This window comes from Papio anubis, chromosome 15 (genome assembly GCF_008728515.1).
Source record: "Papio anubis isolate 15944 chromosome 15, Panubis1.0, whole genome shotgun sequence".
In the NCBI taxonomy this organism is placed as follows: Eukaryota; Metazoa; Chordata; class Mammalia; order Primates; family Cercopithecidae; genus Papio; species Papio anubis.
Window position 1 is genome coordinate 65,803,239 of NC_044990.1, and position 144,179 is coordinate 65,947,417.

General features: G+C 34.1%; 1 long non-coding RNA gene across 2 annotated transcripts; it reads right to left on the bottom strand.

Annotated features, from left to right (window-relative positions):
• Positions 1–25,261: 25,261 nt before the first annotated feature.
• Positions 25,262–89,510, bottom strand: LOC110741720. 2 transcript variants are annotated; one of them, XR_004178526.1, is made up of 5 exons: positions 85,041–89,510; positions 66,407–66,452; positions 46,989–47,126; positions 44,872–44,991; positions 25,262–25,612 (listed from the first exon to the last, which is right to left on the bottom strand). It is a non-coding gene; the product is annotated as an uncharacterized LOC110741720 (long non-coding RNA). The 2 variants fall into 2 exon arrangements; XR_004178525.1 differs by having other exon boundaries at positions 44,883–44,991; positions 85,041–89,507.
• Between the last annotated feature and the right edge of the window lie 54,669 nt (positions 89,511–144,179).

The following is a 144,179-nucleotide window of genomic DNA, read 5'->3' on the forward strand; positions in this document are numbered from 1 at the left end:
TTGCAGATCAGGTCTAGCAATGTACCGGAATCAGATCAGTTAAACTTTTTAGGCTGTTTTATTACATTGGTTTTCCACTGAGGAATACGAGAAGTGATAGAGTCATGAGCAGATTGACACAAATGAAATATTTTGACCTGACTTACAAAATAACAGGAGCACCATGAGTCCTGTTTTAAAAATAGACTATGTAAGAGTGAGGGAAAAACCAGCAAGAGTAAGTGGGAGAACATTTCAGAAATCCAGATGAAAAATAGTGTCCGAGTAAGTAATGGGGTCAATAGATACAGAGAACTGATCATAATCTGTTTATATTTTGCAGTCAAAGTCTACAGAAAATAATGATGGACTGGATGTACTATGTGAGAAAAAAAAAAGTTCATGAAGAGTGCAGGATTTCTGGCTGGAGTAACTGGGAGCATGAGACTGTAAGGGAGATAATAAGCTCTTTTGGGGTCTCTGGGATGGCTATTAGTTGCTCATAGAAACTAGATGTGATGGTTAATACTGAGTGTCAACTTGATGGGATTGAAGGATGTAAAGTATTGATCCTGGGTGTGTCTGTGAGGGCGCTGCCAAAGTAGATTACCATTTGAGTCAGTGGGCTGCGAGAGGCAGACTCATCCCTAAGCTGGGTGGGTTCAATCTAATCAGTTCCCAGCACTGCCAGAATATAAAGCAGGTAGAAAAACGTGCAAAGGCTACAATGGAGTAGCTTCCAAGCCTACATCTTTAATATAGGCCCACCTATAATTATAGATAAAATTACAATCGATCATATTTTGAATTCTATAGTTAAGAGGAAACAAGTACTATAGATATTAGAGAAGTATTGTTTCCTGAAAATTAAAGTACAAAGATGGCTTACTTTTTATCCCCCCTTCAAGATGTCATTTTCACATCTTGACATTATGCAAGGACATGCTTGTCATTTCTATCTGAAAAATAGCACTTCTGATTTACTTCCTTAATCTGCCACAGTCTTATAGTACCTGAGATATTTTTAAAAGTTACAGAAAATATCTGTTCACTTGGAACAACAGACATTGGGCAATAGACATTAGGGGGTCCTAGCGTGGGGAGGGCAGTGAGAGTTGAAAATCTGTCTGTGGGGTGCTTTGCTCACTATGTGGGTGACAGGATCTTTCATACGACAAATCTCAATGACACACCATCTACCCATGGAACAAACATGCACATGCACTCCCTGAATCTAAAACAAAAGTTGAGAAGAAGAAAAATACATCAGTGCACATGAAGACTTTTCTTTTTATGAATGTCCATTAACTAACATATCTTTCAGGGTGACTACATATCAAAAGTCAATTTAGTAATTTCCATGAAATGGTCATTACCCAAACTTTTTGACATCATTAATTTTACTTGTCATTACCCAAATGTTTTGGCATCATTAATTTTTGAAATATTCTGACTTAACTCCCTTGCAGTGACCACGTATATGCCTAATACATGTACCTATGGACATGTGCGTGTCCATCCATGCATGCACACACAGACACCTTTTGTTACTCATACCACCCTTCTCCAGTCCTAACATGCTGTTCCTTTGTAATAAGAACCCTGTTCTTTTCTAGCAAATCATACTGTATAATTACCTATTGCTACTTTAATACATTAACAACTACTTAGAGGCTTAAAATGACATTTTATTTTTAACATATATTTGTGACCTCACAATATCGTAGTTCATAGGTGTGTGTTGGCTTGGCTGGTTTCTCTGCTCAAAGTTTTGCAGGCAGAAATCAGTGTCAACAGACTGAGTTGTCATCAAGAGACTCTAGAAAGAATCTGATTCCAAGATCAATCCAGTTTTCCAAAAAATCCAGTTCCTTGAGGGAGGAGGACTTACAGTCACCATTTCCTTGTTGGCTGTCAGCTGGGGCCTGTCTTCTGCTCTTACAAGCCCCTTTCTAATTCTTACATGTGGCCCCTTTAAATTCAAATTCTGTCCAATGTTCCTGCTCTCTTCTGCTTCCAGCTGGAGGAAGTTGTTTGCTTTTAAGGGTACATGTGATTAGATTGCGCCCATCTGAATAATACAAACTAATTTCAGGTTCTAAGGTAAGACCAATGACCTCAGTTATATTTTCAAAGTCTATTTTGCCATGTGATATAAATCATTCAAAGGTTTCAGGGATTAGAGTGTGGAAATCTTTGGGGAACCATTTTCCCTATTGCACATACACACCGCCATCTACTCATATCTGTGTTCAGACTCATCTTTCACACTTCATGTTTGATTTGCACCTTCTTTACTTTCTTCACTTTGTCACTGTCACATCCATCCTTAGTAACTTGAATCTAACTAATTTTTGAGTCACTGACTTTTAGACATAGTTTTCCCTTTCCAAATGTTCATGTTCTTGGCCTCTTCTCTAATTCCACATTGCTCTACCTTAGAGATTTTATTGACAATGGAAGGTCCTATTTCAACTTAGTAAATCTGGTGTCTTCCAAAGACACAGCAAAAATCAGAGTCCACATCCTCCTATAACCACCTATATGTAGATGGCAGGGTTTTAAATTCCCTCTTTGATTTATTTATGAGAAACTGTGTTGTAAATGTTTTCTAACTATGCACACTATAGTGTCATCATTTTAAGTTAGTAATCCTACAGATACCTCTTTGACAAACATTTCCATTAAATTGGATAACATAATTATCATCAATCTTTACCCAACTGTAAACCAAATAAATTCATTTTTATTTTACTGCTTTCTGAAGGTGATTTACGGAAACTTGCAGAATGTGGCACCAGATGTGCAGAACTTAGAGCCTGAGGGTTGTATAACTGGGTTGTTTTTAGAGTATAGGAGACCTTGAGGCAAATAGTGGTTCCCTCCAAGCTATTATTAAGGCTTCCCACAGAGGTCACTGTGAGAACTCTATCAGAAATATTCATTAAGAACAATGTACAACCTGACAATTACTAAGACCATTTTCAATATCTACATCATCTCATTACGAGAAACCCTAAATCCAAATTCTCTGCAGCTTGAATACATTAAAATAGAAATGAATATTTTTTCAATTACCATAACCTATACTTTAAAATTTAGTCAACAAAGAAAGTAATATGAACATGATACAACCACTTTATATATATATTACTCTATATAGGTATATATATTATATATATTACTCTTATATAAAATATATATGTATATTTAAAATTATTATACTGTAAGTTCTGGGAAACAAGGGAAGAATGTGCAGGTTTGTTAAATGGGTGTACACGTGCTGTGGTGGTTTGCTGCACCCATCAACCCATCATCTACATTAGGTATTTCTCCTAATGCTATCCCTCACCTAGTCCCCCACCCTCTGACAGGTCCCAGTGTGTGATGTTCCCCTCCCTGTGTCCATGTGTTCTCATTGTTCAGCTCACACTTTTGAGTGAGGACATGCGGAGTTTGGTTTTCTGTTCTTATGTTAGTTTGCTAAGAATGATGGTTTCCAGCTCCATCCATGTCCCTGCAAAGGACATGAACTCATCCTTTTTTATGGCTGCATAGTATTCCAGGGTATAAATGTATCACATTTTATTTATATCATTTGATCCAGCAATCTCATTACTGGGCATATACCCAAAGGATTATAAACCATTCTACTATAAAGACACATGCACACATGTTTATTGCAGCACTGTTTACAATAGCAAAGACTTGGAACCAACCCAAATGCCCATCAATAATAGACTGGATATAACTATTTTAAATATTTTGATTAGTGTGTACATATATATATAGAGATATTGCATGTATGTGTATATGTGTATGCATATAAGTATTTGTGCATATATGTATAGATTTATATACATGTGTATATGTACATGTACATATCTATATGTAAGTAAACATACATGCAAACCTACAATATACATATTTTATTTCAAATCAGCATGGCATATATATGTGTTTTTTTATTTTTAAGATCGTTTGTTATGACATTTTTTATTAATAAATAGAGTTAAATTGCTGTACTTAAGAGGTGAATCCTTGTGCTTATCTATAACTACTTTGTAGAAATTAAATATTGAAGAAAAGGAATATGCATATTTTCAGCTGTAAGTGTATTTCTACAATATTTTTGATGTTCTCACTCTAGGACCTGAGAAAAGAAGACAATTTCGGATTGTTTAGTAATGGTAATATGTACAAGAGGGAAAGTGCAACATATTTCTAAATGAACTGGACTGTTATGACTATAAGAATGCCAACATCCTTAGTGTGGTTAAATATCTTCTTATCACACTTCTCAATAATGATTACGCACTTAGTTCTATTTAATAGATCTTCTGACTAAAGTGATCAATAGAAGTATTTCATTTTAAAACTATTTTATTTGAAACATCATGCTCATAAAAGAAGTTATGACATCAAAATGTACAGAAAGAGGAAGTAAAAGAAAGTTAGTAAAAGACCTGTCACTAAAAAATTACCTTCAGGCTCTTTAATTTCAGATTCATATTAGTTCATTCTCATTCTCTCTCTCTCTCTCTCTCTCTCTCTCTCTCTCTCTCTCTCTCTGTCTCTCTCTGTCTCTCTCTCTCTCTCCTTCTCTCCCTCTCTCCCCCCTCCCCTATGTTATCTGAGGATTAGGATAAGAATTATATTAAATCTAGCCAAATCCTTTTTTTTACTCCTTAGCTGCCACTTTTTGAATCTTTACATCAGTATACTCTGACATCCATTTGTATCTGGATATGAAAGTTTCTACAAATATAAATCAATACCATAAAAGTTGGTAGTCACGGATGAAGATTATGTAATCCAGCTTCAGTTTAACCCTGGAAACCAGGAACTCTGATCCACAAAGTTCTAGTATGAATCACTGATGAGATAGTTGAGAATTAAGGCCTGTTTCTGATAGAAGAGAGGAAAGAAATACACCTAAGTGGGAAATACTTCATTATAAACAAGGGTCCTTCTAGGTCTTGGGTAAATGCATTGAGACTGAACTTCACCGTGTATTGTTCCCAGTTAGTATGATCCTATTACAGCCAAGCCATATTATAAAGATGTCTGTATTAGTTTTCTGTTGAATATATAACAAATTACTAAAAACCTAGTGACTTAACACATATTTATTATGTGTCTTAGAGTTCTAAAAGTCTGAAATACAAAATTGATCAGCAGAGCTATGTTCCTTCAAAGATCTCAAGAAAGAGTCTGTTTCCTGGACTTTTCCGGAGTCTATAGACTACCTGCATTTATTGGCTCATGGCCCATGCCTTTATTTTCAAAGCCAAAACCAGCCCCATGGTATCTTTCTCTCTCTCTCTCTCTCTCTCTCTCTCTCTCTCACACACACACACTTAATTGTCCTTCCATTCTTATGTTTCTATCTGTGTCTCTGACTCTCCTGTAATCTTGGTCGTTGCACCAGGCCAACCCAGGTAGTTCAGAATGAACGTCCCATCTCAAAACCCTTAACTTAATCATTAATCACCATCTGTAATGTCTCTTTGGGAATGTGAAGTAAAATACTCATAGGTTCTAGGGATACAGTTGCAGATATGTTTAGGGGAACACTATTCCCTCTAAACAAGAATGTTAAATAAAGATGCTTGACATTATATGGCATAATGAGTAATAACCCAGTTTCTAGACTCAAAGTTCTTGATTTAAATCCTACTACTGTCATTTAATAGCCATTTTACCTTCTGTTATATTTAAAGTATCTGGGCCTCAATTTTTATTACATTATCATTTCTGATATTAGGAAAATAATTTCAAAACTATAATAGAGTACCTGACTCACAGTAAATTATCATTATTATTAACCAAACACTGAAAAAAATAATAGCCTTAATTTTAGAATGCTTCATTCATACCACTTACATGAATATCTTGAAGGGGATAAAAAATCCTTCAAGCATCACTTCCCATGAAATCACCACCAGTTATTTGGTTAATATAACTTCATAGCTTTTATTTTTAATTTTTAAAAATAAAGTTGTGCATGCATATAGCTTAGAGAATCAAATCATTCTTTAAGGTTTATCATAAAAAGCAGCAATCCCCTGGCTTCATCAACCACCTTCATGTTTTTACTCCCCAGAGGCAACCTCTTTCAACTCTTTGAAGCAGTTTCAAAGGAAAACTCTGTTCCTTTGGCATTTATTTATGTTTCTATACAACCTGCTTATACTGCTGTTTCTTGATTTTTAGTTTTAGACTTTCCCTCTCACCAGGTAAATGAAGAAAAAGCCATCTTCGCTTTTCTACACTCTTATTACCAACCACACCCACACTTCCTGTTTCCACTCTTTCTATATAGTTATAATATTCATTGGATTAATTTTATATTTTCTCTTAATTTTGTGCTAAATTTTATTTTATATATAGGTGATCATGTATTTTAGCATTTATTCAAGCCCAGGGTTGAGAATAAAAGTAAGTATTATTAAAGTTAGTACTAAGAAAAGAGGTAAAAAATCATAATTTTTGGTCACTTTGATTAAATTTACAATAGAGAAATAAATAATGTCATTCATTTAATATTGATTTTCACCGCATGCTAATGCATCTTAAGAAAAAAATACACTATAGACCTATCTTAGAATGGCCATGTATATAAACAATTCTATTTTTGTCATGATTTCCAACGTAAAATGAATGCAACCTTAATTCAAAATCCTATTCCTTCACAATATTTTTTATTCCACTTATTTTCATGGAGTTCTTGTCACTTTTTATCTTATAATTATCTTTAAATTTATTTTTAATTTTAAATTTATTTAAATTTATTAAATTTTGAATTTATTTTTATATATAAGTTTACAGTAGTGTCTCCATATCACTATACTATATTGAATAATACATGAAGTCATTGATCTTTTCAAGAAATTCTAAAAGGCTGTTTCATATGGTATTGAGTATTGTAGAAATAAGTATATTTTGAATCTCAAATGGTTATCAGTTTTTTACTCATATTACTGTAGCCAAATTGAAGATAGTAAAAATATCCTAGGAATTCCAAAGCAAAATGCGTATTTTTTTCTCAGTGGTTTTGTGACAGCTGTAATCTATACACATGTAGACTTCATCAAATTTTGTAACAAGATATAGAAAATGTCTTAGTCTAAACACAGTACATGTAGTTTACATGAAGGAAATGTACCTTTAACAATTTGACACACAGGGAATACAGATGTTAATTACTGAACACATTCCAAGACAAACATTTCTTAATTATTCTCTTCTCAAAACTTGCATATTATAGATAAAAACATAATCAAAGTTGAGGATACACATGGAACACAGCATCTGTAAATTTTAATTAAACATTTTAGCAAAAATCGATCTAAATATATTTTTTTGAAAATATATTTGGCTGTTACTGGGCTGAATTTTTTAATGGACTTAACAAACTTAAATACAAATATTATACTGAACAGTTTTTGATTGAAACATAACTATTTATATCTCTGACAGGTAGACTCTGAGCTTTCTAAAGGCCAAAACTTAAGAAAGTTTAGTGCTTTAAGGACTTTTGTGTCCTTTATGTTCTGCTAATAAGCAAGCACGATACTTGACTTATAAAATTTTTATACATAAGAAATAAATGAATGTTAGTTATCTACAATTTATTCTGCTTAAGAAAACCTTAGGCTATGCTGTTTGTGTGACAATAAACTAAGCCAGCGCTTTGTGATTTGGGCCTACATATCCAGCAAAAATAGAAGTTTGAATTGAATCTAAATGCTCTCTTGGAAAGATGTGAGACATGTAATCTGCTTAGGTGTTGAGATTCAAATCTGCATGTGATAAGGCATTTTAAAAATTTACATACAAAATCCCCAAATAAATCTGCCATTACACTATCATTCCCAATATAGAAACCCCATGAACAAGCACATTTCTTTATATGATATCTTCTATACATTTAAAAATGGCAGTTATATATCAAGATTTGTTTCATTTGTGAAGACTATCTAGTAAGCAAATGCGTTGTTTTATTGAGCTGCAAATCAATAAAATAGAGTTAAAGATGACAGATTTAATTAACATTAAGTCCAAATGTAGATGTTTGTAACAGATGAAATAACTTTTTAAGATTTGTATCTTTCATTTCTATCTTTAAAATTTATTTTTAGCTTTTGAATTCACATCTTTTATTTAGTTGTTTTTTTTTAAACATATGATAGACTGTAGGGAGACTCCCTGAAACTATTGCTACAGAAGAAAAGATGAAATGCTCCTGATTATTGTAAATACAGAACTGCATGCAGGATTGTGGAAAGACAATGCCAAGTTGGGCTGCCAGAATGAGCCAACAGCGTGTGATGTGCTTCCCCCTGCAGAGAGCCTATGAGCAGACGTGCAGTCAGGGAGGTTTCACATCACCAAGACTCCTATCCCAGAAAAGCAGATGTTCATAGCTCTGGGAATGGATGGAATGCGACCCTTGAGGAGAGCCTATAAATGGACGCATGAGGGGCGCCTGTTCCTATGCATAAGATAGGGTTATAAATGCCCTCATCTTGCCACGGCTCTTCTAGGCCTCTTTAGGGTTAAGACATACTCCCTTCTGAGAATTTCTGGTCTAACCGGTTGTCTAGCTTCACGTCCTGTTTCTATGGATTGTTTGTAACCAGCTTTTGCTGCAACTGTTAGTGCTGATTAATATCTTGCTAATCAAAGTTTATGGAAAAACTGTGTTTCTGTTTTAAGGCTCTGTTAGAAATTACTGATGCACACACTATATTATAAATTCTTACCTCTGTGCACTGTACTTCTGCATACAGATGTTATGTTAAAGAATTACTTCATCCCCATGTGACCATCTCACCTCATAATCAAATGACCCTAAATCCGTCACTAACCTACCCCTGCCCTCACTAAAGTTAATAATGAATGCTGGTATATCCAGTACATTGGCGGCATCGCAGGACCAGAAGGTGGTGACCCCCCTGGAAACAGCTTTCACAATATTGTGTGTGTCTGGTATTTCTCTACCTGCCGATCTGCCTGGGAACAAAGAAAGAGACCCGTTGCATTGCAGGCTGCTGGTCAGATCCCGCAATAATAGAACTAGTTATTAAAACATCAATTCTATTTTTAAGAAATGTTACTAAACATAGTTTTCAGTTTATAGTACTTTTTCATCATCTGTCTCTTTGCTTTAATATGCTTATCTACCTCAAAAAAGATTTTCAAAAACCTGTATTTTTTTCTTCTTCATTATTTGTTGCCTATAATCTTACCTGATCAGCATCTTTAGTTGTACTTTCTTTTATACCAATACTTGCCAATGATAGTCATCTATAACTCAAATACATCCAGAAACTAAGAATTCTTATCACTTTCACTACTGTGTTGTCATTCAAGCCACCATCATCTCTCATCTGCATTGCTGTGAATGCCTTCTTACTGCTCTTCCTCCTTTTATCCTTGTTCCTACCATCAATTGTCTACAAAAAAAAAAAAAAAAAAAAGGGTAATTGTTTTAAAATATCACAATGAAATACTTGTTCACTCAAAACATCCAATGACTACTCCCCTCACTTAAAATAGAATCAGAAAGCCAGGCACAGTGGCTCATGCCTGTAATCCCAGTACTTTGGGAGCCTAAGTCCGGCAGATCACCTGAGGTCAGGAGTTCAAGACCAGCCTGGCCAACGTGGTGAAACATGGTCTTTACTAAAAATACAAAAATTATCTGGACATGGTGATGCATGCCTGTAATCTCAGCTGGTCAGGAGACTGAGGCAGGGGAATCATCTTAACCTGGGAATCAGAGATTGCAGTAATCTGAGATTGCACCACTGTACTCCAGCCTGAGTGACAGAGTGAACCTCCATCTCAAATAGATAAATAAAATTAAAACTAAAAATAAGTAAAAAGAAAAATCAGAAGTCCTTATGACTACAACGGCACAACATGACATAGCTCCACTCTGTCTCTTAGTCTGCTCCTCACCAACCTTGGGTTTTATTACTTACCTACTCTCTGCAACTCCTGTTAGTAAACCTAGACTCTGATCCCCAAATGTCCAGTGCTTTGAGGTGTTTCTATAAGAATGAGAATATATGAAATTTAAAGTAGTTTTTCCAGTTCTGTGAAGAAAGTCAATGATAGCTTGATGGGATAGCATTAAATCTATAAATTACTTGGGCAGTATTGCCATTTTCATGATGTTGGTTCTTCCTGTCCATGAGCATGGAATGTTTTTCCATTTGTTCGTGTCCTCTCTTATTCCCTTGAGGAGTGGTTTGTAGCTCTCCTTGAAGAAGTCCTTCACATTCCTTGTAAGTTAGATCCCTAGGTATTTTATTCTTTTTGTAGAAATTGTGAATGGGAGTTCACTCATGATTTGCCTCTCTGTCTGTCTATTATTGGTGTATAGAAATGCTTGTGATTTCCGCACATTGATTTTGTATCTTGAGACTGGTGAAGTTGCTTATCAGCTTAAGGAGATTTTGGGCTCAGACGATGGGGTTTTCTAAATATGCAATTATGTCATCTGCAAACAGGGACAATTTGACTTCCTCTCTTCCTATTTGAATACCTTTTCTTTCTTTCTCTTGCCTAATTGTCCTGGCCAGAACTTCCAATACTATGTTGAATAGGAGTGGTGAGAGAGGGCATCCTTGTCTTGTACCGGTTTTCAAAGAAAATGTTTCCAGCTTTTGCCTATTCAGCATGATGTTGGCTATGGGTTTGTCATAAATAGCTCTTATCATTTTGAGATACGTTCCATCAATACCAGGTTATTGATAGTTTTTAGCATGAAAGGCTGTTGAATTTATTGAAGGCCTTTTCTGCATCTATTGGGATAATCATGTGGTTTTTGTCATTGGTTCTGTTTATGTGATGGATTACATTTATTGATTTGCATATGTTGAACCAGCCTTGCTTCCCAGGGATGAAGACAACTTGATCGTGCTGGATAAGCTTTTTGATGTGCTGCTAGATTCAGTTGGTTGGTATTTTATTGAGGATTTTCACATCGAGGTTCATATGGAACCAAAAGGGAGCCTGTATAGCCAAGACAATTCTAAGCAAAAAAAAAAAAAAAAACAAAAAAAAAAACAAACAAAAAAAAACAAAGCTGGAGGCGTCATGCTGCCTGACTTCAAAGTATGCTGTAAGACTACAGTAACCAAAACACCATGGTACTGCTATCAAAACAGATATATAGACCAATGGAACAGAACAGAGGCCTCAGAAATAATATCACAGATCTACAACCATCTGATCTTTGACAAATCTAGCAACAACAAGCAATAGGGGAAAGGATTCCCTCTTTAATAAATGGTGTTGGGAAAACTGGATGGCCATATACAGAAAACTGAAACTGGACCCCTTCCTTACACCTGATACAAAAATTATCTCAAGATGAATTAAAGACTTGAACAAAAGACCTAAATCCATAAGAACCCTAGAAGAAAACCAAGGCAATACCATTCAGGATATAGGAATGGGCAAAGACTTCATGACTAAAACACCAATAGCAATGGCAATAAAAGCCAAAATTGACAAATGGGATCTAATTAAACTAAAGAGCTTCTGCACAGCAAAAGAAACTATCATCAGAGTGAACAGGCAACATATAGAATGGAACAAAATTTTTACAATCTCTCCATCTGAAAAAGGGCTAATATCGAAAATCTACAAAGAACTTAAACAAATGTACAAGAAAAAAATCAAACAACCCCATCAAAAACTGGGTAAGGGATCTGAACAGACACTTCTTAAAAGAAGACATTTATGTGGCCAACAAAACTGTGAAAAACTCATCATCACTGGTTATTACAGAAATGTAAATCAAAACCACAATGAGATACCATCTCACGCCAGTTAGAATGGTGATCATTAAAAAGTCAGGAAACAACAGGTGCTGGTGAGGATGTGGAGAAATAGGAACACTTTTACATTGTTGGTGGGAATATAAATTACCTCAACCATTGTGGAAGACAGTGTGGCGATTTCTCAAGGATCTAGAACCAGAAATACCATTTGGCCCAGCAATCCCATTACTGGGTATATACCCAGAGGATTATAAGTCATTCTACTATGCACGTTTATTGCATGCCCTATTCACAATAGCAAAGACTTGGAACCAACCCAAATGCCCACCAATGAGACTGGATAAAGAAAATATGGCACATATACACCATGAAACCCAATGCAGCCATAAAAAACGATGAGTTCATGTCCTTTGTAGGGACATAGATGAAGCTGGAAACCATCATTCTCAGCAAACTAACACGGAAAGAGAAAACCAAACACCATATGTTCTCACTCATAAGTGGGAGCTGAACAATGAGAACACATGGACACTGGGAGGGGAACATTACACACTGGGGCCCGACAGAGGGTAGCGTGCTAGGGGAGGGATAGCATTAGGAGAAATACCTAATGTAGACAAGGGGTTGATGGGTACAGCAAACCACCATGGCACGTATGTATCTAGGTACCAAACTTGCACGTTCTGCACATGTTTCCCAGAACCTAAAGTATAATAATAATAATAAAAGTATAAGCACATTAGACTCTCTATAAAGTGAGACAAGTGATGCTGGGTTACAAAATCATCTTCACTGTGTACTTTTGTGCACTGGGCTATGATCACATGATTAAGATCTCTGGTGACACGTGTGTAGCCTCCAGGCAGAGTTTGTACAACCCTCCTTTGAGTGGTCCTCCAAACTCTTTGCTCTTCTCTTGGCTGAATCAAATAAGAAGGAGAATTTATCACACATTCAGAAATATTACGTAAGTCAGAAATTGCCTTCTTTGATCCACTGAAACTTGGGGATCAATTTTTTGCTACAACCCTGCTATGCTTTCATTTGTTTTATTTAATTTAGTTTTGCTTATTATTATTTATCATCCCCATATTTTCCACCTTAATTGTTAATTTGGTTAAGTTTTCCTGTTAGTAGTGTAATGGTAGGTACTTATTTTCTAATCTAAGAGTATCTTTTTATAGGAAATCATGGTTAGTTCTATTTTTCATAAGAATTGCTATTATTGATTATTCAAACTTTTTTGTTTATCATTTGATATACACTACTCACTACATATACTTTTATTTACCTATTCACTTATTTTGGTGTATTCAATTTGCTGCTATTCATTAGGATTTTTTTAAATTTTAGTAATGATTTATTATTCACATTTTTTATAGTTGACAAAATTGTATATATTTGTTGTGTAAGCCATGATGTTTGAAGTATTCATACATTGTAGAATGATTAAGTCTAGCAAAGTAACAAATACAGTAATTCACATAGTTATCGTTATTTGTGTGTGGGAGCATTTAACATCCATTCTCTTCAGGTTTTTCATGAATACAATATATCATCATATACTGTAGTCACCATGCTGTACAATAGATCTCTTGAATTTATTCATTGTATTTAACTGTAATTTTCTGTTTTACCTATTTTCCAAGATGGCAATGTTTACTTGCTAGGTATTCCTATATAATATCCTACTAATATTTGAAAAGGAAAACAGAATCCATTTTTTGAAGATACATTGTTTCTTCCTCTACCCTTCTCTATTTATCTTTTGGAATGATATCCATTTTAAAATGTGGCCTTTAGAATACTTGTACTTCTCTATTATTTTCCTCAACTCATCGATACGATGTTGAATTTACTTTATTGTTTGCTGCCTCAAAGTCTTAAGTTTTGCTGAAAAAATGTAGTATTTTTAGATTAGTCTAGATGAGGGTTTTGTTTTGCTTTTCCTGTAAAGAGTCAAATAATAAATAAGTTTTGGGGGTGCATACAGTCTCCGTCCCAACTACTCACGTCTGACATTATAGTGCTAAAGCAGCCATAGACAATACAGAAATCAGTGGCGTGGTTTTGTTCCAATAAAACATTATTTACAAAACAGGCAGTGGGCCGGAGTAGTCTGCTGACTACTCATGCAAATTAGTAATACTCAAGACCATCTCTTCATATTCAAAAGTCCTAATTCACAATTTAAATCACATATTCCTGGTTGATCACCTTCCACGGAAATTTAATTCTTTCACAATCCCTCTTCTTGTATCCTGTTCTGTAGGTTTCAATTCTGGAATGTTATTTGGTTTCTAATTATTTTCCTCAGTAAAGTAAAGATATAAAATATAACTGGATTTCTGAGGGTATGAAAAATATCTCTTTTTTTTACTCAAATTAAATTATGTGTAGGGAGAGGATGATGGATTTGTTATCCTTTTCTTCACAGATTTCCTTGTCTTGTTTTCTAGCTGAAATGTCCAATGCTGGTATTATAATTTTTCTTTTGCAAGTTACTTTTTTCTCGACGGTGGTTAGTAATATTTTGTCTTTAACTTTGGTATTTGATAATTTTATCAATACATTTTTTTCTGATCAATTCTGCATGAAACTAAATCAAATTTTTCAACACGGATCAGGTTTTGTCATGATAAATTATTTTATATGTTTTTGAAATAATTTCCTCTTCCTCATTGTATTTATTCCTTTATGAATTTGCAAATATTTATAAAAATTATATTTGTGAAAATTTCCTCTTCCTCATTGTATTTATTCCTTTATTAATTGTATTTATTATTCCTTTATTAATCTGAGATCATGATGGAAAGATTACACAATTAGCACATACACACTTCAAAATATAGATCTATAGTGTATATCTGCTAATTATGTAATCTTTCCATCATAATCTCAGATTCAACATTTCTCCATACTTTGTTTCCCGTTTGATTTTTATAGCCATCAATAGTCCTCAGATGTGACCATACTATTCTTCATTTATGTGTTATCATTATTATTATTCTAAAAATTTTATTACAGATGCTCCTTCACTTACAAGGAGGTTACATCTGAATAGACTCATGGTAAGTTAAAAATATTGTAACTGGAAAGTGCATTTTCCAACTACAATATTTTCAATTTAGGATGAGTTTATCTGAATGTAACCCCATAATATATCAAGGAGCGTAGTGAATGAATACCATTTTTACACTATCATAAAGTCAAAAAATTGTAAGTCAAACCATAGTAAATTGCAGACTGTCTGTCTTCCTTTAAGGTTTTAAATTTTTCTTGTATGTTATTAATATTTTTAACAACTTTTTTTTGTTCAAAGTATCATCAGTCTCTCATGTATGTTTTAATCAGAAGCCCACTGTTTTTTGAATCTTGCTTTTTAAAATTATTATTCTGTGGTTGCTGAATCAGGCAGGTTATTTTCATGCAATTAAACGTGTGGCGTGGCCCTTTCAGATCTGCTGTCAAGCAGAGGTAAATCTAAGTGTGAAAATAGTTTGCAAAACCTTATAGCTGTTTCTTTAAGTACAAATATACTTTGGGGGTAATGGAATTTTTCATTTTCTTGATTGTGGTGATAGTTTCATGAGTGTACATGGGTGTCAAAACCTATTGAACTGTACTCTTTAGGTATGTATCATTTATTGTATTATGCCTTAAGAAATATTTTTATAATATTTAGTTACAGCAATTTTTCTGCAAATAGTGTAGGATGGGAGGACTTAGACCTGAGTAGGAAAAGATATGTGTGTGTGTTGTGTGTATACATACACATACGTACATACACACTGCTTGTTTCAACGTCTCAACATTTCAAAAGTCCTGGAAGTAATGAGGTATGGTAGAGAAATGGCAAAAAGTGCTGTTCAATAATAATGAAGTCAGTACCATTAATACTCAGAATATCAACACCGAAAATGGCCTTAGTAAGCAACAGGGTGACAGATGCATGAAATAAAGGGTGTATTTGTGTGTGTGTGTTTGTGTCTGCGAGTTAGTGTGATGGGTTAGTGTTTAGCCTAATTTATGTGATGCTAACTGAAGCATTTGAGAAGTCCTTTCTGATGAGATTCTGTCTGATGATGAGAGGACTTGTTAACTCAGATCATTTGTTCTTGTATCAGCATGACCAAGAACCTCTAGCCCCGTTCTCAGCACGGTTGTACTCTTCCTGCTTTACCTCTTTAATTTCTCCCCACCTCTTAGTCATATTACTCAAGGTCTTACAGATATAATTTTATTTGTAATGTTTAAGTAACTGAATTTAATTTCCGCCTTTTTCTTTAGGTTGCATTTGTGTCCCTTAGCTGAGTTGTGTTTTTAACTCACATACTCCACTGTCTTGCACATACTAGTAGACAACTACTCCCATCTTTAAAATAGGAATGATGATACCTGCCTTATTAGTCCTCAAAGACTATTGTATAAAACAGGAACAAAATTATAAGGAAAAGCCATTTTAAAACTCTAAGACAAAATGTAAATGCTTCTAGTAATTTATACAGCTATTACAAAGCGTTGATGTAATATGCATGAGACCAGATTATAAAAGACTATTTGCATACTGTTAGTACTCATTTATTGACATTAAATATACTTTTCTTAAAGGAAGTGACACTTCTAAATGGAATCTCTTGAACAACTGAAGATATTAAATGCATTATTAGGGGAATGACATATAACACATGAAAATTGTATTTTAAGGGTATGTCACGAAGCAAACAATACAAATATATTTTGGGGGTCACAAATGCTGTTAAAGTCTTGCTTATGCTTTTTGAATCTTTCAAAGTCAGGAAAACAGGAAATGTATTTTTAAATTACATTCATTTTCCAGAAACAGGTATTACCTATCATCTTAACTCTCTCTTGCCTGTCAAGACTTGTCACACTGCTTTTTAACAAGCCAGGCAAAGAGATTTGTCCAAAGCTATAAATTTTTATTCCATAAGTATTCACAAAGAAAAAATATATTTTTCTAAGTAGTCATAGATCTAGTCCCAAATCAAATTACCATTTCCTGAGCTACCTACAAAATTTTATGGTTAAAAAAAATATGCGATTTCACTCACTCATATATCTCTCTGAGTCTTCTTAGTTGAAAATTTAACATTCTATAAGATTTTGTTATCATATTTATAGGGAAAAAAACTTCATTTTAAGATGATAAATTACATAAGAAAAGACAGTGCTGGTAACTTTGCAAGAGATCAGAAAAAGAAAGCTTGTATTTATATTTCTATATTCTGACATAAAGAATGTGGTTATAATCTAGTACTTTCACATAAGATAGCCAATCATGTTAGTTTTCAACTTTTAAAAAAAAATTTTACCTCAGATTTTTAAATGAGCCAAAATGTTTACTAGATTTTAAAAAAATAAATAAAATATGCTTTCAGTTTCTTATATAGGAGTGAGGATTAGGATTAAATGGAGGAAAGTTTGTGTGAAACAGACTGTTACAGGACTACAAAGAAAAACGTTTTAAAAAATTTCTACTGTGTAAACTCCTTTTTCTTTTTACCCAAAGTATGTTCCATTGATTCCTATGTTTTGGGGAAAATATATCTATATCCATCCACCTATCTCTGACCTATCTCTGCTTCTATGTCTCTATCTGTGGATGAATCCCTCTATCTATGAGAGACAGAGTATTTCAATGGTATTTACTTTTTTTTTTTTTTTTTTTTTAAGAAAGGTTCTTGCTCTGTTTCCCAAGGTGGAGTGCAGGAGCACATTCATGGCTCATTGCAGCTTCAGCCTCCTGGGATCAGGTTATTCTCACATCTTAACCTCCCAGATAACTGGGAATTCAGGTACGTGTCACAGGACCCTGATTTTTTTTTTTTTTTTTTTTTGTAGAGATGGGGTTTCCCCATGTTGTCCAGGCTGGTCTCAAGTGATCTGCAGGCCTCAGCCTCCCAAAGTTCTATGATTACAAGCATGTCTTATTGTGTCTAGGCCAATTTTGTTTTCCTTTCTTTTCTTTTTACTGTACAGAATTCTTTTTTGTTTGTTTCAAGTAACACTTATAGTAGTTATTTAACATACTTTGGATAACATCACTCTATATTTAATATTTTAAAACTTTTAAACTATATTCTAGCATTTTCATTTTAGTTTATTGGTATGCATCAGGATTTTTCTCCAATTTCTTCCAATGTTGAGAAAATTTAGACTATCAATCCTGAAGAACGGTTTATTAGTCTGTTCCCAATGCTGCTAATAAAAACATAACCAGGACTGGATAATTTATAAAGGAAAGAAGTTTATTTGAATCACAATTCCACATGGCTGGGGAGACCTCACAATTGTGGTGGAAAGCGAAGGGGAAGCAAGGGATGCCTTACATGGCAGCAGGCAAAAGAGAGCGTGTATAGGGGAACTCCCATTTATAAAACTATCAGACCTCGTGAGACTTATTCACTACAATGAGAACAGTATGGGGGAAACTGCCCCCATGGTTCAATTAAAACTGTCCCCCGCCCTTGACATGTGGGGGTTATTACAATTCAGGGTGAGATTTGAGTGGACACACAGCCTCACTGTATCAAATGGAATAGTTTAAAATAAGTGGTATAGTAAGCAAATAAAAAAAAAATTCCAGCAGATGATTAGAGATGGAAATAATGTGAACTCTATATAAATCATAGTTATAGATAAGCTTGCCAAGAAGGCCGTACATTTTTGATATTTTCTCTTCATAGTTTTGAATTATCTCTCAAATTAATATATGACTATGCATATGTGTGTAAGGGTATATGTGTGTGTATGCAGACATTGCATATATGTGGGTATGTACATATCCCTATTGGCTACAAAGAAGCTTAGTATGCATATTTAAAAGATTTTGAATAAAGCATTTTTAAGTATTTCATTTTGATCTTGAAGCATATCAAAATTCATAATGGGATAATTGCAGAAGAGCCTCCAGAACAAGGTGTATTGGGATGGGAAAGACTCCTAAATATATCCTAACACTATTTTGGCATGTGTATTATAATGCAGATATCCTTACTATGTAGATTTGTTGCCTCCACTCTAAAACTGTCTATTATGTTTCTGTCTCAAAAGTTTCGACATTTCCTTATTGATGAACGATGAGAAAGGAAAATGGGAATAATAGTTTATTATACCAGGGTTTTGTGAAGATGCTGCATGCTTAGGATCTCCATAGGCAAGAGTTTGGTGAGGCAGGACTGCCTTATACAAAAGTTTTTCCCTATCCTAGAACCAAAATTAGAAATGAAACAAGCAAATTCTCATGTGTTGAAAATTGCCTGTCAATCCAGTACTTTAGGTACCTTGCATGGGTCACATTGAACAGTCATCCCTTAATATTCATGGAAGAATAGTTCAAGGAGCTTCACAAATGTCAAAATTTGTGGATGCTCAAGTTCCTGATATAAAATGGTGTAATATTTGCATATAATCTAGGCACAACCTTCCAAATAGTATAATTTCTAGATTACTTTTAATACCTAATACAATGTAAGTGCCATGTACATAGTTGTTATACTGTATTGTTTAGGGAATAATGACAAGAGAAAAAAGTCCATACATATTCAGTACCGATGGGATTTTTTAAATGAATACGATTGAATCTATTGATGTGGAACCCATGGATATGTAGGACTAAGGCCTATAAATAAACTGCACACTAGATTAAGTCTCACTTTACAAGATTTTGGAGTATTCTTTAGCATTAGTGGCTATGGAATAAATTCTTATGAGATGCTCATAATGTTGTATCTCTTGAAGAACTTTACCTATATTTTCAACTTTTTTTTTTTTTTTTTTGCTAATGTGTGCCCTGGGTTGATATTTATTAAACTTTTATTTAACAACAACAGAACAAAATCAAGGTACTCACTGGCAGATTTTTGAAAGACAGGTTTAAAGCACAAGGATAGTAATATAATCGGGAATTTGGTGTACCTTATCATTTGCTTTTCCTTTTTTAAATCTTCCTTGGCATTCTCAGTTTTTTTTGTTTTGTTTATTTAAAAAGAATATTGGTGATTTTTATGCCTAATATTATTATTATTATGTAATTATTAATATAATTACATAACATTACACAGATTTCTTATGCCTAACATCACAGCCTACCCGACTGAATTAGTAAATGCATTTTCCATATGAATTTACAACTTACGAAGTAATGATCACATTTGACAATGTTTGTCCTTGTTTATACATGAATGTTAGCTAAAACACCTTTGATTATTGCCAACATTAACCCATTAAATATGTATTCGATTCTTAACAGTCAAAACAGATTTTGAGTTTCAAGGCATTTTCAAAATCTAATCCACTGATATTCTGTATCACCATATCCTAAAGCTTGTCTATTTTAGACAAATAAGCTCCAATTTAGGTAGCCATTGAGAAAACTTTTTCTTGTGTTTCTATGGCTTAAAAACTGGGAATAAGCCTTTGTTTTCTTCTGATTTTCTTACTTCACTGTGGAGAATCTTGAAGACTCCAGAACTCAATAAATCATTGTACATTGTCTCATTCATGTCCACTTGGTAGCAGACATCTTGTCTCAATGTTTGGGCACAAAATAGTAAAATAAAAGTTGTTAATATTCTCACATAGAGCTAATTGAATATTGACATATTGCATAGCAGCACTCAGCAAAGATATGTTTATTTTTTTTTACAGAAATGGGTATTGTATTTCCTTTTTTAATGTATGAAACAAAACCATTGATGTGCATTATTGTTGCTAACAGCCAAGGTATATTTATTGAAGCAAACTCATTTTTTCACTTCACTATGTGAAATTAAATCGAAAATTTACTTTTACAGCATCCAAGTGTACCTTATGGGCAGAGCAATACCCAGGGATCAGTGTTTATAAATTAAGAGATGGGCGTTAAATATTTGTACAATGTAAAATGTCCGTTGGCTGTAAAATGATGTTTATCTTGGAAAAAAAGGGTAAGATCAAGACCTGAACTAGTAGTAAGAATTGTGTAATTGTAACTATGATTTCCTTCTAATTTTGCTAACTAATTTCCTAATTTTGCTAACTACATACTTCATTGACTTTATACATCCACATGACATCATTTTTCTTCAAATTTTGAGGCATTGTGTGATGCAAATGCACGCACCATAATTGACACAAAAGAAGCTACAAAGTATCCAAGCATATTTAAAAGATTTTGTATAAAGCACTTTTAAATATAAATCAAAAAATATGTGGCTGCCATGACTGGTTATTACAACACAAATCATGTGTTGGCTTATAGCTGTTGAAATCCCTAGCTGCTGAATGTCCTAGAAATAAAATTATATTTTTCTTTTTCTGCATTCTATGGAATTTGAGGCCAATCTCTGAGGTTAAATCACTTTTTTGACCTCAAAGATCTTTCAGCAAGTATTCATAAGAAGCTGTCTCTGGAGCCTTCCACTTTAAGGTAACAAATGATATGAACTGTGTAGCTGGTTTAAAAAAAAAAAAAAAGAAAAGAAAAGTAAAGGTTTAGCTAATAGAATCTCATGTTATGTGAATGAGATTTTCTTTTGCCACATATTTGTTCGTCTTTCATTTTCATTATTTATAGAAATTATTATACCAAAATCACATAATAATATTCCATAACCTATTAATACCTTCAAAAGATGTAAGATTTTACTTAAGGTAATAACCATAGTTATTGGGGGAAACATTTCTCTTCCACAAATGATTTTTACGTAAAGAGATTTTCTTTAAATACAAATGAGTTTGAGTTGCAACTTTCACTTCCTTAGACAAAGATGATCTGAGTTCTCTGGTAAGTCAGCAATAGTATTTACATTTCTTAATTGGTCAGAGTTATTTAATAATTTATCAAGATTTCTGGATGTAGGATAAATTTGTTTATCTTTTGTTTTTCTAGATTGCTGTGAGAAGGAGCCATGTAAGTGAGTATTCTCTGCAATTGTTTTAGTTGAAATTTACAAACACTAGACTGAGAATTTAGTGAATAAGATGATTTTAACCTTAAAATCAATTTGATCAGTAATGTAGGTGATATTTGGATTCTCTGTTTTTCTTTCTTACTTATTAATTAAGGTATATTTGAGGAAATGATTTACTTCCTTTTTTTAAAATTATACTTTACGTTCTGAGATATATGCGCAGAATGACACTTGACACGGTGGTTTGCTGCACCCTTCAACCCATCATCTACATTAGGCATCTCTCCTAATGCTATCCCTCCCCTAGCCCCGCACCCTCCAACAGGCCCCAGTGTGTGATGTTCCCCACCCTGTGTCTATGTATTCTCATTGTTCAACTCCTACTTATGAGTGAGAACATACGGTGTTTGGTTTTCTGTGTCTGTGTTAGTTTGCTGAGAATGATGGTTTCCAGCTTAATCTATGTCCCTACAAAGGACATGAACTCATCGTTTTTTATGGCTGCATAGTGTTCCATGGTGTATATGTGCCACACATTCTGTATCCAGTGTATCATCGATGGGCATTTGGGTTAGTTCCAAATCTTTGCTATTGTGAATAGCACTGCAATAAACATGTGTGCTTGTGTCTTTATAGTAGAGTCACTGATAATCCTTTGGGCATATACCCGTAATGGGATTGCTGGGTCAAGTGGTATTTCTGGTTGTAGATCCTTGAGGAATTGCCACACTGTCTTCCACAAGGGTTGAACTAATTTACACTCCCATGAACAGTGTAAAAGCGTTCCTGTTTCTTCAGATCCCCTCCATCATCTGTTGTTTCCTGACTTGTTAATGATTGTCATTCTAACTGGCATGAGATGATATCTCATTGTTGTTCTGATTTGCATTTCTCTAATGACCAGTGATGATAACCTATTTTTCATATATTTTTTGGCCACATAAATATTTTCTTCTGAGAAGTGTCTGTTCATATGTTTTGCCTACTTTTTGATGGGGTTGTTTTTTTCTTGTAAATTTGTTTAAGTTCCTTATAGATTCTGGATATTAGCCCTTTGTCAGATGGATAGATTGCAAAAATTTTGTCCCATTCTGTGGGTTGTCGATTCATGTTGATGATAGTTTCTTGGCTTAATTAGATCCCATTTGTCAATTTTGGCTTTTGCTGCCATTGCTTTTGGCATTGCAGTCATTAAGTCTTTGCCCATACCTATGTCCTGAATGAGATTGCCTAGGTTTTCTTCTAGGGTTTTTATGGTTTTAGGTCCTACATTTAAGTCTTTAATCTATCTTAAGTTTTGTATAATGTGTAAGGAAGGGGTCCAGTTTCAGTTTTCTGCATATGGCTATCCGGTTTTCCCAACAACATTTATTAAATAGGGAATCCTTTCTCCATTGCTTCTGTCAGGTTTGTCAAAGATCAGATGGTTGTAGATGTGAGGAATTATTTCTAAGGCCTCTGGTCTATTCTTCCCATTCACTGGGAATTACTTCCTATTCAATCACTGCACTTACCATAATAATAAAATGTTTACTTAATTATCCATAAATTGTTTAAAAATTTTTAATTACACAGATCTATGTCCATTTCCCTTTATGAAAACTGGGTAAAGCATTTATATTAACTGAGCTCATATTTCTTTACTTTTTTAACCAAAGTTTAGTAAAAGATGAACATCATTGTTAATTTAAATCTTACACATCTTTTAAAAAAAATTAAAAATGGCTGTCCTTAATGTACGTTTCTATAACAAAAATAATCCTGGTAAGGGTTAAGGAAAATTTGAGTCATACCTAACATACCATAAAAAAAATTAGTAAAACAGATAATGAATAAACTAGAGAAAGCTGTTTGGGATTTAAATATAATTCAAATTTGTAAATGTAATAGAGTATATAATAAGTGTATGCAAACAAATGTGCATTATAATGTTAGAGTAAAAAATGTTATTATCAAGAATCAGCTGAGAAAGTTGAAAAGCTTCACGAATTCTGTGTGAAGGGAATTTACATGGAATAGCACTGTACTTTTACCAAATGAAGTAAGTCAATTTCGTGAAGATTGTTAGGTGAAATGACTGATAGTGGTCAAAAAAAAAAATTATCTGGTGAGTTGTATATTATTTATTTAGAGACAGAGTCTCACTATGTCTCCCAGGCTGGAGTGTAGTGGTATGATCTGGACTCACTGCAGCCTGTGCCTCCTGGAGTCAAACGATTCTCCTGTCTCAGCCTCCTGAGGAGCTGGGATTAAAGGCATGTGCCACCACGCCCGGCTAATTTTTGTGTTTTTACTATTTTTAATTTTTGCATTTTGTTTTGTATTTCACCATGTTGGCCAAGTTGGTCTTGAACTCCTGACCTCAAGTGATCTGCCCCTCCTCAGCCTCCCGAAGTGCTGGGATTACAGGCATGAGCCATTGTGCTTTGCCAAATTATGTATTTTTAAATTGGTATGAGTAGATCAAATAGTGGATTTGTGTGTATGTTTATGTCTGTCTGTCTTCATGTGTACTACAATATAAAATGAGACTATAAAATCTGCTTGGTAATTAAAATTAAAAATTAAGGATTCAAATAAAAAGCACAAGCTATATAGTAAGAATAATTTTATAATTCTGATTTTGACTGTCATAAAGCATTATGCTAACAATATTACTACAACTGCTACTTCTACTAAGTAAACCAAGAGGTATTAGACCTATTTCTTGATGGTGATATGGTATTTTGCTATCCACCAACACTCAGTGGGGCTTATACATTACTTTGTCTAGCTGGCCTTCCAAAATTATTTATTAACTAATCATTTTGTCTTGGTTCATATATATTATTAGAATATAGAATTATGTTCTCTATTATATTTAATTATACATTCTAATTATATATATTCTATGTATTATATTTGATATTACTAGAATACAAAATATATTAATAGAATACAGAAACATCTTAGCGTATCCATATCCATCCTATCACAATGCTGCTTACTCCCTGAAAGACCTCCTGTGCCCATGAGGTCCGGTGCATTTTGGAGTTTTTATCGTGATAATCAATGGTCTGTTCTTGAGACTGGTGTCAACGTTCAGTTCTTGGGCTGTTATACACCTATCAGTTTGTGTTGCTTTATGTGGAAAACACATATATTTGGTTTTAGAGATTACAACTCAACATTGCTGTATAATTTATCTTTCATTTGGAGGAATCAAAAATTTCAATGCATGTGTTTTCTGTATTTTACACCTGAATTGATAGTGACTTATGGAAACTGAGATGAGACTGTGGGGCCATACTTGTTTTGCTTATTATGTCAAGAAAGTATTCATTGGTGTTTAATCATTGCAAAGCATGCTGTTGTTTTGCACAGGTTGACTGTAATAAAAACAGCTTATAATAGGAAAGCAATGACTTAGCAGATAGTTGCACTGCTTTGATTATAAGAAACAATGTCCCTTGGAAAGAAGTTAAAATTATATCTAAACTTACATGTAGGAGTGTGATAGGATATTAAAATGAAAGATAGAGCTGAGACAAAAATGTATTTTGAAGTGAATAGATACTATAAAAATATTTCAATATATTTTCTTTATTGAAACTTCTGAAGCTAGGTTAGGCTGAGTTACGAAATATAAAAGCCACTATTTCAGTTTCCCTTGCTTCTAGGCATAGCCAGATGAACAGGTTCTAGTAAATGGGATGAATCAATAACTGTGTGTTGCTTCTGAAAAGTGTTGTTAATGGGAAATAACTTTTTTCTCCTCATTGCTGGATTTTCAGGTTCTCACCCTGTAGACTTTTCATTTGGTCTGAAGGTCGCCGTGCATTTTGTAGGTGTTATACTGGTGGCTAGTTCCAGATGCAGATGTCATTAGGATTCCAGCCAATGAGGGTTATACTACATGGACGATGGAGTAGAGAGCTGGAAGAAATACAGATCTTTGATAAACCATTGATGTAGATTAGGTACCTTGTGACAGGAGATATATCACATATTACACCCCACTTCATGTTTCTGGGAGATTGCGGCAGTTAGTACATTTCCTTCCAGCTGGGCTGCCTTCGGAAACCGTATCAGTTTCTTTCTGTCACTGTATGCCTCGCCTCTGTTTTATTCTTTTCCTTTCAGAGTTCTTTAGTCCTAATACACACTTAGGGTTTTCTTTATTCCTTCTACATTTTCTGAACTCCCCCTTCCCAGATTCTGTGGTCGAAGTAAATAATCTGGAACTTTTTGAAACACTTTCCAACAATTATTGTTGCCATTTTATATTACCCAGAAGGGTTGATTTATTCATTGGAAACTTATTTAATAAGCTAATTTTAGCTTACTAAATTTTAGTGAATTTATTAGCTGTTATTGGACAACTATACATTAGTTTCTAGATAACATTATAATGCTTAGTCTTTATGTTCATTAAAAATAAAGGTCAGATTATATAGTGTGAACATTTTAGGCCATCAGGCTTGTCAGCAGAGACAGTTAAATACCTCTCAAATTTTTACACAAAGGCGGCTACATCCTCTGCCCATGTGTATGTCCAGAATGGCTATAAAGTAGGTGCCAATTAATAAATTTAATAAATTTACAACAAGAACTATCTTGCAAACACACACACCCACACTCTTTGACCTTCACCTCAGGACAGATACCATATTTCATGTATACACTGTCGACTGTTATTGAGGAAAAAGTCAAAGAGAACAGGTCCTTGTTTGGCAAACTAGATGACAGGATGAATACTCAGTTTACTGTGACAAAGTAGGCAGTTCTAAGATATATAGCTCCTAGCAATGCTTTGGAAAGGAAATTTTCCTTAGATGGCTCTATAGAAACTCTGTGAACAAGCTGTTATATCTTTTACAAATCTGCCAGCTACTTTTTATGAGCTTCAGTTGCTCTTTATGACTATAATAAAAGGAGAGTAGGAGCCATGTGTATATCCAGTGGTCCCCGAAGCAAGCATCCTTATGCAGAAAATGTAATGAGATCGTAGGATGTTCTTTCCCTTAAGCTGCTGGATGCTCTCTTAACTCTTGTTTTGACACCATTTTGTTGTGCCTATAATAATAAAGTACATGTGAAATACGTTTCACAGATTTCAGTACTGTTAATCTAATAATTGGCAACATAGTATGTCCACTATCAACAAAGAACACACAAATCAATAAGGAAATGAAAATTTTAAATAATTCAAACATTCTATTTGATAGACACCTTGTCATTTAGATATATATTTGTTAACAGTGCAATGCAATTATATTTTAAAATAACTTATACCATTAAGCATAAATTTGCTATAATTATTAAAGGACAGATAAAATACCTTTATATAAAAATATCAACTCATTTTATAGCAGTGATAGATTTCTAAATTTATACCTTAAATTCTACATCAATGTAGATATTCTCTCATAATATTAAACTCTCATATTCTTTTTACCAAACTATAGTTTGCCATTTAAAAAGTAGATATAAACAATTTCAAAAAAGTATGTTTCATAGTCACTATATGTCGTAATATATTGTTCACAATAACATGTAAGAACTATGTTGAGTTTTAATTCCAAAAATTGGCATGATTAGTTTAAAACATATTTTAGGTACAATGTGTCTTAAGTGACTAATATTTCTTTGACATCTTGAAAACCCATAGCTACATTGTCTTCTTATAGAATGATGTTTTGGTGTAATGCAAATGAACATGTAAGAATTCAGTGCATCTTACTCAAAGCTATTTCTTTCTCTTCTGAGGTCAGCACAATGGTGTTTATTTCTCTCTACCTATGTCTTCATTTTTCATAAAATAAAATCTAAGCATAACAATTGATATAAAAGTAACTCTGTAGCATCCTGGTCTCCCTTGCTACTGAACTCCTATCAGTTTGAACCGTACATTATACTTCATCATTAAACAAATTTTAAATCCGCATAGAAAAGTTTTGCCTCCTTGTTCACCTTAGCTACAGCTATTTACTTGTCTTTGTCTTTTATCTTTCATAGTTTTAAGATTTAATTTTGACATCACTTTTTTAACTAAAGTTGTTGGTGACTTCGTTTCGAGTGCAGTGACCTGAGCACATTATTTTCTCTTGTTGCTCTTACGTCTATACAATTAGTGCTTTTACATTATTGGATACATAAATATTGACCCAATTCATCCAACATCACCCTTGCTAAAAATAAACAGCATTTATTTTGCTTTTCTGCCTTTTCACTATCTGTTGATTTTACATAGAAGCCCTCTTCATTCTCTACATTTTTCTTCATCTTATTCGTCATTTGGATCTTATCTCTTCTATCAACACTTCATCAGTGTCCAAGATTTTTCTAACTCTTCATTCTTCTGTACTACTACATTTATTACCGGTTATGCTTTTCATCTGGCAGTTTGAATGGTCTTCATGTTGTCATTAGTGTTGTTAATTGCTTAAAAAAAAATGTGTCCTGCATCCTCAACTAGGTTGAAAACCCTGAAGAAAGAACTGGCTCTTAACATGAGTTGACAGTTGATCTGGGAATGTTCTTAGGCAGACCCATGAATCTTTTGAAATTATAGATAAGACAATGTCTTTATGTACATTTCTATGTATACTTTTTTTTTTTGCAAAAACATAGCGTCTAAGTCTTTACCAATTTAACAAAGGCATTCACGTGTAAAATCCATTGATCTAAAATAATAAAAATCATAGGTTGCACTTTTTTCTTCCATAAGGCACATAAGTCAAAAGTCCTTAATAATTTCCCAAACTTTAGGCTCTTAGTTGGAATCCCTGGAGTGATATTCCCAGAAGTGTAGAAAAACCAGAGCCAGACAACGACTAACAAACAAATGCAATCAAGCAATAAGTTAGCTCAAATCCATATTGGTCCTGTCTCCTATTGGGTTGTATTGCTTATATTTTTTAAGAATTATTTTACACATGAGATATGTTACAGATAGTAATTTTGTAAGATATGTATGTATACTTTAAGAAATAGTTATGAAGAGAATATCCACGTAAGTACCATGAAGCTCGAGATCTGGATAATCGCCTGCAAAACAGAAGCACCCTGGAAGACCCTCCATACATAAATATTTTCTCCTAGAGATATTCTTCCTAAATCTACATATATTAACACATAAACATTAAGATATACCATGATTGCCAAAAGAAAGATTACTGTTGGGAAAAATACTATTCATGGGCCTCTCATGTTTCTGCATGTTATTCATTCAGAATCATAAACTCCATTTTTTCCTACTATCTTTTCAAAACTGTTGCTGATTATATTAATATAATAAACACCCCATGTAAAATTTATCATCCTATGTAATAAAATAATGTCTCTTTCTCAGGCAAGGGTTAGACAGCCTAATCTTTGCATAGTATAAAGTCTGTGTTCCCCAAGTCAGCATTCTTGAAACTGTGGCAGGCTAACTGGAGAGCTGACATTTAAAATAAAATTTCAGACCCTTTAGAATTATTGACAATTCCACCTTATAAAGATATTAAGTCTCCACAAATTTTTATGTATGTGCAATATAATTCCAATAATATAAAATATTTTTGTTGAATGTGACAAAGGTATTCATATATTATATGCATATAAATGAAAAGAGAGTCTATTAGGCAGAATATTTCTAAAGGAAAACAAGGTGAAATGAGAATCTATAAGATAGTATAACTTTTTATATAGCTAAAGTGATTAAGAAAATGTGGAATTGGTACAAGCATTTGGAAATCAGATGTTGGAACAGAAAAGAGAACCACAAAATAGACCTATAGTTACATGGACCCCTGATATATCAGAGATATGTTGTGGTAGATAAATAAGGAAAGAACAAATATTTTAATAAATTGAGATACCACATTGCCATGTCTATAAACAAATAAAATTGAATTCCTATACAATATCATTTCCAAAAAAGTATACATAGAAATGTACATAATGCTTCTTTGATAAAAATATAAAGATTTTAAGCAGTTGGTGTACCGAAATATCATGAACTTCTCTGGAGTTGAAAAGAGTTTTTAGGACATGCCCAAGATGGCTGAATAGGAACAGCTCCAGCCTCCAGCTCCCAGCATGAGTGACACAGAAGATGGGTGATTTCTGCATTTTCAACTGAAGTGCATACCGACACCTCACACCTCACAGGGTGGGCTACACCCCCGAGACAAAGCTTCCAGAGTGAGAATCAGACAGCAACACTCGCTGTTCAGCAATATTCTATCTTCTGCAGCCTCCACTGCTGATACCCAGGCAAACACAGTCTGGAATGGACCTCAAGCAAACTCCAACAGACCTACAGCTGAGGGTCCTGACTGAAGGAAAACTAACAAACAGAAAGGACACCCACACCAAAACCCCATGAGTACATCACCATCATAGAAGACCAAAGACAGATAGTACCACAAAGATGGGGAAAAATGCAGCTCATCGCCAGCAACGGAACAAAGCTGGACGGAGAATGACTTTGACGATTTGAGAGAAGAAAGCTTCAGTCGATCAAACTTCTCAGAGCTAAAGAAGGAACTACGTAACGAGTGCAAAGAAACTAAAAACCTTGAAAAAAGAATGGATGAATGGATAACTAGAATAATCAATGCAAAGAGGACCTTAAAATAACTGATAGAGATGAAAACCATAACACCAGAAATACATGACAAATGCACAAGCTTTAGTAACCGACTTGATCAACTGGAGGAAAGAGTACCAGTGATTGAAGATCAAATGAATGAAATGAAGCGAGAAGAGAAGTGTGGAGAAAAAAAGAGTAAAAAGAAATGAACAAAGCCTCCAAGAAGTATAGGATTATGGGAAAAGACCAAATCTACATCTGATTGGTGTGCCTGAAAGTAACAGGGAAAATGGAACCAAGTTGGAAAACACTCTGCAGGATATCATCCAGGAGAATTTCCCCAACCTAGTAAGGCAGGCCAACTTTCAAATTCAGGAAATACAGAGAATGCCACAAAGATACTCCACGAGAAGAGCAACTCCAAGACACATCATTGTCAGATTCACCAAACTTGAAATGAAGGAAAAGATGTCAAGGGCAGCCAGAGAGAAAGGTCAGGTTACACACAAAGGGAAGCCCATCAGACTAACAGAAGATCTCTCCACAGAAACTTTCCAAGCCAGAAGAGAGTGGGGACCGATATTCAACATTCTTAAAGAAAAGAATTTTCAGCCCAGAATTTCATATCCAGTCAAACTAAGTTTCATAAGTGAAGGAGAAATAAAATCCTTTACAGACAAGCAAATGCTTAGAGATTTTGCTACCACCAAAGGCCACCCTACAAGAGAGATCTATGGAGGGGGAAGAGAAACCTGGTATGGAAAGGAACAACGAATTTTTACCAATACATTGCAAAACGAAAATCAAAATATGAGTCCATCGATGCTGGAAAGAAATTGCATCAATGCAGAACAAAATAACCAATATCATACATGGCAGCAGAATCAAATTCACATAATATTAACCTTAAATGTAAAAATGGACTAAGCGGTCAATTAAAGGCCTGAACTGGCAAATTGGATAAAGAGTCAAGACCTATCAATTTGCTGTATTCAGAGAGGGGCCATCTCTGCGCACGCAGAACATACATGGAAGCTCAAAATAAAGGATGGGGAGAGAAGATCTACAAAAGGAAACAAATGAAAGTAAAAAGCAGGGGTTTTAATCCTAGTCTCTGATAAAACAGACTTGAATATCAAAGATCAAAAGAACAAGAAGGCCATTACATAATGTTAAAGGGATCAAGGTCAACAGGAGAGCTAACTATCCCTAAATATATATACTTAATACGAGGAGCACTTAGATTCATAAAGCAAGTCCTCAGAGACTTACAAAGAGACTTAGACTCCCATACAATAATAATGGGAGGCTTTAACACCCCACTGTCAACATTAGACAGATCAACGAGACAGAAAGTTAATAAGGATATCCAGGAATTGAACGCATCTCTACACCAAGCAGATCTAATAGACATCTACAGAACTCTCCACCCCAAATCAACAGAATATACATTCTTCTCAGCACCACATCATACTTATTCAAAAATTGACCACATAATTGGAAGTAAAGCACTCCTCAGCAAATGTACAAGAACAGAAATTGTAACAAACTGTCTCTCAGACCACAGTGCAATCAAACTAGAACTCAGGACTAAGAAACTCAATCAAAACCGCTCAACTACATGGAAACTGAACAACCTGTTCCTGAATGACTACTAGGTACATAACAAAATGAACACAGAAACAAAGATGTTCTTTGAAACCAATGAGAACAAAGACACAACATACCAGAATCTCTGGGACACATTTAAAGCAGTGTGTAGAGGGAAATTTATAGCACTAAATACCCACAAGAGAAAGCAGGAAAGATCTAAAATTGACATCCTAACATCACAACTAAAAGAACTAGAGAAGCAAGAGCAAACACATTCAAAAGCTAGCAGAAGGCAAGAAATAACTAAGATCAGAGCAGAACTGAAGGAGATAGAGACACAAAAAACCCTCCAAAAAAATCAATGAATCCAGGAGCTGGTTTTTTGAAAAGATCAACAAAATTGACAGACCGCTAGCAAGACTAATAAAGAAGAAAAGATGCAATAAATCAAATAGATGCAATAAAAAATGATAAAGGGGATATCACCACCAACCCCTCAGAAACACAAACTACCATCAGAGAATACTATAAATACCTCTATGCAAATAAACTAGAAAACCCAGAAGAAATGGGAGAATTTCCTGGACACTTAGACTCTTCCAAAACTAAACCAGGAAGAAGTTGAATCCCTGAGTACACCAATAGCAGGCTCTGAAACTGAGGCAATAATTAATACCTACCAACCAAAAAAAGTCCAGGACCAGACGGATTCACAGCCTAATTCTACCAGAGGTACAAGGAGGAGTTGGTACCATTCCTTCTGAAACTATTCCAAACAATAGAAAAATAGGGAATCTTCCCTAACTTATTTTATGAGGCCAACATCATCCTGATACCAAAGCCTGACAGAGATACAACACCAAAAAAAAAGACTTTTAGACCAATATCCCTGATGAACATCGATGCAAAAATCCTCAACAAAATACTGGCAAACCGAATCCGCAGCACATCAAAAAGCTTATCCACCATGATCAAGTGGGCTTCATCCCTGGGATGCAAGGCTGGTTCAACATTCGCAAATCAATAAACGTAATCCAGCATATAAACAGAACCAAAGACAAAAACCACATGATTATCTCAATAGATGCAGAAAAGGCCTTTGACAAAATTCAACAGCCCTCATGTTAAAAACTCTCAATAAATTCGTTATTGATGGAACGTATCTCAAAATCATAAGAGCTACTTATGCCAAACCCACAGCCAATATCATACTGAATGGGCAAAAACTAGAAACATTCCCTTTAAAAACTGGCACAAGACAGGGATGTCCTCTCTCACCACTCCAATTCAACATAGTGTTGGAAGTTCTGGCCAGGGCAATCAGGCAAGAGAAAGAAATCAAGGGTATTCAGTTAGGAAAAGAAGAAGTCAAACTGTCCCTGTTTGCAGATGACATGATTGTATATTTAGAAAACCCCATTGTCTCAACCCAAAATCTCCTTAAGCTGATAAGCAACTTCAGCAAAGTCTCAGGCTACAAAATCAATGTGCAAAAATCACAAGCATTATTATACACCAGTAACAGACAAACAGAGAGCCAAATCATGAATGAACTCCATTCACAATAGCTTCAAAGAGAATAAAATACCTAGGAATCCAACTTACAAGGGATGCAAAGAACCACTTCAAGGAGAACTACAAACCACTGCTCAGTGAAATAAAAGAGGACACAAACAAATGGAAGAACATACCATTCTCATGGATAGGGAGAATCAGTATCGTGAAAATGGCCATACTGCCCAAGGTAATTTATAGATTCAATGCCATCCCCATCAAGCTACCAATGAGTTTCTTCACAGAATTGGAAAAAACTGCTTTAACGTTCATATGGAACCAAAAAGGAGCCCGCATTGCCAAGGCAATCCTAAGCAAAAAGAACAAAGCTGGAGGCATCATGCTACCTGACTTCAAACTATACTACAAGGCTACAGTAAACAAAACAGCATGATACTGGTAACCAAAACAGAGATACAGACCAATGGAACAGAACAGAGCCCTCAGAAATAATACCACACATCTACAGTCATCTGATCTTTGACAAACCTGAGAAAAACAAGAAATGGGGAAAGGATTCCCTATTTAATAAATGGTGCTGGGAAAATTGGCTAGCCATAAGTAGAAAGCTGAAACTGGATCCTTTCCTTACTCCTTACGTGAAAATTAATTCAAGATGAAATAGAGACTTAAATGTTGGACCTAAAATCATAAAAACCCTAGAAGAAAACCTAGGCAATACCATTCAGGACATAGGCATGGGCAAAGACTTCATGTCTAAAACACCAAAAGCAATGGCAACAAAAGCCAAAATTGACAAATGGGATCTCATTAAATTAAAGAGCTTCTGCACAGCAAAAGAGACTACCATCAGAGTGAACAGGCAACCTATACAGAATGGGAGAAAATTTTTGCAATCTACTCAATCTGACAAAGTGCTAATATCCAGAACCTACAAAGAATTCAAACACATTTACAAGAAAAAAAGAACAACCCCATCAAAAAGTGGGCAAAGGATATGAACAGACACTTCTCAAAAGAAGACATTCATACAGCCAACAGACACATGAAAAAATGCTCATCATCACTGCCATCAGAGAAATGCAAATCAAAACCACAATGAGATACCATCTCACACCAGTTAGAATGGCAATCATTAAAAAATCAGGAAACAACAGGTGCTGGAGAGGATGTGGAGAAATAGGAACACTTTTACAGCGTTGGTGGGACTGTAAACTAGTTAAACCATTGTGGAAAACAGTGTGGTGATTCCTCAAGGATCTGGATCTAGAACTTGAAGTACCATTTGACCCAGCCATCCCATTACTGGGGATATACCCAAAGGATTATAAGTCATGCTGCTATAAAGACACATGTACACTTATATTTATTGTGGCACTATTCACAATAGTAAAGACTTGGAACCAGCCCAAATGTCCATCAGTGACAGACTGGATTAATAAAATGTGGCACATATACACCATAGAATACTATGCAGCCATAAAAAAGGATGAGTTCGTGTCCTTTGTAGGGACATGGATGCAGCTGGAAACCATTCTCAGCAAACTATCACAAGAACAGAAAACCAAATACCACATGTTCTCACTCGTAGGTGGGAAGTGAACAATGAGATCACTTGGACACAGGAAGGGGAGCATCACACACAGGGTCCTATTGTGGGGAAGGGGTAAGGGGGAGGGATAGCATTAGGAGATATACCTAATGTAAATGATGAGTTAATGGGTGCAGCACACCAACATGGCACATGTATGTATATGTAACAAACCTGCACGTTGTGCACATGTACCCTAGAACTGAAAGTATAATAATTTTTAAAAATGAACTAGAAAAAAAAGTTTTTAAACAAGATGAAAAAAATCATAAGGGAAAATCTTTCTAAATATGAATATATAATTTTAAACAGGATTCCAGACTGGTATAATTAAAAAAATGATTATAGCAAGTGTTATTAGTCATACCATGTAGAAACGAACGTCTCCTAAGGCCAGGCGCAGTGGCTCATGCCTGTAATCCCAGCACTTTGGGAGGCCAAGGCGGGAAGATCACGAGGTCAGGAGATCAAGACCATCCTGGCTAACACAATGAAACCCCGTCTCTACTAAAAATACAAATATATATATATATATATATATATATATATATAGCGGGGGGTGGTGGCGGGCGCCTGTAGTCCCAGCTATTTGGGAGGCTGAGGCAGGAGAATGGTGTGAACCCGGGAGGCGGAGCTTGCAGTGAGCTGAGATCTCGCCACTGCACTCCAGCCTGGGCTACAGGCAAGACTCTGTCTCAAAAAAAAAAAAAAAAAAAAAAAAAGAAAGAAAGAAATGAACGTCTCCTACTTTGCTGTAGAGGGTATACAATGGCACAGTGACTTTGTCAGTTTGGCAACGTTGATGATCCATGTATGGTATAACCCAGCGATTCCAACTCTAGATAATCTTTAGTCTTTGCACATATGTATCAAAGTGTTAGAAATATTTGAGAGATGTGTTTATGAATACTCCAAACTAAAAGTGACTCAATTACTATCAGCAGTAAGATGGAAAATAAACCGGACTATAGTACAGCAATACTTTTTGGCAATAGAACTAAGTGAAATACAGTTACATGCAACATAGATGTATATCACAACATATTTAAGAGAAAGAAGCCAGTGCGGAAAAAAGTGGAATAGACAAGTCATCTATATAAACCAAACTTAGTGACAACTAAATGCTATTTTGTATGTATGGAATAAAATGATCTTGGATAAGCTGTTAAACTTTTCAGTCAATGGAGAAAGCATTTAGCTCATAGTCAAATAGAAATGGCATTAGTGTACATCTTTGTTTCATTCCTGATCTGAGGAAAAATAATATTTCCTGGTTAATATACTTGCTATTGGCTTTTGCAGGTAACTATTTTCAGGTTGTGGAAGTTTCATTCTTATTTCTGATTTGCTAAGAGCATTTTCCTTATTCATATATATTGCAGCTAGTTAAAAGCTTTTTCTGCATTTATTGTGACAGACTTTTTTTCCTATTCAACATCTCAGATAAATTACAATATTTGATTTTCTAGTGTAAAAATGAATTGGATTTAAACCAAGTAAGAGATGATGTATGTTTTGATCAGTTTGCTAATATTTTGCTTAATATTTCCACTCTGTTCTTGAATTAGTTACCTATAATTATGATTTTTCCCTTTAAAAATAATTTAAAAATCATAATTTAAAATCATAATTTTACCATCTCAGTTATTGGTAAAGAGGTTATGTTAGCCTCAGAAAATGAATTGTGACATATTTTCTGTTTTGTTTATACTCTGCCAACGGTTTGTAAGATAGGCGTGTTGCTTTTCCTTTAGCATTATTAGAGTTTGCAGGATAAATTATATAGACCTGCAATTTCTTTAGTGGCAAATATTTTTTATATTGCTGTCATTGTATTAATATAATTGTTTTATAGTTAATTATTTGCATCATGAATCATTAAATAGGCAACATTTAAATTTTTATATTACAAGATTAAGGAGTTGAATTATTTTATAATTGAATATATGAGTTGTAAGGTTTATGTGTTTTCTATTTCATCTATTCTTTGTTATTTAAAGCTAAGTTTTTATTTCATGACAAAAATCATTCATAACAAGATAGGTTTTATTTTTGGCAGAATCTGGTGCTAACGTCTGTTTGTCATTGTGATTTTGTTGTATATGTCTTCTATCAACTAACCCTGATCAGCCTTCCTACAAATGTATCATTTTTGTCACTTGAAAATAACAATATTTTAAAAGATTTGTTTATTTATGCTTAGTTTTAGTTTCATTATGCTCTACATTATTATATTTTTCCTATTTTTAATTTACTTTGAACTCTTTCTCGTATTTTGAGTTGGATTATTTTTAATATATGGATTTTCAGTCTTTTATAATACACATATGAGATGCCACAGGTCTGTTATGTATGGATTTAGTTACATTCCAATGTTTAGCTTTCATTTTAAAATATTTTCTAATTTCCATTATGATTTCCTCTTTGACCTGTTTTCTATTTAGAAGAATATTGAATATCACAACCCTTTAAGGCCTTGTCTAGACATCAGCATAATTATTTTTGGTGTCCTACAATTACTACATACACTTTCAATCCTTGGAAGACTGTTGAAGTTGCATTATGAACCATTAAGTAATCAATATTTGTTAGATTGGTGTATTATTGGTATAAGATGTAGTGATATTGGTCTTGTGTTTTATTGGATCTGTTAAAAATGTTCCATTATAATTATGAATTTGTATCTCTAGTACTATCATTTTGATGTTTATGTATTGAAGTAGTATTAATAGGTTATTAATATAAATATTAATCCTATAACTTCTATTCAAAATATAATTATGAATGCATTAATTATGGTTTATAATAATATTTAATATGATTAATAGGATGACTTGGAATTATTCTATATTTTAGGGCTATAATGTTACCCTCTTTAATTCATATTGTTTAAAGTCTCGCTTGTGTATTAATAATATAACTTATCAGTTCTGATATATCTGGAGACAGAAGGGCTCACATAAGGCATTCATATCTGTTTGTATTTTTTAGCTTGAAACACAATCAGGGTGGAAAACGGGTAGGCATTTTTCAATAACATTAAAAAGTGATTTAAAAACCCAAAACTTCCAGGAGTAAAATATTATGGTTATGACATACAATACATAGTCTAAGGAGTAAGAAGAAAAGAGAAGATGTGAAATGAGTTTTTTCAAAAAATTATGGCTTCAAATGTGCTTTTGTGTACTGGAGAAACTAGAAAGCAATGTGCAGGTCCAGGAGATGACATCTGCCCAAAAAAGACTTAAGTTTTCATCACTGGCTGATCTATAAGTTCAGGGTAAGCAGGAAGTCAAAGCTGAGGCAGAATTACAAATAGCCCCGTTAAGTGTAAAAGGAGTGCCCTGGCCCTGGGTCAATCCTCAAAGATTGGGAAGACTGTTATTTGTCGTATACTATTTTGTTTAAGCTCCTGACGTTCAACAAAATATCTGTCAAAACACTAGCTGAACGAATGTAGCCTTCAATAATCAAGATAATCAAACCTTGAGAAAGATAATCTGATATATAATGCTATCAAATTGTAATAGTCCAAAGTTCAAACAAGCTACAATGCATATAAAATATAGTGTAAGCAAAGAATTTATGACTAAGCCCTGAAAAACACAAGCAATAAAACCAAAAATAAACAAATTACATCTAATTAAAAAGCCTCGGAACAGTAAAAGAAATAATCAACAATGTTAACTGACAACCTGCAGATTAAAAAATATTTGCAAACACTGCAACTGACAGGAGATTGATATTGAAAATTTATAAGGAACTCAAACAACAACAACAAACAAACCAAATAAGCCTATCACAAAGTGGGCAAAGGACATGAATAGTTCTTTCCTTTTTCAAAAGACGACATACAAATGGACAATAAGAGTATTAACAATGCTTAACACCACTCATCATAAGAGAAGTGCAAATTAAAGCCACAATGAGGTACCGGCTCACGCTAGTCAGAATGTCTGTTACTACCGAACAGAAAAATTTTGTTGGCAAGGTACACAGTGAAAAAGAATGCTTATACACCAGGTGGGGTGTAAATTAGTACAACTTCTTTGAAAAACAGTATGGAGATTTCTCAGAGAAACAAATCCAGCAATCTCACTATGGGGTATCCCCCCCACACACAAAAAATGTATTAAAGAATACCTGCACTCATATGTTTATTGCAGTAATATTTACAGTAACAGACATAGACACCTAAGTATCCTTCAATGGATGAAGAGAATATGGTATATATAATATAGTACACACATAAATACACACACATGAAATGGAATACTATTTAGCCATAAAAAGGAATAAAATGGTATTTTGGAACAACATGGATGGAACTGAAATATCTTAAGTGAAACAACTTAAAAACTAAACTTCAAACACTGTATGGTCTCATTTAAAAGTGGAAGCTAAATAATATGCACAAATGGGCATAAAGTGTGAAATAATAGACACTGGGGACTTAGAAAGGTGAAAGGGTGGGAGAAGAGTAAGGGATGATAAATTACTTAATGGGCAAAATTTACATTATTTGGGTGATGATCGTTTACACTAAAATGCCAGACTTCAACACTGAATAATATAGCCACATAACAAAACTGAAATTTTACCCCTTAAGTATATACAAATAAAAGAAAAAATAGATTGACAAAAACTGTCCACGAGAAATCATAGGCAATAACTTACTAAACAATGACTTTAAATCAACTATTTCAAACACGTTCAAGAACCTGAAGAACTAAATAACATTTTTAAAAAATGGCTTATGAACAAAGTGATATTGTCAGTGAAGAGTTAGAAATGGTAGAAAGGAAACAGACGTTCTAGAACTCAAAAGTAAAATAACTCAACTTTTTAAAAAATCACTAAATAGATTCAACAGTTTTGAGTAAAGAGTCAGCGAAGATGAAGATTGAACAACTGATAATACAATTTTAGTAGCAGAAAGAAAAATGAATTTTTAAAAATGTGATTAGAATTCAAGGGGCATTTGGGACAAAAGGACCAACCTACACTTTATAGAAGTCTCAGAAGAAGAAGAGGAAGAGAAGGGACCAGAAAAAATATCTGAAGCAATCGTGGTCAAAACCTTCTCCAATCTGATATGAACTGCACACCTAAGAAGCTAAAGAATCTCCAACTAGGACAAACCCAAAAAAATCCACACAGAGAAAGATGATAATCAAGTTGCCAAAGAGAGAGAGAAATAGAGAATCTTCAAAGCAGCAAGAAAGAAGCAAATCCTCACATAGAAGGGATCCCCGGTAAAATTTATAGATGATTTCTCATCAAACATGATGGGGACCAGAAGGCAGTGGGATGACATATTTAAAGTTGTAAAAGAAATTTGTAAAAGAAGAAAAAGAGACAATAATTCTATAACTTGCACAATTTTCTAATGTAAAACAATTATATCCATATTATATATCTATATCTTGTTGAAGAATGAAAAATAAATTAATGCATGCACAGATAAGCTAAATATAAGAGGGTTTATTACTGGTAGACCTGCCCTATAAAGAATTTAGACTGAAACAAAAGGGACACTAGACATCAACTTGAGTCTGTATAATTTTTTAAAAATGATAAGGTAATTACATATGTAAATGTAAATGGCAATATTACTAAACTTTGGGGTTGAAACTCCTCTTAATTTCCTATATGAATTTAAAGAAAAAGTACAAAACAATAATTATAAACTTATGTCAATGGGTATGTAATGTATAAAGATGTAGTCAGTGACAATAACGATATAAAGAGGTAGATGAAGATGTATAGAAGCAGAATATTTGTATACTGCTGAAATAATGTTGATATAATTAAAACTAAGTTGTTATAAATGTAAGATCTTAATTGTAATCCCCAAGGTAACTACTACAAAATTAAAACACACATAAAAGAAAGGAGATAATCAAAGTGGTACATTACAAAAATATCAACTAGTTACAAAAATGAAATAATTGAAAAATTGAAAAAAAAATACGACAAACATAAAACAAATGGATAAATGCTAAGTAACTCCTTTTTGATAAGTAATTAATAAAATGCATTAAATCTTCAATTAAAAGGCAAAGTTTAGTAGAACAATTTAATGAAATGATCTATCTGTATGTGCCACCTACAAGAAACTTACTTTAGATGCAAAGAAGAGGCTGAAAGTAAAATAGTATAAAAATAGCCCATGAAAACAGTCACCAAAAGAGCACTTGGATGTCTCTTAATGAGATGGACAGAAAACTGATAAGAAAATAGTGGACATGAACGATATAATAAACCAATTAAACGTACCAGATATATACACAAACTATTCCACCCAACACAGAAGACACATTTTTTATTCAACATACAACTGGAAGTTCTAGATAGGGAAAGAGTTACATAGAACATTCTCCAGCATATACCACAACTTAAACCATAAAACAAGCCTTAACAAATTTAAGGAGATTGAAATATTACAATGTGTTTTCCTTCTGAACACAAAAATATGTAACCAGAAATTAGTAACAAAAAAACTGGAAAACTCACAAATATATGAAAATTAAATGACAAACTTTTAAACAAATTGATCAAATAAAGCACAAGGGAAATTAGAAAATATTAGAAAATATCTCCAGAGAAATGAAAGTAAAAACATCACATACGAAGTCATATGTGTCATAGAAAATGCAGTACTTAGATATTTTAACTATAACCAACAAATTTAAAAAAGAAGAAAAATCTTAAATTTATAACCTAACTTTACATCTTAAAGAAAAGCAAGTCAAACCAAAATGGTTGTGTGTGTGTGTGTGTGTGTCTATTACAGTGACATATTATTCAGCTATAAAATGAAGGCATTATGCTAAATGAAATAAGCCAAACACAAAATACAAATACTGTATGATCTCACTTATACTTGGAATCATATATATATATAAAAAAATAAAACTTACAACAGCGGAGAGTAGAATGGTGGTTGGTGGTTGCCAAGGGTGGGAAATGGGGGAAATAAAGAGATTGTGGTCAAAGGGTGCAAACTTTTACTTATGAGTAAGTTCTAGAATCTAAATTATAGCATGGTGACTATAGTAAAAAATAGTGTACTACTTACTTTACATTTGCTAAGGGAGTAGATCTTAAGTGTCCTCTCCAGTGCACACATGTGAATAGTAAAATAAATTCAGTAGATTGATATTTTAATTAATTTTGTTGTAATAATTTTGCAATGTATATATATATATGCAATCTACATGTTGTGCTTCTTGAATTTTTAACATTTTTTATCTCAATAAAGCTAAAAATACAGAAATAAAAATATATAATATTGTATGAGTAAAATTGTATGCAATAGTGAAAGGCTAACTGCTTGTCCCCTAAGATTGGGAACACATCCATTATTAAACATTATACTAGAGGCTGGGTGTGGTGGCTCAAGATTAATCCCAGCATTTTTGGGATGCTGAGGTGGGTAGTTCACTTGAGGTCAGGAGTTCGAGACCAGCCTGCCCAACATGGTAAAAACCCTGTCTCTACCAAAAATACACAAATGAGCTGTGCATGCTGGCAGGTGCCCGTAATCCCGGCTGCTCAGGAGGCTGAGGCAGGAGAATTGCTTGAACCCAGGAGGCAGAGGTTGCAGTGAGCTGAGATCATGCCACTGCACTCCACCCTGGGGGACAAGAGCAAAACTCTGTCTCAAAACAAACAAACTATATATATATATATGCTGGAGGTTCTAGTCAGACTATCACAAGGCAAGAAAATTCAATACATTCACAAAGATTAGAAAGAAAAAAATGCAGAAGAAAAAAGAATTAGTATGAAATATGGAAAATGACAATCAAACAGATCATTGGTGTTCACGAAGTAGGAACGAAACAAATAGGACAAAAATATTCATGCAATTACTTTTAAAGATTAAGTTGTTTAATTACTAAATTTGTTAATCACAGGGCATATCATATTCACAGTACAAGTTTTAAAAAGTATTAAAACCTTTGGATAATAAAAACATCAGTAAGAGAATGAAATAACTTATTTAAAAGATGAGACAGTGTACTGTGAAGTATGTATCTTGTAAGAGATTTATATCAAGACTTAAAAACCTACAACTCCACAACAAAAAGACAAAACAACCCAATTAAAAGCAGGCAAAGGATTTGAATAGACATTTTGCTACAGATATGCAAATGGCCAATGAGTACAACATGAAAGTTGTTCAAAAACCATTAGTTATTAGGCCATTGCAAATCAAAACCACAATGACGTCATGTTATACCTACTAGTATCACTATAGTTAGAAAATGGAGAACAAGAGTTGACGAGTAACTGGGAAATTTGGAGAATCATACTTTGTTGGTCCGCATGTAAAATGATGCAGCTGCTGTGAAAAAGTTTGGTGATACCTTAAAATGTTGACTGCAAAACATGAACTCAAGATATAAATGCACACTAGTGTTTATAGCAGCATTATTCACAATAACCAAAAGGAGGAAATAACCCACATGTGTCTATCAGCAGACGAATGGATAAACAAAATGTGGTGTGTATGCATACTGTGGAATATAATTGAGCCATAAAAAAGAATGAAGTTCTGATACATGTCACATGGATAAAGCTTTTAAACATTATGCAAAGTGAAATTAGCCAGACACAAAAGGGTCAATGTTGTATGATTCCTCTTAAATATTTAGAACAGGGAGATTCATAGAGACAAGATTTAGTTTAGAGTTTACTGGGGGATGGATTAGGAATAAAAAATGGGGAGTTGTTACTAAATGACAGAGTTTCTGTTTGGAGTGCTGAAAATTTTTGAAAACTGGTGATTGTTGCACAAAACTGTAAATACAATTATGCCACTGAATTTTATACTTAAGAGGTTAAAATGGCAAATTTTATACTATATATTTTACCATAATAAAACTATTTAAAACGTGAATTTTAAATTAATTTTTATAACTATGTTTATTTGTGAAATTTTTTTACAATCTGCTTTTTTTTGTATGTTCTACATTTTTTCCATGTACTAAGTATTGTGGGAAATTCCATCCTCATACTCATGCTGCTTTTCTACTTGTTAATATTGGATACTTCTTGATAGGCTCTTAAAATTGTGCTGTAACCTGGAAGAAACCTTCCTATTCTCCACAAACCCTGAATAGTCCTGAGAGTTTAAACCTCACCTAATTATTCTCTATTATTTAGAAACTAGAGGGGTGGAGGATTGAGAGAGGAACAATATAAAATTTGAAACCAGGCTGAAAAACCCTGACATGAATTGTGAGAGCAAAGAAACCACAGCTGGTTTTGCAGGTGCAGTCCAGGTGGGCCTTGGCAGCTGATGTTGAATTGCATGAATTGTAGCTCTTATATTTTTTGGGCTACAGCTGATACTGTAGGTTCAACTGAAATAGTAAATTAGTAGGAGGCATCATTAAGTTCCAATTAAGATTCACTCCAAAACAGGTAGCTCTTCCATCTGAATGTTTTTTCAAATACAGCTCATGCCCACATGCTTTTAAGATGTGCACTAATACATATCAGTTGTGCACAATTCGTGGAGCCATTAGTAATAAGATTTATAGGAATGCTATAATTCCAAACTCTGAAAATAAAAGAACTGCACATAATTTATATACTCTGTCAACATAATTTCCTACTTTTTAAATGTCAGCTGCAGAGTGACTTCATTTCAAAAAGCATTTTCTGAGAAGGAAAAGCATAAAGAGTAACTTTAAAGTCAAAATCCTGACAAAGAATATCTTAGCCAGGTGATTACAATTAACATCAACAGTGATTAGCCCTTTCGATAGTATGTAGCACTGATATGATGTGAAAAGAATGTCACTTCATCTCTGTGGCCTTCCTCCCCAAAATGCATATCCCTAGTTTTCTCAGAAGAGAAGCATCAAGCAAAGCCCAAGTAAGGGATACACTACCAAATACCTGACCACTACCTTCTGTAAACAGTAAGGTGGGCAAAACCAAGGAAAACGTAGCAGTCACAGCCAAGAAGAGCCTGTGGAGGCATGACTACTCAATGCAACACGATATCATGATGAGATTCTGGAAGAGAAAAAGAATGGTAAATACAATCTAAGGAAATTGCAATAAGTTGTGAACTTTATTTAATAACATATTGTATGGGTTCAATAATTGTGACAAGTATACTATAGTAACATAAAATACTACATCGGGAAACTGTCAAATATATAGGAACTCTTTGCACTATCTTCACAATTTTTCTGTAATTAGAAAACTATTGTAAAAGAAAAATGTATTTTTTAAAAAGCACTGTTACATTATAAATGATACAAAACATGTGCAGCAGATGTGGGTTGGAGCCAGAAATTCTGCATTTCTAATAAGCCTATGGTGCTCTTTATGTTGCTGGTGCTGCTTGCCTGGGTCTCATGGAGTAGCAGTCATAGAGTGGCCTCCAGGTCAGGAGAATGGACATCATGTGGAACTTGTTAGAAATACAAGTCATTTCATGTCAGATCTATCGAATTAGAAAGTCTAGGGTTGGGGCCCAGCAGTATGTTTTACAGCAACCCCTCCAGAGGTGCTCATGCATATGAATACATAAGGAAAACTGATCTAAAATCCAGCACTAGCATGTTATTCCCTCCCCCTTTTTTGTTGGAATGGGAGTGGAAGATTTGTGGGAGTGGAAGATAAGTTGGAGGTAAGGGTGTATATTTGAAGAGTTAATTCACTAAATAAATTGTTACACAAAATTTAGCTCTTTATCTTATTTGAGACTTAATTTCATGCTAAAGAAATGGATTTATGCAATTAGTCCATGAATGTCTAGTCACTGCTTATGCAAGTTTGCCATGGCTGTTCAATGACAGAAGGTTGGCTGATTTATATCACTACTTAAAAAGAGCATAAATAATAATTTATCAATCATTTGTATCTCCGCAAAGAACTACAAATTGTATTTTACAAATTAAAAATAAATTATTATTGGATTCCTGATCAGCTCAGGAATTGGATTCCTGATTCTAGCTCAGTCATCTAGAGGTTTAAATGTATCTTTTTTATTGAATTTTTTGTTTAGTTACTGGATACACATATAAAGGATGTAACTTTTTGTAAATATATGGTATAATAGCTTTTAATTTCATTTTTGTTTTTCTTGTACAACCTATTCTTTATATACGTATGTATTTTGGCTTAATATTATGTTTGATAATTTATTCATGTTGATATGTCCACAAATATATTGGAATTTCATAAAAATTTCTTGGACAAAAGAGGGCACAGCTTTCCTATTCTTCAGAGGATTGTTCCTTTCTAATATTTGTAATTACAAATGATGATAAAATAGAAACATTGTACAAATCTACTTTTGTACAAAGGTGATGATGTCTGCAGAGCGTATAACCAGGAGTAGAAATGCTGGACCCAAAGTTATGACAATATTTTACTTTCCTAGATATTGCCCAATTTTCTCTTAGTGCATATTTTAATGGATTTCCCACTTACCAGTTTTTGAGGTATCCTATTCTTCCACATATTCACAGCATTTGGTTTCATCCAACTATTTAATTTCCACCAATCCCATGGAATTGAGATTACCACATACATTTCCAAAGCATATTAACTGGATATTACGAGGTTGAGTATATTTTCAAACATTTGCTGACTCTTCAACTTCTGATCTATCAATTATTTCATGATATCTATTGTTTTTTTTCTTTTGGCACATATCTTTATATGAAGATTTATATTACAACTGTTAATCTACATGAGTGTGTGTATTGCAAATATATTGTGCAGGCTGTGGCATGTATTTTTAATTTTGTGTTGTCTTTTGAAAAACAAGATTTTAATTTTGTTTAGTTAACTTCATTACTTTAACTTTATAGTTTGTATTTCTTTTTTCCTGTTGTTGTAACCCTTTACTTACTCCTTTCTGTGTTCAGGTCGGCAATAAGACTTTTCTTATTTTGTTTTCAATTAGGTTTGTAAGGCAGAAGTAAAGCTATTAAGCTGTGAGTATTAATGCAAGTAAGCAAACACTTGCACATCTTGTGGTTTATCTGCAGGCTCACCTGACTGGTATGGAGCAAAAGCCAAGGGCTTTGGTTCAGTTCTCCACTGCTCATCAGATCTCCCATTACAGCTTCCTGGGCCAGGTGCATGTGCAGATAGATCCAGCTCAAGTGGTATGAACTTCTCCTGCTGATCAGCTGTCATGTCAAGCGTAGAGGCAGTGAGAAAAAGATTTTAATTTGTCTTTATGATTTCTGATCTTACTCTCCTCACTTTGCATACATCTTTCCTTCTTGACTATCAGCCACTGTACAGTGGCTCCAAGTCCACTATCAGAAATGAAAAAAACCACCTTCCATGGACTTCTTCACTAGCACCACTGTGTTGTTCTTGGTTAATTGTGTCTCTTATATTCTAATCGATTCTTTTTAGCTCTTTAGCATCTTAGCTTTTCAAAAAATGTGAAAGATCTAATCTCTAAAATAAATTATTCTTATCCCTATCATTCACTTTGATTCTTGTTCCCTAGCCAACCCAAAACACTACGTTTAAGTTTTCAAGTAATGTGGTTTTACACAAGTAGATTTTGAATACACAGATTATTAATCAATGTACAATTTATATGTTTGCATGAGATAAGGCACTGATTTGGATTTCTTTTATGTTCTATTGGAAAACAATTGACCCAGCATCACAATTAAATAGGACGTCAAATGATAATACGCATATGTCTTTCTCTATTACTTTTCATTGTTAATTTATATCCCTGGGACTATTCCACATAGTCTTAAACATTTTGTAATTTGTAATGATAATATATGTTAATATTCAATAGTATATATCATGCCACCTTGCTCTTCAAGAATTTTTTTACATTCTGTCATAATACATATATGTGCAATACTTATGACTTACGATACTAAGTCTTCCTACTAATATACGTGTAGTATGTAGCTTAGTTCATTTAGATCTTTGTGTGTTTGTATCTACATGATTTCTTCATTTCTGTGTATAAAATACACGTCCTTTTTTATTTTAAATGATATATTTTTCATACTTTCTATTTGTTACTCTTTTTTTTTTTTCCTCTACCCTAAGGAAGTAATTTAGCAAAGGTATATCCTCCATTCAAATTCAAATTTTCCTTAAGTTGGTTATTCAATGTGCTCTATTGGTGAATTGGTTAGAAAGATAGAAATTCTAATTTAATTCTTACACTAAGTTAAATTTAGTATATAATCATCCTCCATTTATACAGCACACATGCTTGTTATATATCAGTTGACTCTGTTTTCTGGAATCCCAACTGGTACAGAATTCAACCAAGCTAATTTAATGGTAAATGTTTACCCACCTTTAACTACTCAATAATGAAAATGGCATATGGACAACATGATTTCCCTGTTGAGACATAGATGGTAATAAGTCAAGTCTCTTCTAACTATAAAAAAGGATTTTACTAAGAGCTTCCAACCCCAAATAGGTAATTATATAGTGATACAGAGGCAAATTCATTAAGAACTTATCCAACTGTGTGTGTGTGAGTGTGTGTGTATATATATATGCAACTAATATCAGAACACCTAAAAATATAAACCAAATATTAATAGAAAGGAGAGACAGGATACAATTTAATAATAGTAGGGGACTTCAATACACAGATACAGATTTTCAGAGAAAAGATAATGAGGAAACATCATATTTAAATTATACTTTAGAACAAATGAACATGATACACAAATGCGGAACATTCGACCGAGAGCAGCAGAATACAAATTCTTCTCAAGCACACACAAAATATTTCTAGGAGAGATCACAGGTAAGACAGTAAATCTGAACAAATTCAAGAAGATTGAAATCATATCAAGTATGTTTTTAAACCACAGTGTTGCATAACTAGAAATCAATATCAAGAGGAATTTTGGCAAATTCACATATTCATAAAAATTAAACAACATGCTCCTGAACAACCAATGTATTAATGAATAAATTAAAAGAAATTTAAAATATCTAAAAAAGTAATTAAAATGGAAATAAAACATACCAAAACTTAATGGGATGCAGAAAAAGCAGTTCAAAGAGGGAAGTTCACTGCAATAAACACCTACCTCAACAGAGGTAAAAGATCTTAAATAAACAACTTTTTTAAAATGAACTAAAAAAAGGTCAAAATTGTCAGAAATGAAAAAAAAAGTAGAAATAATTAAAACAGACACTAGAAAAACAATGGAAAAGATCAATGAAACTAAGAAATGTTTTTTAAAAAAGATAAAATCAACAATTTTATCTTTAGCTAAACTAAGAATGAAAGAGAGAAGACTCAAAGTCAGGAATGAAAGAGGTGATATTATATTAGATACCACAGAAATACAAAAGATTATGAGACTAATATGAATAATTAAATGCCAACAAATTAGGTAATCTAGAGAAAATGGATACATTTCTTGATACATACAACCTACCAAGACTGAATCACAAAGAAATAGAAAATCTGAACAGAAAATATCATAATATCCCAGGACCCAATTACTTCACTGCTGAATTTTACCAAATGCTAAAGAATAACTAATACCGATCATTCTCAATCTCTCCCAAAAAACTGAAAAGGGAATAATTCCAAACATTTTTACATGGCCAGAATTATCCTGATACCAAAGCCAGACACGGACATTACAAGAAATAAAAATACAGGCCAACATCCCTAATAAAAATAGATGAAAAATTCCTCAAGAAAACACTAGCAAACCGAATTTAACAGTGCACCTAAAGGATCATTCACCATAATCACATGGTATTTAAACCAGGGATGCAAAAATATTTTAACATATACAAATCTATAAATGGGATATATCACATTAACAGAATGAAAGACAACAATCATGATCATCTTAATGGATGCAGAGAAAGGATATGACAAAATTTACCATCATCTCATGGTAAAAAGGCTTAACATATTATGTATAGAAGAAACATACCTCAACATAACAAAGCTCATCTTCAAGAAATCCATAGGTAACATGAAACTCCAGTGAAAAGTTGAAAGTGTTTCCTCTAAGACCAGGAATAAGAAAAAGACGCTAACTCTGCCATGTCTATTTAAGATAGTAATGGAAGTCCTAGTCAAAAACAGTCAGAAATAAAAGGCATTTAAATTGGAAAGGAAAAAGTTAAATTGTCCTTGTTTTCAGGTGACATAATTACATATAAAAAACACTAAATATTCCACCAAAAATTATTAGAACTAATACACGAATTCAGTAAAGTTGCAGGATAAAAATTAACATCCCCAAACCAGTAGTGTTTCTATAAACTAACATTAAACTATCCACCACCCCCCACCAAAAAATCAAGTAAATAATACCATTTAAAATAGTTACGAAAACATAAATAATGTACTTAGGAAAAAAAGTTAAATACCTATATACTGAAAACTATAAAACATTGGTGAACAAAACTGAAGAAAACTCAGATAAATGGGAAGTTAACTCACATTCATGGATTGGAAGATCAATATTGTCAAAGTGTGCAAACTGCCCAAAAAGATCTACAAATTCAATGCAAACCATATCAACATTCCAGTATCATTTTTCACAGAAATTGAATAAATATCCCCAAATTCATTTGGAACCATGAAAGATTCTCAATAGAAATCTTCAGTGAAATAAGCAAAGCAGGAACATCACACTACCTGACTTCAAAATGTGCTACAAAGCTAAGGAAACCAAGAGCCATGGTCGTAGTATAAAAATAGACACATAAACCAATGGAACAGAATAGAAACTCCAATTCATAAATTTGTAATCAACTGATTTACAATACATTGATGAGAACACACAATGGAAAAAGAACAGTATCTTCAATAAATGTTGTTGCTACAACTGGATATTCACACGTGAAAGAATACAATTAGATATTCTTTTCACATCACATACAAAAATCTACTCAAAATGTCTTAAAGGCTTAAACATAGGTCCTAAAACTACTAGAAGAAAACAAAAAGGAAAAACTCCATGTAATTGATCTGAGCAATGATATTTTTGAACAGGAAACCAAAATCACAAACAACAAAAGCAAAGATAGACAAATGATATTACATCAAACTAAAAAGCTTCTGCACAACCAACATAACAGTCAAAAGAGTGCAAATGCACAGAATGAGAGAAAATATTTGTAAATCATACATTTTATAAGGGGTTAGTATTTAAAATATGTAAGAAACCCAATAGTAAGAAAACAAATAACCTGATTTTTAAAATGGGCAAAAGTTGTGACTAGACATTTCTCAAAGGAAGACATATTAATCACCCACAGATATATGAAGAAAGTCTCAACATTTTTAGTCATCAGGTAAATGCAAATTAAATCCCCAATAAGAAATAACATCAGAACTGTTAAAATGGAAATTACATAAAAAAGATAACAAATGTCAGTGAGGATGTGGAGAAAAACCCTTGAACAATGTTGGTGGGACTGTAAATTAGTACATCCCTTTTAGAAAATACTATAGAGGTCACTATAAAACTAGAAATATTACTACCACATGATCCAGCAGTTCCACTACTAGCTATATATCTAAGGGAAATAAAATTAGTATCTTGAAGATATCCTTCACTCCCATGTTCACTGCAACATCATTTTTAACAGCGAAGATATAGAATCAGCTTAAGTGTCTATCAATGGATGAATAAAGAAATCATGGTATACATACATAATGCAATACTGATAAGTTATAAAAATAAATAAAATCCTGTTATTTGTAACAACTTGGATAAACCTGGAGGACATTATATTAAGTGAAATAAACCAGGCACAGGAAGATAAATGCAAATGCCCAAGTATATGAGAAATTTTAAAAGTTAAATTTAGAAGTAGTAAGAATGATGTTTACCAGGGGCTCTTGGTGGGAGCATGGAGTGGCACAGGAATCGGGGAAATGTTGGTCAAAGGACACAATTTCAATTAGATAGAAAGGAGAAAATATGTTGCTTTCTCAAATGTTTCCTGCAGGCTTAGATATTGACTTAGGGTTAAACTTAGTGCAAGAAACAGTGAAGTTCAACATAAGTTTTCACGTAAGAGTAGTGTATTTCTTGTTCATGTAAATGAAGGAAGGTGGAAGAACAAGGTTAGGATTATAGCTCCCCAATGCTCAGGAACAAAGGTTCTTTCCAGTTTATCATCCTGACATTCCCATGTGTGAGATTCATTATCATAATCTATTGGATGGCTACTGGTGACTGTAACATTTAATCTGCATACCAGAAAATGAAGTAGAAAAAAAGAAAATGAGCCATGGGACATGCGTAATGACTGTTTTTAATGAGCACTTTCTTACATCTCATTGACTAAAATGTGGCCGCATGGCCATATCTCCACTGAAATGGAGTCCTGGAAATCTTGTCATTATAACAGAAAATCATGTGAAGTGTCTGCTACAGTTTACCAACCACACGGTTACGTGGTTTTTCAAAACAATAGATTGAGGGAGATGGGCAAAAACCACTTGTACCATGTGAACACTCTTTCCCTGAGCCATAAGGGTAAAACATTCTACCTTCTCAAGGAATTTCTGAGGGACAAAAGAATGTACTTCTTTCATAATTTTGTTTTCATTCCTATTCATTTCTTTTTATGAAATTATCTAATCCAATTGATACATGTGATATATTTGGGATCATTTTTATTAATGTGTATAGAATGTCATTATTAAAGCACAAAACAGACTCTGTTCCTCATTCCTCATGAAGTAGTGAGAGGAAGAGTGGCATTTTCTCCACTTTTTCTTCCCAAATGAGAAGCACATGAGGAAAGATCTCCTACTTCCTCATGTGCAAAAGTCAGACACAATCCAAAAGAAAGGAAGAGTAAGTGGTAGGCAAAATTTCCAAAGCTAACTTAAGTCATAAAACAAAATTCAGACCATTTCCATCAGTGTAATTTTGGATTAATTTCAGTTATTATTGCTTATATGCATTTCTGAATAAACAGGAATTTTGAAAGACATATGCAATCTCTTAATATAATTCAAACAAAATTCATACACCATTTAATTTCAAATTAAATATGTGGAGTATTATATTAAAAAGACACATAAGCCATTAAGAAAAAAGTCAGAAATATGAGAAAACATATTTATGCTAATTTGATGCTGTTAAATTCCATAATAGTCATAGCAAGAACCACTAAAAATTTTATGACCCTTTTCTAAACTAAATATTATACCTTAAAAAGACTGTTTCATAAAAATTTGTTTTTTATGCATAATTCCAAGCTCATATTTCAAACAACATCCTTACTCATGAATATGGGCAATATGGTGTAGCTTCTTGTTGACCGTCCCTGCAGTAATTCACAAGCTTCAGCTTCCACAGTGCAGCTGTGAAGTCAGTAGGGAGTCATTCAGTTATTTGTGATTTTACCCATCTGTCAGCTAAAACCAAGCACCAAATGCAAAATTGTACACATGGGGATATTATGGGGATTTGTGTCTCGCCCTAGAGGATATTGGATCTGTATACCTACAAAAGATCCATAAATGATTCTTTGCATAAGAGATATCCATTCCTTTTCCACTCATGCTTATGCTATACTAGGTCTAAGAATTTTCAAAACAGAAGGAGTTCCTGTAATCATGAAAACACTGAAAATGGATCCTACAGATTACTTTGGCATCTTCTTTAGAAAATGTGAGATTTCTGAGCACAGCATGACATTAGAATAAATACCACTTCTTAATTGAAAATATTTTACAGTACCAGAGGAAATAAAATTAGACTGGAAATTATTCAGATCCATATGAATTTAAGTGGAAGACTTCAAAATAAATAAGCATCTCAGAGGTCTGCAAGTATGTGAACAACAAAAACATACCTCACCGATTGTATAGAATTACTTGTCAGTGTGTTTCTTGCAGTGTATTTCCATTTCAGAGAGAAGAGTTGTGTTAACTGCAATAATTACCACTTAAAAGCTTTCAGTCACATATACTGTGAAATTGTTTTGTGTATAATTAAGAAAAATATATGGATCATTTATTCTATACATGATACTGTTTCAACACTTTCAGTTTACAGTCAGCTAGAAATTTAAAGGATGCCTGGCTTCCAATACTAAAATGTATATTTTAAAACAGTTTTGAGGTATTGATTCTTCTTACTTTTTTGAAATGCTTTTATTTTAACTATTTTCCTAGCATCATATAGTGTAAAGGATCATAGGCCAGAAAAACTTAATTAGCCTTATAGCCTTCCACTTATGAAATTTGTGCTTAGATTAGTAATTTACAACTCAAGAATCAATTTCTTCATCTGAATTTCAAAAGTAATGACAAGAGCTCTTAGAACTCAAGTAAATGGTAAATAAGGAAACATATCCGTGTATGTTTACCCTATTGATAATAAAACAGCAGTTCCCCTACTCTAGTTAATATTAGCACAATTAGTGTTAATATATTCAGATCTTTTCCATAATCAGATCATATGTCATACTGAGGTATAAAATCAATTACCCTTCACGCCAATCTAAAATACAAATATGCATAAGAATGAATTTTTGTGTCCTCACAAAATTCGTATGTTGAAATCTAACTCCTAATATGAAGGTATTTACATGTGAGGTCTTTGGAAGGTGATTAAATCATGAGGATAGAACTCTCATAAATGGGTTAAATTATCTTAGAGACTCCAGAGCGCTCCCTTGTCCCTTCTTCCATATGAAGAACATATTGAGAAAAGATTCTATGAACTAGGAAGCGAACCCTCACCAGATATGAAATTTGCCAGAGCCTTGATGCTGGACTTCCCAGCCTCCACAACTGCGAGAAATAAATTTTTGTTCCTTATATACCACCTACCGTGTGGGCATTCTCCTACCACTACTCAAATGAACTATGATACCATCAATAACAATGCAAGAATTCTACATATGTATTTTTTAATCTTACTAAAGGAAACGCCAAGTTTAAAAAGAAATAATTTAAAGATGGTACTCTGAAACAACAACACTTCTATTAATAAACAATTATCTTTTTTGGTTATCTATTAAATTTTTTAGGAACATCTTCACTCCAATCCAACCCATTGTTTTTGTAGACAAGATTGAATTTTGCCACATCTCACAGGGTGGAGTACCCCCCTGAGAGGAAGCTTCCAAAGCAAGAATCAGACAGGTACACTCGCTGTTCAGAAATATTCTATCTTCTGCAGCCTCTGCTGCTGATACCCAGGCAAACAGGGTCTGGAGTGGACCTCAAGCAATCTCCAACAGACCTACAGCTGAGGGTCCTGACTGTTAGAAGGAAAACTATCAAACAGGAAGGACACCTACACCAAAACCCCATCAGTACATCACCATCATCAAAGACCAGAGGCAGATAAAACCACAAAGATGGGGAAAAAGCAGGGCAGAAAAGCTGGAAATTCAAAAAATAAGAGCACATCTCCCCCAGCAAAGGAGCGCAGCTCATCGCCAGCAATGGATCAAAGCTGGACGGAGAATGACTTTGACGAGATGAGAGAAGAAGGCTTCAGTCCATCAAACTTCTCAGAGCTAAAGGAGGAATTACGTACCCAGCGCAAAGAAACTAAAAATCTTGAAAAAAAAGTGGAAGAATTGACGGCTAGACTAATTAATGCAGAGAAGGTCATAAACGAAATGAAAGAGATGAAAAGCATGACACGAGAAATACGTGACAAATGCACAAGCTTCAGTAACCGACTCGATCAACTGGAAGAAAGAGTATCAGCGATTGAGGATCAAATGAATGAAATGAAGCGAGAAGAGAAACCAAAAGAAAAAAGAAGAAAAAGAAATGAACAAAGCCTGCAAGAAGTATGGGATTATGTAAAAAGACCAAATCTACGTCTGATTGGGGTGCCTGAAAGTGAGGGGGAAAATGGAACCAAGTTGGAAAACACTCTTCAGGATATTATCCAGGAGAACTTCCCCAACCTAGTAGGGCAGGCCAACATTCAAATCCAGGAAATACAGAGAACGCCACAAAGATAGTCCTCGAGAAGAGCAACTCCAAGACACATAATTGCCAGATTCACCAAAGTTGAAATGAAGGAAAAAATCTTAAGGGCAGCCAGAGAGAAAGGTCGGGTTACCCACAAAGGGAAGCCCATCAGACTCACAGCAGATCTCTCGGCAAAAACTCTACAAGCCAGAAGAGAGTGGGGGCCAATATTCAACATTCTTAAAGAAAAGAATTTTCAACCCAGAATTTCATATCCAGCCAAACTAAGTTTCATAAGTGAAGGAGAAATAAAATCCTTTACAGATAAGCAAATGCTTAGAGATTTTGTCACCACTAGGCCTGCCTTACAAGAGGCCCTGAAGGAAGCACTAAACATGGAAAGGAATAACCGGTACCAGCCATTGCAAAAACATGCCAAAATGTAACGACCATCAAGGCTAGGAAGAAACTGCATCAACTAACAACCAAAATAACCAGTTAATATCATAATGGCAGGATCAAGTTCACACATAACAATATTAACCTTAAATGTAAATGGACTAAATGCTCCAATTAAAAGACACAGACTGGCAAACTGGATAAAGAGTCAAGACCCATCAGTCTGCTGTATTCAGGAGACCCATCTCACATGCAGAGACATACATAGGCTCAAAATAAAGGGATGGAGGAAGATTTACCAAGCAAATGGAGAACAAAAAAAAGCAGGGGTTGCAACACTAGTCTCTGAAAAAACAGACTTTAAACCATCAAAGATCAAAAGAGACAAAGAAGGCCATTACATAATGGTAAAGGGATCAATTCAACAGGAAGAGCTAACTATCCTAAATATATATGCACCCAATACAGGAGCACCCAGATTCATAAAGCAAGTCCTTAGAGACTTACAAAGAGACTTAGACTCCCATACAATAATAATGGGAGACTTCAACACTCCACTGTCAACATTAGACAGATCAACAAGACAGAAAGTTAACAAGGATATCCAGGAATTGAACTCATCTCTGCAGCAAGCAGACCTAATAGACATCTATAGAACTCTCCACCCCAAATCAACAGAATATACATTCTTCTCAGCACCACATCGCACTTACTCCAAAACTGACCACATAATTGGAAGTAAAGCACTCCTCAGCAAATGTACAAGAACAGAAATTATAACAAACTGTCTCTCAGACCACAGTGCAATCAAACTAGAACTCAGGACTAAGAAACTCAATCAAAACCGCTCAACTACATGGAAACTGAACAACCTGCTCCTGAATGATTACTGGGTACATAACGAAATGAAGGCAGAAATAAACATGTTCTTTGAAACCAATGAGAACAAAGATACAACATACCAGAATCTCTGGGACACATTTAAAGCAGTGTGTAGAGGGAAATTTATAGCACTAAATGCCCACAAGAGAAAGCAGGAAAGATCTAAAATTGACACTCTAACATCGCAATTAAAAGAACTAGAGAAGCAAGAGCAAACACATTCCAAAGCTAGCAGAAGGGAAGAAATAACTAAGATCAGAGCAGAACTGAAGGAGATAGAGACACAAAAAACCCTCCAAAAAATCAATGAATCCAGGAGTTGGTTTTTTGAAAAGATCAACAAAATTGACAGACCACTAGCAAGACTAATAAAGAAGAAAAGAGAGAAGAATCAAATTGACGCAATAAAAAAAAAAAAAATGATAAAGGGGATATCACCACCGACCCCACAGAAATACAAACTACCATCAAAGAATACTATAAACACCTCTATGCAAATAAACTGGAAAATCAAGAAGAAATGGATAATTTCCTGGACACTTACACTCTTCCAAGACTAAACCAGGAAGAAGTTGAATCCCTGAATAGACCAATAGCAGGCTCTGAAATTGAGGCAATAATTAATAGCCTACCAACCAAAAAAAGTCCAGGACCAGATGGATTCACAGCTGAATTCTACCAGAGGTACAAGGAGGAGCTGGTACCATTCCTTCTGAAACTATTCCAATCAATAGAAAAAGAGGGAATCCTCCCTAACTCATTTTATGAGGCCAACATCATCCTGATACCAAAGCCTGGCAGAGATACAACAAAAAAAGAGAATTTTAGACCAATATCCCTGATGAACATCGATGCAAAAATCCTCAATAAAATACTGGCAAACCGGATTCAGCAACACATCAAAAAGCTTATCCACCATGATCAAGTGGGCTTCATCCCTGGGATGCAAGGCTGGTTCAACATTTGCAAATCAATAAACATAATCCAGCATATAAACAGAACCAAAGACAAGAACCACATGATTATCTCAATAGATGCAGAAGAGGCTTTTGACAAAATTCAACAGCCCTTCATGCTAAAAACGCTCAATAAATTCGGTATTGATGGAACGTACCTCAAAATAATAAGAGCTATTTATGACAAACCCACAGCCAATATCATACTGAATGGGCAAAAACTGGAAAAATTCCCTTTGAAAACTGGCACAAGACAGGGATGCCCTCTCTCACCACTCCTATTCAACATAGTGTTGGAAGTTCTGGCTAGGGCAATCAGGCAAGAGAAAGAAATCAAGGGTATTCAGTTAGGAAAAGAAGAAGTCAAATTGTCCCTCTTTGCAGATGATATGATTGTATATTTAGAAAACCCCATTGTCTCAGCCCAAAATCTCCTTAAGCTGATAAGAAACTTCAGCAAAGTCTCAGGATACAAAATTAATGTGCAAAAATCACAAGCATTCTTATACACCAGTAACAGACAAACAGAGAGCCAAATCATGAATGAACTTCCATTCACAATTGCTTCAAAGAGAATCAAATACCTAGGAATCCAACTTACAAGGGATGTAAAGGACCTCTTCAAGGAGAACTACAAACCACTGCTCAGTGAAATAAAAGAGGACACAAACAAATGGAAGAACATACCATGCTCATGGATAGGAAGAATCAATATCGTGAAAATGGCCATACTGCCCAAGGTAATTTATAGATTCAATGCCATCCCCATCAAGCTACCAATGAGTTTCTTCACAGAATTGGAAAAAACTGCTTTAAAGTTCATATGGAACCAAAAAAGAGCCTGCATCTCCAAGACAATCCTAAGTCAAAAGAACAAAGCTGGAGGCATCACACTACCTGACTTCAAACTATACTACAAGGCTACAGTAACCAAAACAGCATGGTACTGGTACCAAAACAGAGATATAGACCAATGGAACAGAACAGAGTCCTCAGAAATAATACCACACATCTACAGCCATCTGATCTTTGACAAACCTGAGAGAAACAAGAAATGGGGAAAGGATTCCCTATTTAATAAATGGTGCTGGGAAAATTGGCTAGCCATAAGTAGAAAGCTGAAACTGGATCCTTTCCTTACTCCTTATACGAAAATTAATTCAAGATGGATTAGAGACTTAAATGTTAGACCTAATACCATAAAAATCCTAGAGGAAAACCTAGGTAGTACCATTCAGGACATAGGCATGGGCAAAGACTTCATGTCTAAAACACCAAAAGCAACGGCAGCAAAAGCTAAAATTGACAAATGGGATCTCATTAAACTAAAGAGCTTCTGCACAGCAAAAGAAACTACCATCAGAGTGAACAGGCAACCTACAGAATGGGAGAAAATTTTTGCAATCTACTCATCTGACAAAGGGCTAATATCCAGAACCTACAAAGAACTCAAACAAATTTACAAGAAAAAAACAAACAACCCCATCAAAAAGTGGGCAAAGGATATGAACAGACATTTCTCAAAAGAAGACATTCATACAGCCAACAGACATATGAAAAAATGCTCATCATCACTGGCCATCAGAGAAATGCAAATCAAAACCACAATGAGATACCATCTCACACCAGTTAGAATGGCGATCATTAAAAAGTCAGGAAACAACAGGTGCTGGAGAGGATGTGGAGAAATAGGAACACTTTTACACTGTTGGTGGGATTGTAAACTAGTTCAACCATTATGGAAAACAGTATGGCGATTCCTCAAGGATCTAGAACTAGATGTACCATATGACCCAGCCATCCCATTACTGGGGATATATCCAAAGGATTATAAATCATGCTGCTATAAAGACACATGCACACATATGTTTATTGCGGCACTATTCACAATAGCAAAGACTTGAAATCAACCCAAATGTCCATCAGTGACAGACTGGACTAAGAAAATGTGGCACATATACACCATGGAATACTATGCAGCCATAAAAAAGGAGGAGTTTGTGTCCTTTGTAGGGACATGGATGCAGCTGGAAACCATCATTCTTAGCAAACTATCACAAGAACAGAAAACCAAACACTGCATGTTCTCACTCATAGGTGGGAACTGAACAATGAGATCACTTGGACTCGGGAAGGGGAACATCACACACCGGGGCCTATCATGGGGGGGGGAGGGGGGAGGGATTGCATTGGGAGTTATACCTGATGTAAATGACGAGTTGATGGGTGCTGACGAGTTGATGGGTGCAGCACAGCAACATGGCACAAGTATACATATGTAACAAACCTGCACATTATGCACATGTACCCTAGAACTCAAAGTATAATAATAAAATAAAATAAAATAAATAAAAATAAATGCACTATTTTAGATTAAAAAAAAAAGATTGAATTTTGTACACAATTCTCTACTCATGCATGAAAGTACTTCCAATTTGGTGGTGATAGTCCTGAACCTCTTTCCATTTTGAATAAAAATTTAAAAAAATGAGGGCAGTAACTGACCCAATAACTTAGTAACTATCATGATTTTCTACTATAGAGTTGAAAGCCCATTATCAAAATTTATGGGATAGGGAATCCATTCGGATACTACCTCCATATTTAGAAACAAGAAAAAACATTTTTTCAATGTATTCTAACCTAGAGAAATTAAAATTAAAATAAGCACGTCATGATTTAAAACAGAAATACTTGAACAGAAACAGAACTTACCCACCAAGTTAGAACCTTAGAATCTGAAACAGTTTAACTGAGAGGTCAAAAATCTGCTCTTCCGTCTTCTAATGGGAGATCTCAGGCAGATGCAAGTATTTAGGTCAAATTACTTTTAAAAACTTGAGGCAAGTATTATGCTCACTTATTTAGGTTTGCTAGATATTAGTGCTCAATATATAGTAAGGTCTAGCTATGGGCAGTAAAGATGTTCTGAACTTGATACTGGAGATTTATGCAGATGTAGAAGTAAATAGGGTCAAGGTTGGGTATTTTCAAGTAAAAATAGTGACCGTATATATTAATTTGTAGATCCATTGCCTTTGTCTGATTTTATAATTTCAATGAATATTATGTATAAGCAGTGTGTAATGCCCCATCCATTTTAAGGAGCTGTCTGTTCATAACTCAGTTCCAAATTGCCAACCTATTAGGAAATGGGAATTTTTCAAGACAACCATAATAGTAAACTTTGAACAACACAAAATTCCAGAGTTAAAATTCTTAACTCTGATTAAAGAAATGTTTGTAGTAAACGCTTTTTTTTCTCAGTAATTGTTTTTTACCTGACTTTTGACTACTATGCTAACCTGATACTTTTATGCTAGAAGATATTTGATATAGCTAGCTATGGTCCATTCGAAAGACCATTGATAGGCTGTTACCAGGCATGGCCAAAAATACTCTCATCAATAAGGCAATGTCATCAGAAACTTTTAAGAGTAGAAATACTGATCATGTTATGTGCAATGTTAGAGAGGTATTAATCAGGAGAGGGCAACTCAATGAAGTTTACTTGGGAAGTAGCAGTGGTATATTCAAAACCCTCTAAGAGAAAAATCTGGCAAAAGCAACTCCCACATACACAAGCAGGTTACTTTACTGTCATTGGGGCCAAATATAGGGGCAATCAGAAACCTTCCCGCCACCCTTACTACGTGGTCTGAACCTTATGTTTCTTTGTCAGTAGAAACAAAAAGCCGCCCATTTAACTGATAGGAGTGCCTGAATTAAGAGTCACTGATTGGCTGGCTGAGAGGCTAAGTTGGAAACAATATCATACTGTGTCCTCAACTTATACAGGTTCCACCTGAAAGGCTTCCATAATCTTAAATTTCACTTTCTTTTCAGAAACACAATGTGTGATCATAGAATTGTACTTCTATATGGAAGACAGAAATTAAAGTGTTTCCTTTCCTAAAACATTGTGAACTATGATTTCGTAATGATCATAAGAGAAATTGAATTATTTCAGGAAACATCATCTTTTCATCCTGTAATCCCAAGATGACTTTAAAGATCTAAGGGCCACTCTTGGTTAATGGTGGGGTTTCTATCGGGATTACTATATTTATACTGTGTATTTTATGGGAAGTAATCCCTACAATGGATGTCATACAAATGGACTTTAAATGCTGTATTGCACAAACTAAATGTATTTGGTTCCATCTCTGTGACAAAAATTAGAATGGACAATAAAATGGCAACCTCACAAAATTCTCTCGAAGTAAAGACAGTATAGAAAGAAAAAGTGGATATTTTGGGGATAAATTTTCAGTGGGCCTCTCTTGCGTCTGCTATTTTGCAACTAAGGCACCAGCTGCATTTTGTTCTGAGAAATCTTTTTAAGAATGTTTGTGTAGGGATGTAGGGAACTGCCTTGGAAGATAGTGTCTCTTTCAGGAACAAAGAAAACATTTGCTTACAGCTTGGAAGATAAGAGATCATATATCCCTTTGGAATAAAGAGCAGAAATGTTTGTACACAAAATATTTAGATTGCCCAAAATCACAATTCCTTTTATATGAAAATCCCCTCTGCATTGGCATGTGTCTGCTGGCTCTCCTTCCATCATTCTATACAACCCCTGATACTCAGGTTTTCGCCCTCACTGGGAGTAAGAATATTTCCTTCTGTCTCTGACCAAGGAATCTTATATCTTCTACCAGGATCCATGAAATTTTGGCAGGCATAAGTGTTTGTTGCAAATAGTGCTAAATATCAGATTGTTTCCAGATCGGTACAACTAAAAATTCCATCTGGATATATCAGATTAAAAATGGCACCCTCCCACCATGGCACGCCACTGTCTCAACTGACCAGCACACAACTACAGCTACCATGAAGTTCATGGTTTATAGGCTGTAAGTGCATAGATTAATTGGATAATTACCAATTAAGAGAGATATTGAAACAACACTTCTATTAATAAATAATTATCTTTTTTGGTGATCTATTAAATTTTTGAGGAACATCTTCACTCCAATCCAACCCATTGTTTTTGTAGACAAGATTGAATTTTGCTGCACAATTCTCTATTTATGCATGAAAGCACTTCCAATTTGGTGGTGATAGTCCTGAACCTTTTTCCATTTTGAATGATACCACTGGCAATGGCAATAGCATTCTTAAACCATCACACAGAAAGAACTATTGACATTCTAAATAGTATGTAATAAATATATTTAAAAGGTAGGATTGTTAGAGGTACAGAAGTTGATGATCATTAATGGAAATACAGTAATGTAAGTCTCAGGGCAGAATATCTCTGAAAAATGTAGTCTTTATATATAATATAGAATTGACTAACATAATTAAAAAGGGAATTTGACTTCTTGTAGCAACTGGCTGGCAGTGGATAGAGGGAAAACAAAAACAAAAACAAAAAAACACCATCAAGTTGTTGTTATAGGAGTGGATGAATAGTGACCAACATGACACCTGGAAATCAGTATCTATAGAATCCTGTAGAAGATATCTGAAATATGCTTACATTCACAAACCAGTACAACCTAAACTTACTGGTCAGTGTCATCTGGTCAAAGGACCCGTGACTGGGAATATGCAGTACATGGTCAAAGGTCACATCTGCTGCAAAGAACTGAAGAATGGTACTGTAATTTTAATTGATGTATGGTATGTAAAACATTGCTTTACTTTCTGCTACATGTATGTATTATAACAAAAGGTTATAATTTTATTGTCAAAATTAAATGTAATTCAGACTCTTGTACACCATGAATCATAGAATGAGTGAATATTTCTGGAAGCTTATTTAAAGCCTCTAATTAATGTAATACTTATGAAGACTTACTGGCTAGAAAAATACATTTGGCTTTTAAAACACTGCATGCCCTATTATAATCTTACAAATATTCAAATGACTATGAATAAACAAAAAAAAATGAGCTAGAAATACACAATTAAAAGGTCTTAGAAGGAACACAGCAATTAATAAAAAGATTATGGCAATAACTCCTGAACCCTGTTTTGTTTCAAATCCAGATGAACATTGGGGTTTGAAGTACATTTTTTTGAATAAAATTTTGAGGAAACTTTAAGACACATAAAAACACAACTGAGACATATGTGTCAAAGAGATATTGACAGACCTTGGAAAGTGTCTCCAGAAGAAAAAAGTTACCCAGAGCCCTATGATCCATTCTGATCAAATCCCCTTGAAGATATGCTAATAAAAGATATTTAACAAAATATACTGATGGTATTTACTAATAGCATATACATTATTTGACTAGGAGTTCTTATGACAAACTTGTAATCCATAGATTTTGGAGAGGAGGGAATATAGCTTCCTGTAATATGTCATGAAAGCTTTGGTATGTAAAATAAGCCTGTTTATTGATGAAAATGACTGCCTTTTATGTAAACAATAATAACATATAGCACTTAGAAAACTCATATATTATAGCTAGACGTCATTGTTTCCTTAAGGAGGGTGGAAATAAAATAGGAAAATACATCTGTAGCTCATTGTTTCCTTAAGGAGGGTGGAAATAAAATAGGAGAATACATCTGTAGCTCTAGACTTGCCGCTTCATCTGTGCTTCACGACTACTTCTACTTTGAAAGAAATATTAAAGTTTGATATTGGGTAAGATCTGAGATTCCTGTATCTGATTTGATGATACGATATTTTCTGTTATCTCAATGTACATACATCTCAATGCATAATTTGGTGAAAGGCAATACACATGTTACCTGAATAATACAAGTTTCCATTGGAGTTTTGTTTCATTGTGTTTTTTTATTAAAGGAAAAGAAAGAGGAGAAATAAACTGTCATTACTCAAGGAGAGCATGCATGGTACAACCTTCTGGCTCTAAGTCCAAAGTTTGATTTCTCGTACTTGAAGCTCGTGATATTTTGTTTGCTCAAGAATGGGAAGGACGGGGTGGTTAACAGACTTCTTGTTGGAATTATTTAACAGACTTATGTAATTTCCTGAGTCTATTTTCTTTTCCATGTTTCAATTGTGTGATGGGAAAGTGAGTCATTTTTCTAAGGACTAAAATACAATATAAGAATAAACTTTATAATTCCAAAGAGTTTGAAGAAAAGAATATTTGACCAAAAATAGACATATTTTCCCTTCATTGTTGTCATCTACAAACATCCAAGGCACTTTTCTAGTTATGAGGTTCTTGAGTCTTGGTTCACACTCTTTCTTTCTACCCCTTTTCCTCCATGGGATCCATATCCATATGGAAAAGTTGCCCATAATTCTGGTCTCCAAATTTGTGTAGCCCACCAACTAAATTATAATTTATTTTCCACCTTTATCCCCCAATCTCATAGCCATACTTTTCAACCTGTCAATATAATAGCATAATTTCTGAAATACCTAATTCAAGTATCCTGTGATTTGAAACCCCCTCCTATATTTCTTGTTCACTTAAGTGGTAACACTTTCAAAATCTCTAATCTATAATTCCAAGACACTAAAAGTTTTAAAAGAAAATGGTGCTTTCATAAATTTGGTGCTAAAACACACTTTGTGGTAAAACCTTACATGATTGACTTCATTCATCACATTTTTATGGTCATTATTTTTCTTATTTGATGTGACTATGCATTTGTTCAGAGCAGAAAAAGAATCATATTTGATTAGCAGGTTTTCTCCAATGCTTCTTGGAGGTGTTACATTAAAAACTTAATTATTTAAGCCTAAAACATGCTGAATTATGAAACATATTTGGTTCCAAGGATTTCAGACAAGTGATTGGATACCAGGAATACAATATTTATTTGAACTCACCAAGACTTAAAATCCTGCGTTCAGCTACTTTTTATCTTATCACCATGCATCATCTTTCATGCCTCTTGTTTAGAATAACAAGTCCACCATTACAAGAAAAAGTTGCAAACACAAGGAAATTTTTCTTATCAACAAAACAGATAACTCGTCTGTGTTTTTCCTGAGTGCATCTCTGCAGTTGAAATATCATGACCACCAGTCCTCTTTAAATTCATCTTAAGAGAGGAAACCACAGGCACTCAGCTTGCCTTCTAGCAATGGAAAATTCCTTAAGCCAAGCATTTCCTAATTGCTTTACCCTCCTTTGAACTCACTCACTTTCTCTCGCGTTGCTCTTGACTGATAATCAGATGTACTTACCTCCACCTATTTATTATCCAGGCAATTGAAAGGCTCAAATAGAACATGTCATGCTTCTCCCCAACCAAACCCAGACTTTTGTCTTCAGTTCCTCCCTCTCATTCAATTTCAGTTTTTTAACAACGCATATTAACCTGAAATTCTCGTACTTACTTGTTAACTTGACTGTTGTCTGTCTTCACTACAGCTGGATTAGAAACTACAATAAAGAAAAAAAAAGCTTCAGCCTTATTCCTTTTGAAATTCCCAGATCTAGAATAGTTCTTGTAACAGAGTAGGTGCTTAATTTAATAATATAATTTAATCTTAGAATCCTGTTTTATTACAATCTACTTAAAGTGAACTCCTAGTTGTAGGTGAATGAGTCTAATTTAAAATAAAGAGAAAAGGTTTCTTTTTTTTCTGGGCCAACAATCTTAAAATACAAATTTAGGCCGGGCGCGGTGGCTCAAGCCTGTAATCCCAGCACTTTGGGAGGCCGAGATGGGCGGATCACGAGGTCAGGAGATCGAGACCATCCTGGCTAACACGGTGAAACCCCGTCTCTACTAAGAAATACAAAAAATAGCCGGGCGAGGTGGCAGCGCCTGTAGTCCCAGCTACTCGGGAGGCTGAGGCCGGAGAATGGCGTGAACCCGGGAGGCGGAGCTTGCAGTGAGCTGAGATCCGGCCACTGCACTCCAGCCTGGGCGACAGCGCGAGACTCCGTCTCAAAAAAAAAAAAAAAAAAAAAAAAAAAATACAAATTTAAAACTGTGCCTTCAGTTTTGCTTCTCATTAGATACAAAATTGGCGCTTGATAAAATAAGTTATATTTACTTTTCTTGGAAGCATTTCCATTTGAATTATGTTGAATTACCTGAAGCAACAGACCATTTTCAAGATATAAAAATTGTTAAAAATTAGATGTATTTCTTATGCCAGATTAAAATTCTCCTCTTTAAGGCTTTAATACTTTATGAGCTTGTCAGGTATAGAATTTGGTTCTATCTAATCTGAAGGTTAATTACTGTTTATGTGAGAAAGTTTATTCATCTAATATTTCTTTGCACAAAAAATGCTAGTTTTAGATCTGAGACTTCAAGTGTAAAACTAAAGTCATTAAGTACAGTAAGGACAATGTTTTTCAGGGTCCTTCCAGATGCCTATCTTTGTGATTATATTCATTAAAGAAGAAGAAAGGAAAGAAACAAGAGAAGAAGAAAAGAATGAGAAGAATGAGGAGAAAGACAAGAAGAAGAGTGAGCAGGAGGAAAGATGAAGTAGGTGCTAGAGAAGTTAAAGGCACACAGTCTCCCGCATTAGCTTGTGTACTGTAAAGCTACAATCATGAAGTTTTATCTCACAGCCTCTTTATATGCTGCTCTTGGAATATATGGGCCTTAAAACACATTTCAGAAGGTTTTGTTAGTTCCCTAGATGCTGAATTAAGGGCCAGCACAATTTTGCGTTGCATAAAAAGCTGCCACCCAGGGCTCCAGACCCTTTTTTTAGTGTCCTTTTCCTCGTCAATGTCTCACATTTCCTGCTTATTCCCTCTCCCAATACTTGACTGTGCTTATTACTGATTCACACTTTAGATTCAAAGTATGGGGTTTTTTTTTGTTTTTCCATTCTCTAACGAAACTGTGCTTTTCTCAATAACTGTAAGCCTTATACTAAGATAAAACCTGGGAGTAAAGTTGTTCTAATTTCTTTGACCAAGCATAGGTAAATGGAAGGAGAAAATAGAAAATTCAAAAGTTGCTCCCCCCACCACCCCCACATAACCAGTTTCTTGATCAAAAAAATAGCAAGGTTGGGAATTCATATTTTTGCATAAGAAGCTATCATGCAATCAGGGATCGTATAGATAGCAAGCTGTTACAACACAGAATCATATCTATTTCTTGGAACAAGAAATAGACGAAACTGTAAAAGTGCACTGCAGATGGTCCCTTATCAATTTCTAGCTACCAACAGCCACGGAAGCAATTATAACATTTAAAATACTGATTCCTTATAATTCACTCTATCAGGGTAGTCTCCCCTGGAAGCACCCACACTTTTATCAGAACATCATAATTAGGCCTGCATGGGTCTTTACCATATTTCATTACACTTGAGTATACAATGTGTGAAGCATTCATCTACCATCTTCACTGTAATGTTTGCTTTAACATCAGTGAGCATTTCTATCCCAAAGACAGTCAACATGTGTGTTTTGACTAAGTATCAAAACTTCTGAGTGTTTAACAGTTATCAATTCTCATGACAAATAATATTCTAAACAGTAAAACACCTGCCAATAAACATCTTGGACATCTGTAAAATTGCCCAAAGCTTAGGCTTACAAATTAAATAATAAAATCAGGCCTTGTAAATTACTGAGTACAAAGGCGGAGCATGGGATTGTGGACAAATGTAATACGTTGAGCTATTATACCCTTTGTATAAGTTCACGAAAGTAATTTGATTTTACAAAGTGGGGATTTTATTGTTAGTAGTGAATGAATTGACTCTCAGAGAGTTAACATCTAAATTGGAGTTCAAGTCTTCAGATAACTTCCAGGTATAATCAATAGTAGTTTGAAGTAAAGTACTGAGACAAATTGAGATAAATTCATCAAAAGGAAATAGATTATAAACAACTAAAATTACTTTATGAAGACTGATTAGGACCACCAAAACAACAGTTCAACATTGCTAAAATTGTAGGTTAAATTGTATAGATTTGGTTGGTAAAATTAAGCAGGATCAATAATTGGAGGAGTAATCAAAAATTATCACTTCAGAATGATACTACAATGAGAGGATTTTCTAAAACAAACAAACAAAAAAAAACATGGTGTCTGTGGCATCCATTCATGTTTTGTGGTATTTTTTATGTTAAATTCAGAAAGAGAGAAAACCGTCTTATAATTAAGACTGAAAAGCATAATCAGTGAAGATAAAATCTGTAAATGTGTAGGTAAATCTAAACAATTGTTGACACGAAAACTTAAATGTCCTCCCTGTATTGATGACTTTTAGATAAAATAAGAGTAGTGGATAATAAATTTTTATTATTGAGTGATAGGAAAAGAAATATTTAAATATAGTATGTTGAGGACATTGCATCATTTGAAAAGAAGTTGGATAACATTACTTCAAATTTTAGTGAAATACATATAATTTTAATAGCTACTTAGAAAAGAGAAATAAAGTACAAAACTTCAAAATCATAAAAGAAACATGTAATAAGCACGTAGTATATATGACTGAAGAGAAAATATAAAAACATTGAAATGTAATATGGGGTAAATCTTAATATATAATATTTCCATATTAATAAAAATGCTTATAACTGAATCATAATGCAAATGCTACTGATATAGATTGTGGGATGCTGACCAAATGATACTTAGAAGAATATTTATCCTTTAAAATCTTGTATATGAAAAAAATGTATTGCACTTAGTTACATTTGAATGATAAATAGGCTAAAATAATATGAAATAGGAGTATCATTTAAAGAAACAAGAAAAAAGAAGAGATACAAGAATGATGCAAGGACATTATAGTTTATTGAAAGATTGCTGAAAGAGGAAACAAATATTTAATAGAGATGAACAGCAAAGCCCAAAACATTTCTTTGAGTAGAAAAGAGCAACCAACATTTGCGGCAGCAATTTTATGTTGTCAATGTCAGATTGGTTTTTGCTAATATTCCTTTGGAGTTCTATCTGATGTAATGAAAACATTTTATGTTCTTCCATTATTTGTGCTATATAGTTTAGACTGACATAATTCATCACTTTATATATTCTTCCCCTCTACCCACCTTCTGAATCACGGTAGGTAATAACCTTTCTTACCTTTTTTTTGTATTGTGGAGAATACTTAAAAAAAAAAAAAAACGGAGATAGCTAGATCATAGGGCAGTTCTGTTTTTAATGTTTTGAGAAACCTTTTTTTTTTTTTTTTTTTTTTTTTAATGACTGTACTAGTTTACATTTCTACCAACAGTGGGCAACAGTTTCCTTTTCAACACATCTTCACCAACACTTGTTATTTTTTATCTTGTTTAATTATAACCAATATGAGTTGATATATCTCATTATGGTTTTAATTTGCATTTCCTTGATGATTAGTGATGTTGAGAATTTTTTCTTATACCCTCTAGCCATCTGTATGTCTTCTAAAGGAAATAAAACCAATATGTTGAAGAGGTACCTGCACACTCATGTTCATGGCAGCATTCTTCACAATAGCCAAGATATTAAATCAGTCTAAGCATCCAAGAAGGAAATCCCATCATTTTTGGCAACATGGATGAATCTGGAAAACCTTAAGTTAAAGAAGCCAGCCATAGAAAAACAAATACCACAAGATCTCACTTATATGTGGAATCTCAAAATGTCAAACTCACAGAAGCAGAGGTAGAACTGTTGGTTAAAAGGGAGTTGGCCAATGGGTGGGTGGGTGGATGGTTGGGGCAGACTGAGGAGGTGATGGTCAAAGAATACAAATTTTCACTTAGGCAAAAATAATAAGTTTAAGAGAGCTATTGTATAACATGGAAACTATAGTTAATAACAATGAATCGTGTACTCAAAAATAACTAACAGAGTTAATGTTAAATGTTCTCATCACAAAAACATAATAAGTATTTGAGGTAATGCCCGGCCTGTGAAAATTAGTTTGATTTGGTCCTTCCACAATGTATGTATGTATGTATATATACACACACACACACATTATATATGCATACATATATATATCAAAATGTCTTACTATATGTGACAAGTATAACTTTTTTGAGAATTTTAAAATAATTAAATACATATAAAGGATGAAAACAAAAAAATGTATATAATATTAGAAAGGAAAGCATAAACATAAGTAGATATACCATGACCATAAAATTTTAATTATTAAATTTCTCTACTATTAGCATAAAGATTGACAAATCAAGTAATAGGGTGGTGGAGAACCAGACTCAATCTTTCTATACGACAAGGTAAAGGTTGGTCAATTCCGCAAATAACACTAATGAAAGTCAATAATATAGGTCAAAATATATCACAATCTTAAGCAATATATAAAAATGAATTCAAGATGAATTAAAGACATACTTGAAAATCTGTATACATTTTTAGAGCAGTAAGGTGTTATGTTTATGCTTCGAAGGTTGTAAAAAATGTGTTTAAAATCAACACAAATCAAGGAATAAATGATAAATTAGAATACATCAACATTTAAAATTTTTGCTCCTAAAAAGATGTCCTAATCTGCAAGAAAGTATTTTTAACACATAAACTAGATTAATAGTCATAAAATTCATAAGATTCAAAAATCAAAAGAAAAAACAAAAAAGTCCACATTTGTGTATACATTTAAGAGAATAATCTCACCCAAAACAAGAGTAAATCCCTATTTCCAAAAACAACATTTGGGAAAACAGCCTAATATTTAAATCTTTCTGTAAATAAATATTATAAAATAGTAATCCACAATAAAACTGAATAAACTGAAGCTACATATCACAAAGTATCAATGTTCAACTGAATACTGAATTGAAAAAGCACGTGGAAGAGGACACAGAGATGAAATGTGTAGAAAGTAAAAAGTGTAAAACATGCTTAGGCAGTAGATATAAAATTTTTAAAGTTACAGTAATGATTTAAAGGAAATCCAGGATAGTGGTTACATTAGAGGTGAAGAGGGATGTTATCAGTCAAGGTAAACAATAACTTCAAATGCACGTATTTAGTGTAATACTAAAATTTGGATATCAGTGTATTAATATTTAATGCATTCTTTTTGAATATTTAAAATATTGCATGATAAATTTTAGCTGGACTGATACTTTATATCTTCTTAGGTTAGTCTGAGAATTAGTGGTTATATAAGTAGGCATAAAGCATGGTGTACGGTACAATCAAAATATTTTTATTGTTATTAAAATTATGATGTTTATAGTTGTTTAGGAAGACTTCCTAGTGAATGTACTGTTATGATAGCCCATTTCCAAATATTTAAATATAATTTAAAAACACTTTTCTCATCAGTAGACAATTTCATTGCAATTTCAGATTATGGTAATAACCTTATTTAAATAATGATGTTAATATCACATTTAAGAAAACCTGTGTTTCTATTTACTTTAAAGATTATTTTTATTTGATTTCAACTTAATTTTCAATGCTTAAAGTTGATAATAATATGTAGACTTTATTGATCTCTTTATTATGTTCTGCTTTCAAGTTAGAAGGTGAAAAACAACAGAAAAAATGTAATTAATGAAAGGATTTATGTGAAAGAAAAATTATGAAGAGCTAAAACACAATATAAATATGATTATAGTAAAGGAAATATGTCATTATATTAAATAGACAGTATAATTTGGTTTTTTTCTTTTGTGGGTTTCTTGTACATGTGCCTTAATGTTTCATATGTTTCCTGTAGAAAGGAATTGGTGGAGAAAACATCATATAATTAGAATTTATAACCTATGGAACTAAAGACATTCAAACTATAGTTATAGTCTTCCATTATGGTTGCACAAACCAAAATCAAGACAGAACCAAAGAACTCTTCTGTGTGATTAATGATCAAGTGAAGGGGTATATGTAGACAAACCAAGGCCATTTCAGAAAATAAATAAATAACCAACCAACCAACCAGTAAAATAGAAGCAATTTATCAAAATCATTTTTATGTACTGTGAACACTGGCCTGAAAACATGGACAATCAAGTTCATAGACAGACAATAATTATTAAAACTCAGACAAATTGAACATCTTCTGGCCCCTTTAGGAAACTTCCAATTTCAGCTCAGACATGAAAAGAGCTCAGAAGTCATCGCTTACATCCTTACAATAATCAAAGACTGGACAAAAGGAAAATCAATAAATTTTCTTGGACCTATCAGATAATTGACTTGGAAAAGCAAATTGAGGTGGAAAAGAAAATCACTACCCCTAAATATCTAGAGAGACAGATTGATCCAGGTGATTACAGCCAAGATCTATTTACCTGGGGTAGAAACCACTGCAAAGAAAAACTATTAGGACACATTATATAAAAGTCCTAACATATATATTGTATCCTTTTTCCTATTATTTAACAAAGCATGAGCATTACAAAACACCAACAAACAATAGCAAAAACTTGCATGCACACTTAAATAGTAATTATAACAAATCGCCGAAGGATGATTGTGAACTGGGTGAGAGTGAGAAAATAATTGAGGGAATATTTTTAGTGGTCCAGTACATTTTTATGGGCTTTACAGCCAGAACTCCTAGGAGATTCTCACAGTAAACACTTGAGAAAGATCTCGTGGCTCTGACAGGGGAAAATGAATAAAGTCTGTGACATACTACCAGAGTTATATGCAAAGCAAAGGCCTTCTCTCCAGAGAGAAAGACTATATAAGCTTTGTCCCAAAGTTGTTGATAAGATGCAAGAAAATGGGCAATGTTAGCAAAATGATTTTTTTAAAACCTAGGAAAGGATCAAAAGAAAGTCTAGAAATTCAAAAATAATGTAATCTACATATAGAATATGTTTTTGGACTCAATAGACTATACATGACTATGAAAAGAATCACTGAATTTGAGTACAGGCCAAAAGAAACTTCCCAAAATAAAGTGCGAAGAAAAAGAATGAATGAAAAGAAAAGGAACAAAATACCCAAGAACTATGGGAAAATGTCAAAATGTATATATTCAAATGAAATAAAAAGAGATTTCTGCACTCCCATGTTTATTTCAGTTGCACTTAAGTAGCCAGGACATGTACTACAGTGTCCATCAACAACTTAATAAAGGAAGAATGGTATATATACACAATGGATACTATTCAGCCTTTAATAAGATGGAAACACCATCCTTTGCAATAACATGAATGAACCAGAAAGACATTATGTTAAGCAAAAAATGCCACGCACATAAAGGCCAACACTGCATGTTCTTATTCATACATGGGAGTTTAAAAAGTCGATATCATAGAAGTAGGAAGCAGAATAATGGTTACGAGGCTGGAGAGGGGAGGGGAGATGATAGAGGAGGAGAGATAGTCAAGAGGTACAAAGTTACAGTTAAATATGAGGAATATGTTTTGGTGTTTATTGGACAGTATGATGACTATAAACAACAAAGTATCATGTATTTCAAAACAGAAGAGAGCACTCAGAATGTTCTCACCACAAAGAAAGTTTGAAGTACTTAATTTTCTATTCACCTTCATTTGATTAATACACGATATAAGCATATATCAAAACATCACATTGTACCCATAAATATGCACAATTCTACGTGTCAATCAAACTGAAACAAACCTTTAAAAAGTGTATAAGTCAAATGTGAACACCAGAATGAGAAGACAGAACAAAGCAGAAAAAAATATGCAAAATGCTCATGGGTGAGAACTCCTCTTCAAAATTGATGACAGACACCAAACCACAGTTCCAGGAAGCAGAGTGAAATCAAAGCAGAATATGTATCAAAAAATACTATTCCTATTCATAGCATATTCAAACTTCAGAAAAAAAGACAAAAATAAAATTTTGAAAAATACTAGCACAAGGTGAGAATACTTTACCTTTAAAGGGATAAAGATAAGCTTTAGTGCTGATGTTTTGTCAGAAACAATACAAGCCAGCAGAAAGCTGAGCAAACATGTAGAGTTGAAAGAAAAAAAAGAAAAATAGAAGGAGAAAGCAAAAAGAAAACTAGAATTCAAAATTCTACATTCAGCTAAACTAACTTTCAAAAGTGAAAAAGAAATCAATGATTTCTTAGACAAGCAAACACGGAAGGAATTTTCTAGCAAACTTGATTTGTAAAATATGTCCACAGACATGAGGCATGAGGAAATGATGTAAGTAAGAAAAGGTTTCACATGAAGAAAAATATATCAGAGAAGAAATAAATGAAGATGAAGGAAAATATTTTTTCTTATTATTGATCTTAATAACTGTTTTTAAAAGTATTAAGTTGAAATGTGTGATTATCCATGTGATGATAGCACATGGATAAAACATGGATGAGTGCAATATCATGGGAGACAGGAGGAAGAAACTTGGAACTCTCCATTATAAGACACATAAACTACATACAAAGACAAGTAGTGTTACTTAAGAGTTGAATTAGATTCGTTAAAAAAATTGTAAACACTAGAGCAAACCAACATAAATGTTTTTTAAAATGTGTAGCTGATATACTAAAAGAAAAAGTAAAACGAAGCTATACAAAACACACAAAATCAAAGAATTCATAACTATATGCCTCTGAAAAGGTATAGAAAGTATAATAAATATGACTGTTATTAATCCATCTACATTATTTGTAACTTTAAATGTGAACAGTCTAAATGCAGCAACTGAAGAATAGAGATTATTATAATGAATAAAAAATTACCTAATAATATGTCTATTTGTAAAAATACTTTTTAATATGAAGGGTCAGATAGTTTTGAAATAAATGAAGAAACATTTACCATGCTAAAACTGAACAAAGGAAGCTGGAGTCACTACATTAATTTTGAAATAGCAGACTTTAGAGCAGGACAATTAGAGATAAACAGAGTTGCAACATAATAATAAAAGTGTCAATTCTCCAAGAAGATATAATTCTAAATGTGTATACACCTAGCTACAGTGGTAAAATACACAACACATAATTAAGAGAAGGTAAGACATAAGTAAACAAATCCACTATTATAGTTGTAGTTTTCAAAATAGCTGTAAGAAAGATGAAGTTGACATAAATGGCATTATAAATCCATCTAATGTATATGACATTTATGGAAACTTCCATCCAAAAAAAACAAATACACATTTTACTCAAACTCATATAAAACATCCACCAAATTAGACCACGTTCTGGGCCATAAATTTTATTTTAAAAATTGAAAGAAAAAAATCATTCAAAATATGTTATTAAACCACAGTGGTATTAAATTGAAAATCAGTAAGAGAAGTATAGGTGGAAAACCCACATATATTTGTAGATTAATCAACTCAATTAAAAGTAACAAATGGGTAAAAAATATTTTTTAATTAAAACTTTTGAAGTGAATGTAAATAAAAATACAACTCATTAAAGTTTGTGTGATGCAACAAAAATCGGTGCTTAGAAGGCAGTGTGTCATATTAACTCCATAATTACAAAATTAAAAACTTGTAAAACTTGGTAATCTAAATTAGGGCACTGAAAATACCAATTTAAAATGCAAACAAGAAGTAGTAAAAAATAACAAAAAGCAAAAATCAATGAAATCAAAAATTGAAAAACAATAAAGAAAATCAACACAACCAAAAGCTGATTTATTGAAATGATCAATAGCATCAATCAACCAGTAGTCAGACTAAGACCAAAAAAACCACAATATTTACTAATATCAGAAAAATATGAGATATTATAGCTACTGTTCCCATGGACATTAAAATTAATCCATCTCATCCACTAAACAACCACATAAGTAAACCACGACAAAAGCTAGACCTGGCAAAGGAGTGATGGTGAGCATCCATAATGTCTAGAATATATTACTTATAATGTCAAGTTTTAAGCAAGTGGTATAAGCTTTGCAAGTAAACAGCAATATTTACCACATGAACAGGAAAAAAAATTAGAAGTGACTCCTGAGAAAGCCAACATATGAAACTTAATAGACAAAGACATTAATGGACTATTAAAAATATTTGTAAAAACTAGAAGAATTCATGCTTACAGAAGTAAAATGACAATGTCACAAACAGACTATTAAGAAAGATATAAATTACTTTTTAAAAATCAAATTGAAATCTGGAAATGAAAACATACAATCCAAGTTAAAAATTTACTAGAGTGTCTTAAGAGAAGATTTCAGCTGGTAAAAAAATAATAATAATAATTTAAAAAAACTTAAAGATGTATATAAATTATGTAATAAAAACCAGGAGAAATAATGAGCAAATTAAGATTCATTAATTAACAAAAATAAACAGAGCTCAGGGAAACGTAGGACAACATTAAGGACACTAGTGTACTAGTGTGAGTACCTAAAAGAGAAACTAACAAAAGAAAATAATTTTAAATGACAGAAATCATTTGAAATTTGATGAAAAACAAATCTATACACCCAGGAAGCTCCATAAACTCTAAGCAGGATAAATCCAAAGATACTCACACAGACATATTATAAAAGTTTATTAAAAGACAAAGAGGTCTATCTTTAAAGGAGTTGGAAAAAAACGAATGACTTGTTACCTTTGAGGGGATTCCACTAACAGTTGACAACTCTTTAAAAAAAAAATAATAATAAAGAAGCCAGAATGCAGAGAGGCTATGAAATCATAAACACTGTCAACCAAGAATTGTTTTCCAGCAAATGTATCTATTAAAAACAATGGTAAAATCATTACCCAAATATAACTGAGCAAATGTGTTACTTGGAAAATTGCTTTACAATGTATAACAGTAAGCTATTCAGGTTGAAAGCAAGTAACCTTGTATGATAATCCAAATCTAAAAACAAAAAACAGAAAAACAAAGAGAACTGATTGAAGTATTTATGTAATTATAAAATACAGTATATATACTGTATATATTATATATACTGTATATAGTATATATACTGTGTATATATCTTATATATACTGTATATATGAAATACATATTCTGTATATATGAAATACATATTCTGTATATATGAAATATGTATTCTGTATATATGTGAAATATACTGTATATATGTGAAATACATACTGTATATGTGGAATATATATTCTGTATATGTGAAATATATATTCTGTATATGTGAAATATATATACATATTTCCTGTCCTTTATCTTAATAAGTGATTTTAAAAGCAAGTGTATAAAATAATATGCATGAAATTGTATCATTGGACTTACAGCATTTAAAAATATATCAGATAATAGAATAAAAGAGACGGGTAGGAGAAAACTTAAATGGGGTGTAACAAAATTGTACTAGACTGTAACTTGAATCAATATCATCAACTTAAATCTACAGAAGCTAATGAATAGAATCAGAAATGATAAAATAGTTAATATGAAAATTTTAAAGTATATATTTATTCTCCTTTTTCATTCAGCTTCTTTAAAAGATGAACGCATGTACAGCAATAATAATAAAATGCAGATTTGGGTTTTTTACATACATAAATGTAATGTATAAAACAATAATAGCACAAAAATGGAAGAAGGTATAGAGCTATACTGAAATAACATTTCTATATCTCATGATGATTATGTTAGTATTAATATAAAGTAGATTCTGTTAATCTGTAAAGAGTAAACCCTAGAGAAATCACTAAGAAAATGGTTTTTAAAAAAAGAGTAAGGTATTAAATAAATTTAAACATTACAATAGAAAATGTATGCTCAATGCAAAAGCAGTAAAAAAGATAACATGAGACATACAAAAAAACAAACAGCAAAATTGCATATGTCAGTATCCCAAACCTTATCAGCAATGATATTAAATGTGAACAAATTAAAAATCCAACCAAAAGGCTGAAATTATCAAATTAAATTTTTAAACAGTTCCAACTATATGTTTTCTATACAAAACACATTTTAGATTTAAACATACAAAAAATCAAAAGTAAAATAATGGAATATAATATTTCTTGTTGGCAACACAAGAAATCTGGTGGCTATACCAATATCAAATAAAGTAACACCAAAACAGTTACCAAAAGAAAAAGAGGGATATTTGATAATCATACAATAATCAACTCATTAGAAACACATTAGAATTATGAATATATATGTACCTAAAAAGCGATAACAGTACACTAAGCAAAACTGACAGAACTCAGGGGAGAAAAGACATTTCCACAATAATTGGAGACTTCAATGTCCTTCGTTTAATAACGGTTAGAGCAACTATGAAGAAGACTAACAAGGCAGTAGTAAAGTTAACAATCAACAAGACCTAATAAATATGCATTGAACACTTGACTCAACAACAACAGAGTACACATTCTTCCCAAGTGCTCATGGTACATTTTCCAGAATAGATCAAATGCCAAGCCTTAAACAGAATGAGTAAATGTAAAGCAGTAGAGATCAATCAGGAATGTACTCCAAACAAAATGGAATAAAATCAGAATCATCAACAATTCCAATGGCATGTTCATGCGTCGATTTTAGAGCCAAGTTGTCCTCTTGCAATCTCCTGTAATAGGATTAGGGAGGCATATTTAGAGATAGGATGACCTCAGCAAAATGGAATGGCCAGATTTAACTATCATCTCTCCACAAAAACATTGAAAAATAAGCATAACCAGTCAGATACAACTTCATTAGAATTTCTAAAAAATAGTTCCAGGTTTACAGCAAGAAATGCTGCAACAAAGCAACAAAGCAAATGCTGACTCAAGAAAAAGATAGCTGATATAAAAAATAAAAATATTTGTGATATTTTTGCCTTCCCTTGTTCCACCCCCTTCACAGCATGGTAACAGTCTTGAAGGTACCTTATGCTCCCAATGTAGGACCTCGGGTCCTGGGACTGAAGAGAGAACAAAAAACCTCATTTGCAAATTATTGTGCATGCCTGCTATAAACTCTTTGAAGACTACTTGAAGGATGGAGACAAGGTGCTCAGCAATCTTTCACTTAATTAAGAATTCAGGCTGGAAAAAGAATGAGAATCATTCAAAATAACCACAAGATGGGCCATGCATGGTGGCTCACTCCTGTAATCCCAGCACTTTGGGAGATCGAGGTGGGCGGATCACCTGAGGTCGGGAGTTTGAGATCAGTCTGACCAACATGGAGAAACCGCGTCTCTACTAAAAACACAAAATTAGCCAGGTGTGGTGGTGCATGCCTGTAATCCCAGCTACTTGGGAGGATGAGGCAGGAGGATCACATGAACCTGGGAGGCGGAGGTTGTGGTAAGCCAAGATGGCACCATTGCACTCCAGGCTGGGCAACAAGAGTGAAACTCCATCTCAAACAAAAAACTACAAGATGATCTAATAAATCAAAAATGCCTGGACAAAATATTATGTTCTAGACATGTAATAAACTACCTAAGGCTGAGGAGGAACAGCTAGGGAAGAGTTTCTTTGAAAATTTAAGACATTCAAAAGCGTCCATGCATACAAGGCAATTAAGAAAGCCACATATATGTCCAGGGCAAGACATGCTCAACAAGACCCAAAGCTTTTACCTCAGGCCGATCAATAGACTTAATGCAAGTCTGGCTAAACGTCTGTGTTTATTGCACAGAGCTAATCTCAAATATTGGGAGAGGCATTTTTTGTTTGCTTGCTTGTTTGTTTTAGACCTTAGTAATAAAAACAAAAGAAAAAAATGCCAATACAATAGCTGAACACAAGCTAAAGAACAGACACGTCAGTTATTACACGAGAAAAGACTATTCAGTCTGAAAAAATACGTTAGAAAGTAATTAAACAGACGTCTACTACAGTCTCAACCAGAAAATAATAAACTTTGAGGACAGGAGAGAATCTCCAAGTTACCACATAGTAATATCCAAATATCCAGGTTTCTACAAAAATCACAAGGCTGACAAATAGGAAAATATGGCCCATGTAACAGAACAAAATAAATTGACAGAAACTGTCCCTAAGGAAGTCCAGACATTGGATTTACTAGAAAAGGTTTTAAATATACAGTTATATGTTGCTTACCAGTGGGAATATGTCTTAAGAAATGCATTATTAGACAATTTTGTCAATGTGCAAACATCAGATTGTATTCACGCAAAGCTAGATGGTATAGCGTACTACATGTCTAGACTATATGGTGCAGCCTATTGCTCCTAGGCTAGAAACTTGTACCGAATGTTACTATACTAAATATTGTAGGCAACTGTAACACAGTGATAAGTATTGTGTATCTAAACATGTATAAACATAGAAAAGGTACAGTCAAAATACAATATTATAATCCTATGGGAGGACAATCATAAATGTGGTTGGTTTCCCATTGACTGAAATATCATTATGTGGTACATAACTGTCCTCACAGAAAAACATAAAAGTAAAAACAAAGAACTAAAAGAAATCATGAAAATGATGTACAAGCAAAATAGAATGTAAGAAAGAAATTCCAAAAAGAACTAAACATAAATTCTGGAGCTAAAATTATAATAGACGTTTTAAAAGACAGAAGATTTGAGCAAGCAGAAAATATAGTTTGAGAACAAAACTGTAGAATACTTGAAATTATCAAAATGTATAATTAAATATAAAAGCCAATATTACTGTATTTTTTATTTATAACTTTCTGAAATAATTTCTAGCAGAAACAATACCAAAATAACTATAATTATATAAAAATCATTATAATTCTGAGCATAAAATGTAGAAATGTGTAACTTAAAAGAGAAACAACATAAAAGGGAGTGAAGTTACATAGGAGTAGGGTATTTGCATGCTGGGGATGTTGACTTTAATTCAAAGTACATTGTGATAAATACAGGATCTTGAATATTATACCTATAATAAGCACAGAGAAAATATCCACAAAATAATACACAAAAAATGAGGGAAGGGAATTAAGTAGTGCCCTATTTGCAAACTCAACTAAAATCAAACAGAAAAGGTAATAACAGAGAAAATGAGAGCAAAGTATATATAGTTATATAGAAAAAAAACAGCAAAATGGCAGAAGTCCTTTTTAAATCAATAATTACTTGAAAAAGAAATGTATCAAACTCTTCAATCAAAAGGCAAAATAGAGTGAATTCCAAAAACTACACGACTTCAAGAGACTCACATTAGATCTAAAGACTCAGATTGAAAATTAAAGGATAGAAAAAGATATTCCATACCAATATCAACCAAAAAGAAAGCTACGGTGGTAATATCAAAGTAAATTTATAACTGGCATATGAGGAAGAGGGAGGTGTATATTTTTAAAAGTGTCAATTCATTAAGAAGATGTAATTATAAACATATATTCTCAAAACAACATAGTCCTAAAATAATATGAAGCAAGTACTGACAAACTTGAAGGTAAGAATAGATAGTTCTACATTAATAGATGGAGACTTGAATACCCCACTTTCAATAATGGATAGAACATCTAGACAGAATTTCGGTTAAAAAATACATGACTTAAAAACATATAAACCAACTGATCCTAACAGTGTGCATGCGTGTGTGTGTATGGGTGTGATATATATATATACACTCATATATATACACACACATATATATATAGTATATTATATATTATGTACATAGAGAGAGACTGAGACTTGGTCTATGACTCAGATTTAGAAGATGTCTCTGCTTAATATTTTCAAAAAGTAATGCTTGACAAATTAGACACCAAGTATGTATCTCACTGGCTTCTAGCAAATGACAAACTCATTTATACATTCATAAAGTTAATGATGTGCTTGCTTCTAGGTAGTTTCTTATAAGTTACTATTTTCTACCTAATTTTAAAACAACTGGGCAATTTTATTCTGTGAATTGTAAAAATGGAAACTTTAAAATACTTCTAGAAAACATAAATGTTGCGAATGTGTGAAAAGTAAATTGAAATAGATATTAAAATTAATGAATACACGAAGAGTAATATACAGTATTACTGTAAATGCTCTATATGCTATATAGTTTCTATACTCTATATAATCTGTATACTATGTACTATAAACCCTATATTAGACACTATACTAAATTTTCTATAAACTATTGTGTGTATATATATGTAATATTTTCTGAAAGTTGAAGAAGATATTCATAAGGTTCCAAATGACTACATAACTCTGACTCTTCCTAGAATTCTAATATCTTAGTTCTTAAGCATGAGGAGTTATATGAAAAAAAATGACATTATAACTGAGTTCTGTCTACACATTCTGTCCCATAGCTACTCTAATGAAAGATAGACAAGTAGTTTGTGCTTATCATAATAACTTCATTTGCCCATAATAACTCATTTGCCCACTTTAAATAGGTAACAATAAGGCCGTATTTTTCTAAGCAGTTTTCTTAGACTAAAGGCTAAACTGCTGGGGGAAAAATACAATCGCTTAAAGAGTGAAGTTTGTCTCACGCACGTAAGGCAGCTTTTCTCTGTGAATTTTTATTGAGTGCATTTTCTTCCTCCATCAATCCCATGGATGTTGTCTTCATCAGCATGACTGATGCTGCACCTCTACCATATCTACACTTCAGTCTGCAGGAAGGGAAAAGTGAGCAAGACCAGAGGAAGAAATCTCCTTTTAACCGAATGAACACATTACTTTGTTCATATTCCATTGGTGAGAACTTATTACAGAGCCTCACATGGCTGATACGTGTGATGACAACAGAAATCGTTCACAGCTCTGTAGTCACATGCCCAGAAAAAGAGAGGGGAAAAGATTGGAAGGGAATAACTGGTAGGCTGCCAGAGTCTGTCCTATGGCAACCATTTATCAGTGTACACTCTGCTTCCAACAAAGTGAACTCATTCTTCCTCCAAAGGACAAAGCCCAAGGTCCTATCCTATTACCTCTTCCAGCACAAATCTCAGAATCTGTGGTTAATGGGCATCCCTCTCTATTAGGTTCTGTAACAGATCCTATATTCTGGCAACTTATAAACTAATAGAAAAAAATCTGTCCTCTATATCCAACCTCACTTTATATATACATATTCAGGTATGTGACAATATTTATGGGAACAAGAAAAATACTACAAATGTAGTCTTACATATCCTATATCTATGCAATGGTATGTCCCTCCAAAATGTTTGTGTCCCTCGGGACAATGTTTGTGTCCCTCCAAAAATCATACATTAAAACCTAATCCTTAATGTGATGCTATTAGGAGGTGGGGCCTTTGGGAGGTGACTAGATGAGGAGGGCAGAGCCTCTGTGAAGGGGATTAGTGCCCTTACAAAAAGACCTCAAAAAGCTAGCTAACCCCTTTCACCCTGTGAAGACAGAGTGAGAGGGTGTCATTATGGGAAAGCGGGCCCTCCCCAGACATCAAATCTGCTGACACTTTAATTGTGGATTTTCCAACTTACAGAACTGTGCGAAATAAATTTATGTTGTTTATAAACAACTTGATATATGGCTAAGACAAACAATATTAAATAATTACAAACAGCCCGGGTGCAGTGGCTCGTGCCTGTAATCCCAGCACTTTGGGAGGCCTAGGCAGGAGGATCCCTGGAGTACTGGAGTTTGAGACCAGCCTGAGCCACATAGTGAAACCCCGTCTCGACAAAAAAAAATAAAAAATTAGCCAGGCATGGTGGCACGTTCCTGTAGTTCCAGCTACTCAAGACGCTGAGGTGGGAGGATCTCTAGAACCTGGGAGATGAAAGTTACACTGAGCCCAGGTTGTGCCACTGCAATCCAGCTTCTCAAAAAATAAATAAATAAAATTAAAAATATATAAACCAAATTAGACTGTTAAATATAATACATTCTATTCACTTATGTTGATAAATTCAGAATCCTCAGATTCTTGTTTTTACATCCTAGAATATATGAAAACACGAGGAAAGATAACCCTAGCTCTGAATTTGTAACCATGACCCTCTCCTTCTCTTCACTTCCTTCCCTTATGATTAATCGGGTGACACCCCAGTCTGCAAGCCAGACTACATTGCTGCCCTTAGCCAGTTCTTGGGTTTAAGTTAAGGCCAGCAACTTTCAGGAGGATGACATGGGTAGAAGGTCTGTAAAATACCTGGAAGCCAATTAGGGTCTATTTGAGCAGGGCTCTGTGGACTATTAGACATTCAAAGCATGGCCCAGAAGTGGAGCCTATTCTTCAACTAGACAAAGGCATCACTGCCCTTTGGCCTACGCAATTCTTACCTTGAAAACTGGGGTTAGGCTGGGGAAGGATCGAATTGAGTTTGACAAAATATGCAGTCCAAAGCAGCACCCCTTCTTGCCTGCGTCTGAAGTTGCTAATGAAAATAATATATGAGACTGGAAGAGAAACAAAATTACTGTAGTTAAAAAGAATTCATTGAGAAAACAGAATGGGAAACAAGTCAGTTCACACATAATGATGATGTCTTTTTGGGAAGAACTAATAAAGGCAGACTGTAGAAAGTTGAGTATTGGGTAGATTCAGATTCTGAGCTGTGAGAAAAACGATCTCCTCCTCTGTCGTCCATGGCACATGTCTCTGCCTTCTGGGAGGTTCATGATTGTGTTCATCAGCTTCTGTGGCTACATCTGAAGAATGAATCTATATTCTCCTTGGAGGCTGCATACTTACACAAACTACTTTTTGCAGGTGCGGTTCTGGGAGCCTGAGAATAGTTTTAGAGATAAACAATCAAAATTTTTAGGTCAATCTTGTGATTTCTTTGTAATTGCTCTCTCAAAAATTTTTAGACCCATGGCCTGTTTGCTTCCCCTCAGTACTAATATGCCAGGAAAAAAAAATCACAGTGTTATTTTATGGACATACTTCCTAAGCCTGACTTGTGATTTTCTCGTCTGTGCCTATTTCTAACTTGTTTTGATTGAGGCAACTGGAAGGTCTCTGACACAATACATGGGAGTGAAAGACAATACTCCAAATCTGAGGTTTGCTACAAACTTAGATACCTTTATGGATTAGAAATCTTAATCAGAAGTATCAATACATGTTTTTAGACTGACATTTTTGTCTTTCAGTTTGGGGGGAGTAAAAAAAAGATGATTTGGATATTGCCACCCTGCAAAGCCCCATATTTTTGGACTTCACCTTTCATTTTGTTTTGAAAGTAAGTCAGATCTCATCTGAGGTTCTTTATTGTAGTAATTTGCATAAAGCAACAAGAAACAGGCAACATATAGTTAACATTATGGATCTTTGTAAGTATTTCCTCGAAAATATAGGCTCAATAGTCACCTGATTTGCTTAACAAAATGTGGCTTAGTTACCTTTTCAAAGACGAAAATTTATCAACTATAATGGCATAACAAGGGTCACCAGCTTTCCAACCTTACCTGCCTATACTGCCTGAGCACTATTCTAATGTCACGTATTTTCAGTTTCTTTCACAGGACCAACCCTCTAGTGATACTAATATCTGCTTTAGTTAGAATCAAGTTTAGGTTGCAATATAAGAAGACTCAAAATACAGTGGCATAAATACATTAAAAATGACATTTTCTAGACTCGACAGCAGCTAGATGCAGCCATGTTCCCAAAAAGGCTCGGGGAATGTATTTTTAGATAACAATTGGCACACCGTTTTAACTTTAAAAACTGAAAATTCCACTATCACTTCAAAAAGCACTCTATTAAAGATCAATAGGCATCCAAAGATTAATTTCAATAATGTCCTTTTGCTTTAATACATTCCACTAAACTCCTTTCCCACTTTCACTCCTTTTCAATAAAACATCTCAGCATTTGACAATAACCTCTCATACCTTGAATATCTGTTCTCTTTTAATTCATCAGTGAGTCTGTTTTTAAATTCCTCTTTATCACAATTTTTGTCCTCCTTATTTTTACAAACTGTAGGTCTAATTGGCTGGTTTCCTTATTCTGTATTCCGTGATCAACTTTTAATTTTTATCTGTTTCTTAGATTTCTCTTCTAATATTCACTCCTTATTTCAAACTGTCTTATAGTATCTCCACATTACACTTCCCACTTTTCTAGTTTAACACCCCATTTTTTCTTTCAGTATCCAGTAAAGAACACCGTTCCCTCTTTCCAAGTCAGATTATGTGACATTGCTTGTGGCATTTCTTTTTTTGCATAAGATTATTTTTATCTCTTTTTGTCAACATTTTACACATTCTTCAATGTTTATGTCAAATGCTAAAAATAAAATATCCACAGGAACTCATGCTTACATGAGCATTCCATCGTTAAACTTCCATACAACTCTATAACTTTTTTAAAAATGGGATTCATATGATACTGTAGCCAAAATTCCTTTCCCTATTCTTCTGTTCTAAAGTCATCATCTTATAAAATGTATTGGAATTGCAGGATTCGTCTGACGCCACTCCAGACATGCTGTCTTGAGTTACATGTTCTTATTCTCTGTTTGTATCTCTGGGATGAGTTACTGCATTCAAAGCAAACACTTTGAGAGAACCCTCAAAGAGATGATGATACCTCTTTAAAGACAACAGTAACAATTTCAAGGTAGACAGGCTCACTTTCCTTGATGCCCCTACAATTTTGGTGACCACAGTAGCAATGCATACATTTGTCAAATGTACAGTTTTGGAAGTGGTGCAAATAATCAAGGAAAATAAAATCACAGGAGAAAAACATTTTAGAACTGTTCTAAATTGACTACACAGTCCACAAAAAGAATATACAAATAGACTAAAACATTACATGTGATTATCTCTGTTGCCAAGCCTCAATTCAAAAACTTGCTTTTCTTTCTTCAGGTTTTCCACCTTACTTCCAGTTCATTTTTTTCCATCTTAAAATAATTCTCATAACTAGTTTGGTTTGTCTATTTGTTAGTATTTTGTCTAACTCAATGACTATATTTTCATGTATATAGAATTTCTAGTTCTTAATATGCCCATTTTTAATGTATTTTTTCCTTTCAGGTTCTACTTCATTTTTCAGTGTGATCACTTTATATATGCTTATTTTAAAGTCTCTTTCACAGTTCTCTATTATCTTTAGTTATTTTTCAGCTCTTTATTATATACCATGGAAGTTGTTTTCTGTCATATTTGAAAGACCTCATATGCAAACTTTCCTATAAAACATTTTATTTATGTTTTGTAACCCATATGGATTGTCTAAATTCAGACCATTCAAAAAATAATTTTTGATTTGTAGTTTCTATAACTTATTGGCAATTTAAGCATAATCATATCCTTATAAGCCTCCTGCTTCCTTACTTCATATCCAAGACATTGGGGTAAAAATTGAGTCTCATTTAGAAGCAGAGTTAGCATTTCCTCAGTAATGATTTTGTGCAAGATACTCAGTTTCATCTCCCTCTAGCTAAATGTGAAGGTCTATGGCATGGCCATCATTTTAAAACAAATCAAAATATTTTGATCTAAATTCTGCTTTACCCTCTTTTTATTTGTACCTTAGAATTGATTCTGTTGTCATTTCTTTTGAGCCTAATCATACATATTAAAACATGATTCCTGGAGTTTTTGAATTTTTCAGTTTCTAGGACCTACCCTCATTAGTTCAGTCCACCATATTGACAAGTATCCCCTCCTTTCCTTCCTAAGGCATCATTTTTACAAATAGCTGGCTATAAATCTTTGCTCTCTTTTCATGAAATTTATCCCTTACACACATGGCTTTATCTTGTCCTAAGCTTTAGGTCTCTGCTGTCAGTAATATTTGCCAGCCTATCTGAAATATACATTCCATAAAACATACTGTGCCATATAGCAGTACTAGACAGCACTTGACACTTCAGATGCACAGAACATTTCAGGATGGGGAAGGACATTCCAAATCCCAACTCTTCAAAAATATCCTTGTCAGCATGATAGCTCATATTCTTCCTGATATTTTGGGAATTAGATAAAAATTAAATAGCACATTGACAAACATTAAAGTGAAACACTCAGCCTTAGATGCACTGCCTTGTAAAATCTCTGTGACATAGAGAAATATTTTTCAGTTCATAAAATGTGTTGTAACTCCTGCTATGAAAATATGATTTAACTTTATTATTAGAGAAATGTCAACATTCTCCCTCTATTTGTTATTGATGTTTCCATGCTGTGTCACTGGGCAGAGGTATTTGAACTCAACTTCCCCTCCCCCTCATCAACTGGTTACAAAAAGTTGAAAACTTTTTACATGATTGTTCATAGTGACTTTATTCATAATAAATGAAAACAAGCAATCTAAATTTCCATTAAAAGGTGAGCTGATAACCAACTTGTCATATATTCATATAATTGAATACTACTCCACAACATAAATGAGCAAACTATTGATATTGCTTTGTCATTCTGCTTCAAACCATAATCTGAGATTAAGTACCATCTCCTCATATAAGGAATTGGGATTTTATAGTAAAAGCAGAAACTATACTTTAGTGAAGCAATAGGGAGAAAATAGCTTTTGATTAACTTTGGTCTTCATTTTAAGTTTGGGGTGTTTTTCTGAATCAATCTACTAGATTATAAACTTTGAATATAAAAACGTTTATTCAACATTTGCCTTCTAAATATTAGTTTCTCATTAAAAATATATATTAATAAAATTTCCATTGTTATATCATTTTAGAGCGACATCAATTCCAGAGAACTAAGAATTCAAACCTCACAAAGAATGTTTTTAGAAATGAAAATTTCAGAGACTTTTGTAAACCACACACATTCTCAATGAATGTTTATCTATTTGGTAAATATCTATATATTATATAATAACATATTACCTTTTTATAAAATTTTATAAAGTCTAAATCATTCTATTAATTTATGAAATGACTTTCAATATTTCTTTACTAATAGAAATAAACACTCTTAGAAAAAAGTTACTTGACAGATGTTTATTTTTAACAAGCTATATTTAGTGTTGAAAAAATACTTATTTGGGTTGAAAATAGGTTCCCTTTTTATATCATCTCATTTCATGTGTGTATATATATACACACACACACATACACAGATATATACATACAGCAATTATTTAGAGAGAAAAAGTCATCACTCTATTGCAATAAAATATCATCTTTAACAAGAATAAATAGCTAATGGTAATTTTCTAATGGCTCCATAATTGGTGATATTAAGGTAGTATTCACAAACTACTTTTATTATAAAATTATTTCTGTTCCTTTTGTCATTAATTGATAATTTGTGGGGCAATAATTCCAGGCTTTTTGAATATCTTGGCACCTATAATCTAGTTACTTCACATTAACTAATGAATTTTTCCTTAGTCAGTTTTTATTAAGATGATTATTAAATGGTGATATTTCTATTTTTACCATTTCTTCTAAATATTTAATTAGCATTATTCTATAAATAAGATTTTTTCTTTCCCCTTTTTAATATTTTTACTGTTAAATGTCAGTATTTTGCAAAGTAATTAGTGCAATTAATCTGGGAAAACTTGAGCTAAGAATATACCTAGATAATAAATTTATACCTATACTGTTAAAGTAAATTTTATTCAAAAGTCTTCACATTTTCTTCAGAGTTAATCATTGTTTACTAAATGGAGAAAAACTGAAAGCCTTTCCTCTGAAATTTGAACATGACAAGAATGCTCAATTTCAACACTGTTGTTCAACATAGCACTGGAAGTCCTAGCTAGAGCAATCAGACAAGACAAAGAATTAAAGGGTATCAAACTTGGAAAGGAAAAATTCCAATTGTCTTGTTCACTGATATGATCTTATATTTGGAAAAATCTAAAGACATCACACACATGTACACATAAGAAAAACAGAACTGCTAAATTCAATGAAGTTGTTGCCATTTACAAAAATCAAATCAAGATGGATTTAAGACTTTAAGACCTCAGACTATGAAACTACTACAGTAAAACATTGGGGAAAATCTCCAAGACATTGGTCTGGGGAAAAATTATGAACAATACTTCAAAAACACAGACAACCACAGCAAAAATGGACACATAAAGTTAAAAAGCTTCTGCCCAGCAAAGGAAACAACCCGCAAAGTGAAGAGACAACCCACAGAATGGAATAAAATATTTCCAAACCCCTCATCTGACAAGGGATTAATAACCAGAATATATAAGGAGCTCAAACAACTCTATAGAGAAAAACCTAATAATCTGATCAATAATAGGCAAAAGATTTGCTTAGCAATTACCCTAAAGAAGACATACCTATTGCAAATAGTTATATGAAAAGGTGCTTAAAATCACTGATTATCAGAGAACTGCAAATTCAAAACCACAGTGAGCTATCATCTCACCCCAGTTAAAATGGCTTTTACCCAGAAGACAATAACAAATGCAGGTCAATATGTGCAGTAAAGGGAACCTTTGTACACTGTTGGTGGGAATGTAAATTAGTACAACCACTATGAGGACCATTTGGAGGTTTCTCAAAAAACTAAAAATTGAGCTACCAATGATCCAGCAATCCCAATGCTGGGTATGTACCCAAAAGAAAGGAAATGAGTATATCAAAGAGGTATTTGCACTCCTATGTTTGTTGCAGCAACTATTTACAATAGCTAAAATTTGGAAGCAACCTAAGCGTCCATCCACAGATGAATGAATAAAGAAATTGTGGTACATATACACAATGGACTACCATTCAACCCTGAAAAAGAATGAGATCCTGTCACTTCCAACAACATGGATGGAACTGAAGATCACGATGTTAAGTGAAATAAGTCAGGCACGAAAGGCAAACATTGCATCTTCTCACTTATATGTGGTATTTAAAAATCAAACAATTGAACTAATTAATATAGAGAGTAGAAGAGTTGTTACCAGAGGCTGAGAAGGTAGTAGGGAGCTGGAAAGAAGAAAAGAAAAATTAATGGGCACAAAAAAAATCAGAAAGAATTTGTATAAGGCCTCCTATTTAATAGCAGAACAGGGTGACTATAGTCAGTAATTGTACATTTTAAAATAACTAAGTGTAAATGAATTGTTTGTAACCAAAAGCATAAATGCTTGAGAGATGGATACCCTCTTCTCCTTGATGTGATTATTTCACCTTGCAAGCCTTTATTAAAACATTTCACGTGTCCCATAAATATGTACACCTACTACGTACATATACAATTAAAAATAAAAAAATTGGAAACAATAATTTTAATTATCTCTGTAAAAATTATTCTCAAAAATATATTAAATACAATATCGGTGATATTAATTTTAGAACAACTCCTTTGGAATAAATATGAAAGTAAAATTAAGAAAAGTTAAAATAATGACTTTGATTCAAACCATTGAAAGGGAGAATTATTTTTATTATTCCTTCCAAAAACACATGTGGTAAATAAATGGTTACAGTATTCAACAAAGTAGTGCAAAACAAACTTTTAAAAGGTGGAAACGCAATAGGTTGCAGCAGAAATATAAGAATTTCTTCTCAGCAGATGAGAGTACATGCATAAGAGAAAACAATAACCTTGAGATTCATGTCATAGCAAGATTTTAACACCATGTGAAACTACTATAAAATACAAAGTTTAAAAAATATATATTATCATTGGGCAAAAGAAAATAAAACTTTCCAGTTTAATTCCTGCATGGGCTAAAGGAATATTTTTATTAGATGCTGGCAAGAAATAAATGAGAAACATATTTGATTGATATGTTAATGTACTACAGGAATATAAAAAAGATCTATTTTTAAAGTGCATAGAAAACAAAACTTTCAAGTGTAACATACAACTATTAAAATATTCATATTGTGATCCTTTTAAAAAATAATAGGTTCTAATAATAGAACAGAAATATTTAATGTACTTCTAATATGTTAAAACAATGCTTTTAAGGTGTCTCACATTAATGAACTATAAATAATCTATCACTTTAATCTTATACAGATCAATTCTGAAGTTCTTGAATACTCTAAAAAGTTATTGAATATGTGAAATATAATGTATTTAATGAATATTTTTTATTGATGGAGTAATTGTGAAGACATTGTAAGAAACCAAATCTTATGCCTCAATGTCAAATGTGCAACAGAGTTCTATCATCACAGGATCATAAATAAACACAGTGATTAAAATGTTATTTTACATAAAAGTTTTGATTTTTTGTAAGTTATTATTTGCTGATAACAAAGTAAAGCAATCATTTTACCATATTCTATCCATGTGATATTTGTTTTCACCAGGGATATCTAGCAGCTATTTAAATATTTATAAATGAGACAGTTTTGACCTTTATGAAAATTTCATGAAATAAATTTAAATAGATGCAAAATATAAATCTATAAATGCCGAGGAAGTTAATAGCAAAAGTGTACACTCTTTAAAGCAATATTTGAAAGAATATTAAATAGTAATTGTTGGCTCTTCCTACTGTGCAATGAAATAAATCTTCCAGCTGTGCTGAAATTAAAACAAAACAAAACAAAACATTCAGAGTATCTGTTTTGAGCTAAACTACTACAACTACAATCAGGAATATATGTGAAAAAGATATGTAGATGTTAGGCAGGCAAGTCTTCTGAGGCAGATTCTTGTTTTCCTTGGGCTCAACTGAATCTACTAAAAGATGTTTAGCTTTTTCTCTACACATACTTATGCCAATAATTTCAAGCTATCTGCAATGTTCTTTGGATATGATCAGTCATATCTGTCTATAGATAGACAGATAGATATGACTGTCCTCTCTTTAAATGTTCTCCCAATGCATGATGTAAGAGAAGGAACATTGCAGACAGCTTAAAACTATTGGCATGAGAATGTGTAGAGAAATAGCTAAACATCTTTTGCTAGATTCAATAGAGCCCAAGGAAAACAAGAATCTGCCTCAGAAGACTTCTATATATATATATATATATAAAACATATATATGATGTACATATACTTATATTTACAATATATATACAATATATTTAACGTGTGTGTGTGCGCGCACTTATTCAATAAAGCTAAGTGACCTGACAGCCTGCTTTGCCAAATTATCCCTCGTGTGCACTCTGACCACTTCCACTTTATTACAAGGGACATCACAAATTGCTAAAACAGACCACTTTTAGTTTGAATTGAGTACTGTTACAGGATTTTGCAATATCACTAAAGATTCATCAATAAAGATAATAATATGTAATGCAGATTCTTAAATATATTTTTATCAGGTTAAGGAACATTCAAGATATGATTCGCTAAGGGTTTTGTTTCTGTCTTTGCTTTTATTCATGAGTAATAGCTGAATTTTTACCAAATATTTCAGTGCAACAACTGAGATTATCTTGTTATTTTTAAAGGTATAAATACACTTTCAATTTGTTTATACTAAAGCTCTTTGCTATGCTAGAACAAAACGAATTTAAATATGATTTACTTTAAATGTGATTTATTTTATACAAAAACAATGCAAGTTTCAATTTGGTAACAGTGTGCATGCTTTCTACATCTACGTTCACAAATGAGTTTGCTCTACAATTGCATTTTCTGGTTCTAATTTTATCCAGTTTTATCGTTGAGATTACATAGGTCTCATGAAATGTGTTATGGAGTACTTCCTTTTTTTCTATTCTTTGAATAGCTTGAATACAATAAATATTGTCTATTTGTTGAAAGAATTTTTTAAAACATTAAAAGCTATATGGGCCAGATATTTTCTAAAACTTTTTGAAGAAATGTTTTTTGGCCACTGATTCAAGTAATGGTTCTATATTTCATTAATATTAACTGATAAATTTATTTTGAAATATCCCTATCTCTTTTTCAAGTATCCTTTCAGAGTTTTAAGATTTTTAAACAACTTCCACCAGTCTAACTCTATTGTTTTGCTTCTTTATTTTTTTTTTTTCTAGTTTGCTTTGATGAATCATTTTGTATCTTAATTTTTCAAAGAATTATATTTTGGTTTTGTTATTATCTCTATGGTTCCTTCTCCCAAGATTTAATATTTCTGTTTATTAATATCAGATATTTATCATTTACTTTCTCCTACTTTTCTGTTTACTCCATATTTTTTATTTTCATGAATTACAATATTTAACTAATATAATTTCATGATTTCTTCCTCTTTAACTCATACATTTACCACTATAATTTGCCTCTAATCAGGACTTTGACCAAATCTAACAAAATGTAAACATATTACATTCATTTTTATTAAGTTCTAAATATTTATAGTTTCTCATATGAATTTCTGTTTACAATTATTTAGAAATGCACATTATATTTTTCAAATAAATTTTTTCTTTTTAAAAACTTGATATTTCATTGCATTGCTTTTTCTATAAAAACTGTATTTTTAAGATTTTCTTTGTAAATACCTAATCATCCATTTTAAATATATTTCATGTGTCCCTGAAAAGAATGTATGTCTTATTATGTATGTCAGGGGTTAACATCCATGTTAGATCAGATGGATTGTGTTCTCAAATATTAAATATCCTTACTTTTTATCAAATTTATCTAAAATTTCAAGAAATATATTAAAATCTGCAAGTATCATAGCTATGTTAAAAACATTGCCTTAAAATTCTATGAAACTTTAATTTATTTCAATTATTTTATTTAATTTTAATTTTTATTTTTTGAGATGGACTCTCACTCTTTCACCCAGGCTGGAGTACAGTGGCACGATCTCAGCTCACTGCAACTTCCACCTCCTGGGTTCAAGCAATTCTCCTGTCTCAGCCTCCAGAGTAGCTGGGACTACAGGCACCCACCACCATACCCAGCTAATTTTTTAATTTTTAGTAGAGATAGGGTTTCACCATATTGGTCAGGCTGGTCTCGAACTCCTGACCTTAGGTCATCTACCCTGCTCGGCCTCCCAAAGTGCTGGGTTTACAGTTGTGAGCCACCGCGCCTGGCTACATATTTTATTTTAAATTTTACTTTTAATTGACAAATATAAATTGTGTATATTTATGAGGTCCAATGTGATGTTTCCATATATGTATACATTTTGTAATGATCAAATCAGAATAATTAGCATACTCATCATCTCAAACATTCATTTCTTCGTGGTACAAATATTCAAAATACTTTATTCCAGAAATTTTAAAATATAGAAAACAATATTAACTATAGTTCCTCTATTGTACAATGAAATACCAGAATTGATTCCTCTTATCTAACTGTAACTGTACATATTGGACAACTCCCTTTTCCCTTTCACCCCTCCCCCTGAGCCTATTGTGTCCACCGTTTTGCTTTCTAGGAGTGCTTCTGTTTTCTATCTTACATATAAGTGAGATCATACAACATTTGTTTCTCTATGCCTGGGTTATTTCACTTAACATAATGACCACTGGGTTCATCCATGTTATCCCATATGATAGGATTTCCTGTTTTTAAGTGTGCAATAGTATTTCATTGAGTATATATATCCCATTCTTAAATCCATTCAGTTGTTAACAACACAGGTTGTTCACACATCTTGACTATTGTGAAAAATGCTACAATAAATGGGAGTGCAGACATTTCTTTGGCATACTGATTTGAGTTCCTTTTGTATATACCTGGTAGTGAGAATTAAACATTTTAAAGTTATATTGCTATGTTCTTATGATTTTTACATATCCTCAGTGAACTGTTACTCTTATACTCATGCCTACTTATATACACCATTAGGAGTATTACATTTTGGATACTATTAATATTGTTAGATCACAGTGCTCTCTCTCCTCTCTCTCTCTCGCCTCTTCCCCTGTTATGTTTATTCTCTTTATTCAGTCTTTAAGCTCCTATATTTTAGGCATCTCTCCAAACAAACTTGTAGATAGTATTTTTAAATCCAATTGGATAGTCTTTGTTAAATATAATAAGCACATTACATTTTAATGATAATGATTATACCTCAGTTTATTTTTGTTCTCTTGTGGGTATCTATTTATTATGTAGTATCTTTAAAAAATTTCCTTTCTTATTTCTTGTTAAAAATATAAATGTCTTGAATTTTTTCTGTGTTGAGCCAAATAACTGAATGTATTTAATGTGTACATTTTGTAATGTGTACATTACTTTTAATTGACAAATATAAATATATAAATATAAATATATATGGATTAATGTCTATTAATCAGTATTTATATTTGTATATTTATTATTTAATAGACATTAATCAGCACATATTTAGCTTCTTCATAAACCAAAACCACACCTAGACAGGATTCATGCAGAACAGTCCCTTCCTATTCCACTTGTTACAATTGACTAAATTAAGACATTTGTTTAGTTTTTACCCTTATAGGTAGATTGATAGATCAATAAGTAATCAGTCTTCCAGAGAGATAAAACAAATAGAAGAAATATATATGTATACTTATATATAAGAAATATAGAAACATATAAATATGCAATATATATAAAAAAATTGGTACACATATATTATAAGAAATGTATATATAAAGAATCACCTCATATTCAATTGTAATTGATTATGAAAGCTGAGAACTTCCAAGATGTGCAGTCAGCAAGCTAAAGACTCTGGAAAGCCAATGATATCATTCCAATCAGGATCCAAAGACCTGAGAACCAGGAAATCTGACAGTTTAAGCCCCAATCCTATTCTGAGTCCAAAAACCAGAAGAGCTGACAGTGTAAGTGCAATCTGAGACCAAGCCTGAAGGCAGGAGACCTAAGTCCCAGCTTGAAAACAGTCATTCAGAGAGTGAATTCTTTGTTACTCTGCCTTATGTGTTGTATTCTGGCCTTCAACAGATTGAATAACGTCCATTCACATTCAGATGAAAAAATCGGCTTTACTCAGTATATTCATTTAAACATTAATCTTATCTAGAAATACTTTCAGAAACATAGTCAGAATAATGTTTAATCAAATATCTGGGCACCTAATGGTCCAGTTAAGGTCACACATAAAATTAACCAATTTACATAGGCAGAGATTTGCCTACTGGTATATGTTGTATATGTTACCATTCTTTTGACTCATATATATATATATATTTGAGCCAAATATATATACATATATATACACACACACATATATACATACACACATATACATACATATATGCATACATATATTTCCATCTGACTTCTTCGCTTAATTCTCTTATTCTCACAGAAGTAAATTATTTGGTGATTACTTCACTGTAGGTCCATGAGTATTATACTACTTAGGTTTTATATATCTGAAAAGCCTTTGCTTTTTATTTTATCTGTGGACACAATTCTCAGAATATGCTTACTTTGCTTCCCTTCCTGCTTCTGACACCTCTAATTGCTGAAGATAAGTCTGCTGGTGCATTATTACACTTTCATTAGAAGTGATCTTTTTCTTTGTGAGTTATTAGGAATTTTTGCTTTGTGTTTCTCATTCTGCTTTTTATCCATGATAATTTAGAAGAGGATGCTTCTTCTGGAGGATTAATATGTCCTTTGTGTCTGTTAGTTCTTGTTTTATGTATTTTTTCTCATTATCTTTGTGGACTGAATCTTCTCTGAATGCCTCAATGTGAATTTTGTCTTTGGCTTTATCCAGCCTAGAGCTTCTTATATTTTGAATTGTTTGATATCACTGTCTATTATTTTCATTTCCAGGATTTCCAATTTATTCCTTATTAGATTTACCTATTACCTTATTCTAAAGACTTGTTATAGTATATGTGGTTCTCAGAACACCAGCATTAGTACTACCCTGGGAGTTTCTAAGAAATGCATAATTCTAGGTCTCAATTCAAATTTATTGATTCAGATAATGCATTTTTACAAGATTTCTCATAATTTTTATACCTATTAAAGTTGTAATATATTAGATGACCTTTGGCATATTTATATTAAAGTCAAATAATTTGACATAATTTGCTATTATCAAGAATGAATTAATTTCTTAATAATAGTGTTATTGGTTGTCTTTTCTGGTGTTAGTTTTACAATTGAACTTGAATTTTCATTTTACCAATACAAATTATGGTCCAGAGTCTTTTAAAAATATATTTTTTGTTGTCTGTGTTCACCCATCAGAGTCATCTCTGGGGGTTCTACCATCTAAATCCTACAGAGCAGTGATACTCGAGACATTTCCATGTATTTCTTTGACTTTAACTCACATACCACATTTCGTGTCAGTAGTTTTTGTGGCAAACAGATATATGTATTTAGTTATGAATATATTCTGGATACAAATTTACCTATTTATAAAAATAGTAATCTACATGACTTTTAAATATGTAACATATTTTTATATGTTTGAAGAAGAAAGAGGAGTTTAATCGTAACCTTGGACTTTAAGTCTTAGGCTCTTTAAATATTGTATTTTATTGAATAGATTGTTTGGCCAAGTATTACTATATTATTATTTAACAAAAGGCCAAGATTTTAGTTAAATGTGCTGAAATTCATACAGAGCACAATTTTTAAACCTAGATCTTATTGACAAAATAATAAGCTCAAGTTAATAATGGCATAAATAGTAAGTTAATTTTTTTTATGTATGCCTTCATTTCACAGCTCTTTGTAGGCTTCCAAAAGATAATGATAGTAACATGAGAGTTCATTCCATTAAACATCTACCATGTGCAGACACTGTTTGAAGTGTAGAGTCACTGCTTTTAACACAAAAATTAGCAAAAAAACTAAGCATACAATTAATATTTTTGATAATAGGGTGAGAAGTCACAAACAAATACTGTTAAGAAGAAAATAATTAGCTGAGATGAAGAAATGCATAGGAAACTTCATTTATGTAGGAAGGTCAAGGAAGTCTTCTTTGAGGAGGGAATGTGGACTTGGATAATTTGGCTACCTGCAGAGATGGAGAGAAGAGACACTGGGAATCATGCAAGAAAGAGCTTACCAATAGCCGGAATATGATCACAGGAGTTTAGGGAGTCTGAAGCACAGGTAAGAAATGGGGAAGCTGCTTACAAAGGAGGAGGAGAAACATGTGAAGAATTGATCATGTGGGCCAAGTCAGTCTAGATTTTGTAGTAAATGTAATATGGAGCCATTGAAATGTTTAAGCAAAGAAGTTACATGTGACCTAAATTATTTTCTGAGAAAAACACTTTTCTTGCTCTGTAGTGTTAAATAGGGGAGGAAAAACAATAGGAGTGGCTGGAATCACCTGCAGTGGCAGAGCAAAGGGAATGTTGCAGGGAGAGGTTGTGCTGGGTTTCTGTGCCTCTAGGGATAAAACAAAAGCTGTGTCTCCAGTGGTCAACTTGAAGGTAAATCCCATTTGCAAGGAAATAGCAATGTTGGAGGTCTCCTCTGTAGAGAAATTGCCTTTCAAAGATGTTCAGTGCACCCCCATGAAATAATATCAAAGCACATGAGTATATGTGCCTTCGAGAGTATACCAATGTTAGATTACAAATATACCAGCTAGGTAATACCTCCCCTAGCCCACTGCCTCACCTTCCTTCCTATTGCTCATCCCCAGAGGGGCCAGAGGCAGCACAATCTAATGAGAAGCAGTGGATGCCTCAGGAAGGGATATCACCCTGTCTTCCTGCTGCTCTAAATTTTCAGACCATAGTCTGATCAAATCAGGAACTGGTATAATCATTTAAGTGAGACAAGTCAGTGGTTTGGACTAATATGAAATCAATGAGGATCAAAGACATATTTGAGTAATACTTTGAGTACTTTTTTGAAAGTGTAATTGATAAGGCAGTACTGATATTTTTACAAAGCTGAACTCAGTGCTGTACAATGTATAAAATCTATATTCCTTTCTTACCTCTTCCTTTAAGTAATCTCTGTCAGATCTTGCCTTCTTGCCCCCTGGATACTATGTTCATATGCAAAATTATTCTTGCTTACTTTCAGATATTAGAAAGCTCATTTTCATATATTAAAGTCCAGCTAACATTAATATCAATATTATAGCTATCATTCATTTTAAGCACATCTTCTCTCTGCCTGGACTCTGGTCTGAAAATTCCAAAGAGCAGTAGGAAAAGGTATGGTATCCCTTCCTGAGGCATCCATTGCTTCTCCTTGCTAGATTGGGCTGCCTCTGGCTCCTCTGGGGATGGAATAGGGAGGCAAGTGTGACAATGGGCTGGGGAAGGCACTACCTGGTGGCTGGTGTTTTGTTGTTGTTTTTTGTTTTTGTTTTTAAGAGGGAGCCTCATTCTATCACCCAGACTGGGGTGCAGTGGGCAGATTTTGGCTCAATGCAACCTCCAACTCCTGGAGTTCAAGCGATTCTCATGCCTCAGCCTTCCTAGCAGCAGGGATTACCTACCATGCCTAGCAAATATTTATTTTTTCTAGAGACGGAATTTTGCCATGTTGGCCAGACTAGTCTCGAACCCCTAAGTGATCTGCCCAGCTTGGCATCCCAAAGTGCTGGGATTACAGGCATGAGGCACCATACTCAGTCCTGGCTGGTGTATTTGTAATCTAGCATTGGTATACTCTCAATAGCAAATATACTCAAATGTTATTTTTATTCTTTCATGAGAGTGCACTGGGGATCTTTTAAAGGCAATTTACTCTGCAGAGGAGACCTCCAACATTGCCATTTCCTTGCAAAGGGGATGTCCCTTCGAGTTGACCACTGGAGACACAGCTTTAGTTTCATCTCTAGAGGCAAAGAAACCCAGCACAAACTCTCACTGCAGTATTACCTTTGCTCTGCCACTGCAGGTGAATTCAGCCAAGCCAGTCTAGTACCTTGAGACTTTCCCAGACAAAAGATGTGAGTCTGTGTTTGCATTGATCAAACTCTTCAGAAGGGCAGGCTCCATAAGCATAAAACCCATTTCGGCATACTTATCTCCAATAGCAACACAGAACAAGCCAAGATTTGTCAGCTAAGAAAGCATCTTGTTGGAGCAATGATTGATGTCAATCTCGTCTCCTTACAGACCAGCCTTCCCTATCTCATCAAATCTCGTGAGACTTCCTGAGCTCATCTTGAAATAAGAAAAAAAAAAAAATCCCTTGCTCTTGGAGACAGCAAAGAGATGTAAAATGCAGAGGACTCTGACAAGTCTTTTTCAAGTCAAAGGCATCCTCCTTCTCAAATCGACTGAATCTCTAGTCTTTTCTACATAAACTTGGAGTAAGTGAGGAGCTAAGAATGACAAATATAGTTGTTGAAAACCTTTTATCTAACACTGAACATGTATTTCTTCTAGTCCCCTTTTACATTTTAAAGGAAAAAAAAAAAAAACAACAATGTTCATTACTTAGCATTTATTTCCTTAGCCTGGAACACTCTCTGTAATTACCAGAAATAACCAAAAAACTTAATATTTTCAATTAATTATCAAGTTAATTCTTCATTTTTGCTTTTTTTTTTCTTTTCAGAAGGGGAAACTGATGCCTGATGCACAGTAAATGTGAGTAAATTGTGCATATTCACATGTATAATAGGTAGTACACAAACATTACAAGCAGATTACTCAATTTTTCTGCCAAGAAGATGACAACTCCGAATTCTATAAACCTGAAGTAAAATATTGCTTTCACTTCTCTGAAATGTGAAGAGCTATGTTAAAACAAAAACAAAAACAAAAACAAAGAAGAAGGCTGGGTGCAGTGGCTCACACTTGTAATCCCAGAGGCGGGCAGGTCTTCTGAGGTCAGCAATTCGAGATCAGGCTGGCGAACATGGTGAAATCCCGTTTCCACTAAAAATACAAAAAAAAAAAAAAAAAAAAGAAAGAAAGAAATAGCTGGACCTGGTGGCAAGTGCCTATAGCCCCAGCTACTTGAGAGGCTGAGGCAGAAGAATCACTTGAACCCGGGTGGCAGAGGTTGCAGTGAGCCAAGATCATGCCACTGTACTCCAGCCTGGGCAACAAGAGTGAAACTCAATCTTAAAAAAAAAAAGAAAAAGAAAAAGAAAAAGGAAGAAGGATATGTCTTATTTGCCCAAAAAACATGTGGCCTCAATGTAAATTCTTGTTTTGTATGTTACTCACACAAGAGTAAAAAACGAACCTATATCTTTCTTTGCTTCTATATTGAACCTAACCCCCTATAAAAATGAAAACTATTCTTGACTTAATAGACATCCTTTTCCAAAATCTTACCTGCATTTTTCTTAAGTAGAATACAAGAGAAGAAATATCTCCTTAGCACTTGACATATGTATTTAATTATAACCAAAACACATTTTCATTTTATCCAATGCTCACAAAGGAGAAAATATAATTTAATACTTGTCTGATTAAGCATTTTGGAATTATTCTCAAAGAAAAAGCATCAAGAAATGATATTTTGTAGAGGTTATCTGTAGCCAAGATTTATCTAGGATTGCTTTCTTGTTTTCCTTTTGAAGAAGGATTGGCGTTTACTTCTAAAAGTCTTTGTGATGTCCAAGCTTAGCAGAGAGAGAGAGAGTAAATCCAGTCATTATATATTCTTTGTCTGTTCACAAGAACTCAATGTTCTGATCTGAAATACTCACCACCCACTCATGCATGTCACTAGAAAGAAAACGTCTGCTGTAGTGCTAGAGAAATACTTGTTCTGTTAACCAACAATCATATTTTTTCAAAAGCCCTAGACAAAAAAATAGTTTATACCGTTTATGACTACATATATTTAATTTTCATTCAATCACTATTTTATAGAATTTGTGAATTTCAAACACTTTAAGGTAGTTCTGCTTTGCATTTTCCAGATTAAGCACTAAAAGCTGCTAGTTTAATATCTTACACTGAGAATATTTTCTTTTCTCAGAAGAGGACTTAAATAGCCTCATACGTACAAAACTACAGGAAGCTGTACTATAGAAACTAGCCTTAAACTTATTGTCAGAGGGTAAGTGTAAAATGCTCAGCCCTGCCACTTAACAGCCAAGGGTACTTTAGCAGAACAAAATCTTCCTGTTGTAACATCTTTTTGTTTTTTTTATAAAATAGAGACAGCAATAGATATCTCTTGGGTTTTTTATGAGTACAAAATAACACTTTTGCAATTGCTTTGCAAACTATGAAGAAATTGGTATTATTAAAATATCTCCACAAAGTAAGTTACATAGTTTGTGATGTTTTGTTAACTGTTTCTGAATACTGAAGTACTATTTTGTGTATTGAATCAGCAGTGTACTGAATGGTACTTCATTGGTCTGTTTCCAGGGAATAACTTTCACGTGGGTATTATCCAGTTGCATAAAATGAAATGTGATATATAATCAAGCATTACACATTTAATTTATCATCTGGGAAATTTGAATTGTCAGGCTCTGAGAAAATAATTAAAACCCAGGCTTCTTCGGAAAGATATTGAAATTCATTTCTGAGGGAAAAGATACGTGTGGGAGAAAAATAAAAGATAAAATTGCTTTCTCATTCTTTCATTTTCAAGAAAATATAATTCCTGGAAGAATGCAGTGTGATGTGTAAGGAACAACACAACTCTGCATGGTGTGCTTGAAAACGTTATTTCAGCCGCAATTAGAAAATAAGAGAACACTCTGAAAAATGCACTGAAAAATAAGTGTAGGTACCAAGAATGACAATACTAAAAGAGCTGAGATTACAAAATCTAATGAATTACTGTTCAAAGATACTCAACCCCATGAAGTGATACTGTTTTGTAAAGTTCCAAGCAGAAATAGCTTCTCTGAATAACAAAACAGGCTCATATTCATGCATAACTCCCAGCAGGAGACGTCTTTCTCCCAGGACCATGGACAGCACAAGGGTGCAGAGATTATGGTGAAAATCTGTTTTTTTCTGCATGTCTGTTTTTCTGCCTGATTCTACTAAAATTAGTTAGGCATGCCTACAAAAAAGTGTGTTGGATTGACTCTTGGTCTTCACGACTGCTGTAATCACAGTACTATTACATAAATAAATATTTTGCATCACACCACAATTAAAAAATTTCTCATCCCAAATTAATCATTTATTTCATAAAAAATTAATTTAGCAAAGCATCATTTAATTTTCAGCTTCTTGGTTGTTTTCAATAAAGCTAAATTGAATGAAACTATTACATTGTCTTTCCTTATTAACTTTTTTCAGGAGCACATTTTGTGTTTCAAACCAACATTCACTCAGGCTGCTCAGCATGTTATCCAGAAAAACAAAGTGATATCAAAGAGTTTGGACCACTTATTCAAGAGAATTAAGCATTTTCCTCTAGCTGACACCTGAACATCCATATATTTAGCTTTTGAGTTTGCATAATCTTTACTGCTCTATCAGTAGCAGTAAAGATCAAGCAAACCTTTCATTTATAATAGAAGTGGACCCTGTTATGCTTTCCACCTCTTCTAATCAATCACTGGATCTTTCCAAATGCTTACAAATTGGAAAATGAAGAAAAATCAATTATATGGCTCTCTATTCATAGCAGTAGTTATTTTACACTAGTGTGCTTTAGTAAAACACACTCACAAGGTTTTCTCCAAAGTACTGTCAACAAGCTACTGTACCATTTCTCCTCCCTCTTGATCATCAACATTCTTAGTCAGCTTGATTTCCATCTGCAGCAAGCACAAAATTTCTTTTTCACTCCACATCTTCTGACCTATGAAAGCTTAACCAGTTCTCAATACAGAATTCCTTTCTCTGCCCTCAATTTATTATCTCTGCACATAGAATTTTGTAAAAATTCTAATACAATTTTTTCCATGATATAATACAATCCTGATTTCTAACCTACTCTTCTAAATTCTATTTTTCCATGTCCTCTTCCAGATGTTTGCCTTTGTATTTTATTACTTTTTATGCAATAATTTTCCTTGATAATGTAATTATTTGCAGTGATAATTTTCCTAGCCACATCAAGCTGGCATAAACACTATGGGTTACAATAAAGTCTTCCAAAAGCCTTTAGCTAATCTCATGAAAGTTCTTTCTTTCCATATCCTGGGAGACATGAGTCTGTCTCTTTTCAATTTCCTTAGGTGTCTCACTGTGGATATCTGAGTTATTCTTCCAAATATAAGAACATGTTTTCTGATACTCTAATGAAAAGGTATCACACGGATATGGCTCTTAGTTTCTAACTATTACTAATTTAGCTAATACCAGAAATCTCACAAACTTTGTTTTCTATAATCTCATGTGACTAAATCACCTGCTTACTCTAAGAACACAATCATGTTGCCTATAGGTGAAGACCTAGACTCTACCACTCATCTATGAGGTCTTAGGGGAAAAAAAAAAGAAAAAAAACAGTACCTACTTTGGATGGTTTCTGTAAGGGTTAAGTAAACTAATAGTTTTCTTGATTGCTTAGGACAGTAATTAGGACACACTGAAGGCTAAGTACACACTAGCTAGTGTTATGCTGCCTTCTGTTAGTTATTATTGCCTCTCCCAATAATATAAGAATTGTAAATAAATTTTCTCTATTGTTTCTAGCTGTTGTGGTTGAAATCGTGCCTCCCTCCCTTAAAAACTAAGAGATATGTTGGTTTTAATCCCTAGTACCTGTGAATAAGACTATATTTGGGAATAGAGTTTACAGATTTAATCAAGTTAAAAGGAGGTCATTAGGGTGGACCTTAATCTAATGTGACTGAGTTCTTATGAGGAAAGGGAAATTTGGACACATCACAGGGGGAATGCCATGTGAAGACATAGAAACATTCAGACACAGAGAGAAGGTGTGAAGACAGGGGAAGAGATTGGAGTTATGGTCCCATAGCAAAGCAATGCCTAGGCAATGAGATGCTGGAAAAGATAAGGAAATAACTAACCTAAAGGCTTCAGAGAGAACATTGCCCTAACATATGCCTTGAATTCCAGCTTCTAGCCTCCAAGTGTGTGAGACAATAAATTTCTGTAAGTTTACTCCCCATATATGATACTTTGTTATAGGAGCCTAGAAAATTAACACAGTTTCCTTATCATGAAATGTGACTCACATTTGCTGATTTTTTTCTTTCTCACAAAGCCTTTGGGTCCAAAATTGTCTAAAATAGAATAAATAGATGACCTTCCTATCTGATTAACTGTATGTTTGACTTGCTTACATGTTCATAGTGCCCAGATTTCTTTTGTAATTTGATAAATGTGTTTCAAAGACTATATCATGCGCTAGTAGACTGTATATTTCTCCTTGCTGCCTCACTATCCCTGGAGCTGAATGGTATACCTAGATTATATTTATTTTCATAGTAAGTTCTCCCACTACCATATTTTTCAATAGGTTTAGAGCTAATAAATACTCAATCTCGCACCTAATTCCAGACTCATCTGTGATCTCTATGTCAGTTCCAAGTCAATCAGCCTTTGCATTTCCTATGATGTCTATTTGCCAGTATTCAAGAATAATCTAATCCAATTTACCCTAACATGCCAGAATTTTCCCTGTTGTTGTTCTTAGGTTCCCTATCTATAATTGTATCTCACCAAATATATTCTGTTGCAGTCCTATTAAAATCCTAACTAATAAGTAATAAGCCCAATTGGCTTGTTTCCATGCCTTTGCTCATTCTGGCTGCTTTATCACAAAAATTCAAACTCCTGCCTGTTTTGATTTTTATCTGGTTAATTCTACCTACTACCCTATTTAACATTTTACATTATTCTGATTTTCCCTTTTCATTAGGACCTACAATATGGAAACCTCTGCATTTAGGCAAGACTACCAAACCTTCCCACTCACAACTAGATAAAGCATGAGTGCCCCTATCTCAAGGGTAGATCCTTTCATGAGCTGCAGTGGATTTCCACTAGGGTTCTCAAGTGAGAGTGTTTACTGGTGTTCTCTCCGCAAATCAGCCTCAAGTAATATCTTGGACATCTCCTTCCCCAGATTTCAGATTACTTGGCTGCTCTGTAATTTCAGGTCTCTAATAGCTTCAAAGGAACAGTTAATTTGCAGTTTGTTCAGCTATTTTATTATCATCAGGATGTCAACAGTATTCTTTCTAGCTCACTCTTTCTGCAAGCTGAAAATTTTAGAAGTCTTCCGAATTGTTTTAGAAAAATCTAGCCAAATGTGATGCAATGTCTTTAATCCCAGCTACTTGGGAAGCAGTGGCGGGGCGATTGCTTGAGCCCAGGAGTTCAGGGCTAGACTGGTCAGCATTGGGAGACCCCATTTCATTAAAGTTTCTTTGTGTATACTATTTCATATGTAACTATCATCATTTTAGGTAGCCCTTTTTTTTTTCTTTCCCAGCACCTATGCCACAGCATAATGAATAAGCCCATTCCATTTGTTTAAAATGACATTTTCACATGCTAAGACTATCTTGGGAGATTATCTTTTAGGGTTAATCAGAATTCCTAATTCCCTCAGAGATCTTCAGAGAGTTGTGTGTGTGCGTGTGTGTGTGTGTGTGTGTGTTAACATTAATGAGTATTATGACAAGACTGAACATTAAGGGAGAAATTAATTTTGTTACACTGCTAGATCTTGTATTATTATCATGCATGTATAATTTTCTCTCTTCTATATTTAAATGTCTTTGAAGAAAAAACTCATATTAAAGTTATTATGTGTGCATTATCTTCATATTAGGTATGAAATAGTTATTGAATTTAGAGTACTTATGAATCTTCATGAAGACTAGGAGTCCCAGTAACAATCACTAATAAGAGTATTAATTCTACTTTGTTTGCCTCTCAGCATTTTTTCTGTTAGTGTAAACATCCACTAGATCGGTGGGTAAACATTTCATAAATCTCAAGTTAAATGAGATAAAAGTCACATGGCAACTATGAAAAAATCCCATAGTCAATAATATTTGTGACAATAAGATTGTCACTACACAGATTTCTAGCACAAAATAAGCACGAATAAAATAAAGAAATGTATCTAATCTACTCTTATTCTTCTCTCAAGAAATTATTAAATTTAGCCGGACAGAGATAGTCAGAAAGAAGATTTTAGGATACCAGTTAGTTAGGGGTCAAATAACCCTGTTTGAAGAACAAGGAGATTTCAGTCATCATAAGGCATCTTATGGTCAGCTTGCTAATTAGTTACTGCAAAAAAAGTTAATAAGTAAGAGACAGAAGCAAAGAACCATGTGGAGTGGTGACAGAAGCAATTTCACTTAATTTTATCAGGGTTAGCCCTTATCTCTACCCTGTGGACGCAGCTGAATGATGTAGCAGCTATCACATAACTTTATAAAGGTCTCCCAATGTTCTATGCTATTTTTCACACAAAATGTAATATTGAAAAAAAATGGGAAAAAATAAACTGATTTTTTGATTATGGTGATGATATATATTCTAATGGAGGTAAGAAGGTACCAAAGACATTTCCAGGAATACTTGTACTTAAATAATGTGGACATTTTATAACTAATGTAAAAATGTTGTTACTCTATTAAGCTACTTTTGATGGATTCCCGAGGGCACACTTGTTCTCTCAATACTGATTTCCAGTTGTTTTTAGTGCAGGCATACCTCGAAGATATTGTGGGTTCTGTTCCAAACTTCTGCAACAAAGTCAATATTGCAATAAAGTGAGTCACACAAACTTTTTGGTTTTCCAGTGCCCATAAAAGTTACGTTTACAAGATACTACAGTACACTGTGTGCAACAGCATTATGTCAAAAAACTGTACATATCTTAATTTAGAAAAAAAACCTTATTGCTAAAAAGTTAACAATCATCTGAGCCTTCAGAGAGTCATAATCTTTTTGCTGGTGGAGGGACTCGGCTCAGTGTTGATGGCTGCTGATTGATCAGCATGGTGGTTGCTGAAGGTTGGAGAAGCTGTTGGAAATTTTTTTAAATGATACAACCATGAAGTTTGCCTCATTGATTGGCTCTTTCACTAAAGATTTCCCTGTGGTATGCCACGTTTTTAAATAGCATTTTACCCACAGTACAACTTCGTTCAAAATTGGAGTTAATCCTCTCAAACTCTGCTGCTGTTTTATCAACTAAGATTATGTAATATTCTAAATTATTTGTTGTCATTCCATCAACGTTCACGGCGTTGTCACCAGGAGTTACAATTTCATCTCAATAAACCACTTTCTTTGTTCATCCATAAAAGGCAACTTTGCATCCATTCTAACTTTATCATGAGATTGCAGCAATACAGTAGCATTTTCAGTCTCCACTTACAATTCTAGTTCTCGCTATTTCCACCACATCTGCAGTCATTTCCTCCACCGAAGGCTTGAATCCCTCAAAATTATCCAAGAGTGCTGAAGTACACTTCTTCCAAATTTCTGTCCATTTTACTTTGACCTCCTCCCATGAATCACGAATGTTTTTTGTTTTGTTTTGTTTTTGTTTTTGTTTGTTTTTGAGATGGAGTCTCGCTGTCGCCCAGGCTGGAGTACAGTGGCACGATCTCGGCTCACTGCAAGCTCTGCCTCCCGAGTTCACGCCATTCTCCTGCCTCAGCCTCCTGAGTAGCTGGGACTACAGGCGCCCGCCACCACGCCCGGCTAATTTTTTTTGTCTTTTTAGTAGAGACGGGGTTTCACTGTGTTAGCCAGGATGGTCTCGATCTCCTGACCAGAATCACAAATGTTCTTAATCACATCTGGATGGTGAGTTCTTTCCAGACGGCTTTCAGTTCACTTTGCCCAGATCCATCAGAAGAATCACTATCTATAGAAGCTATAGCCTTACAAAATGTATTTCTTAAATAGGGAGACTTGAAAATCACAACTAATCCTTGATCTATGGGGGGCAGAATGTTATGTTTGCAGGCATGAAAACAGCATGAATATCCTTACTCTCCATCAGAGCTCTTGGGTAACCAAGTGCCTTGCCAATGACAACTAAAATTTTGAAATGAAAAGACATTTTTTGAACTGTAGGTTTCAACAGTGGGCTTAAAATATTCAGTAAACCATGGTATAAACAGATGTCCTGTCATTCAGTCTTTGTTGTGCCATTTATAGTGCATAGGCAGAATAGATTTAGCATAAATCGCAAAGGCCCGAGGATTTTCAGAATAGTAAATGAGAATTTGCTTCCACTTAAAGTCACCCACTGCATTAGCCCTAATAAGAGAATCAGTCTGTCCTTTAGAGCTTTGAAGCCAGGCATTGACTTCTCTTCTCTAGCTATGAAGGTCCTAGATGGCATCTTCTTCCTATAGAAGGCTGTGACGTCAACAGTGGAAATCTGTCGTGTGGTGTTAACTGCCTTCATCAATGATCTTAATTAGACCTTGCTGCAGCTTCTACAACAGCACTTGCAGCTTCACCTTGTAATTGCACATTATAGAAACAGCTTCTTTACTGAAACCTCTTGAACCAACCTCTGCTATCTCCTAACTTTTCTTTTTCAGCTTCCTCATCTCTCTCAGTCTCCATGGAATTAAAGACAGGTAGGAATTTGTCCAATTAGTTTGACATCTTGGCTTTGGGCTAAAGGAATGTTGATGATTTCAAATCTGTATCCTCTAGTACCATGAAAGATCACTGCATCACATTTCTCCATAACAGATATAATAATGGACCTGTTTTACTTACTCTTCGTTCATGTGTCCACTGGAATATCAATTTTAATTTACTTCAAGAATTTTTTACCTTGGTATTCACAATTCGGCAATTGTTTGGCACAAGAGGCCTAGTGTTCAGCCTATGACAGCTTTCAATATGCCTACCACAGTAAGCTTAATCATCTCTAATTTTTGATTTAAAGTGACAGAAGTGAAAGATGTCCAACTCTTCCTTTTACCTGAACACTCTTAGAGGCTATTGTAAGGTTATAATTGGCCTAATTTTAATATTGTTGTGTTTCAGGGAGGTAAGGCAGGAAGGTCATCCTAGTCTTGATTTCTCAGCTATATGTTTCTTGCTGACTTCTTTTTTCTGTTGGTTGTGTGAAATTTGTATTTTACTGTCTATCAAATATTTTCCTAAGCAATTGATAACACATATGCTCTATAGCTCCATAGTTCCAAATTGTTCACATTGTTATATATCAGTTTTCTCTCTCAGTGGCCAGGGGAAAGTGAGAAATTAAAAACAACCCTAGTTTTAAGGGAAAAAAAAAGTTATTAGTACAGAAATACCCCTTGCCTCCACACACAAAAAAATGATACCCACAGCATGGTTGAAAAACTTCTCAGTTGAAAGTTCTTAAAGATAGATCAAGGAGCTTCTGGGGTAGATGTAGCAACTGAAATGCCATTAATGTAAGTCAACATATGAAAATGTGAAAAAACATGCCACCAAAAAGATACATAAAGGTGGATCCATCAGGTTTTAGCTTGCGAACTGAAAAAAAAAATGTACTTATCAATTTAAATTTACACTTCTTTCTTCCTAGATATGCCCTTGTGTTTTTTTTGTTTGTTCATTCTGACTGTATGTCCTATGTTGATGATAGCACTGATGTTGTCATTTCATTCTTTAGGTCATGGTGGCCCTATCTGGAGTATTTTCTAGTCCTTAACTGTTCACAGCCTGCTCCAAATTAGTCAAAAGGCAGCATCTTAAGGTAGGTAGCCTCTGGGGACCACAGGTCTTTCTTCATTGGTTCTCCCTTCTCTCTGAAACCTTGTGGCCTATTGTGTTACTTTGTCTACTTCCCCTAGCTAGAAGTCTGCTGTGATTAGCCAAATCTCCTGAAATCTGAATGATATCATGAGTCTGCCTGAGTCTCATCATTCTTCTGAGCAAAAACACCCATGCATTTGAATGGCCCACATTCCCTGAAAAAGGAAGCTTCTAAATTTTTTCATCGGTTTCTGGTTTTGCCAGAATATATACTTCTTATAATTCCAAAATTTGAAGATATGTAGTAATCTTTGTTGGCATGGTGATTGTCCAGTGCGATTTGTTGCAACTTGAATGTAATTACAGATTTTAGGTTTAAAAACATGGATAAAACCCATGATCTCTGTATTAAATCTTACAAATTAAATCAGAATGCAACACAACTTATGGATCTAAATTTATTATCCCTTAATAATCATGCCTAGGCATCTGCAATGTACTTTCCCCTTGTCAAGATCTTTCAGTTTAACCCTCTTAAATCTATATATATTTAGTTATCACTGCATCTCCTCTATACAACACTAACATGAATCTTTTAAAAGATTGTTCTTTTTTCTGTAGTGGTCTTTCCAATCTCTCAACATACCTCAAAGCATCTTTCTAAAAAAAAAAAAAAAATTAGCCCCTATTATTTACTCCCTTTTCCTGATCTCTTCTGTTAAATAATATTGACATGAAATGACTTCATTCTTGGCCAGGCATGGTGGCTTATGCCTGTAACCCCAGCACTTTGGGAGGCCAAGGCAGGCAGATCACCTGAGGTCGGGAGTTCGAGGTCAGCCTGATCATCATGGAGAAACCCCGTCTCTACTAAAAATATGAAAAATTAGCTGGGCGTGGTGGTGCATGCCTGTAATTCCCGCTACTCGGGAAGCTGAGGCAGGAGAATTGCTTGAACCCAGGAGGCAGAGTTTGCGGTGAGCCGAGATCGTGCCATTGCACTCCAGCCTGGGCAACAAGAGTGAAACTCCATCTCAAAAAAAGAAAAAAGAAATGACTTCATTCTTAAAATTATTTGACAGTTCTATAGCACAGAGATTGTCATTATTTGGTTTTTATTTCATAGTTGAGGAAAAAATAGAAGTCAGGAATAATAAATGCCATTTTTTCAGCAGATATTAATCCTCATTTATTCAAATTAAGTTCACAGTATTTCAAATTTAAAATATTCCTGTGACAAGTGTATTGTGTCTTTTACTTACTCTGATTTTTTTTTCCACCTTTCATTGATGTAATTTCAATGAGAGACCTATCCAGTACTGGAAACCAGTATCAGGACTTGAATTTGCTTTCCACGCCTGCATATTATGAATCTGTATTATTTTCATAAACATTCTCTGATTAGTTGAGGGGTAAATTTAGTATAATCTAGCACATAAAATTAAGAATCTTTAAGTTATTTGACTTATTACCCCAAAACTTGGGCAGAAATCATTTTATTATACTTATTTATTAAATATATGTTTAGTGCTTTTCATATTCCAGGCAATGAACTGGGTGCAGCAAATATAAATATAAGACATAATTCCTGCTTCTAAGGATTGCACAGTCTAGTGAGAGAGAGAGTATAAATAAAAATATTTATAGTGTTGTGAGGTAATTGCCAATTGGTGCTTCTACAGTGCTATGGGAGACACTGCATGAGAAAATTCTCTGTTCCTGACGGACTCACACCTTCCCACATGGAAAGCCCAAAATACAATCCTTTCCATTGTAAATCCAAACCTCTGGGTTCTTAAAATGTGTGTGAACCCAGAAGGTTGAACTTGTCTTTCTTACTCTTCCATATTCTTTTTCCAGGTTCCCTGAAACATCTTAGATACAGAGTAAATGTTTTGTAAATATGGGCTTATAATACCTTATCTACGATAACAAAATATATGGAGTTTTCAAAATATCATTTTTTAAAAAATTATTTGACTTATTTGCAAATTGAACCTGAATGGCAATAAATTGCTCTCTAATTGCTATTTATTCCTCCTCATGCAATTATCACATCTTTTAGATACAGAAATATTAATATATTTGATTATGAGGTGCTGCCTCAGAACTTATTCAAAGTGTTATATAATATTTGGTATGAGATGGGCACAGTGGTGCACGCCAGTAATCCCAGCACTTTGAGAGGCCTAAGAGGGAGGATTGCTTGAGCCTAGAAGTTTGAGACCAGCTTGGAAAACATGGTGAAACCCTGTCTCTACAAAAATCACACACACACAAAATTAGCCTGGCATGGTGGCATATGCCTGTAGTCTCAGCTATTTGGCAAGCTGAGATGGGAGGATCACTTGAGCCTTGGAGATCGAGGCTGCAGTGAGCCGTGATCGTGCTATAGCCTGGGTGACAAGGAGACCTTGCCTCAAAAACTAATTTTTAAAAAAAGTATAGGCATTATATTAACTTTTTGGAAAAAAAAATGTTAGATATATATAAAATGTTTTATATATACATATTTACATATATGTAAGTATACATATAATTACATAATTATAATTTATATACTTATATAATTATAATTTTATATATACATATTTACATGTGTATATATATATATAAAATTACAAAGTCTTTGTGGCCTAAGGGGTCTCAGGAGATAAGAATTTGCATTCTTGTCTGTGATACAGTATGAAGTACAACCTGCCCAAGCAGACCCTTCTTTGAATATTCTTCAGCCATGGCAACTCTTGCCACATCATTTTCTCGCTGGTTCACAGTTGTCAGTTTCAAATCCAGGATCAATTGCAAGGCAAGCCCAGACAGCTTGGAACATTCTGAGCAAAAGGGCTGTTAAAGAAGGCAAAGCCCCAGGTATCTTAAAAATTGACTTGTAAGCCAACAGTGGCCCCCTTTAGACGTACACAGACTGAAGTCGATAATACACAGACTCCTCAGTTTACTTGAGAAATACGGATACACAAGGGAAAAGTATTTCATTTGCGTTCAGTGGGCTTCAGCATGATGCTAGGGTGTGAATAAAAATTTGGTTTTACAGATAGTTACTGTATTTCCTTGTCATCTTTTTTGTAATCAACACATTTTCTTTATCTCTGTCTATATATATTATAGAATAAGAAAATGAATTAACTTTTCATTTGGCAGCATATATATTTTATTGTAATGTTTCACCTGAAGTGTTTATTTCTGATGTTAGAAAATTGGTCAAATCAAACTACCGTTCTTTCAGTATATATTAATACCTTAGAATTTTTCATAAATTATAAATTAGATTCATAATATTATTAATCTGAAAATGTATCAATTCAGGAAACATTTGTTTTTTTGCTTTTGTCATCAGTGAAAAATTATATGAAACTATTTCTAATGAATCTTATATATACATAAATTATCTAGATCAGATTCTGTTTTTTCTCCCTTTGTAATGAAATTTAAAGATTTCATTTTCTTTTAGCAAGTTACAACTACAATTTTTCTTTAAAAAGGAGAAAAACAGAACTCCTTGGATCCTTCAAAAAATAATTTTGAGAATGCAGTTTCTTTTACCTCTTAATGTCTTAAGTTTCAATCATCTATTTCATTTTTACAGGACAAGAGCAGCAGTTTTCGTTAAATTGCTAATTTCTATCTAGTTCAATACATTTTCTACCTTAGGCCTTTCTTGAGAATTCTATGATTACTAAGTTGTAAAAAGAATAAAAAGAGACTTTCACTTCTTGGATGGATGAAAACAAGTCATGGCACTCTGGCTTATTGTTGAACTCTAGCAAAGGGGTACAAACAACAATTGTCTCTTGTGATCTAATCTGACACTTATCAAAGGTTTTCAGGTTCAACTTAAATAGCAGCTCATTCCCTTACCACAATCCATCAGAACTAAGCTTAAAATGTAACTTAAGTTCCCTCTAAATAATTCAAAACAAATGCATGAAAATTCAGAAAAACCTGCACGGTTTTTGTTTCTTTGTCTTGTGGACTTTGTGTTTTTTTTTTGTTGTTGTTCGTTTGCTTAGGGTTTTTTAATAGAAGATACTATGGCAAAATATAAATTGGAAGGTAGAATTTAAAGTTCTCTATATGCTTTATATGCTTTTAAGCTATTAATACTAAAGCCATATTATTGACAAGAAACTTGTGACAATTTTAATGCTACTGCAAATAAAGCTAATGCTGCTTGGGATATAAGAGAGCAAATAAAATGGGTAGGCTAAGTTAATAAAAGTGCTAGTGTAACATGCCCATCCAGGGTAGTCTGTTCGATATACCATGTGTTAAAGCACACTGTCATTTACCTTCAGAACATGCATCATACTATGTTACTATATATTAATTTATATATTTTTTTCTAAATATCTGTCTCCCAAACAGGCTATAACTTTCATAAGAGCAGAAGCTGCATTTGAATACTCAAAATTGGATCAGTATAGTTCTTGATAGTATAGAATACACAGGCAATGAATATTTTTTAAATGAATGAAAAGGTCCTGGTAAATTTTATCAGATTCTTATAAGATCTGTAATTTTTGTCATATCAGAGAACATCAGAGATACTAAGTAATTTATTTTGGAAAAGGGAAAGAAAGGAGAAGGAAAAGGTAAGAAAGAAGCCATAGTTATTGGCAAATGTTTGAAGTTATTTTATATAAAAGATGAAATGGCCTTTTATTTTTTCCGGTAAGCAGAACCATGATCATAGACTAGGCATTACGGAAATACAGATAGACTTCAGGTAAACAGGAAGAAAGATTTTTCTAAAAAGTAGAAGTGTTTATAACATAATATGTTAACAAGAGCTGGACCAAGCTGCTCAAGCTGCTTAACAGAAATGTAAAGCAGGGAAAAAATACTTACCCAAGCACACATAAGAAATGTCCCAGGACAGGTTGGGACTCTGTGGGAAATCATTTCTAAGATCATCCATGGCATTAATATTTTATGTTCAGTTGATATTATCTAATGCAAAAGAAGCAATTGCCATTATTATACTTTCCTAAAATAATAACCTTTTAAAATCAACTGACATTCAATAAACTTAATGTTTTGTAGACGTCAAACAAAATTGTAACTTTTTCTTTTCTTTTTTTTTTTCTTGAGTCGGAGTTTTGCTCTTCTTGCCCAGGCTGGAGTGCAATGGCACCATCTCAGTTCACTGCAACCTCCGCCTCTCAGGTTCAAGCAATTCTTCTGTCTCAGCATCGGGAGTAGCTGGGATTACAGGCACCTGCCACCACACCCGGCTAATTTTTGTATTTTTAGTAGAGACAGGGTTTCCCCATATTTGTCAGGCGGTCTCAAACTCCTGACCTAAGGTAATCTGCCTGCCTCAGCCTATTTTATAATTTATATTAAATAACTAGAGTGGAAAAGGTAGTGTAGCACTGGAATTCAACTATTAAATTCAAATGTATTCTGTGTTTATTTAAAATCAGGAATCTCACCTAGATAGTGTTCAAATTCAATTGTGAATGGCAAATCTTTGAATCTCACATTAGTTCTCTCTTGCATTTCTGAGAAGGGTCCTGAAGTCAGTCATTTTCTCCCACAATGGTACCCTGCCTAATGCATTTGCTAATTGATTCTTTTCATTTACTTATTATTTTAAGCAGGTGACATTCACAAACGATATTACGGCCTCTTATATGTGAAGGAAAAATAATTTCCTAAGAATAATGCCTGTGTATACAACTGTACTGAAGAAGCTGCAGCAGCCTTGTGTCATTATTCTTATCTGTCCTTCTGGAACTCACATTTCCAAGACAGAGTTTTGCCCTGCTTCTGCCACACAGACTTACAGTTTGCCAAAGCCTTGCTTCAAATTGACAATCTCATTTCGCAGAGATGATAGACTACACCTTTCATATTTCCAGGTTAACTTAATTTTCTTGGTCAAACTACATATCAAAATTTTGGTGGTAGTGGCAGTGACTGTGAAGGCGGGGAAGGTTATATTACTGTTGACCAAACAGGTTGGTGCTCAGGGCTTCCGCAAACCAGCAGGTAACATGTATATCCTCACCCTTGTTGAACTGGAGAATTGTCAGGAGACTAACTTTCACAAGATGTGAACAGAATTGAACTTTTTCAGTTCCAAGCAGACAGTTTAATGAGCCAGTACATACTTTCCATATCCCTCTGCCACAAACCTGTAATGTTCTATCCAGACACTACTCTGCCCACCTTGGACCTAAAGTAAAGGCACCATTGAACTACTACACAGGAAGTGGTCTCAACACTTGAGAATGGTGTTGAGTAAAAATTTTCCTTTGCTGTGAGCCTCCGCAATTCAGGGCTTACTTGTCACCACAGCACTTCCTAACCTATCCTGATTGATTCAGAAGTGTAAGGTTTGAGTTTTCTCAACTCAGAGATATGAATGAAAGGAATTATAAACAAATCATGTCTAGCATTCAAAACAATGTGGAGAGGCAAAGTGGGCATGTCTCCATGTGAACATGCAGAAAGAAGAGCATGTTGAATAAAAAAGAACTCAGCTTCTATCAAGTCAGAAGAAACTTAATGTAAAATAGGTAATCACCTTGAATGGAAAACAGGAATCTTGCTAATTTTTGTGGCTTATAAAATAAACCATAGAATAAATTTTGAGTAGAGGAGGAGAACATGTTGCTGTAGATAAAGATATTAGGATGAGGTTTTTGGCTTCAGGAACAGAGAGGAAGTGACAGCTTTTAAGGACAGGAACAGGAAGAAATAACAGAATTTTGAAATGTGTTGGATGAACAGCCTGGATGTGGGAGAAAAAAAAAAGTAGGTTTGTTAGTGATGCCAAGGTAAAGTGATTGAAAAATGAGCATGCCACCAAATGGAGAGAAAGGCAAAAAAGAACACAGAAAGACAGATGAACATAGGAAGGGGAGAGGATGACAGGTAACTTTTGCTCATACCCAAGCACTTGGCACAGTGAGTCTAGTGCAGTAATTAACATGGGGTCCACAATGTTCCTTCTCTCCTTTAGAAAAGGAGGGATGGTCACTATTTGGTATTGAAATAATTTAGTTAGTTATAAAGTCAAATTAGCATACCACTTGAATGAATTCCAGTTACATATAGAGAAATTAGTTTATGAATAAGTGGAAATATTATAGAGTGAAGTAATGTCAAGAAAATCTCAATCTTTATTTCTGAAGAACCGTTTCTAAAACCTAAGAATGAAATAAATTGATGTTTTTAGACTATAAATTTGAACTCATCTATATAGTTTCTCATGAGAATATGATAGTCTGTTTTTATTTAAAGATAAACACTGATGCTGCTTCGACCAGGAGAATGATAACCAGAGGAAGAAAACGCATGTTAAGGGTGAAAAAAGTAACACTAGAATATCTTTCTATGACAATGATATGCCAGTAAGGAAAGTTAGAGCATCACTGTCAGGGATTCCAAATCTTCTGAAAGGAAACACACTTTCAGAAACTTTTTGAAATGTTCTACTCATATTTGAGGCTAGGACTGCAATGATAATGAAACAAGAGCTAGAGACAGAGATGATTTCACAATTTCTAGCTGCAACATTCTCCTCTTTACTGTTCAGAAAACTGAGGAGGATAATAGAGTATGTACAGATCGAGGGTGTCTGGTGGCATGAGAAAGCATCAATTTGGTCATCAATACTGGGATTTGAGATGCTAAGGTAAACTGGGAGGAGGATATATCCTATTTGGAGACATCTCCTTTAGTCATTGATTAACCCATCAACAACTTTTGCATCAAGTACCACCTGCCAGGCACTACTCAAAATATGGGGGACATACAAGTACATAAGCCAAACAAAATTGGTTTATCTCAAAATCAGAAGACAAACAATGAAAAAAAATGGAAAATAGAGCACATGCTGGATGTTATTGAGTAATTTAGGAAAAAATGGAAAACATAAAATGAAAGCGTGTGGTATCTGGGACAAACTTTAAAATATTTTGATCAGAGGAGGCTTTATGTGAACCATCTGAGAGATAATCTGTGAGGAACAAGCACTTGGGGCAAATGAAGTGGCTGATATAAGCAAGAATGGATTCCATGATGAGGCTTTCTTAATGGACTCAGGGAATTAAAGCAGTGGTTTTTCCCGGAGCACCAGACCCCAGGCTCCTTTGTACTCTTGTTGGTAGAAGGCCAGAGGTAGGAAACACTCATCTCCGGGACACTCAGCTCACTCAAATCAAATAAAGATGTGGGACTTCCTCCTCACTTTGTCAGATTAACTTCCTAATAAATGTGAATGTGAAGGTGTTAGCATTTTTTTTAAATGAAAGTAAGTGTTTGATCTATGGTCTCACCAATTCCTTATGTAACACAAGTCACTGTGGGAATTATATACCTGGTATACTTGTCTGAATGAATCAAGTAGTGCTTATAAAGCTGTAAGTGCTTGGATGCATCTTAGATTACACACTAAAGCCCTCAGCTTTGTTTGCGTGTCACCTAAGCATACATTTAAACACAAATACAAGAAGACAGTGACGCATATCTGAATTTGGATCTGAAGGTAGAAGTCACAGAATTTTCCTGTGAAACAATGAATGTGTAAATTAAGCTGCAAAAGCATTTGGGCAAGGGATTTTGTTGTTTTCTATCTGTTTTAATTCTCAATACTCCACTGTTTAGGTGTACTTCAGGACTTAAAAAATATACATATCCCCTAATTCACATGCACTGTTCTTGAATCTTTTCGAACTCCTTTCTTTAAAAGATAATAAAAATGTCGAGTACCCTACATTTACATTTTAATATTAAGGATTTATTTGAAATAAAAAACATATTTACAAATATTTAAAGCATTAGATTTATATCTATATTATTTTCTTGAATAACTGTCTTTTAATTTTTATAATTGGAATTTATGGTAGGAGGTTTCTCTCAATATTTTTACTCTCAATGTTTTGTGTTATTGCTGCAAAGCTAATTCCAAGTCAAACTCTATCATATTAAACAGAATATCATTTTGACAATGTGCAATGTTTATATTTGAATTGGTTACAGTTTTTGAAGGGAAAAAAATATAAAATCCAAAACTAAAATATACATAAAGCATAAAATATAAATAAAAAGAAAAGAAAAAGAAGATATGTGGGCCATAGAATATTCTATAGCAGGAATTCTTCTGCATTCTGTGAAATGTAATGTTTTGTAAGCAGAATTAAAGAGATCCCCGAACTTTTATGAGACAAACAGGATATCTTTATTTTCACTAACATTAATGGAAATTATTCTTCTCATTATATATGAATATAGGCAGCAAACCACAAAATAAGCACTATATGACTTTTAAAAATAGTATCCACACATTTTCATATATTGCAGTGACTGCAGATGGCTTTTGTCATAATTTTCACTTGCTATTACTTTGAAAACAATAGCTAACAGCCTTCTCACTAGATCTTTTTATTTAATCTATTAACAAATAAGTACACAGATTAATCACAAATGTGTTTTTTCTAAGATTTTGATTACTATATTTCAATGTAATCTACTAGTATTCTAGTCCAATGTGTTTTATGCATTTAATTTTTATTCTTAGGGGGGAACCTGAGCTTCAAGAAATTGTTAAAAAGTCCAAAACACCAAAAAAATTTACATATGGGCTTTGTCATATACATTTTGGAACTAAACAGGAAATCCTCAAAATGTCTCACGTTAGAAAGTTCTCTTTTCTCTGAGAGTTGTGGTGGTACAATGAAAAAGCAGTCGATATCTTCACTTCTGTGAATCATATCAGGGAAAATTAAAAATGCCTGTCATATTTCTGCAGTAAAGAGTTCTGTGCTGAAGTTTTATCATTACACTCACTAGAGGAATTCTAGTTTCATACAATGCAGCATTTACCAAGCAGTGCCTCTGTGTGTGTGTGTGTGTGTGTGTGTGTGTGTGTGTCTGCAGGTATGTGTATATATATGTATGTGTGTATTTTTTCATTACCCAGTGAGACATTTGATTTCCTCCCTATTCTGATGTAACATTTTCTTTTTTCAATACATGAAATAACTTATTTAGAGACAATGGATCTTATTGAAGAGAAGCTAATGGCCTAAATATTTTTAGCTCATTTCCTCAGATTTTACAAAGTATGTTGCACAGTGAAAGGGAAACAGGATTTGATTTCATTCCCAATTTTGTCACTTATGAGTATTTTTAGGTAAGTTTTCAATTTCCTCATAAATAAACTTGTTTTTTACTTGCTTCAAGAGGCTGTTGTAAAGTTCAAATGAAATACAAATGTATAGTAGAAGATATCTTTTCTTTTCATTACTAACTAGCTTAAAAAACAGACGTTCTCCATTCCCTTCTGTAGAATGTACCCTTCTGGTGGCTTTGGTTTTCTGAATGCCAGGGGAACAACAGGCTCCTTGTCAGCTTAAGCTCCCCACAAGTTTCACTGGTGATCACAGAAGAATTTTTGTGACATTTGTTGTCTCACTCATACTTGTTATTCAAATTACTCAACTCAGTTAATGAGTACATAAACCAATGGAATATAAATGTGAAAAGCAAGAGATATGTGGTTTGGAAATTTGAAACTCTGTAATACAATTTTTAAACTATGTTATCAAATGGATTTTGTGTATGAAAACATGAAAGTAGAAAAATAACTTGCAAACAACCTAGAAATGAATGCACTCAGATCATTTCCCATTTATCCCCCAGGTTCTAATATAAGTTGAAAGAATTTGAACCTCGATTTTGTATGGACTGCATTAGCAGTATATTTTATTCAAGAAGGACAAAGGACTTCAATTCCCAGACTGCTAAGTTAGCTCATATATGGCTTTACTTACTCGTCAATACAACAATATTATTTTATGCCGTGTGTTGGGCTCCCTCTTAGGTGCCAGGTATAATGAGATTAATAATACAAAATACCGTCATTATGAAACGTATAACGTTGTTATTGACTAAGCAAGTAAAATATTATAGAGTGTAACATACTTTCAAGTGATATAAAGAAAAATAAAGCTAGCTAAGGGATAAAAATGAGGTGAAAGCCTTTTAAATAGATTTGACTGGAATGGCTTCTTTGCTGTGCTCATAAATGAGCTCAGCCCTAAATTATGTGTGCTGAATTATTGAATGGGGAGAGAGGATTTCTGGCAGAGAATACACCAGGTGAAAAATCCATATTCAAATATATTTCAGGAGGAGCAAAAAAGACTATTGCTGATGGAGTACTACGTGTTTGGAGACACTGAAAAAACATTGTGCTGATCGTATGAGGCCAGGTAAGGGCTTTGATTCTATGCTCAGTTGATGAAAAGTCCTTGGAATGTCTTAAATACAGGAATGTCATGATCTAATGACTTTATTATTTAAAAACTTACAATAGTAAAACCCAAGTACTACAATAAAACAGATAAATGGCTAACTGAAAAGCTTTAAATCTACAGAAAGTTGTTTTAAAATTAATGTGTTAATGTGTTTTAATTTAAAATAGTATATTTAAGGAGATGTTTATGTGTCTTTGCTATAACTGGTATTTATTTGTTCTTGAACAAATTAAGTGGATTTTTACCAAAAGTACTCACATATTTTATGAAAGTAAACCAGTATCATATTAATAGTAATAATAACTGGTAAGTCTTGAAGTTTTCTACATACAATGAATTTTACTTTGAATTTTAGAAATAGGTTTTAATTGAATCTTCATAAAAGTCCTGTGTAAAAGCCATGGACTCTGTTGGTTACATGTTTGAGCTCTAGAATCAGATTGTTTAAAACTGTTTTACTGCTTTGTTATTTACTACTTGAACAACTCTATGCCTAGACTATTTATATGTCACAGTCTATAGACTATCCTCTATAAATTGTGGAAAATATTAAGGCATATCCCTTGGGCTTTTTATAAGTGTTAAACAGCATAATGTAGTACAGAGTCTGACACACAAACAATATTAGCTATCATAATCATTCCCTTCCCTTCAAAAATGAAAAAAAAACTATTTAAATTCAGAAATTTAGAAAGGTAAACTCCTCATGCAAAGGCATGTAACAAATATAGTTGGCATATTGAGGCATAAACTTGAGTCTATAGATTCTATAGATTCTAAAGACCAAGCTCCCTATTTTCAGTATTCTAATTAGTTAATTCTACAGTAATTCTTTGGCCTTGAGTAGTGCTTTCTACCTCATAAATTATAAGCATATATCTCATATATAAAAATTATTTTCCATCTGAACCCTATTATTTATGTATATGGTTTATGTATATATGTAATTTATACTTATAAAATCAGTAGCACAATGGTGAAAATTTCTGAGTTTCAATTATTTCTAATTTAGGTTAACTTTGTAATTGATATTTTTTAATATACTTAATTACTTTGGGAATGATTTTTTTTCACAACAGTCTGTGATATAGATTTTGTTCGCCTTATGTATATTTTTTGTTTTCAACTCAAATAATTAAAGATGGCTTTTTTAAAGCCTTGGAATCTCACTTTTCTGTTTATTCTAAGGTGTTAAAAACAAAAGAAAAAATATTGGGAAATGTATCTGCTCTGTATAACCATATGGAGTAATATATATAACTGGAATGCAATATTACTGAACATTATGCAAATCCTAAAGTAACATGCAAAGTTTGTGAATATTTTTATATGTGTTAAGTGTAAGTTAGTCATACTGAAATATTCCTCTGAAAATAAACATTTTCCAGAAGGTATGCCTTAAATTCCTATTTTATTCAACAAAAATACTACACACAAACAAGATCTTTCCAGTACTAAAAGATACAACATGAAGCTTCAGTAGTGAAATAGAGTTGAAAAATACACTAAATAGATTCTGTTTTTTCTTCATTATATTCAAATATATATGCTAGTCATTTTAAGCACAATTCATCTGAGAATTATTTCTTTATATAAATAAAAATTTGAGAGACATAACTGCGATATTTTATATATCACATAAATTCCACACAAGGATCTGTCTTATTGTTATCCACATTAAAGACTCAGTGGCAATTCTCTGGAATTTTAATTTCTACAAAAACTATTCCTTAAGATTGTTTAATTAGGAGTCTCTGCTTTCAATATGGAATTATAAAATAAAACACCTCAAGTCGTAATCCAAGGTATTGTTCCATACCAATTGCAAAGGCAGCTATATAATTAGCCAAACAAGCACACACAGGCATATATGCACATATAAGTCTATGAAATACATGTATATCACTAAATTATTATTTTTGAGACAGAGTCTCACTCTGGAGTGCAGTGGTACAATCTTGGTTCACTGCAAGCTTTGCTTCCCACGTGCACTCCATTCTTCTACCTCAGCCTCCAGAGCAGCTGGTACTACAGGTGCCCGCCACCACGCCTAATTTTTTGTATTTTTAGTAGAGACGGGGTTTCACTGTGTTAGCCAAGATGGTTTCCATCTCCTGACCTTGTGATCTGCCCATCTCGGCCTCCCAAAGTGCTGGGATTACAGGCATGAGCCACTACACCCAGCCCACTAAATTAATTTCTTAAGAATGCTTACTTTGTATTCAGTTTATATTACACAAATGTTTTATTTCATGGTTGCTGTTTTACATTTTCTTACTGATATGTTTTATGTCCCCCCCCCCCAAATCTCACCTTGAATTGTAATAATCCCCATGTGTCAAGGGTGGGGCATAATTGAATCATATAGGTGGTTACGCCATACTGTTCTCATGGTAATGAATAAGTCTCATGAGATCTGATGGTGTTATAATTGAGAGTCCCCCTGCACAAGCTCTCTTGCCTGCCACCATGTAAGACATGCCTTTCTCTTTCTTTTCCTTCCACCATGATTGTGAGGCCTCCCTAGCTGTGTGGAAATGTGAGTCCATTAAACCTCTTTCCTTTATAAATTACCCATTCTCAGGTATATCTTTTTTTAGCAGTATGAGAACAGACTAATGTATAAGGGTGCAGTCGGGTGCTGCTGTAAAGATACCAAAAAATATGGAAATGACTTTGGAAATAGGTATCAGGCAGAAGTTGGAATAGTTTGGAGATCTGAGAAGACAGAAAGATGTGGGATATTTCAGAACTTCCTAGAGACTTGCTGAATGTCTTTGACCAAAATGCTGATAGGGATATGGACAATAAAGTCCAGGCTGAGGTGGTCTTGGATGGAGATGAGGAACTTGTTGGGAACTGGAGCAAAAGAGGCTTTTGCTGTGTTTCAGCAAACAGACCAGAAGCATTCTGTCCCTGCCCTAGATATTTGTGGAACTTTGAACTTCAGAGAGATAATTTAGGGCATCTGGCAGAAGAAATTTCTAAGCAGCAGAGCATTCCAGAGGTGACTTGGGTACTGTTAAAAGCATTCAGTTTTATGGTATTCACAAAGATATGGTTGGAATTGGAATTTATGTTTAAAAGGGAAGCAGAGCTTAACAGTTCAGAAAATTTGTAGCCAGATGATGTGACAGAAAAGAAAAAGCGATGTTCTGAGGAGAAATTCAAGCCCACTGCAGAAATTTCCATAAGTAACAAGAAGCCAAATGTTAATCGCCAAGACAATGCTGAAAATGCCTCCAGAGCATGTCAGAGGTCTTCACTGCAGCCCATCCCATCACAATCCTGGAGGTCTAGGAGGAAAAAATGTTTTTGTGGACTGGGCTTGAGGCCCCCATGCTCTGTGCAACCTAGGGCCTTGACATCCTGTGTCCCAGCCACAAAAGGCGCCAAGGTACAGCTCAGGTCATGGCTTCAGAGGGTGTAGCCCCTTCCACATGGTGTGTTGAGACTGCGGGTACACAGAAGTCAAAACTGAGGTTTGGGGACCTCCACCTAGATTTCAGAGGATGTATGGAAATGCATGAATGTCCAGGCAGAAGTTTGCCACAAGAGTGGGGCCCTCATAGAGAACTTTTGCTAGGGCAGTGCAGAAGGGACATGTAGGGATGGAGCCTTGACAGAATCCCCACTGGGGCACTTCCTAGTGGAGATGTGAGAAGAGGGCCACCATTCACCAGACCCCAGAACGGTACATCCACTGACAGCTTGCACTGCGTGCCTGGAGAAACAGTACACACTCAATGCCATCCTGTTAAAGCAGTCAGGAGGGGGCCAGTACTCTGCAAAGCCACAGAGGCAGAGACGCCCAAGACCATGAAAACCCACCTCTTGCATCGGCACAACCTGGCTGTGAGACATGGAGTCAAAGGAGGTCATTTTGGAGTTTTCAGATTTGACTTCCCCACTCAATTTTGGACTTGCTTGGAGCCTGCAGCCCTTTTGTTTTGGCCAATTTCTCCCATTTGGAACAGGTGTATTTACCCAATGCCTCTACTCACATTGTATCTGTGAAATAACTAACTTGCTTTAAATTTTACAGGCTCCTAGGCAGATGGAACTTGCCTTGTCTTAGATGAGACCTTTGGCTGTGGACTTTTGAGTTAATGCTGAAATGGGGGCTGTTGGTAAGGCATGATTTTTTTTTGAAATGTGACGACATGAAATTTGGGAGGGGTCAGGGCCAGAATGATGTGTTGGCTCTGTCGTCACCCAAATATCAGTTTGAGTTATAATAATCCCTATGTGTCAAAGTGGGGCCAAGTGTTGATAACTGAATCATGGGGGTGGTTTTCCCAAAACTGTTCTCATGGTAGTGAATCAGTCTCAGGAGATCCAATGGTTTTATACAAGAGAGTTCCCCTGCACATGCTCTTTCCTGGTGCCATGAAATATATGGCTTTCTCATCCTTTCCCTCCCACCATAATTGTGATACCTCCCCAGCGATGTGGAACCGTGAGTCAGTTAAACATCTGTCCTTTATAAATTATCCAGTCTCAGTTATGTCTTTACTAACAACGTGAGAACAGACTAATGCACTTACCTAATATTTCAGTTTGAAGTTTATAAGAAGTGAATAGAAGACTAGTAGAGGACAATCAGAATTTCATAAAGATCAGAAACAAACTCATTATCTCTCTCTCTTTCCCTGCTCTCTTTGCTAAATTCATTCCCATTACAGATTACAATAAGTAGGTTTTCAAATAATCCAGAAGTGTTAATAGGTTAGAAAATTACTGCATTCATCACTATGGCCCCTATGCTTTGTGCTGTGTGTAGGCAAACAACGGTGCTAGTGTATACAAGAAGAACACAAAACAGTAACTAGAACTATATTAGTTTAGTAATATGCCATTCTTAAGGGTTTGAATTTTTCTAGGCATCATTATAAATAATAATCTAACAAGACTGAAGAAGCACAGTTCTTTCTCTTAGGGAACTTAAACCTTATACTGAAAATTCAACCAATTTATGTTAAATGTTAAGGTAGTGCCTGAGACTTTGAATGAATAAGAAATGAAATCTTACCATGTTAAAACCATTGATTTTGAAGTGTGTTCATTATACCAACTATCATTGCTTGTAAATATTTCTACATACGCATAAAAGCCACAAACCAAGGGAGAGAAAAGGCATCTAGTCACTGGGGACCTCTCTGGTCTTCCCACTAGTTCTTTGTTGCAGATCCAATACTTCTGGGTATGTTAAATAAGTAATCCCCTGAGTTACTCACTTAAGCCATTTTTGTTAGGTTTTTCTGTTACTCACAGCAAAATGCAATCCTAATTGATACACTCTCATGAATGGACAGATAGATGATAGATGTATGGATAGATAGATACATAGATAGTAAACATTGAGGTTGAAATATAAACAAATTAAAGATTATTTTATTAACAATGAGTGGATCAGTATGACAGAATTATATGTCTTAATTATTATCTATTATATCTTGTAGAAAAGTAACTGATACATAAAGATTATAATACATTTATATTTTGATACATCTTGTTACATTGTAAAAAGTTGTTTGGTTAAAACTCACTTTTGCCTGTTTCTTCCATTTACAAACTCATTCTGTAGGCAATTTTATAAGAAAGCATCCCTTGACTATAATTGACAATATTAGAGTTGTTTAAAAGTTAGCATAATAATTCATTTATTTTGGGTTTTGGAGAAGTTATAACTTGATGCATGCTAATACAAAAAACTTTCCGTGATTGCCAAACTATATTGTGAAGATTGATAAATGTATGCTTCCACACAAATTTAATTTTTAAAATAATTGATAAGTTATTCTAAACATTTGTTTGAGCTAAACTTATGATTGATTCCTATAGTAAGTAAACAACCCATTAAGAACTTATGACTGGATAACTAAGTTTTCTGTATTCCAATTGGGACCATTATGATATGGAAGAATTTAAAAACCTAAAATGTAAAACCCATACTAGAAATAGCAAAAAATAAAAATGCATATAAAGTCAAGAGTCTTATTTTTGTAATATTTCTAATCATAAGCTATTTATATACCCATATGCTTTAGTAACATAACTCCTTAATAATATGGACAAATTTTAGCAAAATTATATTAAGGTTCTGCTGTGGACGTTAATAGATATTCAAGGAGTCCTTGATAAGATATTTAAGAAGGCATTGATAGTGCATGCAAACTTCAACTGTTTTTGAAAAATATTCAACATTTCTATTGAATTAGATAATAAAGGAGATGTTTACAAAGTATAGTAGTTTCTTCAATTTGATGAAGAATTAAAAATTAATCTTCATATAAGATTTAATTTACTGTGCAACATCACATATATTGCATATGACTGCCAATATATATTTCATATTCTGCATACATTTCATATAATTGTATACATTGAAAGTTACAAATCATAAAAATGATATTACAAAGTTGTACCACTACTGAAGAAGTACATTTATAAAGTTATTTTATAATTAGGATACCATTAAATATACCAGATATATTCAATATTCCCTTGTGAAAATCATATCAACAACTTCCTAAAATACATATTCTAATATATATGTTTTATAAACTAACTGTTTTATCTCAATACCATGCAATACACCAGTCAATAGCTAAATAGTAATCAAATCACTTAACCAAGTATAAGAGAAAGTATATCACAAAGTATACTTTCTTTAGAATGAGAGGGGGGAATAACACTATTTATCACTGTCATTTAACTGAATCACTATAGATGAAAAGGAGGCAAGTACTTTAACAATCATGCCTATTTATTATTTCCACTTTATTAGTTATTCAGAGATAAATGGATAATATCTGTGCCCACTCTAAAACTGAATTATATTAAACAGTATGAGGTTACTGAAACAACTAGAAATGTAGATATGAGTAGGAATTGGCTAACCGAATGAGTATGTCTGTTATGAAAATTATTTTCCATTGACATCATCACTATTCAGTTTAAGAGTCATATTAGGGATCAGAAGTATGATCTTCAGTTTGTATATGATGGCATTGAGAAGTATAGAACTGTGATTGATTCTATAACTGATCAGCAAATATTCACTCTTTTTCAGCTAGGCCACTAGAACAAAAATACATGAAACCAACTGAAACTAAGATGAGATTTGCTGCCTGGAAACAAGCCCAGCCAATCCCAGTGAAAGCCAGCTGATCCAATGACTAAAACAGAGCCTCAGCCAATATCTACACCAACGAATGGAGAAATAAAAGTTCATGGTTTAAACAACTCAATCAGGATGTTGTATTTTATAGCATTATTTTGACAAGAGCTGATAAATACAGAAATTGATACCAGATATAGGGTGCTGATAGTAATGTATAGTGAGGAAACCCTTTTAAGAGGCTGAAAAAATAAAGGCATCTATTATGTAGAAATATGACTTTGGGGACTGTCATTTCACTAAGTGGAAAAATTCTACACATGTATCTAGTAAATTAATTTTCAAAGAAGTTTATAGGTAAAACTTTAATAGTGTAGACTATATTTGATAAGGTATAACAATAACAAACCTGATAAGCTCAGAAAAGGACTAGCCAATTTGTCAATAGAAATGTGAAAGAACAGAAAAAGATAAGAAACTGAATAGTAATTAAAATTATTTCTAACCAAAGTTGTGACCATTAAAAAGTAGCCACTAGAAAAAGGCAAAATTCAACATGCGATCACAAGACATGCCATTAAGACAAATATAAAATCAAAGACATGTAAAAGGATTAAGTTGGCTTTAATAGGCTAATTGTCCTACACATTATAGATTTTTGGTGGTGGTGTTGTTTGTTTGTTTTTAGACAGAGTTTCACTCTTGTTGCCCAGGCTGGGGAGCAATGGCGCGATCTCGTCTCACCACAACCTCTGCCTCCTGGGTTCAAGCAATTCTCCTGTCAGCCTCCCAAGTAACTGGAATTACCAGCATGTGCCACCGTGCCTGGCTAATTTCTTTGTATTTTTAGTAGTGACGGGGTTTCTCCATATTGATCAGGCTGGTATCGAACTCCCGACCTCAGGTGATCCGCCCACCTCAGCCTCCCAGAGTGCTGGGATTACAGGCATGAGCCACTGCACCTGTCCCACATTATGTTTTTATCCAAATTACCTATAGTCAAGTCTACATTGAGGCAGAGAGGGAGGTAGACAGATACATATGTAGGTAGGTAGGTAGGTAGGTAGGTAAGTAGGTAGGTAGGTAGATACAGTCACAAATCAGAAAGTGTGGATATGTTCTTTGGAAAATGGAATTACCTAAGATCATACATAGAAAACTCACCACATATTTCAGACAGCTGTGCTAATGAAAGCACCCACACACTGTATTAAAAGAAACTATTTGAGATGGTAAAGCATAATGCATGTGCCACCAATATATTGGTAGTAATTGGACTAAATGAGTCTCAAGTTGCCAAGGAGGGAATAGTCTCCAGTCATTTCCTCCAAGGAGGAAGATAGAACTGGAAAGACATCCTGGAAAGTGGAGGCAAATACTGTCAATAATACTGAATTTGGGACCTATTTTGAAACAAGAAAGCAGAATCCTAAACCAGTAAACTATCTAAACAAAGGGTAAAGTGAAAACATTTATCCAGTAATAATTCTGAGTTGCCATATACCACTGAATTCTATATGACTCAAATTCTTTCCACTTTCAAATGTTGCAATTCCACCAGTTGTTCTGAACCTTCTTTCTTTTCTTTTTTCAAAATTGCATGTTTCATGTATGTTTTTGTTTATTGGTCTCTGGAGCAAGAAAAGCTAAATTCACACTTAATATAGTCTCAATATTCTAGAATTTTAGCCTAAGGGCATAAATAAATGAGACTTTTAATGATGCATAAGGAAGGTGTGTATGTGTATTTTACATGCAAGAGGAAAGAGGATGTTTGGGAACAAGAGTTGGGACTGCAATAACACAAATTACTCTCCAATAAATAGTCCCTCCCTCTTCAAGCAGCAGCAATATTTCTGAAAGTATGATTTTCCACTTAACAAGGTAATTGTGTGTGTGTGTGTGTGTGTGTGTGTGTGTGTGTGTGTGTGTAGTGAGATATGTGTAGAAGTGGCATGAGCAGGAGTTTTAAGTGAAGTTTGTAATTTGGTTAGGTTTCTTTTGCTGCACTGGTCTGCCGTAAGAGCATGCTCTGTGTAGCTATAGCCCCTTAAGCCTAAACAGTCTTGAAAAACACCTGAATCCATATCAACTGGAGCCAAGCTCAGGCATGCCTAGCCAACCCCAGCTAAATCACAGCCTGAAGCAAAGTCGCTCCAAGGGAACTGCAGACAGAAAGCAAGAAAAACAAATGTTTTCGGTATAAACTAGTGGGTTTTGGGGTGGTTCGTTACATAGCATAATTGTGCCAATAGTTGATTTAAAATGACAAAGAATTTATTCTCCGTGAAGTATAATCTATTTAATGGTAAAACTAAATACCTGAGAATTCCAGGATTAAACTCTTTATTAAGTATTTTGTTATATTCTACTATCTTTAGTTACAAATAAACATACTGAATTTTGTGGGCATAACATTTCCCTTAAAGAATATATCATGATGGAAAATGTATTATTGCAATCATTAACTCACTTATTAAAAATAATGTTTTATTGATTTCATCAGTTTCAGTCTGTTTTGTGTGCTTTTAACAGAATGCCACAGACTGGGTAATTTACAATGAACATCAATATATTGGCTCTTGGTTCTGGAATCTGGGAAGTCTAAGATCAAGGGGCCAGCATGTAGCAAGGGCTTTCCTGCTAACTCATCCCGTAACAGAAGAGCTAAGACAGACAGAGAGAGAAAGAGCTCAAACATGCAGCCCCAAACCCTTTAATAAGTGGCATTTATTCATCCTTGAGGGTGGAGCCCTCACACCCTAAACATTTCCTACCATCTCTCAAAAAACTGGATTAGGGAAACACATGCTTTTTGGGAACACATTCAAACCATAGCACCATCTAAAGAAAATAGAGTACTATTGTGATTGTATGGCCATTGATAGTTTCAGTTTGTGGAATATGATAAAGTTACACTAGAACATGTACTTACCATAGACCTTTTATAATACAGAATTATGCATCCTACAACTTAAAAGAGCATTGTAACAGATGGAGACTGTGGTACAATGATTTTTAGAATTGGCTTGCAATGTTCATTTTTGGAAATATTAAATACTGTTATGACTGCCTGTTGCAAAAAAAAATAGCTACATATTGTTTTCTTTCTTATGAAAATAATTCTTATTTCATAAAAGATAGTCATCAGCATAGTATTTTCATTTATACCCTATCTAAATTTCACATTGGCGGGCTGCATTTATATCACTTATCTGAAATGTCTTAAAATGATATCTCAAAAAACAAATTATCTCCATAAAGCACAGTTTGAAATAAGTCTCATTAGTTGGTGGCACTGAATTGGGAATCCTTGTTTTAACAGGAATTAAAGAATGAGCACAAATGAACCTTTAAGGTTGATCAGTCATCCATGCATTAAATATAATAGTGCAAGCACAATTAGTGACTTAGAAGTCCTTAGCATCTACGCCATTCCGCACATCAAACCATATTTTAAAATATGAAACACTGATTCCTCCTCATGCTTATACTCAGTCTGAATAAAAGCATCTTCTATAACTTTTTTTTTTTGCTGAACTGAAGCCTATACTCAAAAACAATGTGACTATACTGAAAACTCAAATTAAAATCTGTAGTAATCCCTTTATGTCCAGATGTACGACCTTAAGTGAGTGTGAAAAAGAAATCTTACAGCCTTTAATTAGTGTAAAGTTTGAAGACCCAAAGGCAGGGAAAATATAAATAATGGCTGGCATTACATTCCAGGATAGTTGGAGTTAAAGAAGAAGAATTAAATAATATGTTTTACAGATATATTTTTAGGGCCTAAAGATCTATATGAAATACTATTGTTTTATTGGCATGGAGAAGTATTTAAGTCTTTGCAAGGGGACAAAATCATCAGAATTATACATTGAGGGCTGAGGACAGTGGCTCAGCCTGTAATTTTAATGTTTTGGGAGGGCTCGGCAGGAGGCTTGCTTCAGGCCAGGCATTCATGACCAGCCTAGGCAACGTAGCTAGACCTCATCTCTACAAAGAGTAAAAATAAACATCAGCAGTGTGTGGTGGTGCATGCCTATAGCCCCAGCTACTCAGGAGGCTGTAGCAGGAGGATCACTTCAGACCGGGAGTCCAAGGCTGCAGTGAACCTCCCGCTTCAGCTTCCGAGTGGCTGGAAGTATAAGCATCACACCACTACACTCAAGCCTTGGTGACAAAGTGAGACCCTGTCTCTAAAACAAAACTAAACAAAACAAAATAATTGAAGAAAGAATTGTACATTGGGATATATTGTATATTGGGATAGCTTATGACAAAGTGCATGATACATTGGTGAATAAAAACTGGATGCAAAGGGACCAGGAAGAAACCGATCACTATACAAGGGCAACTGAAGGTGGCATAGTGGATTTGACAGTGTAAAGAAGGAACAATGTAAATGTTGTAATTAACAGAACGTGTCATAGGAGGAGAAGAGAGAAGTAGAAGAGAGGAGGATGATATTGGGAATCTCAGGTAACTTGATTTACAGAGGCAAGATGAAATTGGGATATGAAAGCAACAGAATGTTTATGAACAATTATTTGTATGTTTCTCAAATATCGATAATACAAATTAATTTTATGTCAAAAATTATCCAGGATTTTAAAAGTATCTTACTGATGTTTATCATGCATCCAAAAACATTCAACTCCCTCAAATATTCTGTAAATGTGAATTTAAGCCATAATGTAAGTTATTATAATTTATGAGATAAAATAATTGCCTTAATATTTAAAGTTGTACAGACTAAAGTAACTTTTACAAGTCTGATTTGACATCCTAGTTATACATTTCTCCAAATTAAATGTTTAATAAAAAAAATTCCTAAGTTGAAAATTATGAGTTTTAGATAAGATTTGATACATTAATACTAATTCTGTTTCAATTTGCCTTATGGTGGCATATTTCAATTAAATGTGTTTCAAGGAGTAATATGAGGCTGTGGAGAAAAGGGAACCCTAGCACACTGTTGGTGGGACTGTGGAGTTTACAGCCATTATGAAGGAGTATAGAACTTACTAAAGACATTAGTAACTACCATACTGAAGACAGAACTACCATATACGTAGCAATCCCCCTTTTGGGTATATATCAAAAGGAGATATTCACCACTGTTGAAAGATATCTGCTCTCCCATGTTTATTGCAGCATTATTCACAATAGCCAAGATATGAAAACAATCTGAAAGCTCATGGACAAGTGAATGGATAAAGAAAATATGGGGTGTGTGCATGTATGTGTACACCTATAGGAAATGAAATGAAATATTAGTCAGCCTTACAAAAGGACATCTTGCCATAACATGGATGGACCTGGAGGACATCACACTAGGTAAAACGACAGACGTAGCAAGAAAAACATTACATAATCTCACATATATATGGAATGAAAATAAATGGAGCTCAAATATACAGCCATAGAGAATGAAGCAGTGGTACAAAGGGTGAGGGCAAAGGAAAGAAAATGGAGAGATGTTGATAAAATGATACAAAATAGCAAATATGCAGGATGAACAAGTTTAGAGAGCCAATCTATAACATGAGGACTACAGTTAATAAAACCGCATTGTATTATACTAGAGATTTTTAAATAGATTTTTCCTGCTCTTGTTAAAAACAAAACCATGTGAGATAATAGATATGTTAATCTGCTTCATGTAATAACCATTTTACTGTCTGTATATTTCTCATAACATCATGTTGTAAACCTCAAACATACATAATTTATTTTTTATTAAAAAAAGACACATCTACGTATGGAAGAAGGAAGGGTTTAGAGGTGTAATTTTCTTTTCCATTTATGGCTATGTGAAAGCTGATCTCACCACTAGCTGCAGATGTGCAGTAAATAATAATAAACTACATTGACATATTTTTCTTTATGCATTGTTTTTTGTTGTTGTGTTTGGATTTAGTTCATTTTAATTTTTACCTGATGACTCTTCTTTATTTGGTGTAAGTTTCAGATAAAAATAATCACTATTTCATGTTATTCTAGTGCTCATCTGATCTTTGTTAACCAGAAGAAAAAAAAATCTTAATAAAACGAAAACCTGGATAGTTAGCATAGTTGAACTTAGAAGAAGGGAGATGCTCAAAGGAGATAGAGTAGGATTTCTCAGTAACATGACTACAGTCAAGTATATAGTTTTCAGTGATATGACTGCAATCCAAGACATAGTTCTTCACTTCTCATTATCAATTGATTAGGAGACCCAGAGTTGATCAGGCTTTTTAAAATGAATAAAGTGGAATATAATAACTTCTGACTATGAATCTAAATGTCAGTGCATTTTCCTCTTCAGTCATCAGAATAGTAGTACCTGTTAATGAAATCATATTCTTCCAATTGTACCAAAAAACAAGTTCCAGTTATATAGGCTATGAAAACACTGAACCAAGAAATCTGATGACATTTGTGGACACAGCAAATGTGACACTACATAGAAGAGCCTCTCAGGAAACAATTCTGTTTCTCAAACTGGGTGGTTAAATGGCTACATATACTTTGAGAAATATCCACTTATTAAGGCACTTTTTTGTGCTTTTATACTTCAATGTTTTCTTAAAAATCAATTTGATAATGTCAAATCTTTGGGAACACACAGTAAACATAACCATAATGATGACAGTTACTACCTGTAAGTTCTGCACTAGGAACACTGCATAACTTAATTTATTTAACCCTTATAATAAGCCTGTGAAAAAGTGCCAATTGTTAGTTTTCTGTGTGAGGAAACTGATGCAGAGACAGATTATAGAACTTGCCTGAGATCACAGATCAAGTGAGTGAGTTTTTGAACCTGGACTTCGTACCTTGGGACAGTCAGTGCTATGTTCCTTTACATGTAATGACAGAATGTTCTTCCTTAGTCAATAAATATCCATACCTTTCTGTTAGAACAAGTTTATTAGAGTAAGCCTATTATAATAGTAAGTCTGAAATATTACTGTATAGTAATATTATAAAATATTTTATATGTATTGAGTACAAGCAGACTCCCTGTCTTTGGTTGATTTGATCATGTTTGAGAAAGGCAATCATTCAATTATTTTGGATGATATACTTTAATCACGTTTCAGGAACCCTTTCTGAAATAAAAATTTCTTCCTATTGATTGAATTCTAAAAATAGACTATTGGCCGGGCGCGGTGGCTCAAGCCTGTAATCCCAGCACTTTGGGAGGCCGAGGCGGGTGGATCACGAGGTCAGGAGATTGAGACCATCCTGGCTAACATGGTGAAACCCCGTCTCTACTAAAAATACAAAAAACTAGCCGGGCGTGGTGGCAGGCACCTGTAGTCCCAGCTACACTGGAGGCTGAGGCAGGAGAATGGCGTAAACCCGGGAGGCGGAGCTTGCAGTGAGCCGAGACCGCGCCACTGCACTCCAGCCTGGGTGACACAGCGAGACTCCGTCTCAAAAATAAATAAATAAATAAAAAGACTATTAATTATAAATATCAAGATTGTTAATATTTCTTATTTTCCAGAACAGAGAACTATGTAATCCAACATCTTTTTCTATTTACTTTTCACCATGAAAATCATGCAAAACTTTTTCTTCCATTTCAAGAAAATCATGCAAAACTTTTCCTTTCTCACTGGTGTTTCACAATATACACACCTCAGTCGGTTACAACTCACATAAATCTTTTTTACTAATACAAATATATCCTATTTAAATTTATTCTGATATTTATTTTATCATATTTTGTTCTGCTAAATATATATACATATGTATTTATCTAATATTTATTTCTTATATTTTGGTTTGCTGTGTGTGTGTGTATGTGTATCATGGTTATAGGTGCTATTGGAATATTGAGCTTTTCTTATGGGGCACATACACACCATGGAATACTATGCAGCCATAAAAAAGGATGAGTTCATGTCCTTCGCAGAGACATGGATGAAGCTGGAAACCATCATTCTCAGCAAATTATCACAGGAACAGAATAAAACAAACACCGTATGTTCTCACTTATAAGTGGGAGTTGAACAATGAGAACACATGGACACAGGGAGGGCAACATCACATATCAGGGCGTGTCTGGGGGTGAGGGGTTAGGGGAGGGATAGCATTAGGAGAAATACCTAATATAGATGATGGGTTGATGGGTGGAGTAAATCACCATGGCATGCGTATACTTATGTAACAAGTCTGCATGTTCTGTACATCTATCCCAGAACTTAAAGTATAAAAAATAAAAATAAAAACAAGAATATTGAGCTTTTCTTTAACTTTTTCCATTGTAAAGGTCAGTAGATCAGGGTCAGATATTCAATCATCATGTATCAGTAAAATGAAAACTAGCTTTATACTGTTAAACTGAATTAATTACCCTTATCCTTGTCATAAAACAACTCCCAAATTTTGCTTCTGTCTTGCCAAACTAGGGACTTGATCACAAAACTTCTTTGTTCCCCTCCATTTGGGTATGAAATCCTGCTCCTTACTCTGAAATTCTTATCCTCATTTCAAAAGGACATATTCAACCCGAAGACAGCTCTGTTTCCCAAGTATTCTTTGTTTACCACTAGAGATCAATCTTCTCCACTTTGTTCTCTACTCTGAGAGTCTGACACATAGGCCCTAATTCAATGGATATCTTGTCCTGTGGTTTCCAAAAAGGAGCCCCGCAAGAAATTGAAGAAAGGAATAAATGTGGATTTGAGACATTTATCTGCCTGCTTTCCTTCTGGTGGACTTTTCTTTTACTGAAGATCTCTGCTCCTTCAAATAATTCTGGAATCATCTTAATTGGAGAGTGTCATCTGTTCCCTTATTAGTCACTGACTGACAAAGTAATTAGCACTTATAAAGTCTCTGGAAAATAGATCCACAAAGTGGGGATCTGGGATCAGATTGCTTACATATTAAGAGTTCCTAAGATAAATCTGTGACAGAGGAAATGAAAAATGGTAATCCATGGCATTTGTGGGCATCACAAATGGTCACATGATCACTATTTGTGACACAGAATATATCAAAGATTGAAGAGAAGGCATTGAGAGAGCAAATGTCTGTAACATGTATTTGTTAAGAAAATAGTGGTGATTCCATTTTCTTCAGGCAAGAGAGTATTCCCTGGATAAATAAAATATTTGATCCATGACTCTGTGTTCCTTGAATCTATGAAAAAACCCAGGTTAGATTGTTTTGAGGATCTGTTTCATATGACCTTTCCCAATAACAATTACCCCATCACTTACTGTCCCAGTAACAAATAGATGGCGTGTTACCCCTTAAATCTCCTGGAATCATAAGCCTCCTGGAAATATACTATCATATATATGAAGTTACCTGGCTTCTTCTAATATCCTTGAAGTTATATATTAAAAGTAGCAAAATAAAATTTCTAAAGACATGCCATCAATCCCATTGTACCAACTAGAAACAAAAACACACATTTTGTACACATTACTTTTGAGAAGATGGACAAATGGTGGATGTAAAAAAGACTGAATTAACTAAGACTCCAGATGAGCCTTTTCTTAGGTGAGCCTTTTATTAGGTGAATCTTCATGTACTCATAAATCATTTTTAATAAAATAACCCACAATTTTTGTCTTTCCAACTTACCTTTATCTCATAATACGCAATCATCAGTCACTACACCTTTTAATCTATATTTCAGTATGCATCCCTGAAATATAAGAGCTCTTACTGAAATGTAACTATAATGCCTTTAACTGTACTAATCACACTAAAACGTTAGAAATGTACATCTATACAACCTGCACGTATATTTTTATATTAGCTTTAGTCATAATTGCCAAAATGTGAAAACAACCAACGTTAACATGTTCTTTCATAGATAAATGGATAAACTGTGGTATGTTCAGACAATAGAATATTATTTAGCACTAACAAAAATTTATTTATCAAGTCATTAAAAGACATGGAAAAAACTTCAATGCATTTTACTAAATTGAAAAATACCAATCTGAAAAGAATACCTACTACATGTTTCTAACTATATGAAATCCTGCAAAAGGCAAAACTATGGAGATAGTAAAAAAAGAAGTTGTTGTTGGGGTTTAGTGGGGAAGATGTTCTAAATAAGTGGAACACAGATGATACTTAGGGAAGTACAAACACTATGTTTGACACGGATATTATAATGGGGGATACATGTCATTATACATTTGTCCAATCCCATAATATGCAAAACACCTAGAGTGACCCATAATGTCAACAAAGAACTTGGATGAAAATGGCAGATTCACCAACTGTAACAAATGTACCACTCTGGTGGGGGACATAACAAAATAAATTACACATGTGTTGGGGAAAGGGATATATATGAAATCTCTGAATCTTCTGCTCTCTGTAAACCAAAACTTCTAAAACAAAGTCTATTTTAAAAATTACTTTTTAAAAAGCCACATAAGCCAACAGAATAAGGATAGAGTTGGGGCATGAATAAAAGGGCGCTTAGCTCTTTCTGAAATGTTTATTTCTTACATAATAACATGATTGCAATTGAATATTAAAAAATCTTAGTTTAAATTTTAGGTGGTGAAAATATGAGTACTGTTTATTTTTATTCTTCTAATACTCTAAAAGACTACAGCATTAAAACACGTGATTTTATGATATAGATATCATATATATGTATACATGCACACACACACACACAGTTTCTTGGTTTTGTTTTTTTTCTCAGTTTCTGGCTCATAATTCCCATATTCCTTGTTACAGTCTTCTGTTATAACGCTGGGGCATTTTAGGCCTCTGGAGCAGAACTCAGCAAAGAGAATCAATCTCTCTTTCTGACCTGTCTTCCTTTTACTTGCCCAAGACAAGACTCTAACCTAATTGTGGATCAAAAGACCCTAATTCCAGAGAGGGTCCTGTCCCATTCCTGGAGGAAGAAATGCTGTACAGAGAGGCCAAGAAGAATCTGAACGGACAGGCCCTGTCAGGTCTTCCCACTCTATTAGTATGCAATTCTATTCTTTTCACCAAATCACATTTCTACTTGGTTGTGAATCATGCCTAAGTAACAAAGCTTCCATAAACACCCAAAAGAAGTGTTCACATAGCTTCTGAATAGCTAAGGATCTGGCAGTTCCTGGAGAGGAGTGCCCCAGGGAGAGGATGGAACCTTGGCACACCACCCCCACCTTGTCCTATGCATCTCCTCATTGATATCCTTTGTAATATTCTTTAGGATAAATTGGTAAATGTAAGTAACTGTTTTCCTCAGTTATTTGAGCTGCTTTGGCACATTAGTGAAGCACAAAGAGGGAGTCATGACAACCCCAACTTGCACCCAGTCAGCTGGAAGTTCTAGAGGCCCAGACTTGTGACTGGTATCGGCGGTATGGGGCAGTCTTGGGGACAGGCCCTTCAACTTGTGGGATCTCAGGCTGCCTCCAGAAAGGTAGTATCAGAGTTGAATTGACTTAGAGGAATCTCAGCTGGTATCTACAACTTGGTGTGAGTGGGAAAACCCCACACATGTAGTCACAAAAGTCTTCTGTGTTGATCGATGTGTCGGTGTGAGAGCACAAGAAAAACAGCTTGAGAGTGTTTCCAAACAATTGGTGTCATAAGTGGGATGTGGTAGGACTGCCCAGGCTAACAGAAACATGTGATTTCACAAGGGAAAAGATCAAAGCATGGGGGATGAAGAACCTTTTAATTTCTGTGTGGCTATGTGGTTACCCACGGTATGGAGTCACAGTTTTGCTGCACTCAGTAACTAAAAATAAAAGTTACCAGTGGAATTTAGGCATGGATTCAACTCCCTGGGATTTGGTTTACCAGACACATAAGGAAATTCAAACTAGTAAGGTAAATGTGATACATCATAACCTTGATTACTGCTATCAGTAATAGCTAAAATGAAAGTTAAAAAAAAAAATGCTGTGTTGGGCCTTGAATCTGGACCAAGCTCAGATGTTAGTCTGTCTGAGCTCAGGCCACTAGCCTCAGAGCCACCCCTACAAGGGGAAATTTATGAAGGGACGACAGAAAGTACCTGTGAGACTTTTGGTTTCCAAGAAAGTAGTCAATGTTGGGGAAGGATGAAACCAAGTAACTATTGAAACTAGAGGGTATGGTGTAAAGAAATTCTGTTTGTAGATCAGTATCATCAGCTTCCTTTACTACAATGGATTCTGAGAATAATTAATTTAGGAACAGTATCTTTGATTTCAAATGCTGCAGACTGGAAGAGCATGTTTGGGTTGATGCAGGACCCACAGCTCACTACTGAAAAATCACAGATGGGGGTATATGATCCAGACACACAGGTTATTCCTGAGGTAACAGCCAGCTTGGTGGGCCAGATAAAAGCTACTCTAAGGTCTGTTTACCTTATAAATGCCAAGTGGAGCACCCCAGATGAAGCAGCTGATGTTTCATAAGCAACCCATGTGTGACTGTCTTTGTGGTGACTGGGATATTTACCCACTGAATATGCCCACTACCTAGGTCATGATAAATGCTGTGGTTATGGAGGCCTCTTCTATGCGGATACCCTATCTGATGTTACTCCTACAGAAGCCAACGACAGTTCCAGATGCCTTATCAAACTTGCTGTCTCAGCTACCCTTCCTGGGTCTTACAGATGCTAACAAAAACATTAGGTTAATTACAAGATAATGAAAGGCAGAAGGGAAAATAAAAGGACTCATAGGAAGGTGACAATTTTTCAATGGTTATTTAAAAATAACAAAACATTGATAGGAGTGAAACTAAGAGGGAAATGAAATAAAGTAGAAATTGATGGGGCTGAAACAAACATCTTAACACAATACCATTGAAGGTTGGGTGGACCAGAAGTAACTCCTGGTGGTCTCCCAATACTAGAGGGCCTCAAACCAGTTTGCTGCATTTACTCCAGTTTGAGTAACTTCAAAAGACAGATGGTAAAGATTATGATGAGAAACCCTACCTGGAATTTCCTGAGGTAATGGTTAGACTGATTCATCCAGGAAATGATTGACAGAGAGACCACGGTTCCTTGGCTTAACTCCTGAGGACCCAAAGCCTTTTGCCCAAGGGAAGGTGATATAGCCTAAGGGTGGGGAAGAAAAGTCCCTGGGACTAGATTATAAAAATGTAAGAGTCGATAGGATTATGAAAGCTGAAATGTTTAAACTGGCTTTATGTAAAAACCCTGTGTCTCCTTTGCCCAAAGGATTTATGGCAATGGATCTTGTGTCTTACTGAGAGATGTTTCACACTGCCTAGTATTTATTGTAAAACTGAAGGCATTTAAAGCTGCCCTTCACACAATATCAATTGACCATGCTAAATGGTAACCAGTAAGATTGCCTTAGCCCACAGAGTATAGAGTAGAAGCGAGAGTGCTGGTAGGGACAAACTCCCCACCTGATAACTCTCTCTGGAGTGTTTCCTGGTGTTTATCGCAACAGCCTGTGACAGACTTCCGGCAAGGACTCCTGGGACTTGGTGCTAGAGAATTTCCACTTGAGGCCTATTTACTACCTGGCTTTTAACTGAAACTACTCCTATGACTGAAGGACATAAAATTCATCTTGACATCTGAAATACCCATGCTCTCTCAAGTGATTTCAGAGAAACACTCTAATGGGATGGTAGTGCCCACAATAGTTCTGAATAATGGAAATAGTTTATACAGGATCACGCTACCTGTGGAATACATGGAAGACAGCCTCATAAGCAGCAAGTCTCTTTTCCC